Source organism: Miniopterus schreibersii (genome assembly GCF_964146895.1).
Source record: "Miniopterus schreibersii genome assembly, chromosome: 18".
NCBI lineage: Eukaryota > Metazoa > Chordata > Mammalia > Chiroptera > Miniopteridae > Miniopterus > Miniopterus schreibersii.
Genome location: NC_138121.1, coordinates 32261200 through 32402656, shown reverse-complemented (window position 1 = coordinate 32402656; position 141457 = coordinate 32261200). Strand labels below are relative to the sequence as shown.

At 44.9% G+C, this 141457-nt stretch overlaps 5 protein-coding genes across 6 annotated transcripts; all 5 read left to right on the top strand.

Moving 5' to 3' along the window:
* Positions 1 to 1583: 1583 nt before the first annotated feature.
* On the top strand, positions 1584 to 3912 carry MT3 (metallothionein 3). Its single transcript, XM_081119593.1, has 3 exons — positions 1584 to 1674; positions 1924 to 1989; positions 3663 to 3912. The coding sequence occupies exons 1-3, from the start codon at positions 1644 to 1646 to the stop codon at positions 3776 to 3778; spliced, it is 213 nt and encodes a 70-aa protein (XP_080975719.1). The 5' UTR covers positions 1584 to 1643; the 3' UTR covers positions 3779 to 3912.
* An 8714-nt stretch (positions 3913 to 12626) lies between these two features.
* On the top strand, positions 12627 to 13752 carry LOC308548073 (metallothionein-2A). The gene is made up of 3 exons (XM_081119082.1): positions 12627 to 12996; positions 13252 to 13317; positions 13522 to 13752. Exons 1-3 carry the CDS (start codon positions 12969 to 12971, stop codon positions 13611 to 13613), a joined length of 186 nt encoding a protein of 61 aa, XP_080975208.1. The 5' UTR covers positions 12627 to 12968; the 3' UTR covers positions 13614 to 13752.
* A 4349-nt stretch (positions 13753 to 18101) lies between these two features.
* Positions 18102 to 19399, top strand: LOC308547566 (metallothionein-1E-like). Its single transcript, XM_081118190.1, has 3 exons — positions 18102 to 18201; positions 18771 to 18836; positions 19170 to 19399. Exons 1-3 carry the CDS (start codon positions 18174 to 18176, stop codon positions 19259 to 19261), a joined length of 186 nt encoding a protein of 61 aa, XP_080974316.1. The 5' UTR covers positions 18102 to 18173; the 3' UTR covers positions 19262 to 19399.
* A 2997-nt stretch (positions 19400 to 22396) lies between these two features.
* Positions 22397 to 24291, top strand: LOC308547565 (metallothionein-2A-like). Its single transcript, XM_081118189.1, has 3 exons — positions 22397 to 22719; positions 23293 to 23358; positions 24055 to 24291. Exons 1-3 carry the CDS (start codon positions 22692 to 22694, stop codon positions 24144 to 24146), a joined length of 186 nt encoding a protein of 61 aa, XP_080974315.1. The 5' UTR covers positions 22397 to 22691; the 3' UTR covers positions 24147 to 24291.
* Positions 24292 to 37965: 13674 nt separating this feature from the next.
* NUP93 (nucleoporin 93) lies at positions 37966 to 133307 on the top strand. 2 transcript variants are annotated; one of them, XM_081117652.1, is made up of 22 exons: positions 37966 to 38081; positions 53524 to 53716; positions 58550 to 58667; positions 96535 to 96597; positions 102655 to 102783; positions 111988 to 112062; positions 114284 to 114373; positions 116110 to 116249; positions 119547 to 119679; positions 121125 to 121282; positions 122244 to 122409; positions 122652 to 122745; positions 123491 to 123682; positions 124288 to 124414; positions 124500 to 124572; positions 125019 to 125063; positions 126581 to 126697; positions 127418 to 127536; positions 128372 to 128489; positions 128904 to 128987; positions 130600 to 130728; positions 133038 to 133307. In XM_081117652.1, exons 2-22 carry the CDS (start codon positions 53538 to 53540, stop codon positions 133146 to 133148), a joined length of 2460 nt encoding a protein of 819 aa, XP_080973778.1. In that variant the 5' UTR covers positions 37966 to 38081; positions 53524 to 53537; the 3' UTR covers positions 133149 to 133307. The 2 variants fall into 2 exon arrangements, with proteins under 2 accessions (XP_080973778.1, XP_080973779.1); XM_081117653.1 differs by lacking the exons at positions 37966 to 38081; positions 53524 to 53716; positions 58550 to 58667 and adding an exon at positions 80527 to 80848.
* The last annotated feature ends 8150 nt before the right edge of the window (positions 133308 to 141457 follow it).

Genomic DNA, 141457 nt, shown 5'->3' with positions numbered 1-141457 from the left:
AGGGCACAGAAATGTGAAGCACTTGCTAGTAACTTATCACATTACTAGTAAGTGGCAGAGTCAGACTGTGAACCCAGCCAGCTTGTCTTGAGAGTCATTCATTGATTCATTCATTCAATAAATGTGTCCCGAATGTCTCCCATGTGCAGGACACCATTCCAGGTGCTTCAGATGTGTCAATGAACAAAAGCAATGATTCCTTATAATATCTGGTGCTTAAATTCTAGCAGAAAAGACAGACAGCAGCACATAAGCTTCACAAATAAAGTGTCTAGTTTATCAGAAGGTGTTTTATGCTATGAAAAAAGAAAAGATGGAGCAAGGTATGGGAATCAGGGGTCCTGAGGGTTTGAGGTGTGTGGTGCAATTTTAAATAGGGTGATCATGGTGGGCTTCAGGGAGACAGTAAGATTTGAGCAAAGACTTAGAAGCAAAGAAAGTAGGGAAGAGAATCACAGGCAGAGGGAACATAAAATAATTTTAGGTTGTGAGAAGTAACAAGTGGTCAGAGGGGAATAAAGGTGGGGGTGAGGGAGACCCTCTGGAGCAATGCACCTATATGAAATGCTCTCAGAGGTCACAGAAGCTGAGACCCAAGGACGAGGGGCCCAGCCATGATTAGAATGGAGGAAGAGTATTTCAGAAGGGTGTCTGCAGACCCGTCAAAACCCCGGCTACCCTACGGTGTGTGGGGATGTATTAGGGTTCTCCAGGGAAACAGAACCAGTATATATATGGATCTTGATATGAGACATATTATATATACTAGGTGGGGCAAAAGTGGGTTTACAGTTGTTCACTTGGAAAATAATACAATAATTAATAAATAATAATACAAAAATAAACTGTTTTGCATACTCCCAACCATAAAGCTACTTTTGCCCCTCCGTGTATGTATATTAGCATATATTATATATTTATTATAGGACTTGGCTCACATGATTGTGGAGGCTGTCCCCCAGTCTTCCATCTGCAGGCTGGGGAACCCACACAGCAGGTGGTGTAATTCAGTCCCAGTTGGGAACCTGAGATCCAGGATCTCGCCAATGTCTCGGGGCAGGAGGGGCAGTCTCAGCTGGGGCAGGGAGTCAATTCGCCCTCCCTCTGCCTTACTCTCCAGGCCCTCAGGAGATTGGCTGACGCCCACCCACATTGGCGAGAGTCATCTTTACTCAGACCAACAATTCAAATGCTAATCTCTTCTGGGAACATCCTCACAGACACACTCAGAAATAATGTTTTACCAGCAATCCGGGGATCCCTTAGCCCACTCAAGTTGGGGCATAAAATTACCCATCACGGTGGGGCCTGGGCGCGGGGGGGTGCGGATTGCTCTCCCAGTTCTGAAGCCTCAATCTCAAGGACGAGTCCCCGGCCGGCCGTACACACGGAGGCCTGTCCCCGGGTGGGGAGTGTCCTCCTTGTGCACACAGGGCGGGAGCTGGGGAGCACGGCGGGGGAGGGGGCCGTTGCCGCAATGCGCGCTCCCCTGCGAGCCCAGATGGAGAGGGGGCGCGGAGCACGCAGAGGGCTGTGCGTGCGCGCCCGCCTGGGGCTATAAAAGCCTCATCACCTGCAGCCGAGAAAGCGTCCAGTTGCCGGGAGAAGCCAATTCACCGTCTCTGGCGGCATTTCTGCTCGACATGGAACCTGAGACCTGCCCCTGTCCTACTGGTGAGCCCCCCTCCCCGCCCCCTGCTGCAGCACAGCGCGCCCCTCACTTGCAAAGAATCCCCTGCCCTACGGCCTCCGCGTCAAGGACATTTGGAGGAAGGGACCCTTACTTCCCATTTGAACCTCGTGAAGGGTAGGCATGGCTATATCACAGAGGGCACTGAGATTTGGCACCCACCTCCTGCCTTTAGGCCTGGCCCCACCCGAGTTTTACCACCTGAACCTTTCCTGTGGCTTCTCCCTCCCTAGGTGGGTCCTGCACCTGTGCTGGCTCCTGCAAGTGCGAGGGATGCAAATGCACCTCCAGCAAGAAAAGTGAGTGTGGGGATCCTCTCTGCCCCTGCCCCCCCCCCCAGTCTGTCCATGCAATATGGAGAGGCCCTGAGGCCCCCTATTGCATTGCTTCTGACTCTTTCTGGGACAGAAGCACCGGGGGAGGCCTTAAGATACAATCACCCTGGCCCCAGCCCCAGTGATTGATCCAGTAGGCCTGCAGAGAGATGTTTGGGAAATTACCAGAAGATTCTAAAGGGCAGCTGGAACTGAGAACTGTTACCCTGGTCCAGCCTCTCTCCTTAAAACCTCCAGTGCCTGGGGAAGCCATTAGTGAGACTGGGGTTTGGCTCTGGAGTTCCAGTTCCTTGGTCCCTCTCAGGCCTTTGTGGGTTCCTGCCTCAATCTGACCTCCCCCAGGTCTCCCCAGAAGCAGTATAATGTGCATGGGGTGTAGGAGGTGGGAGAAAGGCTCCCTTTCTGCATGGATGACCCCATGGTCTCCTGGACCTCAGTGCCTGTGCCACCTCTGCTCTCCAAGCTTATCCTTCAAGCCTCTTTTCAAGACCATTTCCCCTGTGATACTTTTTCCTTAAGGCCCAGCCTGGGCCTGACCCTACCATCCTGGACTCCCCTGTGTTATCAGAAAGGGGACTGGCCCAGAGAGGTTCTGCCGAGGGCCAGCTGGTAGTGTGTGGGTTCTTGACTTAGTGCAGGAAAGATTTCACAGCCCAAGTCTAGGTGATTTTGAGAGTATGTTTATGAAAGCTGGGGACAGTGAAACAAAGAAGGGCCTAGGATAGAAAAAGCAGCAGGAGAGAGCCTAGGTGGGGCTGCTTTGGCTCCCAAGAAACGTTCTGGGAAAGAAGTGAGCCACAGTGGGGCTGCTGTCAGCTCACTGGAGAGTCAGAGGAAAGGGGCCTTGAGGACAGTTCAGGGGGTTAGCCCTGGACAAGCTGCTGCTGCCCATTGCTCCCCTGGTTGCAGGTCCATGGGGACCCTTAGAGTTTAGAGGAAAGAAAATTCACTCAAAAAGGAGATTCTAGTGGGCCTGCCCCAAGGAGGGGCACTCTGGCTTCCTTGCCTTGAGAAATTTTATCTGCTCTCCAAATTTGGGGATTTTAGGAGAAGTCTCAGGGGAGCTCTCAATAGAATATTCATCAGCTTTTCTGTTGTGCCCTTTCAAGGTCCTGGTCTCCACTGATTGGTCAGCGCCAGGGCAGGGGGTCATTAGTCATTGCCACCTGGTTTTGCTGCTTTTCTGGGCCTGAAGCTGAAATACAGCTGAGGCCTAGATTAAGGTCAGGGGAGGATCCAAACCGCATGGCCAGTGATATGCTAGGAGAGGAAAGGCCACCTTGGGGGGAGGGGAGGGGAGGTCTGGCACCAGTTTTGCCCATTGCTAGGCACCCAGGGCTTTCCACTCTGGTCACCTTCTGTATCTGGCTATAAGTTGCTCTGCCAGTTTGTTCAGCTCTCTGTCTCAGTTTCCCCATTCCACTTGCCAAAGAATTTTCCTAGCTTCCTACCATCCTGCCTCACCTGCACTTACCTAAGGGGCTGGGGGCTAGTTACTGGGTACCACTCTCCTGCGGGCTGCCAGACGCAGCTGGCACACCATAGATGCTGAGTCAAACCAGGTGTGAGACTAGGAGGGGACAACAACCAGCTTCCTGGCACCCCTCCTCTCCCCCCTCCCCTTGTTTTATCTGCAGGCTGCTGCTCCTGCTGCCCTGCCGAATGCGAGAAATGCGCCAAGGATTGTGTGTGCAAAGGTGGAGAGGGGGCGGGGGCGGAGGCAGAGGCTCAGAAGTGCAACTGCTGCCAATGAGATGAGGACCTGCCCCTCCATGAAACACATGTAAATAGTGCTGGTGGCCCAGAGCCTCTCGGGGTGGGGAGGCTGGGCTGTGTGTCCCCCACGCCAATAGCTGCTGCCAAGTGACAATAAATCCTATGAATGGCATAAGGACTGGTCTCTTCTTAAAGGGGAATGATGGGGGGGGGTGCCTAATCTGAGGTGCCCAGTTGAAAAGTGAAACCCTGAGACTTGGCTGCTGTTCTCTGGGGCTGAGATGGAATTCGGGGTGCATCGTCCCCACCCTCAGATGGCCCTTGATGCTCCTGCTAAGTCAAGATCAACTCTGGGCAAAGAGGGGAGAGCAGGCCCGTATAGGTTTGTCTCTTTTCCCCCTCTCTCAACCTCACTTCATCTGTACAGTGGGGTTGGGGGAAGTTAAAACCAGCCCCCAGCTCCAAAGGCTTGTTTCTGGAATTTCCTAGTTGCTCCTACAAAGCTGCCTGTTCTCAGAGTCATTAAGGAGCATCCAGGAGGTCCCAGGGCCTGTCCTGGCAAACTCAGCTGTGTTTCCAAGGTCACAGCCCTGAATAGGCGGTCTCCCCAAAGCAGAGTGTTCATCTCACTTTTGGCACTTTGTCCCGGCTCCTTCTTTCTTCATGGGGAAGTAGGGCAATAAGAGCTTTTATCCACAGGGGTTGTGGTCCAGTCCCTGGTGAGAGAGAGCGCCCAGCTCCACCTGGGTTGCTGAGAAGGGAGAAATAGAATCGGGAGAGAAAGGTTTCCCAGTAAGAAGACACAGTGCTGTAAACACGTCAGTTTTCCTCCAAGTTAGTTTTTCAGAATGGTCCATTCAAAAGCCCGCCAGGATTTGTTTTTTAACCTAATAGACTGAGTTTAGAAAAACAGAGTGCAATTGTAAAGAAACAACAAAAAAAGGCTTGCTCTAGCTTGCTAGCACTGATTTCCTGAAGCTCTGGGAAGTGATATTGGCTCAATGGGACAGAGGGAGCCCAAAACAGACGCCTGTGTAGCTGGAAGAAGTAGGTGATCAAGTCAGTGGCAAAGTATTCACTAGCCAGTTAAAAGTGTTGAAACATTTTCTACCCTTTTGCATGTCACATGAAGAAAAGCAAGAATGAAAGCTATAAAAGAATTTGGAAGAGGGAAATAGGAAGATGCTTACTACTTTGGGGTGATGTGTCTTTTCTTTTAAAAAAGACACATAAAAGAAGAGATTGATGAATCTGAGATTACCTTGTGCTCGTTCCCCTTAAATGCATTACCTTACTTGACCCTTAAACTCTAGAAGAATGGTATGACTACCGTAGCTGTTTTATAAATGGGGCAACAGGGCCTAGGGTAATTTGCATGAGGTCTGTTAAAAAAATAAACGGGCATAATAAAAATGTTAAGGTTATTTAAGCAAAAGTCTATTTGAATTGGGCAGCAGATAGAAAGGAGCTCCAAGGAGCTTCACAAAATAAAGACTTTTATAGGCTGAAGGGAGCAGAAAAGAGGAAGTCATAATAAGCAAAAACTAAACAAAACAGGTTGATTATTGCCAAGTTATTTTCCCTTAGGGGATGACAGGGGTCAATCAAGCAGATCACCTACCCAGTGGGAATCAGGTGATTTCTGATTAACTGGTTTAAGATCATTCAGCCTTTGAATGAATGATCTTTCCCGTCTTTCCATGGGATTCTGAGCAGGCACAGGAGACAGACATCTCTTCTGAGTCTGCCATCTCAACCTGGCCCTCCAAACTACTGCACTGCAAGAATATTTATGGGTGCCGGACACCGAGGATAGATGAAAAGAAATAGCCTCTGTCTTTCATGGAGCTCATGGACTTGTGGGGAGGGTGAAACCATTGCAAGAACATCCAGAGTGAAATTCTAGATGCTTTAGTGCTGGAAGAGACTTATAGACCATGGCACACAGGCTCTCCTTGTTTCAGAAATGGGGAAACTGAGGCCCAGGAAGGGAGGGGGTGGCTTTAAGAAGGAAGAGATCCTACCAGGTTGGGGAATCAGGAGCAGGCATTAAGAAGGGCTTTAGGGGATGGTAGGAGGGAGCAAAGACCTGGCGTGTGCAGTATCAGATGTATTGGGAGGAGGGTGTGGGGTGCTCTGATCCAAGGGCAGAAGTGCTTGGGGACAGAAAGGGGAAGTTGAGATCAGATTGGTAAGGAGGGGTGATGCCAGAGAGAGTTTAGCTTCTCCCCGAATGCAGGTGTTCAAAGCTGGTTCTCCACAAGGTAAGCCTCGCCCTTCAAGGAGCCTCCTTACCGCTGCTGGCAGGATTCAGTTTTCTGCATCCCTCTGCATTATTAAGCAGCCACCATGAGCTGGGTACTGTGCCAGGCAGCAGAGCTAGGACAGTGAACACAACAGACGCAGCCCACAGCCAGGGGGAAGAGTAAAAGATTAAACAGAAAGCCATCCACAACACTGGCTGCCCCGGGACACTGTGGAGCAGAGTGGCTAAGTGCGCCAGCCCTGGAGCTAGACCCCTTGATTTGGCCCTTTACTGGCAAGTGGCTTTGAGCAATGTAACTTAACTTCTCTGAGCCTCAGTTTCCCCTCTGTAAAATGTGGGTCATAACAGTCCCTATCTTATAGGGCTGTCGAAGGATTAAGCGAATTCACACATGTAAGGAAAGCACTGAGACCCTGGATCAGGACATGGGCTTTGTAAATTGAGCTGTTTAATTCCTAGTAACTGTCATTGTCATAGGGCTACAGAGAAGGGGTGCATTTGCTGGTAGTAGAAGGATTCAGCCTATTTGGAGGTCCAGGAAGGCTTTTCTAAGGAAATGGCCTTCAAACTGAGACCCACCAGATGAAGGAGAAAGAAGGCTGGAGTGAGTATTCTAGGCAAAGAGCCTGAAGTCAGACGACATACGACTGCTTTCGCCCATGTAACCAGACTCTGAAGGTGGCCCTTAGTGACCCCAGCCTCCGCTCTCCATGCCCTGTGTAATCCCTTCCCCTGGAGTGTGGCCTGGGCCTAGTGACTTCTAAGGAACAGAGCTCTGCCAAAGGATGGGATGTCACTTCTGTGATCAGGTTACAAACGACCACGTCTTCAGCCTTGCCCACGCTCAGTTGTTGGCACTCTCTCTTCCCCTCTTGCCTGCTCACCCCTGTGGTGTGAGATGCTCTGTGCAGAGGCCTGTGTGGCAAGGAGCCAAGGGAGGCCTCTGGCCAACAGCCTGTGAGGAACCCAGGCCCCAGTACAATCGCCCACCAGGGCCCAAATCATGCCAACAGCCACACGAGGGCTCTTGGAAGCAGATTCTGTCCCAGGTTACTTTGTTTTGTTTTTTTATATTTTTCCATCACAATTTATCCCTCTATGCCCTGGTCCACCTCCGCCTACCCCCTTTCCCCTTGCAGTCACCACACTGTTGTCCATGTCCATGAGTTCCCTCTTTTTTTCTTTTTTGTTACCCCCTCCCCTTCCCCCCCCCCCCCAGAGGTCTTTGCCCCAGGTCACTCTTGAGATGATTGCAGCCCTGACTGACACCTGGCTTGCAGTCTGAGGGCCCGAGGGCCCAGCTAAACCTTATCTGGATTCCTGATCCACAGAAACTAGGAGATAATACATGAGTATTGCCTTAAGCTGCTCAGTTTTGGAGTAATTTGTTCTGTAGCAATCCATAATTAATACACCCTCTCAATGAAGGTCAGTAAGAGGAGGAAGAACTAAGACCAGACACGTGGTACAAGGACCTAACCTCTTTACTAATACTGGAATCCACCACCTCTGTTTCTATTGCTATGGTGACAGGGGATTACCTCTCAAGGTGGTCTCTTCTAGTTGTGACCAGCTCTAATTGCAAGAAAGGTCTTTCCAATCCCGAGCAAAATCTTTATCCCTGCAGCCCCCACCCACTGGCCTGGTTCTGCCCTCAGGACCACAGAGTAAAAACCTAATTTTCTCTTTTCAGCATGGCATGAAAAGTAGGTGTGGAATCAGGAAGTCCTGGGTTCCAATCCCAGAGCTGCCACTTATAGCTGTGTGACCCTGAGCAGGCCATGTCACTCTTCAACGCCTCATCTGTAAAATGGAGATAATAACAGCATCTGCTGGAGGGCTGTGCTGAGATCTTAGTGAGATAAACTCAGAATGTCCTTAGCACAAGGCCTGGTGCATAGTAGAGGCTCAATATGATCCCCCTTGACTACTGTTGCAGCTTATAGATGGCTACCAATTTGTCGACTCTATCAATCAAGACATGGTGCCTTCATTCTTTCCCCTTGAGTCTGGGCAGGCTCTGTGACTTCTTGACCAATAGAATGTTTTGAAAGTGACCTGTGCTAGTATTGGGGCCCAGGACTCAAGAGAGTAGCTACCACTACTATCTCTTGGGACTCTCACCTTTGGGGCCCTGGGCTGAATGTAAGGAGCCTAATTGCCCTGAGGTCACCATGCTGAAGAGGCCATATGTGGGAGTTCTGGTCAATAGTTCCAGCTGAGTTCAGCTCTCCAGCCATCCCGGCCAGGTGTGGAGTGAAGCTGTCTTAGATCCTCCAGCCCAGCCCATCCACCAACTGAATGCCACCAAGTGACCTCAGTCAATGACACATGAAACAAAAGAATGACCCTGTTAGAATTCCTGACCCACAAAACCAGGAGAGACAATAAAATGGTTGTTGCTTTAAGCTGCTAAATTTTGGGTAATTTGTTGCATAGCTACAGATAATAGGAGCAACCACAGTTCAGATATTTGAAGGTAACTGTTTTCTTCCAGATTGAACCTGCCCACCCCTCTTGGCTGTTGCTCACATGATGGGCTTTTGAGTCTTAGGACTATTGTGATCAACAGTCTTCTGGACAGTGGACACAGCCCTCAGGGTGGTCTGCCCAACTGTGGCAGCTAGGACTCTGTCCAGAATGATTTAACAAAAGAGATTGAAATGCTTGACTCACAATGCCTTCGGGCATGGCTGGATCCAGGTGTTCCAGTGGTGTTGTCAGGCTCCATTTCCTTTGTGGTTTCTTTATTTTCTCATGGAAACAAAAGGCTTTAGAAACTCAGCTTCACATCCTCTCAGGCTCATCTAGATTCTAAATGGAAAGAGTAACTGCCATTTTCCCAGTATTCCCAGCAAACGTTTCACTGAGTCTCCTTGGTTTGTGGCTAGGTGACCCAATCAGAGCTAATCACTGTGGCCAAGGAGGTAGAATGGCTTGGGAGTGCACAGATGGGGCCTACTCCATCTAACCATATGGACTAAGAATGGGGAGGAGTGAGTCTCCAAAAGAAAGCTAAGGGTACTGTCACCGGGGAAGGATGAATGAATGGCTGGGCAGCAGAACTATTATCTACCTCAGCAGTAAAAGGAAAGTAAAAAATCACCTCCTTGATTCTAGATGGCATACTTCTATTAATGCAGGCCAGATTACATCACTGCTTCACACTGAAGAATCACATCAGATTTGCAGGGGGGTGTTTTTCCCCATCTAATGCTGCTTGGCTTCATCTCCCTCACCCCCTAGCATGTCAGGGAAGCAGACATTAGAAAGTCTTCTGTCAGGGTCCAGCCCCAGCGGTCCAGGGGTCCCCAAAGGTGTGGAAGGCCTTGGCAAAAAATGAAGGAAGGACACGGAGACAGCGTTCAGAGCATCAGGACAATCGGCTTCTTTTTTTTTATTGCCTTGTTACAACTGTATTTATACTATTTGATTTTATTGCTGGTTAAACAACATGATATCATGCTTTGCTCCAGTTTCTGTTTTGGCCTTTCACAGTTAATGAATATACCTTTTTATCTGACCTTTGCTAAAGAATTTACATCTGTTTAGGTATGTTAATTTTAGTCTTATTTATCATTTATATTTCTATAGGCTATTCTACAGGTTAATCTCTAGTTTGTTATTTATATTCTGAAGTTACTATTTTATTGCTCTACCATATAGCTAAAAGGGGAATAACTAAGCCAGCTTTTCTTATGTGAAGGTTATGCAAGTCCTAAGTAAGGGTTATGTAGCTTGCGCGTGATTGTCTTTAGCTGTGGTGACTGACCGCCTGTCTGGCACCTGCCTCAGTCTCCCCGCTGACATTCCCTGAAGCTGTCCATCCTCACTGTAATATCCTGTATATGATAAGCGTTCAGGTGTAGATTGAAATAATCTCTTTCCTAGACTGCTCTTTCCTTCGGGGATTCCCAGAGTTTTCCATGAATATAAACATCCCCCAGTAATACATTCCTTAGTGGGAACTCACTGGTGGACTCTGTGGATGGCCCTGCGCCACCGAGTCAGCAGGGGCCCGGACCCAGGCCTTTCCCCCGGTGGGGAACTTCCTGTGGTAGGGGGCCTAACAAGTCCTAAACTTTCTGCTGACAGTCTGAGTTCCTCATAAGCGCCACATGGCATCTTTGTAATACTTGGGGCTTTTACTGAATCATTGTCTTTTCCAGTTCTATCCGATTCCCCTACTAGGGAAAAGTGTCTAGCTAGGGCAATGCCCTTTTCTAGTGCAGTGACTCGGGTAAGGACACAGAGCGTCAGGAAGGGGAACAAGCATAGAAAGAGGGATGTGCCATATTCACCAAGTCCCATGGAGCACTTGCTGTGCAGATGTCTCCTCCCTGAAGGACTGTGTCAGGCAGCAAGGATGGCATGGCTTCCGGCAGTCTTCTCTCTCCACATCTGTCCCAAACACAGTGAGGCTTTCAGGGGCGTGGAGATGAGCAAAACGAGGCCCAGGCCTCCCTTCACCTTTGCTGATTGGTCATCCTTGCCTTGCAGAGTCAAAATGATTCAAGGGAGATGTTACTGGAAAGGGGACCTGGCCCTTGGCGGGTCTTCCTAGGGCCAGCTGGTAGTGTATGGGTCCTTGACTTCATGCAGGAAACACTTCACAACATGAGTCTAGATGACTCAGCGGGAACATTTATTAAAGTTGAGGACAGTAAAACAAGAAAGGGCTTAGCATAAAAGAAGCAACAGGAGGGCCCAGGCTGGGCTGCCCGGGCTCTCCTGGAAGTCAGAGAAAAAGAGGCCTTGGGATCAGGTTCAGGGGACTAGCCTGCAAAGAGGTGCCTCTTGCTGTCCTGGTTGCAAGTCTTGTGGGGTCCCTTAGAGTTTAAGAGCTGTGTGCCTGTGCAGGAAGAAGAGGGGAAAGGGAATGGCGGTGGCAGGGTGGGGGGTGCTCCCCAAAGGAAGAGCACAGCAAGTTCTTTGTCTTGAGACTTTCAGTTCTCTCTTGAAGGCAGAAATCTTAAGGGAGGTCTCAGGGGAGGGCCTCAATAGAACATTCATCAGCTTTCTAGCGGTGCTCTTTCAGGGTCATGGTCTCCAGGGCAGGGGTCATTAGTCAATTTATCTGGTCCTGAGACTGCCACCGAGCCACACTTCAGCAGGGTGACCATTAGAATTTAGTCCCTCTAACAGGTCAATTCTCCCTCCCTGCTTGGTGTTTTTATTTGAGTTAGCACACAGGTCCCAGAGGAGCGGGAAAAAGTTTTTACTTTCATTTTGCAATCGGCCCTAACACAAGGTGGAAGCTGGGAATGGAGGAGCCATGGAGGGGATTACCCCCAATAATTTACTCGACAAATATTTACCAAGTGCCTACAGCAAAACTGCCCTGTGCCCGGGCGGGGCTGGAAACACGTTTCAGGGGGGGCAATGGCTGCTCTGAGTTCTCAGCGGCAGTCTGGGTTGGGGAAGGATCCAGTTATCAACCTGAGAATCATCCAAGTTCCTACATAGTACGGCTATGGAAAATCCCAGAAAGGAAAGGACAGGATGTTTTCTAGCACCTTCTACGGGCACCCAGATGGAGCATGGGGGTCAGAATGGGCTCCCCAGAGGAAGTGACATCTGAGCTGAGCTGTGAAGGCATTTCCACAGGACCTTACAGTAAATGCTGCCAGGACAGCCTGTTCTCCGCCGCCTCCTCCCTACACTCCCCAAAACATGCCAGGGCCCTCCAGCAACCCATTTCCTGGCTCTGACGACACACTCTGGGCATTCCAAGGTTGATGATCCAGAGAAGAATCCAGACCACCCGACCTCTTTTCCTCTCAGCATCCACTGAGGAAGAAAGCTGTTGGGTTTTTCCTTTCCTCGTGTTCCAGAAAATGCCAACATTCCAGCCAATGGTTCCCTCCTCCCCTTTCCCTCCCCTGCCTGGCAAGACCCTCTCACCCTCCTGGCCTCGCTGGTCCGCTTCCTCCCAGGCTGGGCTGGGTCTCCTCTCTGCTCCCCCTGCCCCAGGGGGTGCCTCCCATCCTAGCCATGGCCCTGGTATCACCTTTTCCTGGGCCCCTGTGACACTGCCCCCATGACCAGGAGTTTCTGGAGCACAACGCTTGCGGCTTCGTGATATTTATCTCCCCTGTGGGTGGCTGATGTCTATCCTTAGAAGGCCTTCAGCATCTTCTGGACCCTCTCATTTGAATCGCTGGGTGCTGCCCTCTCTAGCTCTGTGACCTTGGGCAAGTTACTTAACCTCTGATCCCTCCTCTTTAGAACGGGAACAGCACATAGACCTTACCTCACAGTGTTGATACAGGATGAAATGAGAGCTCACACATAACTCGATTTCTACCCTTTCTACTGCGTATCAAAACACTGCATGTACAGTGGTTATGTCAATAACCGTCCCACGGGTTTAACATGATGCTACACAATTATTAAGCCTTTACAGGTACAAAGAGGTTTTTTTGGTAATCTCTTCTCATTTCCAATGGATTCTTTGTCCCAGCAGGATTCCCAGGGCAGGCTTTCTCTGGCTCTCTAACCACTGGGGTTCAGGCTCTCTAACCACTGGGGTTCAAGCGCCGGGCGCGCAGAGGTGGAAGGGTGCTGTGCCCAAGGTCACCGCGGGGGGCCGGAGGCGGGGCGCTCGGCGCACGGCCCCACTGCCGCGGGCGCGTGGTTAGAGCTCTGCAGCCGGCCCCACCCGCGCCGAGGTCGCCCGGGGCGCCACAGGGCTGCTTCTGGGAACTGTCGCCCGCACGCCGTGTGCACGGCAGCGTGCGCCCGGCCCGGTGCGCTCGGCCCCGTGCGCCCGGCCGCCGCCCCTGACTCATCGAGGGGCGTGTGCAGCCGGCGCCCGGCACCAGCGGGCTTTTGCACTCGACCCAGCTGCATCCGGCTATAAAGGAAGCCCTCCGCGCGCTCCCTCCACCGCGCCTCCTCCGAGTCCCAGCGATCCGTTCTTGCATCTGTCCCAGGACTCCAGCCACCACTTTAGCTCGCCATGGACCCCAACTGCTCCTGCGCCACCGGTAAGTGGACCTGGTCTGGAGCTGGGGATGCCCAGTGTGGGTTGTAGAGCTAGAGAAGCAATTTCGGACCCCTCCTGCTCTCCTTAATCACCGGGTTTCAGAGTCCTTACTAATGGCCTTTTTCTTAAAGCGTTTGGTTACTGAATGGTTGTGGAGCTGGGTTCCTTGGGCATCTGGGACTGGAACCCAGGCTCCTAGCACCCCTTCAGTCTTCAGGTCTCCAGCGACCATTTTCACCTGTCTTTCTTCTTGCAGGTGGCTCCTGCACCTGCGCCGGCTCCTGCAAATGCAAAGACTGCAAATGCACCTCCTGCAAGAAGAGTGAGTGGAATCCTCCCTTCTACTCCCTAATGCCCCTCCCGCGCCCACCCTCTATTCCACCCAGAGGGGAATTTAAACAGGGCAGTTGGCACCCCTTAGGGAAGGTGGTACCTCCACAATAGCCCCCTCATCTGGAAGGACGGGATTCCTTATTAATCTTTGTATCCCAAGCGCTCATTTCTGCCGCCACCTCCCTTTCTCCAGGTTGCTGTTCCTGTTGCCCCGTGGGCTGTGCCAAGTGCGCCCAGGGCTGCATCTGCAAAGGAGCATCGGACAAGTGCAGCTGCTGTGCCTGATGTGGGGGAGAGCCTGCTGCCCCGTGTAAATAGAGCCATGTGTATGAACCTGCATTTTTTTGTAAAACCCTGATCCGTTTGCTACATTCCCTCTTTTTTCTGTAAAGCACATGAATGATAATAAAAGTTTTTTACTTTATTCTGACTCTGTTTTCCTTGGTGTACCCACCCGGGCTGGGGCATTGGGTGGGAAATGAAGAGACCTGGAGTCCGGATTGAGGTGTTAATCCCTAATAGCCTTAAGGCAAGCCAGGTGGCCTCACTGAGAGGCTGTAAGGGCCTTGGGTGGATACAGGATCCCCTCTGCTGTCATGCCAACATTGATGGTACAGAAGCCTCTTAGTCCAGAATTCTCATTCTCTGATTTCCCTGTCCCACTTCAGTACCTCACTGGATTTAAGGCTTGAACGTAAATAGGGTGGAAAACAACTCCCCACTTGCTTGATGCTGGCTTTAAAACCCTTGTACTGAATGAGTTATTTTTCCTCCTATCTATCCCAGACCTAATTGGTAAATAATTACCATGAAATGACATAAAAGAGCAATACAAACCCACATTTTTCCATTTTAAAAAGCTGCACATGGCTCATCAGAAGTGTGCAATGAGCACTGGAAACAATTCATAAACGCCCCAATGTGTGGACCACAAACACCTGGAGTACCACTGCTCCCAATGCCCCCACAGGGAAGGGTCACTCTTGGCTCGCCCCGTGACACCTGCTCCCCTGAGAGCTCCCAGGTTGAACTTGGCTCTGAATCTTTGCAAGTTCCTCCTACGGCAGACTGAAATCTGGCCCTCCTCCAAAATCCAGCTCTTGGCTGTTTGGAACCAGCAAAGTGTCTAGGGATTTGGAAGGAATTGCCTGGGCTTTTCTTAGCAAAAGGGAGGGTGCCTGAGAATTTCCAGATGAAGGACTTCCTGTCAGCCTGTGCAGAGTGATGTCTGGTTCTGCAGTTTGGAGACAGTAATGTGTAATTAATGACAACGGTTAGTCCCCCCTGGCTATTTGTGGAGGGAGTTGCTATTTGATGTAAAATCAAAGAGAAAGACAAGTCATGTGGACCAGAAGTCAGGATTGTGCTTGCCTGCAAGGCTCTGTGTGAGGAAGGAATCACAAAAGCCAGTCTGTGCCAAGTGCACGGGTTTTAGTGTCATGCATCCTGGTTCACAGCCTACTTTGCACAAGTGGTATGTCCTGTGCAAGTTGCTGAAACTCTCTGAGCCTCCATTTTCCCATTTGTAGAAAGGAGATTATATCTCTAAGTGAGAAAGAAGTGATAGTGTCCTGGCCCCAGGCTAGGGCATAATAAACAGTGGCTGCTATGATCGCAATGACATTCGTGGGAAGAGAATCTCTTCTAGCTCCCAAAAAGTTCTTGGAGAAAGGCTCGTTGGTTTAGAAGCATTACTCTGGATTGGACGGTAAGGGTGGGATTAAAAATTTGCTGACCTGGTGCCAGGAAGATATAGGTGACCTCCTGTAATAAGCAGCCTGGGACAAGACACTGCCACAGCATTTGGGTAGACACAAAAGCCTTTCCCACCCTTTATGCCATTTCATCCACACAGGAGCCAGGGAGAGTGAAAATGCAAGGGCCAAAGTGATTGTGTCATTTTCCAGAGCAGTTAAGCGACCTGCCCAAGAAGTCACAGGTGTGAACCTATGCTGCAGGTGGCTTCACTCCCTGGCCACTGCTAGCTGATCATGATGTCACCGGATGCTAAACCCTGCCTCTCACAATGACAATTAGAAGGGACTTCCGAGAAGGACCGTTTGTACCCCTGGCTTGAGAGATGAGAAACTGAAGCCCAGAGAGCTTGCAGCACTATGCAGGCTCCAGCTGTGTGTTCTTGCCACTAAGGCCTCTAAGCCAGGTTTCAGTATCTTTGTCTTCTGTGGGAAATCTGGGGGTAGAGTGGTGGGTGAGACATGATGCTGCAGTTAGCCTGCAGTGCAGGTCCCACCTGTGTCACGGAGAACCGCGTGACATACACTCTATGTGGCTAAGTCTCCTTCGCTGTAAAGGGGCAAAATAAACCGTATGGGTCAGAGGAGGGAATGAACATGTACAGAACCTACACGAGCCCTGGCATGTGGTGAGTGGTCTACAATACTAGCTTCTTGTTTTATGACTATTCTACATAGCCAAGGGGAAAAATATTGACCTCTAGACAAAACCAGGACTGGTGTGTCCTGTGTTGTCCTCATCAACCCCATGAGGATGTGACCTGAAGACCAGAGTCCTTCACTCTTCCACCAAATTGTGATCGACACAAAAAATGTCCAGTCATGAGGAAGATGCCCTGTGTCTTCTCAGACACCCAAAGAAACCTGCTACTTTTTCTACCACCTTCACATTGTACTTTGAAATGATTCATGTTCTCTTAAATATATTTATATAGAAAGCAAACTATTTTACCACTGATAGCAAGAAACTGTATGATGCGAGACAGTGGAGAGAGCCAGACAATTTTATTGTTATACTAATAATAGCATAATTATATCACTATTTTTATTATAAATATTTATATTGTTATCAATTATTATATATAATTATTATAAATATCTATATATTTCACTATGGTTCACTTGTGTTGCTGCCACAGTTGAGCTTTCTCTTGTTTAAATGGCTTCAAGCAGTAGAGAAGTGTTGTCAACAGACCTCGGCCAGAGGCTGATGACTCAGGGACCTTCTCCTTCCCTTGGAAGCTTTACTGGATTCCACCGAGTATACAAATTCCCAGCTATGTCAACCTGGGCAAGTAATTTAAACTCCTTGTGTTGAAGTGGTCCTATTAGAGAAAAGGGTTCATACATAAAAGTATTCGCCTTGTAAGGTTATTGTGAGGGTCCAAAGATCCAGAGTTATTAAAACATGGCCTAACACTAAATGCTGTGTCATCACTAGGAGGCAGTGATATTGTGGCAGGCAGTTAGGCATGAGCAGAGCAAGGACCATGGGCCAGGTACAGAAGGTCACCGGGGCAGAAAGCCCTGGGTGTCTAACAAGGGACAATTGTAGGGTGGGACCTCGCCCCCAGGGTGACTTTTTCCTCCCCTGGCTGGTCTTATGGTTTGGACCCCCTGACCTTTCGTCCCTAGAGATTACATCTAGGCCTCAGTTGTATTTCAGCTCCAGGCCCAGAAAAGCAGCAAAACCAGACCAGCGACCCCATGGCTGACCTCAGGACCAGGTACATTGAATAATGACCCCCTGCCCTGGTGCTCCAGTCAATCAGTGGAGACCTGACCCTGAAAGGACACACCTGGAAAGCTGCTGAATAGTCTATGGGGATCTTCCACTGGCTGGGACCTCCCCTAAAATCTCCACTCTTAAAACCCTTAGGAAGAGGACCCAGCGAACTCTCCCTGTTCCCCCACAATGCCTGCCTTTCCCTCCCCACCCCAGGCGGGTTACCATTAGCTCCCTCACTGACAAACCCCAAGGGCCCTTCCTTTGCCTCTGTAACTTGTTTCCTAAGCTGATTTCTTCTACAAGTTATTTCTTCTACCTCTGTGATTTTCCAAATAAATGTTCTCTTATAGTTTGGGTCTTGGCTCTGGATCTTTTCTTAGCCAGATCTCAAGTATCCATGTTGCTGAACCCAGGTCCTGTGGGACCCCACCAGCCTCACACCTGGTGCCCTTCCCGCTGCCTACAACAGTGTTCCAAGCCAAGTCTTCCCATCACCTAAAATGATGCTTCCTTTGGGGCACTCTATGCTAATGGGACCACTTCAACACAAGGAGTTTAAGTTACTTGCCCACTCCAGGAGTGGGGTGTACCAGCAGGCTGTGGGGAGCACTAGCGTTTTCTGCAAAGGACCCTGACGAATGTGCCCATGGATCCCCCCAGGTGGAGATTGGAAGGTGGAAGGAGGCAGAGGCCTGTGCTGGCCGAGGTGCTATGTACAGCAGAAAGGAGACTGAAGGCCCATGTGGGGGGACAGGGAAAGATATGTGGGTGGGAGGCCAAGGTCCCATTGCACTCGGTCCTCTGCACACAACTCCCTTTTGTTTCTCCCGTTTCTGCCAAGTCAAGGACATGAGTGGGAGGGGATACTGCGCACGGGATTCTGGAAGGGGGGAGTCTGGGATCAGTGGCAAGGGGTCCCGGGGTGGAGAAGATGGTGAGGTCGCAGGGGCTGGGTTCCGGTAACAAGGGTGTAAAGGTCAGAGGGGGCAGCCCCCTGTGGAAAACTGAAAAGGGTCAGGCCTGGAGGCTGGGTACCCTGTGCCACACGGCACCCAGGCCCCTCCGCGTGATCGGGCGCCGAAGGTGCGGCCCGCGCGGCGCGCACACAGCTCAGCGGCCCTAGTGAAGCGGTGCACCCCGCCCGGCCAGGTGCGCTCAGCCCAGCCAGGGACGCGGCGAGCCGCACGGACTCCGCCGGGCGCGGTGCACCGGCCGGGGTGCAAGGGCGGGGCGGGGCCTCTGCGCCCGGGCCGCCTCCTTGGGCTATAAAGTGAGCACAGGGGGTCCTGGGCGCCACCGCGCGGTGCACCAGCACAAGAGCCTCTTCTCCTCTTTGGACCTCTGCCCTCGTCTCTGCTGGAAATGGACCCCAACTGCTCCTGCCCAACAGGTAAGGACCCCCTGCTCTGGATCTTAGGAGGCCCGTTCCCCAGCCCCATGACAGTGTCCCTGGGGTGAGAAGAGGGAGTATTTTGAGCTTGAGTGGAAGTGGACTCCTTAGACAGAGAGCAGGTTCTGTGCTTTCTCCCTGGGCAAGGACCCTCCTCCCTGGTTAGAGCATTTCCAGCCTCCCAGTCGCTCCTGTTGGAGAGGCCTGGGGCTCAAGGCTGTCCTGCTCCACATCATCTGTGGCCGGGGGGGGCTGCGTGCCCGGGACTCTTAAGTTGTCTGTGCTGGTTAGAGGCAGGAACTGAGGATGTAAGGTCCTGGCCCCCAGACTCAGCCTAACTGAACTGGGCCTGGAGCCTGGGGCTATCCTTGGGGGGTAAATACAAGGGAGTGCACCGCCCTCTCCAGCAGAAGGGCAGAGAAGGTGGGGTAGGCTTGCATCTGCTCTATGTGGGACAGGGGTTCCCAGGGCTGGACCCTGCCCAGAGGAGGAGGTGTGGGGAGCATAGTTGAGGACTGCTCTCGCTCCTGCATCACACATCTCACTGTCTGTCTTTCTCCTCCTTGCAGGTGGCTCCTGCACCTGTGCTGGCTCCTGCAAATGCAAAGACTGCAAATGCACCTCCTGCAAGAAGAGTGAGTGAGGGCCCTTCTCTGGGAATCTGGGGCTGGGCTGACTCAGAGGAGGGAGCCCAGTTGTGGCTGTGAGTGGGTGGCTCTGGGGGACTAGTTTCCTTGGCGCCTGGGAAACTCACTGCTTCTGCAGGCTCTCTGCCCTGTCCTGGGCTCAGATGGGGCAGGACAGCCTTCTCCTGGTGAAACCCAAACCCTGAAGGTCTTACTAATTGTTTCAGGACAGAACATGCTTTTTGTACTAATGGTCCGTTGGAACTGTGCCAGGCCTGCTGTCGGGCAGGGAGGTGCCTGGTAAACTCAGCTCTGACCTCTCATTTTCCCTGCTGTCCCCAGGCTGCTGCTCATGCTGCCCGGTGGGCTGTGCCCACTGCGCCCAGGGCTGCATCTGTAAGGGAGCATCGGACAAGTGCAGCTGCTGTGCGTGATGTCGGGGGAGAGCCTACTCCCAGAAGTAAACAGAGCAACGCATTCAAACCTGCATTTTTTTTCATTCCACACTGACCTGTGTGTCCCATTCCCTTGTCTATGAAATATGTGAAGGATAATAAAAGTTGTTGCCTTTACTCTGATTCTGGTTTCTTATCTGTGCAACAGGAATAAGGAATTTTGTGCGCCGGGGCTTGGTTGGAAATTGGGCTAGAAGTCAGAGAGTTGCTTTCTGCATGGAAATGTTAGGCCCCAAAAAACTGAGTGCCTTAAGGCAAGCAGGTGATCTACTGTCAATTGCAAGAGCCTTAGGGCCCGTGCTGTGAGGGCTGGCTTCTAAAACACAGGTGTTGAGGACCATTTTTTAGTTTCTAACATTCATGGATATCAACTTTGGTAAAATAAAATAAATTACTAAGAAATTTTGAAATGACAGTATACAAAATCCATTTGAGATTCAACACACATAACTGCAATAAATATATGAAGAATCAATAAGAAAATTAGATATTTACAAACGATGTACGCATTTCCATCAAAAGTGTGCACTGAGCACTTGAAACAAATTGCAAACGCCCCAATATGTGGAGTACACAGACTTAGAGCAATGCAATACCCCCACCCAATATCCCCGCTGGGAACCATCACTCTTGCCCAGTGTTCTGACAGGACACCTGCCATGCCACTGAGAGTTCCTGGTTGTGGCTTGGCTTTGAATCTCAGGAAGTCTCTCCTGTGTCAGGCAGATATTTGCCCCTCCAAGATCCAGCCCTTGGCTACTTGAAACCAGCAAAGTGCATAGGGATGGAGGGAATTGCCCCAGCTTTTCTCAGTTGGGGGTGGTGGTGCCTGAGAATGTCCAGATGAAGGACTTTGCTGGTTTCAAGTAGCCAAGGGGCGTGGCAGGTGTCCTGTCAAAACCCTGGGCAAGTGTGATGGTGGGTTTGACCGTTTGGAGGGCGTGCTGGTGTTTATTAGACAGGAGTTAGCCCGTGAGTGACTTGTAATTAATTAATCGGTTAGTCCCCCCTGGCTGTTTGTGGAGTTAGTTGCTATTTGATGTAAAATCAAAGAGAAAGACAAGTCACGTGGACCGGAGTCAGGACCATGCTTGCCCGCAGGTGCCCTGTGTGAAGAGGGTCCTCAGCAGCCAGCCTTCCCTGAGGACGTGGGTTCTGGAGTCAGGCGTCCTGGTCCACAAGCCACTGTGCCACTTCCTGGCCGTGTGACCAGGGGAAGTCCTTTGCCCCATTTACAGCAAGGAGCTGTATGTGAGGAAGAAATGACAGTGTCCTGGCTCCAGGCTAGGGCATACTACACAGTGGCTGTTAGGATCACTATGTCCACATTGACATTTGTGTAGAGAGAATCCTTTAACTCCCAACGTGCTCCGGAGAAAGGCTCATTTGAAGCACTGCCCAGGGTCGGAGGCTGGAGGTGGCAACAGAACCTTGCGGAGCAGTGCTGTGGGGAGTGTGGGTGACCTGCAGTGAGCCCCCTGGGACGTGATGTCTCTGGGTGTTCAATCCTGCCGCTCCTTATTGAGAGCCAGAAGGGTCCTTTCAGCTAGTCCTGTTGTGCTCCTGGCTTGCGAGACAGTAAACTGGAGCCCAAGAGGTCACAGGGCTATGCGCAGGGATCTCACTGCCACTCTGCTCTTCCCACTGCCTCTGGGCCAGGTGTTTGGTGTCCTCCTCTTTCATGTCATGTCATGGTGCCCGGTGGCAGGTGAGGGCATGATGCTGCGGCAGCCAGCACGAGTGCCAATCCCACCTGTATCACTGACAGCTGGGTGTCATTACCTGTCTGTGGCTCAGTCTCCTCCACTATGAAAAGGGAAATTAATAGTGTCTGGCTCTTAGGATTGATCTAATGCATGCAAAGAACTTAGAACGATGCCGGGCACACTGTGAGTAACCTATGATATTAGCTATTCATTTATACTTATTGTTCCTAGCATAGGAGACATTTTTCTACTTGCAGAAAAATACACCGGGCCTGGTATGCCTCGCTCTGTGTCCTGTGCTGTTCTCATCAACCATGTGACCACGAGACCAGTGGCCCAGAGGAGGTTAGTCTCTCTTCCCACCAAGAGGGATCCGCACTAGGGATGTAAAGCTTGAGCAGATACAGGAGTCCCCATTTCTGCTATCACCAGAACCAGTGGTTTACATAACAATTTTTAAACCATTCATATTTCCTTAACTATATTTATATGAAGAGCAAACTCCTTACCACTACTGAAAATGAGAAACAGTTTACTTCCAGACATAGAAGGTAGCCACAAAATCACACACACATATATATATTCCTTTCATTTATCACTTTGTCACACTCAGAATTCAGCTGGACAGACAAAATAGAGGTGGTGCAGACAAACCCCTGGGCCAAAGGGGATGTTCTTTCGCTTTCCTTCAGGAAGTGACTGGAGTCAGATCCAGGGCACTGCTTCCCAGCACCTGACCATGGGTTGTTTATAAACTCCTTGTGCTGTGTGTAATTCTGGGATTTCCCATCAGAGTTGTTAGGGTTTAAGGAGTGAAAGTGATTGAGCAAGGCTGGCACAGGCTAAATGTTACGTAATTGTCAGGAGCATGGAAAGGGAATTCACTTTTCTTGCTTGTCATTTATGCCAGGTCAACCTAGTGCCTAAAATGATCCTTTCCTTGAGGGGGGTGTGTGTGTGGGGGGGGGTGTGCATCCCCTGCTTTGGGAACCTCCATCCTGGAGGGGGGGGCGGGGACGGTAGGCGAGGAAAGCCCTGGAAAGTTTAGGCAAAGGAGACCCAGGACAATGTGCCCATTCATCCCTGAGCTCAGCCGTGGAGAGTGGAAGGAAGGGAGGAGGGGCCTCTATTCGCCCGTGTTGCTGTAAACAGGAGACGTGCAGGGATGGACAGCAATGGAGGAGGGGGGAGAGTGAAGGGGTAAAGGTCGCGTCGGCCACGTTTCTGCACCCAACTCCGGGCCTCCGGCCAAGTCAGGGATGTGAGCACAAGGCCGGGCTTGCACACGGGCTCCAGGAAAGGGGGCCAGGGGTGGGTAAGACTGCGGGGGCGAGGGGGCTGAGTTCCCAGAACTGGGGTGTCGGCCCCTGGGGAGAACTGGGAAGGGCCGGGAGCTGGGACACCGTGTGCCGAAAGCTCCTGCACGTGATCAGGCGCCAAATGTGCAGCCGGCGCGGTGCACACGGAGGCCAAGCGCCCGGGGAGACCGTGCACCCGGCCCCGGCAGGTGCGCGCAGCCCGCCAAGGGCGCTGCGGGCGGCGCGGATCCGCCCCGCCGGGTGCAAGGCGGGCGGGGCCTCTGCGCCCGGGCCGCAGGCTCTGCCTATAAAGGGAGCGCTCGGGCCCCTCGGCGCCACCACGCGTCGGACAAGCACGAGTGATCCTTCTCTTGCTCTGTACCTGAAGCCTCACCTCTGACCGACATGGACCCCAACTGCTCCTGCTCCACTGGTGAGGACCCCGGAGCCTAGGCTTTAGGGTGCCCCTTCCCCAGCACAGGACAGAGTGACCTTGGGGTGGAGCAGGGAGAGTTTGGATGATGGGTAGAGGAAGCCTGTCGTTGGTCAGTGCGTCCCTCCTAGCCAAGCTGCTGAGAGCCTTTTCAGTCTCTCTTTGCCTCTGTTTTAGAATTGAGGGTACTGAGGCTCAAGGCTGCCGTTCTCCAGGTCATCCAGTGGGTCAGGGGGCTGCTGGACTGGGACACAGTGTTCTGTCCAGGCCTCGGCGCTGCCAGGATTTGATGGGAGGTCGGGACATAGCCTGTTTGCAGTTCAGGACATAGGACCCCGGCCCGGGTCTGCCTGAGCTGTGTCTGGAGCCTGGGACCTCCCTCTGGGGTAAAATCAGGAGAGGACCTACCTCCCTGGTACTAAAAGAGAGAAAGTGAGGCTTGTCTTTACCTGCTCTGGGTGGGAAAGGAGTTTCCAGCGCTGGGTCCCGACAGAGGTGCGGGGAGGGATTGTTGATTGATTGCCGTCTCTCCTGAGTCACACATCTCACTGCCTGTCTTTCTCCTCCTTGTAGGTGGCTCCTGCACCTGTGCTGGCGCCTGCAAATGCAAAGACTGCAAATGCACCTCCTGCAAGAAGAGTGAGTGAGGGCCCTTTTCTGGGAATTTGTGGCTGGGCTGAGTCAGAGGAGGGAGCCCTCAGCCCAGAGACCAAGCATCTCTACCCCACATCCCTCAGTAACTGAATCAGAATCAGAGCTGAAAGAGCCATAGAGGTGGTTGAGTCTAATCTCCCATTCTAGAATGGGACACTAAGGTCCAGAGAAGTCACCAAAGAGTGTCAGGGATGGAGCCAGAACTAGAACGTGTCTCCTGATGCAGGCTTCTGACCCCTCTAGTGTTCTGAGCACTTCATGCAAGTGAACTTCATTTCTCCAACCTGCTGGTGCAGCCCTTTCCTGTAGCGTCAGCCCAAAGTTTTCTGGACCCTCTTGGGCACTGCTATGGCAGGGGGGTGCCCCTTCTCTGATCTTGAAGACTTTCCTCACTTCATTGTGTGATTCTGGGAGGCTGGGGGCTGACTTCCATTGCCCCCGGAGGTCCTGGCACTGCCTCTTTAGGCTTTCTGCCCTGTCTGGACTCAGAATGTCAGGGCAGTCTTTACCTAGTGGGTGGGACCTTTACCAAAGGTCCTACGAGTTGTTGCAGGACAGCACGTGCCACCTCAAACTTAGGGTTGGCTGGGACTGGTGGGGAAGCTGGTGCCAGGCCTGCTGTTGGGCAGGGAGGTGCCTGTAATGTCTGCTCTGACTTCTTTCTCTGCCTTGTCTCCCCAGGCTGCTGCACCTGCTGCCCCGTGGGCTGTGCCAAGTGTGCCCAGGGCTGCATCTGCAAAGGAGCGTTGGACAAGTGCAGCTGCTGTGCGTGATGTTGGGGAGAGCTTGCTCTCCGTTGTAAATAGAGCAATGTCTACAAACCTGCATTTAAAAATATTTTTTCATAAACCCTAACCCCATTACTATGCTCCTTTTTGTATGAAATATTTGAATGACAATAAACTTATCTAGACTCTTCTGGCTCCACAGTCCTGATGGTGTTCTGGGAATACGGGACCTGGTTCTTCTTGGGCTATAGGGGAACGTGTGCTGGAGGGAGGTGGGGGAGTTGGCACGGGAAGTGGGGGGCGGGTGAAACGTTTCCTGCTGTCTGGCCTGCCCTAGGCTCTCCCTTGTGAGTGTTTCCTTTACCACCTTCTAGAATTAACTGGTCCCTGCTCTTTGTGTGCCTGTGCCACTGCGTGTATTGATTCAGTAGGCACCTATGCTGCCTATCATATACCCAGCAATGGGCTCTCAGTGGTGAGGTGACACGGAGCTTACGGACTGCTGGGGAGAGGCAATTACCACACAGGAGAAACAAAGGGCTAAGACAACGCATTGGGGTGAGCCTGAGCAGAGACCTTGGCACCAGACCTGAGAGCTGCATTCTTGGCAGGACAGCTCGAGCGTCGCCCCGAAGAGGGAAGGGGCTAGATGTGTTCGGGGAAATAGGCCAGCATGTCCGGGCCAGTGTGTGAGGGGTGTAGTTCAAGTACTCTTTGGAGAGGGGAGCAGAGACCACATGACTCATCAAGCATCTGAATGACTCCCAACCTAGTTCTGCAGCTGAATCACTTGGTGAGGTGGAAAGGGCACCAAGCCACCGCCCCACTCCCCCTCCCAGCCCCCAGTCTGATTTCTGAGGTCTAAGATGGGCCAGGGGGGCCTGTATTTTTCATAAGTACCTAAGGTTGCAACCCACTGAAACGGTCACACGGAATCATTTAGTGAAATAAAAGGAGCTTCTGCGAGGAAGTGCTTCTATCCCAGCTGGTATTTGAAGTCAACACCCCTAACATGTGGCTGAGGGAACTTGGAGACCTGGTTCCTGTCTGTGGCAGGCAGGCTTGCCACGCAGGATGTGACTGGGGGCTTTGCAGAGAGCAAACCAGCTGAGAGGGGAGCCGGAGCCTCCTTCGAGGTTGTACCGTAAAAGCCACACTGTTGTTGCCAGGCTGGTGTCCCAGCTGCCTTCTCCTGGCGAGAAAGCCTGGCACGGACCTCGTGGGGCTTGAGCAGGAGTGTGACATGGCACTGCCCTGTTTGGTCTGGAAGTCCTGGTGTCAAGGTCACAAATGTGCCCAGTTTTTACTCTTTCACAGCTCTGCCCTTGGGAATAACAGCTGCCAAACCTCTCCAGAGAAGGGGACATAATGTTCTCAATGCCCTGACAAAGTTACCTGACGTGCAGCTTTTTGTTTTTCAAGCTGTGGGTAAAGTGTCATCTTCACTCTGTCCTGAGCCCAGTTCCCCCAAGGGGTGGGTGGGGCTTGACCGTTATGGATGTCTGTTGGAGAGACTAATTTATCATAGTAGTTTTTTAATTTCATATGGGTGCATCAGAATATCTTGTTTAATTCCAGAAGTTAATACCTTGTTTAATGGGGAAAGTAGTTAAACGTGTCATCTCTGGAGCCAGACTGCCTGGCTGGAACCATCGCTCCACTGCTTAGGCAAGTTCTGTCTGTGGCCTGTCTGTGCCTCGTATTTCTCATCTGGAAAGTGGGTGAAACAACAGTGCCTACTCCATAGGGTTGTTGTGAGGTTAAATGTGTCTAGCACAGTCTCTGGCACATGATAGGTGCTTAGTAAGTGCTACTTCCCTCTGGGCCAGGCACGGTGCCTGACAATCAGTAGACGATTCCTACCTGCTCTGCATTTGATTCAAGGAGCATTATTGGACCCCTGCTGTATGTAAATCACTGTGCTGGGCCCAAAGAGGAAAGATAACATATAAATAAGATTCAGTCTCTTTGCTGGAGGAGGCCTTATTTCAAGTCGCTGTTGAATTCAGGGAGCATTTATTTATCACATCCAGATGCGGCTACTGAACTGGGACAGAGAGTGGCACAGAGTGTGAACAGTTCTGCCTTCCAGAGAACAGCTCCATTTCACACTGACTCTGGGATAGGCCGAGTGTAAGACAAACTAAGACAGAGGTGTGGAACCCGAGGGAAGGGGGGGTAAGAAAGTCTGCGGAGAAGGCCAGAAAACCCTATTCATTCATTCATTCATTCATTCATTCATTCATTCATTCACAGGGTCACTTCTTGGCTGGAGATGATTAGAGCATTGGTGGTGAGTGGGCTGGAAAAGGGAGCCTCAGCCAATCAGATGTTTCCCTCAAGTGTGGGCTAGAATGAGTTCCAAGGACATTCATCACAGCACATGCCTGGACGAGATTCTCTGGGCCCTGAGTCAGGCCTGTGGATCCTGCATCTCAACCCTATGGCATTTCCTCGCTCCTGCCCCCTTTCTGTGCCTGGTCCCGCAGTCTCACACCTTTACTCTTCCAAAAAATGACCCTCAGCTTAATTCCACTGCTTGTAACCAAGGAGTCTGGAGAAGATGTCAGTGGGGCAAGGGGCTTCCTCGTGGCATCACAGGACCACCCCGAGGGCTTGAGATTCTAAGGACAGAATGGATAGAGCCTGGATTTCACCTCCCATCATGGGTCACAGTCCTTCTTGCCTGGGCCTGTGAGACACGTCCCTGAGTGAGGTATTCTTTAGGTAACTAGGTGTTTCCTGCTTGCCCCTGGGGCTTGCCACTCTCAGGCCTGGGAAACTCACTTTCTTGGCAGGGATTTCAAGCTTGCTCCAGTAAGATGAGGTCCCTCATAGACCTGTGGGTCACAGGATCTGGGGGCCTAGTACAGATAAAAAGTCAAGGCAACATCCCCAAAGGCAACTCCCCTAGAGGGAAACTGTCTAAAGAGCACATGTGCACAAGGCCTTTGGTTCCCTTGACTCTCCTTACAGCACACACCCCCAATCCTGAAGGGGGGAAGAGTATGATAAAAGGCTTGGAGGCGGGAAAGAACTTGTTTGACCATTTCTCAGACAATGTGGAGCCACAGAGGGTTACAGGGAAAGGAAACAGTACGACCGGGGCTGTTCATCTATTCATTCCTGGGCACCTCCACTGTGCTGGGCCTGCGACAAACACTGATTAGCAAAAATAAATTGTACATTTATACATTTATACACATGAGTACATAAACTTACTATACATTATAATATAGAGGGCATTTAGGAAAAAAATAACTTAGAAAAACAACAGAATATACAATACTCTTTATTGCACTTAATACTGTCCCTATAGTCTGTTGGTTTTCACAGAATGATTGCATTGATTTTTGCTAACCTGTTGTATCTGTAGCCAATCTATGGTTTGCAATTGACAAATAAGTGAAATTCCAATATGATGAATGCAGGTTAATGTTTTTGTTTTTATTAGTAAGACAAAAGCCACATATGGTCTCTGTTGCATAGTTGTTTATTTACTTACTTTTTAAAAAAATGTTTTTATTGATTTTTAGAGAGAGGGAGGAAGAGACAGGGAGAGAGAGAAACATCCATGAGAGAGAAACATCGATTGGCTGCCTCCTGCACACCCTCTCCTGGGGATCAAGCGGGAAACTCAGGCATGTGCCCTGACCAGGAATCCAATGGGTGACCTCCCGGTGCATGGGGTGATGCCCAACCAACTGAGTCACATCCACCATGGCTATTTATTTATTTATACAGCCCTTGAAAAATGTAGACTCACTCAGGCCATTCAAAGACAGGCCTTGAGCCCAATTTAGCTCACCGGCTATTATTTACTGACCCTTGATCTATGTTCTTGAGATTGTTCACGTCTCCTGTATCTGACTGATGAAAATGAGATATAATAATATATCACTGCTCATCTCTTCCCAGCTCTGCGTTCAGTGACATCACACTGGCAGCTTGAGATCGGACAGTATTTACACTCTCTAACTGGGCAAACCCTGAGGAGCAGGGCTTGACTTCTTGTTTGTTGATTGTCTAGACTTAAGAAAGCGAGGTAGTAAATGTTGATAGTGCAGATTAAACCTGAAATGTGTGACCAGTACATTATAAATAGCACAAAAATTTGAGGAAATACTCTTCTAATATTTGAAAACTGCAAAAAAATCACTCATGTCATTTTACTGAACAAGTAATGTTGCAAATACGTCTTCTGGTAGCGGCACCCTCATCTCGTGGGCAGAATGTCCCCCAACCACTCACTCTGTTCGGATCTGTGGGGCTGACTCTGTCCCTCACCCCAAAGACAGGTCCATGACCCAGTCCTGGCCAATCAGAGTCACAGGGTCAGGGAGAGTCACATGACCCAATTCAGGCCAGTCAGAGTGAATTCTAAGGCATTTGCTAGAACTCTGGGGCAAATGGATGCTCTATTTCTCCTGGGGTTGCTAAACTTCTGGAGCCACCACATGGAGAAAACTCCTGAGTGTGACCTCGACTGAGGACAGCGGGGCCAAGACCTGGAGAGAGAGAGTAAGGGTGTCATCATTGGAGCACCCACATCCAATGGGCCTGAGAAGGAGTCACCTCGATTTTCAGTTAAGTGATTTCAGTTAAATGATTACATTCTTTCACTCAAGCCAGTTTACCGTAGGGTTTTTGACTCTTGACAAGCCAAGAGTGCTGACAGGCAGATTTTTTTAATGTCCATCCCAGATCTTGAGCTCCAGTCTCTGGCCACCCTAGACCAAGAGGAATGCATAGGAGATCAGGCATCAAGAGGTCAGCATCCTAATCTTGATTTACCCCCTCTTGAGGGCCTGGTCTCAGGCCAGTTGGTTCTGCTCTTGGAGCCTCAGTTTCCCCCCTTGCCATCTCTTCTCAAAGGAGTGCAGAGACAGGCAGAGTGAGAGACGAGCCTCCTTGCTAGTTGCTGACAGCATTTTGTCAGGGGCACCTGCCTTCAACAGGGAGCACTCCAAGTGGTGGGCCATGGACTGCTTCCACCTGCAATGGCTTTCTCCTCCACAGCTTCCCAGTGTGCCACCAAAGGAAGCTTATTGTGACCACTTACATGCAGCAGGAAGGCGAAGGGGAAAGAGCGCGGGGCACGGAGTACACCAGCCTTGGGTTTTATTTCTGGTTATGCCGCTTACCGCCCGTGTGATGTTGGGCAAGGTATTTAGCTTCTCTGCACCTCAGTTTACTCATCCATCTAATGGGATTATGAAGATTAAATAACACCATGTGTAGTATACAACAGATGCTCAATAAGTGGTAGATATTATTAAAACAAAGCTGCATGACTTTACACCAGATTAACACTCATTTTAAAGTTTGAGCATATCAAATGGTGATGCTCACCCACTACTGTAAAAGACCAAAGGGACTTCAGCTTTACTTACAGTGTCTTGATTTTTTTTTTTGGACAGATGAAGGGGTTCATGTATTTCTTTTGGAATTAAAAACAATTACTTGTGTCCTAGCCGGTTTGGCTCAGCTATTAGAGTGTTGGCCCGCAGACTGAAGTGTCTTGGGTTCGATTCTGGCCAAGGGCATGTACTTCGGTTGCAGGCCGGATCCCCGCAGTCATGGGCGCGTGCAGGAGGGAACCAATGGACGTGTCTCTCTCACATCAATGTTTTATTCTCTCTCTCTCCCCCTCCCTTCCACTCTCTAAAAAAAGGAAAAAATATCCTTGGGTGAGAATTAACAAAAAGAACAACAACAAAAAAAACCCCCACAATTATTTGTTAAATACAACTGGGACATACACAAGGTCACAAGGTGGATAAATGCTCAAGAGGCTCCCCCCTTGACACCTGATGTCGTCTTCACAGCATCAGCACCAGCCAGTCACATCTCAGCACCAGCCGTTGTTGTCCTGTGGGAATGGGGATTCAATGTGGCAATTTTTTAGGACGAACCGGAAGTCCAGATTTTTATGTAAAATACCCAGTTTTTTTAAAAAAAAGATTGTATGGAACCTTAAAAGCATGGACTTCCCTTACTGAATGTTTTCTGCCACCTGGTGGCCATTTCATTTATTACAAGCTAAGGGACCGTCCTCCCCCCAACACCATTCAGTTTCACTTGTCATCCAGACTGCACATCAAAAAGTTAAGACAAACAGACTTGCTTTTCTCAGACGCTAGAAAGCAATTCTAAGCTCACAGCTACAACAGCGTGAGATGTATACAGAGAGGCCTTCGGGAAAGTCGTTTGGAGTTTGCATGAGCTGGTATGCACGATGTTCTGCCAGTTTTCTGAGGGCCTTAGTTTGAATTTTTAAGGCAACCAACTTTGCCCCCCCTTTCCTACCTTTTCTACGGCTAAAGGTCCTATTTAGGCTGTATTTATAATTTCTGATCACATACATTTGAGTTCATTTTGTGAACATATTTTTGAGAATTTTGCAGTAGACTTGGGGATAATTACACATATTTAGGGTGCCATAAAATGAGGGTGTCTTGTATTAAAACAGTGTTTTACAAATTTATCTGACATTAGAAATAGACAAAGTGATGCCATAGACCTAAGGTTGGACCCCCCCACCCCACCCCCAGAGACTGTTCACACCAAGGAGGTCTGGGAACCTCAGTGTCATGGGGTGTCAGAGCTGTTGCTATGGTGACTCAGTGTTCTGGCTGACCTTGAGGATGGTGAATATCCCCGAGATTCAGTTTCCAGGCTTGTGCTACCTCCTGTCCATCTGGGCCCAGGTATAATAGTTATTCAGAGCTCAATTTTGGGCAGAAACCAAGCCCTGCAACTGTTAATAATGTGTATAATATTTAATATATCTTTATTGATTTCAGAGAGAAGAAAGGAGAGGGGGAGAGAGAGATAGAAATATCAGCGATGAGAGAGTCATTGATTGGCTGCCTCCTACACGCCCCCGACTGGGAATGGAGCCCGCAACATGGGCATGTGCCCTGACTGGGAGTCGAACCCAGATCGCCTGGATCCTAGGTCGATGCTCAACCGCTGAGCCACACCCAGCCAGGCAATGTGTATAATATTTAATAGCAATAATGAGGATGTTTCCAGGAGCTTTGAGATAATTCAAGTGAGTGCAGCCAGAACTTTGGTCTGTTCTCTACACAGTACCCAGACGCATCCTGGTAGAACATGTGATTCAAATCCTCCAAAGGCTTATCATTTCTCTTGGAGTAAAAGGCAAATTCCTTACATTGGCTCATGAGGCCCTATATCACTTGCTCCCACCAGCTACATTTGTCTAGTCCTGTTCCTCAGGACCATCAAGAATGTTCTGCCTCAGGGCCTTTGCAGCTTCCATTCCCTGTGCCTTGGATGCTGTCAGTGGCTCCCTTCCTCATCTCCTTCAAGTCTTTGGAAACTCACCCCAACCCCCTTCCCAGCTTTATTTTCTTCCTGACCACCTGTCATTACCTAACCCCCGACATTTGTATTTGACACTTTGTATGTCTCCCCTAACAGAATGTACATTCCAGGAGGGCAGGGACTTTTTAATGGAAAAAAGTCTTGCTTACTGCAGACATTAAATGGTAAGGTGTATACATAAGAAATGAGCCAGACAAGGCAAACTTGCAAATTAAAGGTCTTTCTCTTTGGAAATAGGGACATTATTTGAAGGAGACTACTTATAAGCCATTATGTAGTTACTATAAAAGATGTTTTATAGTTATGGTAAAAAGTGTTCAATCATTTTTACTTAGCCCAGGAAGCAATATAATAATCTCACATCTTGGTTTTATAGGCTCAGGTGAGATCTGACTTATACTTCTTCATTTCCTCTGCTTGTTACCTTAAGGGTGCATTCAGTCAAGGAAGAAATGAGAACAGTGAAGGGCAGTTGTAGAGTAATTGCCCTGGATTTCAGAACAAACCACATGGGAGAATCAGTGCCGATAAATGAACCATGATTACTACGACGGCTTTAATAAAAACAAGATTTAATCGTTGCTGGTTCTGGGATAAGTATCAGATGTGGCATCCGAAAGCCTGGGAACAAGCCCTGTCTCTGCTGCTTACTGAGCATGTCACTGTGGGCCAGTCCCGGTGCCCAGGATAGTGCCCGGCACATAGTAGATGTTCAGTAAAGAAGCCAGAGTTGGCACTGCACCCTTGGAAGGCAGGGAGCAAAGACCCCTCTTTGCCAAAATAGATTGCAATGGGTCCTCCTTAAATGTTGCTGGCTGGTGAAATAAACCAAGGCAAGATAAGGTTTGGCCATACGACAGTTTCAGGAGATGCTTCCAGTGTCCAGCAATGTTACAGAACCACTCACCACCAAGACAGGGCCACATGGAGGAGCTGGCACTGCCCTGCTATGCCATGCCACTGTTAACCCAATTTGGACTCAGTGCTGGGGGTGCCAGTTTTATTTGAAAAATTCAGGCTCTGCCTTCCAGCACAGTTGATAATTTGGGGGCAAACCCCCTGTCGAGTGGGTCATGCTGGATTTTTTTCAACTAACACTGACTGAGCGCCCCCTGGTGGACCTAAAGCGGAACACTCCAGGCCTCTACCCTCAGGCCTTCCATCTGGTGAAAGGACAATTGCAATGTCCTGGGGTGCCCGGGGGTGGGGTGGGGAGCAGCTGGCAGCTTTGTTCTGGTGGGTCAGAGACGCCTCTACTCAATTCTAGAGTATTGTGGCAACCGGCCTCGCCACAAATAAAAACAGTTAACACTTACTGAGTGCCTACTGTATGTAAGACTGCTCTAAAGCAGTTAACATGTATTAACTAATTTAATCCTTAGAACAACACTTCGTGGTAGATTATTATTATCCCTACAAGAGTATCCACAATGTGAAAGAGGTAATCCCCCCAGTGTAAACTGGGGTGTTCTTGGGCAGTCACCAAAAAAGGGAGAATGAATGGTGGAAAGCCCCAAAGCCACCCACGTCCACCATTCGTTGCTATACTTGTTTGCTGATAATCTTCTCCTGGGTTTTCAGAGAAGGGTTAAGTCCTCTGATTTCTAAGAGTGGGAATAACTAAAAGCCTGTTTCTGTTTTCACTCTTGGGGACACTTTTCTTTTGTCATTTAAGTTTGGGTTTTCATTTTTCCCCCCTCTTGAATCTCCAGCTGCAAATACATTTAATAATCAACCACAACAGAGCCCCTGACAGATGGGCCTCGAAACAGATGGCTCCATTGAAAGGCTGCAATTGAAAACGGAGGGTGATTTGAACCAATCAAGAAATGGGGTCTCTTGAAGGCAACATTTCTACAGAAACTGAAGCCATATTCCTCCCCTGCCCCCCAAGCTCCTTTGATACACTTTTCACTAGCAGATGAGCCTTCCAACTTAAAAAAATTTTTTTAAAACATCTGGAACATTGAAAAGGAAGAGAGAGGAAACCCTGGGGACTTGTCAATCAAGTTCACTTTTCTTTTGGCAGATTCAGCATCACTGACAAATTGCACAATTTGACATAAACAAAGTTGATAGATGTTGGCAAAGCTGTTTTTAAACAGCAGCAATGGAGAGATGTGTAGGATGTTTTTTCCCCCACTCAATAGTCAGTATGTTTAATAACAAATTAAACAACCAGATGTTTAAAAAAATCCTACCATCTTCACAATGTCATCTGATAGTTAACTGCTACTGATTAATGAGAACATGCGATTCATCCCAGGCCCAATTCCGAAAGTTGGTGGTCAAGTCCATTTCACTGAATAGTTCTTATTATGGTTCACGAAGGCTTCTAAGTTCATCTCTGGGGCTTTCTTGGGCTAGAGAACACTGGTCTCAATATCAGAAAACTCTCACGCAGGCCCTGGTCTGCCACCACTTTCCTGTGTCACCCTGGGTAAGTCATTTAAACCTCCCTAAGTACAGTTTCCCCACAGGATATGTGATGATATGTGATGATATGTGCTTATCCCTGGTTATCTTGAGGTTCAAGTGTAACACTAGATGTGAATCACTTTTTTAAAATTTAAAGTTTATTGGTGTTTTGGTTTTGTTTTGAGGGATAATTTCATCTGGTAAAGTGCACAGATCTTAAGTGTACATCTCAGTAGATTTTTACATATGCTTTGCCACTCGGGTCAAGATGTAAGGTATTTCTGGAGCCCGGACAAGTTCCCAGTGCCTCTTCCCAGTCAATACTTCCAAGGAACAATTTTTCTCACCTCTATCACCATAGATTAGCTTTGCTTGTTCTTGAACTTGATATAAATAGAATCACATAGTATGTATGCTTTTATGTCTTTCTGTTGACAGTGACTTTCAAGATCCATTCGTACTGATACAGGAATCCATAGTTTGTTCCCTTTCATTGCTCAGTGGAAGCCCATCGTACAGAAAGACCACAGTTTATTCATTCTCCTGTTGACAGACACCCGAGCTTTTAACAGTTTCGGGTTATTCTGAATCCAGCCACCATGAGCATTTTTGTACAAGGGTTTTTGTGTAAATGTTTCCATTTCTCTTGGGTAAACACATAGGAGTAGAAGGCTGGGTCATAGGGTAAGTGTGTTTAACTTTTTTTAGAAATTGCTAGTTTTCCAGAGTGGTTGTATAAATTCATGTCCTCTCTAGTAATGTATGAGAACTCCACCGCCTCTACGTCTTCATCACGCTTGTCACCTTTACATTTAGCGCCCTCTGCAGTGTGTGGGGGGCATTATTTTTATTACTGCTACAGAAGAGACAGTGTAAGGAATTAATATAGAGTCTGGGGTCTGGAGTCAGGTCTGAATCCGTGTTCTAAGCTAGGCTCACCGTGCAGTTTTGAGTAAGGCACGTAACCACTCAAGCCTCATTTTCTGCATCTGTAAAATGGGACTGTCAATAGCACCTCTTTCAAAGGGTCATTACGAGGGTTCAATGAGAAAAATCTTGTAGACTTTAGAATGGGGTATTGCACAGGGAGAGTGCTAGGTTCATGATGGCTGTGGTCTTTGTGCATTTCGTTACTTATTTAGTCTACTCTTTCATAGATCCCAGTTGGAGAGACTATCTTTATTTTCTATTTTTTTATTTTTTTGTTAATTCTCACCCGAGGATATATTTTTTTCCATTGGTTTTTAGAGAGAGTGGAAGGGAGGGAGGGAGAAAGAGAGAGAAACTTGGATGTGAGAAAGACACATGGATTAGTTACCTCTCGCAGGTGCCCCCACCAGGGCCAAGGATCGACCCAGGTACATGCCCTGGACCAGGAATCAAACCCAAGACTCTTCGGTGTGTGGGCCGATGCCCAATCAACTGAGCCACACCAGCCAGGGTTCTAATGTGTATTTTTAACACAGATGAAATTATAGTTATATTGTTCTGCTTTTTCCTCTTCTTGGGCAATTTTTATTATCTAAAAATATTATTTTATGGCCCTGGCCAGGTAGTTCAGTTGGTGAGAACATGCTCCAGATACACCAAGGTTGCAGGTTCCATCCCTGGTCAGGGCACATACAAGAGTCAATCAATGATGCATAAATAATTGAAACAACAAATCTCTCTCTTCCTCTCTCTCTCTCAAATCAATAAATAAAACTATTATTTTACACATATAAAATAATTTATATGTAATATATAATAATGAATAATAATATAATCAACACCTATGAACCAACAACCCAACCCAAGAACTAGAACATATTAATGCTTTACATCTTCCCAGGTGGGCCTCCTATCCCTTCCTATCCCTAGAGATAATTACAATCTTAAATTCTCTACTCATCATTCCATGCCTAAACCATAGATTGTTTGGTTTTACTTGCTTTTTAAGTTAATTAGAAATTTTGAGTTCATACTATACTAGAAAGTAAGTCTTCTGGTACTTGCTTTTTCCATTTAACATTGTTTCCAAGATTCATCCATGTTGTTTTTATGGCTATTAGTTCATTTACTTTTCAATTCTGTGTAATATTTTATTGTGATAATTCCCACAATTTATTTATCTTTTTTTTGTTAATGGACATTTGACTTATTTATTGTTTTGTTTTGTTTTGTTTTGCTGTTATGAACTGCGCTGCTCTGAAGATTCTTGGTCATATCTCCTGGTGTACATGTGTAAGAGTTTCTTTGGGGCAAGTATCTAGGAGTGGAATCGCTGGTTTTTACAATATGGAAGTGTTCTGCTTTAAAAGGTAAATGCCCTGGTTTTTCATTTGGCAACGTTTTATGAATATTTGCCACTAAAATTCTTTACGTAAAGGAAAAACATAAAAGCATAAAACACTATTCAGATGTAAGATGCTATTATATTTGTGGATATTGTCTGACCACAGCAGGATCTAAATAAATATTTATTAGTTTTAGGACGAAGGCCATGCTCATGCATATTGTCAGTCACCACCAATCATTTATAGAGAAATCACAATAGGCTTGTATGAAGTGTTAATATAAACAAAACCAGATACTAGTTAAAGTAGTAAGGGCTTATTTTAATCAATATACTATTGCAATAGGGAGAAAAGCCCAGTATGAACTAAATTCAACTTTGATTTGTACAGAGGTGACTGGACATTTCAAAAAGAGAATGAGAGAGTGGGGGGGGGGTGAACACTGGCAGTGAGTTCAGTAGAGTCAGGGAAGTGAAAAATCACAAGAAAGTGAGAAGGAGGTGTTGGCTAGAACAAACAGTAAATTCTTTGGGCAGCCTTGAGCTTCCTCCGGCCAGCACTTTAAGAGGGGATTGGATCACCTGAGCCGTTAGTGTTTTTTTCAAGTATATATAGGCCAAGGTTGAGGCTTAGAAGAGAAGAGGGCTCAGGAGAACCTGGGTAGAGTTCGTCAGAGGGGAGGAAAGGTGTGCTGAGGGTGAGGAGAGTATTTTCTCTCCTCTCCACCTCTGCTTACTCCATTTCCTAGACCAGGAAAATCCTCCCATCTCTCTCTGCCTACCTGTCCTTATGGCTCAGTTAAGGTGTCACTTCCCCTGGGAGGGCCTCCCCGACTTCCAACCCACGACTGGGTTCAACTCCCTTAGCAACCTCTGTCATGCACTTAAATTGAAAATCTGTTCATGTGCTTGCTTCCTCACCGATCATAAGGACTGGGCACTGATGTACGTTGTATGAATGGACACCACGGCAGTCCTGGTCCCACTAGCCTTATGTGCCGGACAAGGCAGTAAGTAGTCTCCGAGCTTCTCTCGGTCCATTCTCCATCCAGGGGGCTGGAGGGGTCTTTTAGAGGTAAGCCAGCTCATGTCACACCTCTGCTTCAAGCCCTCCAGTGGCTTCCACTTGCATGAAGAATAACTTCAACTTTCTTACCGTGGCCTGAAGGACCTGAAAAGGCTGGCCCCGGCCGGGTGCGAGTCTCACCCCACCTGTCCTTGCTAATCCTCTGCCGGCCCTACGCCTCTTCTTTCTGTTCCTCAGACACTAAACTCGTTTCCCCGTGGAGCCTGCACTCCTGTTCCCTCTGCTCGGAATGTTCTGCAGCCAAGATTTTGCAAGGCCGACCCTTTCTTACTACTCATGCCTCAGCTCAGACGGCACCTCCTCCGAGGCCTGCCCTGGCCACGAAGGCCTCTCTCCCATCACCCTGCTTTTGCCCGCACAGCCCTCCTCACAAACTAGAGGCTGTTGTGCATGTTTTCTTTCCCTCACCTGGCTGCGAACTCTAGGACAGGGATCTTTTCTGCCGTAGTGACCTCTGTGCTCTCAGCGCCCCGCTGAGCGCCTGCCCTTAGGATGGCGCTCAATCAAGGGTAAGAAATCCGCTTAGGCGGCTGTGGAACCGCTTTCTCGGAGCAGAGCCGCCTCCAACCACGTGGGAGGGACGAGGGCGGTGGCCGCAGGCCTGCAGGGATTGACGGCGCAGCCAAAGGCCCCGCCCCGGCCCCAGCCGGCCCCGCCCCCGGCCCCGGCCCCGCCCTGTCCGTGTCCTCCTGCGAGGGTCTCCATAAAGTTCAATTCGCGGCGCGCCGCGCGGGGGCTTCTGGGAGCTCCGGCCTGGGCCAATCAGGAAGCGCGGGCGAGCGGCGCGAGAAGCGGCGGCCGCGTTCTGTAGCCGGAACCTGAGCGGCGGAGACGGCTCCCGTGCCAGGTAAGGCCGTCTCGGGCCGCGTCCTGCGGACCCTGGGTTTTGGCCTTGAGCCTGGGGCCCCGAGGCTGGGCGCAGCTGGGTCCCCACGCTCGGAGTCATGCTGCTCACACTTCCCGTTCGCCTCGTGGCAGTCGCGCTTGTCTGACTGACGCCGGCGGCACAGCGCCCAGGCGAACCGCCTCCATCCGAGCGCCGGGCTGAGTCCCCGGGAGCGCCGTGCCTTCTGTCTGCCGTCTTTCCGAATACCGAGCGGTGCCCTCCAGCCTCTCGGCCTCCCCGCTTCCCCCCCGTAGGGTCCGCCCGGCGCGCCACGCCCCCGCCCCGGCCCCGCGAGCCCACCTGCCGGGTCCGCGCCGCCTCCCCGCCGCAGCTCGCTCGCCCCTCGGGAGTGCACCGGCTCTGGAGGTGTGGCCCTCGGAGGGGAGGGGTCTTTGGGGCGAGGGTGACGACCCTGCGAGCCTCTCCGGGCCCTTGGCCTGTCTCCTCTACCGTATCCAGGGGAATGCTTCTCCCCATCCCGGGAGATGCTACTGATTAGAACCTGGAGGTGGCTCGAACCTTCTCTGGGCTCACAGCTCCCCATCCTCTTCAAGGCAGTACCTAAGTTGATGGGGTCTCTTTCAGAATTACAGGGCCGACCACAGGGTTCCTTGCTCAAAGTTTGGACATTCGCTGGTTTTCTCCTCTGTCAGGTGTGATGAGGAGGTGTGCGTTTAACCGAAATGGCTTTCCGCATGCAAGGATCACCTTTTGTATTCCATCTGGAAAGCGTGAGAGGGTGTCCTTGGGCGTCACACTTTTCTTTCACCTATATTCTTTGTGCATTTGTGTTTGGGACATTTTCATTCATGGTGATCTCATCGAGGCTCAGTTTTAAATAACCTACATATTAGGCTAACATCTCATGTTTATGTCTCCAGCCTGGGCCTTTCAGCCTATATCCAGCTGCCTACTTAATATCTCCACTGAGATGGTTGATAGGGAACTCAGACTGAACACGTGTTTATCGATTGTATCGCAATAAAGCCAGGAAAAAAGTAACAGAAGACACTGCAAAAGTACAACTATTATTTGCTATCTAAATCTGTTTAGGTAATGAGAGTTTGGATAGCAGATTTGGAGAGTGAGGGGTGCCATGTTTTCTGTATAGTATTTGGTTTTTTGAGTTTTTGTTAAGAGAGTAGCAGTAGTTTGGAAAGCAAAAGTGTATCTGCATCTGTTTTGTATCTGAGGCTGAGGAGTGGAGAATACCTGTAAATAAACAACCCCAGGTCATGCACAGGTGCCAAGGAGATGGATGAGTTAGGACCAGAGAGGGAGAAGCTGGGGGACAGAGGTGGAGGGGTTGGGGAGAGTAGCAAACTCCAGGTTGCACTATGAGTGCATGGAACAGGCTAAGGGTATGGATTTGACAGTCATTGTCTTGGAGGATTCAGGGGCAGGGGTGAAACACTAGGGAGCAGGGAGTTTAGAGTGATTTAAAAATTAACAAGTTATTAAGAATTAGAAAAGATCACATATACTTAGAGAAAAGAAATCAGACTGGCAGGATATAAAATGAGAAGTAGAAATCTCCCAACTCTTAGCTTTACTCTCCTGATGTAATGCTAAGTTAAGTTTCTTGCTATACTAATGTTACATCTCTTGATATTTCTTCTAAAAACTATCTTCAAACAGATAGTAAGTGTATAGTTCAGTGAATTTTTATTTTATTTTATTTTTAATATATCTTTATTGCTTTCAGTGAGAGCAAGGGAGAGGGAAAGAGATACAAACATCAATGATGAGAGAGTCATTGATCGGCTGCCTCCTGCACACCCCCGACTGGGGATCGAGCCCATAACCCGGGCATGTGCCCTGACCAGGAATCGAACCCCGATCGCCTGGATTCTAGGTCGATGCTCAACTGCTGAGCCACGCTGGGCCGGGCCAGTGAATTTTTAAATATTTACTCACTCATGTGACCACCGCCCATACTGGGATGTAGAACATTTCCAATACCCCAGTGTGTTGGCTTGGGCTGTCATAACAAAATAAACAACAGAAGTTTGTTTATTAAACAACTGAAGTTTGGCTTAAACAATGGAAGTTTGGATTCTCACAGTTCTGGAGGCTGGAAGTCCGAGATCAGGGTGTCAGCATGGTTGGGGCCTTCTTCCTGGCTTGTAGAAGGCCAACATCTCACTGTGCTCATATCTCTTTCCTGGGGAAAGCTCTGTGGGGTGGGCATGGAGGGGAGAGGAAGCAAGCTCTCTGGTGTTTCTTCTTACTAGGTCACTAATCCAATCATGAGGGCCCCATCTTCATGACCTCATCTAAACCTAATTACCTCCCAAAGGCCCCTTCTCCAATCCAAATACCATCACCTTGGGGGTTAGGGCTTCAACACATGAATTTTTGAGGGACGCATTTCAATCCATAGCATCCAGAAAATTCTGTTGTACTCTCTCCCAATGAATCTTCTCCTCTCCCAGAATAACCAGTGTTCTGATTTCTAGCAGCACAGGTTAGTATTTTTCTGTTCCTAAAATCCATAGAAGTGGAATCATGTAGTATGTCCTTTTTTTGTATCTGTCTGCTTTAGCTCACCGTTATGTCTATGAAATTTGTTCCTGTTCTTCCATGTAGCTGTAATTTGATCTTTCCTGTTTCTTTTTAAAAATATGTCTTTATTGATTTCAGAGAGAGGAAGGGAGAGGGAGAGAGACGGGTAGAAACATCAGTGATGAGAGATTCATTGATCGGCTGCCTCCTGTCCTCCCCCTACTGGGGATTGAGCCCGCAACCCAGGCATGTGCCCTGACCCGGAATCCAACCTCCATCTCCTGAATCATAGGTTGATGCTCAACCACTGAGCTACTCCGGCCGGGCTGTAGTTTGATCTTTTTTATTGCTGTATGGTATGCCCGGGTATGAATATGACCATAAAAATCTCAGATGGGATAGTACTGTATATACAGTGATTTTAAAATTTTTTTCGTGGGCGTGTACTCAGACTTAGACTTTGATAAAAGCTATAGTGCTTTTCACCCTGGCCAGTGTGGCTCAGTGATTAGAGCGTTGGCACTTTGAAGAGTCTCGGGTTTGATTCCTGGTCAAGGGCACATACCTGGATTGCAGGTTTGATCTTTGGCCCTGGTCAGGGCATGTGTGGAAGGCAACCAATCAGTGTGTCTCTCTCACATCTATGTTTCTCTCTCTCTCCCTCTCTCTCTCACCCCCTGCCTCCCTTCCACTCTCTCTAAAAAAAATCAGTGGGGAAAATACCCTCTGGTAAGGATTAACGAACAAAAGCTGTAGTGCTTTTCTTATATTAAAAAAAATTGGATGTATTTGCAGGGGTTCTTGGTGTCTTTGATGTTGGTGTCATGGCCCTCAGGACAAGAAGCCTTCCTTGGTTTACAGCAGAATTTCTCAAACTCTGCACTACTGTTGTTTTGGGCTGGATAATTCTGTGTTGTGCATTGTAGGATGTTTAGCAACACTTCTGACCTCTACTCTCTAGATGTCAGGAGCACAAGGCACTTCTCCCTCAGTTGTGACAACCAAAACTGTCTCTAGATATTGCCAGTGATCCCTGGGGGCAGACTTGCCTCCAACGGAGACTCATTGGTTTAGAGATAAAATCAAAGCCAAAGGCCTTTTGGAGGCAGACTTGGTGATCTGTTGTAGGCCGGTTATAAGATGGGGTGGGTCTCAGTCCTAAGGTTCTGTATACAGATAGTTTTCATCCGCATTAAAATGGAGCTGCTCCTTCTGAGGACATATTCAGTATAAAAACTGAATTAAAATGTCCCACATTTGTGAATTCTTCATGGTGGTCAGGCCCTTAGAAATCCTCTGAGCCAACCTCCACATCTTCACTGGTGGTGAAACTGGGTTCCAGAGGGGGAAGGGCCAGTCCCAAAGTTAGGGGGCTGATGTGGAGCAAAGCCAGGCCGGAGTCCATTGTTCTTCCATTCCAAGTCTGGCTTCTAGTGGACTGGACAGATAAGAGTTTATCAGAAAGTAACCTGTGTGGGTACTTTATGTTTCTGTGTGATGGCAGGTTGCTTCTCTTTGCTCACTGCAGATGAAATAATACAAGTGGTATTTTACGTATTAGGAGGCTGATACTACACATTCCTTCCTGCAAACACGGAGTCATCCAGGCCAGTACTAGCACTGAATCACCCAGTCTTTTATTTCTCTTCTGTCTAGGGTAATTTATTTCAGTTCTTTGTTTTCTTCAGAAGTCTGCTTTCTGAATAATGATTAGGTCTAACTTTCTTTTAGTCTTACATGATTGTGAAGAATTATCCAACAATTTTAAAGTAAATCATTATTCTTCCCCTAGAAGCCTCTGAAACAATAGTGTCTGTTAAGATGTAATTTTCTTTTTGGTTGTTGCTGTAATTGACAACTGACAGATACAGTAAAGAGGGGAATGATATTGTCACCTAATCATAGTTTATATATTCAAAAGAAGAGAGGAGAGCAGAATCAGTCTTTGATATCTCAAGTGAGGCTTTACTTATTTTTTAAAATATGTCTTTATTGATTTCAGAGAGAGGAAGGGAGAGAGAGAGAGAGAAACATAAGTGATTACAGAGCCATTGATTGGCTGCCTCCTGCATGCCCTCTCCTGGGGATCAAGCCCACAACCCGGGCATGTGCCCTGACTGCCATCTCCTGTATCCTAGGTTGATGCTCAACTACTGAGCCATGCCTGGCTGGCCTAAATGCTAAATTTCTTTTCAATTACACCTTCATTGTAGAAATTTGGATTTATAATAATAACCGTATTTTTTAGCAGGGAGCATAACATACATTTAAAATTTTTAACTGCCTTCAGAAGTTCTTACTGAATGATATGAGTTGTGATTAAATAAGTTATAATTTAGTATCACATATTTACTAGAACATTTTTTGAAACAGATGTTTATAATTAAAGCTAAAGTAGCATTTTTACAATGATCTAAATCAGTAGAGTTTATAAAATACTTTCTTTGTATCATCAACCTCTTGAAGTAGGTACGGATTATCACCTTTTTTTTTTAATCCTACCCGAGGATATTTTTTACATTGCTTTTCAGAGAGAGAGAGGGAGAAACATTGATGTGACAGACACATCTATTGGTTGCTTCCCGCAAGTGCCCCAACTGGGGCTGGGGATCAAGCCTGCATCCGAGGTACATGCCCTTGATCGGAATTGAACCGGAGACCCTTCAGCCTAGGGGCCAACACTCTAACCACTGAGCCTTTTAAAAACTATATCTCCTAGCCATCCGCTCCTTTTTTTTTTTTAAGAAAAGAAAGCAAGAATTTATTGGCTGCAGCAAAAATATACTTAGGACAGTGAAACATAAAAATAACACAAGAGCCTAGGCTGGGCTGCTTTGGCTCATTGAGAAGTCAGAGAGAGAGAAGGGGCAGGTTCAGGGACCTCAGAGACAGGTTCAGGGGGTAAGCCCAAGACGAGTTGCCACTGCCCATTGCTCCCCTGGTTGCAAGTCTCGTAGGGTCCTCTTGTTGGGGAGAAGGAAATGGTGCTGGCGTACTCCCCTGGGTGCTGGGGGGAGGGGGACGTGACCTCTCCTTTTTATAGATGAGAGGTGTTTAGCTAGTAAGTGAACACTAAATTCGAACCAGGTTTGTGGGTTCAAAATTCAATCTTCTCCTATTTACCCATTCTGTTTAAAATACTTTTTAAAAATTTATTTTGTTGTCACATTAAAAGTTTTAAAAATAATTGAAAAGGGGAAAAACATTGTTAGTGTACATTTTGAAGAAAAAGGGCATAAATAACAGCATGAGTTATTTCCACTGATGTATATAAAATTCCCCCCTCAGACAGCATCCAAGAAATTACAGTAGTGCTAACTGTGCATTTGTTAGATTGCAGAATATTTGTAGTTGAAAGATAATATTTGGCTATGTGGTCAAATTAGAGTTCCACAGTGAGTGGTAACAAGTATTGTTTGAATATATTGAAATTCTGCAGGGAAAGTAGTCGGTGTCATCTTTTCATGCAAATGAGTGAATCAAAAGACATTCCTTTAACATTGAAGGAGAGACAGATGGCCTTGCCTTGATCCTTTTATCTCTCAGTCCTTTGTATTTCTTGGGTAACTGGGTAGTTGGATGGTGGGTGATAAGGAAAAGGAAAATTCACATGGTTTAATATGTTGCATTGTACTTGAAAGGGCAGTGAGTTCCCTCTAGCATTATAGCGTCCAAAGAACATATACTGGACAGATTTCATCATTTATAAAACAGATTTCTTCTCCCAAATATACTTTTCAAATAAACAGCTTCAAGAGAGAAGGGGAATGACAACAGGTCTATTGTGTCCCTCATTTAATCTTTCTGTGTTTTCACAGCAGAGGCCTAGTGAATGTAGTTTGCCAGGACACATAGTTAGTAAGCACTGAACCAGGATTTACTTACCAGGTCTAGCTTAGATACCCTCGGTAAACTAGGGGTTGGCAAACTGCAACCTGGGGGCCAAATAGGCTAAGGAGAGTTTTTACATCTTTAAAAATCATTGAAAAAAATTCAAAGGAGACTATTTCGTCACACGTGAATATTATATGAAATTCAAATTTGAGGGGCCATGATTAAAGTTTTACTAGAGCGAAGCCACCCTCCTTTGTTTACATATCATCCACTTTCAGGCAGAGTTGAGTAGTAGCAAGAGACTGGCCCCCAAAGCCTAACATATTCACTGTTGGCCGTTTCCAGAGAAAGTTTGCTGGCCCTTGCCCTAGGATACTGGTCTCAAAGACTAGAAACTAGGAAAGAGAGTTTGGTAGACAGTCTAGGATGAGTGTCTCTGAGGCTCTTTTGTACTTTCATTTGTTTTCTACTAGCTCTGAGGCCCTAAGGTGCTAGTTCTGGGGAATATATCCCTGAAGTATAGGCATAAGTCAGGAGAATAAGTGAGTCATAGCCATTTCTGGGATGACCCAACAGTCTTCAAAGAACTCAGTAGTTGCCTGGCTTGAGAATCTACAAAGCTTGGGGCAAATGAAAATGGTCTACTTGTGGCTGATGCTTTAAAAGAAAAAAAAAACAAATGAGCTAATAATTAATGCCAGAAAACAGATTTGTAGTCATTTTAATACAATAAGCATGAATACTCTGAGGAAGAATCAGATCACCTGCAAAATCCTGGAGGGGCCATTCTTTGAGAATACTGATTTAAAATGGTCTACAAGTGCTCAGCATTTTGAATATTTAAGTGCCTACTTCTAAGGGAAAATACCCTCCTACATTCTCATACCGCTCTGCTATCACACTGCTTCACTTCTGACACCAGGTGTGTGGGTTTGCCACACATCAAGCCATGCTCAGATTCTCTGGACATCAACTGGATATTCTACAATTTAACTCAATTCTGACACTATCAAACTGGAGATAGCATCAGATCCCAAGGGTTAAGGGTGCAGTGCACAAGACTGTGCCCCCCTCCTTCAGAAGCTAATCTCAGATTCACATTGTTGCCTGTGCTTCTCACCGACTGACTGTAGATCAGAGGTTCAATTAATTTGCTAGAGCAGGATACAGAACATTTACTTACATTTGCCAGTTTATTATAAAGGATATAGATGACAGCCAGAAAAAGAGGCACATAATGTGGGGTCTGGAATGGTCCTGAGCACTGGAGCTTCTGTCCCATGGAACTGGCCTGCACCACCCTTCCAGCTTGTGGAAGCATTCACCACCCAGAAGCTCATCAAATCTCATTGTTTAGGAGTTTTTATAGAGCTCAATATGCAGCTCCTCTTCCCCTTCCCAGAGGTTGGTGGGTGGGGCTGAAAGTTCCAGCCCTCCAATCACTTGGTCTTTCTGGTGACCAGCCCCATTCTGATCACCCTTCTCTTTGAGTCTAGCTCAACAGATTTTCTCAGATTGAACCAACACACTCTTAAGCAGCACCCAGATTAAAAAAACAGGAAATTACTACCCCCCCCCCCCCAAGCCTTCCTCCTGTCATCCCCCTGCACAAGTAACCAGCTCTGCCTTCTGACAGCAGTGGTAAATTTGCCCTTCATTTAAAGGCTTTCAGTTACCCCAGTGGGTTGAGGAGGTCTGTGGAGGCTCAGTAGGACTTTTCCAAGTGGCTCCAGAGAGCAGTTTGTTGCTCAGGGCCCTGGTACCATGTGATGCTCTGAAGCACCTGTCAGTGTTTCCAAAGGCCTCTCACAATCAGGCTGTCACTGCTGATCGAGAGGACTCCTAGTGCTATTAGTCCTTCCTTGCTGGCCTTTTCCCATCCAGCCCTGATTTTGCTGCATTGACTGTTCTACATCCCACTTCCGCAAGTTCTCAGGCTTCTTCCTTGCTCCCTCCTCCATAGCTCCCCAAGGGTGCAGCTGGTGTCCAAACTCCGCATGTGTCCTGGCCAGATTTTCACAACACAAAGCTTGGACTTTGTCCCTCTCCCACCCCCATCATTTTACTTCTTTCTGTTGGACAAAGCTAGTGAAGTTAATTTCATGATTAGTTTGCAGTATCTTGGATCAGAATTGATATTTGGTTGGCTTAACCCCTGTATTTTATGGCTAATTCTATTGTGTATTTTGCAGAGGGGATAAAAATTGTCCTCAAATTGATGAAGTTAACCACAAGTTAAAACATTTTAATGAAATGGGATGATGACTGCATCAAAGTATAGATTTGGAAACTTTAACAACTGTTTTATAAGTTAATTTCCACTGGTTGATTTATATATAATGTAGGATAGGTCCAGTATTTCTCAAATGACATTATATACATATCTCTTCTCAGAGACATGGAATAAGTTTATTTTCTCCTATAAAGTTATATCGCAAATTTCTTTCTATATGTATATTTATTCTTTTGGTTTTGAATTCTGTTCACCTGAAAACTGGGCTATTTCTTCTAAAATGCCACTGGTTTTTGTCTGGATATATAGAGGGAAAGCATTCGTCTGGACCAAGTGTGATCTGAAATCATGCCATTTATACTGTCACTGCCTTATGCTCTGCAGCCTCAGAAATGTTAAGTATCAGTTGGTAGTCGGAAGGGAATGTTTCTGCTCTGGTCTTTGCTTGCCAGTGGGTGCCAGTTTGGCAGGGGAGTGCAGAAAGCCTTTGAGAAGAAGAACAGACCGCACAGAAGAATAAAATTCCTGTTCATTCAGTGAATGATTACCTACTGTGTGCCAGGCACTATTCTAGGAGCCTGTGGACATCAGTGAGCAAAGCAGACAAGTCCCTGTCCTTGTGCAGCTTGCATTTAGCAGGGGTGACAGAGAGTAAGAGAGATGGGGAGTGTTGGGAAGGTTGTAGGTTGCACTCTTAAATATTTTGTTCTATGTTGTCATCAAAGGCAAGGTGACAGTTTAACTGAAACAAAGAGGAAATCTTTTTTTTTTTTTAATATATCTTTATTGATTTCAGAGAAGAAAGGAGAGGGAGAGAGAGAGAAACATCAATGATGAGAGAGTCATTGATCGGCTTCCTTCTGCACGCCCCCCGACTGGGGATCGAACCCGCAACCCAGGCATGTGCCCTGACCGGGAATCAAACCCCGATTGCCTGGATCCTAGGTGGACGCTCAACTGCTGAGCCACGCCCGGCCGGGCGATGGAATCATCTTGAGTATATCTGGGAGAGGAGTCATTCAAGTAGAGGAAACTGAGTACAAAGACACTAGGGTGGGAATGTGCCTGACCATTGGAGGGCCAGCAAGGAGGCCCCAGAGTGGCTGGACCCCAGGTAAGGAAGGGGGACAGGGCTGGAGTGAATCTGAGAGGTAAGGGAAGGTGGGGTGCTTCTACAGGGCTTCACTCTCTACAAGAGATTTAAGCAGAGGAGGGATGTGATCTGACTTTAAAAGGATTCCTGGTTGCTGGCTTGTGAATAGACTGTAGGTGGCAAGGGCTGAAGCAGGGAGGTCAGGGAAGAGGTGATAGTGACTCAGATAGGTGAAAGTGGTGGGAAGAGGTGGATTCTGGATGCATTTTGAATGTAGACTTGAAAGGCTTCATTCGTCTATTGGATGTGGGATGTGAGTCATGCTGGCCTTCAAAGATTTTGGCTGAAGCAACTAAGTAATGGTATCACCACACTGAGAAGGCCAAAGAGCAAGTTTTGTAGACAAAGGTTAGAGCTTAGTTTGGGGCATATTAAATTTAGGATGTCTTTTAGAGATTTGGGCTTTGTTTTTACCCTTGCCAAAAGAATTCTTTAAATAACTTTAAAAATTCTTATTTATTGGACCCTAGTAAAGTAAATCACGAGTTTTATATGCCTATATTATTTATACTCAAATCCATCAATCTGAATCTTTGTATGGGTAGGTCATTTGAGAAGTTGAGCATTTCTTTTGTCCGAATTTGTCTTACATAAAATGTATCAAATGTTATTCTTTTTCCATTTTTCTTCTTTTTTTAAACATAGAAAAAGTTTATTTCAACAAGTTCTTTATTTAGGGAGTTCCCAAATTTTCCTTATGAAAGAAAAACTATTTCCTTTGCCTTGGCTCTGTTAGACAAATTATTTTTAACTTACAGTGGGGAAAAAGGCGGGGGGGGGGGGCTAGCCGGTTTGGCTCAGTGGTTAGAGCATCAGCCTCTGGACTGAATGTCCTGGGTTTGATTCCGGCCAAGGGCATGTACCTCAGTTGTAGGAGTAATTCCTGGCCCCAGTTGGGGGGCGTGCGGGAGGCAAGCAATCGATGTGTCTCTCACATCGCTCTCTCTCCCCCCCCTTTCCTCCCTCCCTCCCTTCCACTCTCTCTGAGAAGCAATGGAAAAAATATCCTTGGGTAAAGATTAAAATAATAATAATTTTTAAAATGTGGGAAGAGGAAGCATATTACTTTTCTTTCCTCTTTCTGGTGAGCGACCTTGTTTCTGTTAGTAGAATGACATTGACCTTGTAGGTTTCTGAGGAAAATCATTTTTCCATCAGGCAGGAGCTGTTGTTTAAAAATACTCTTTTTCTGTCCCTGAGAATACCTTCCTCTTGCTGCCATCCTCATTTTCCCACAGGTAGAGATCACCAGTTAGAGCCTGATTCTCTTGGGTCAAGAAAAAAAGAAAAGTGATTATCTAGAAACTTTAGGTAAAGAGTTATTGTGTATATACCTTTTTGTCTAAAGATTCAACTCACTTTAGCACTTCGTAAACAATACCAAAGTGTTTTCATGATTACTCCAGCTGAGCTATTTTTGTTTTAACCTTGTGCCCTTACCTTTAAAGTTAATGTTCTTTACTTTTCAATTTAAAAAGTTCTTGTTCTCTTGCTGTAGATTTATGGTGGTAACCATGCCCTTTTAACATTAACCAGTGCTTCATACCTGAGATATATATTACATTAATATTGTAACTATAGTTCTAGACCAGTGGGATTTCCAAAGTGCAGTAGAAACCCTGAGTTTAAAACAAAGTAGAAAAGTAAAAATCATCAAGAGCTACTATTTAAGGAATTTTGTTATTTTTTAAATAAGTAATTTTATTAACCTTTTAGCAATGTAAATTCCCCCCCCCAATGATGATGATACTGTTTATTTTCTCTTGATTTAAATAGTGGTAGGACTTAACATTGTCTTGATCAAGAACCTTATACAAGGATAGTGATATATATATATATATATATATATATATAATTCATAAATATATAATATCCATTAAGTATCAATATTGTTCATAGGGCTTTTCTTGGTCAACTGGTGGAGAAACAGGTGGTCTTGTTAATGTTCATGGTTTACAAGCCAGCTATTATTTAATTATTAGCAACCGTATTTCTAAAAGTAGTAGGTATATTAACAATTAAGTCTAGTATCTGAATGTCATAACAGACAGACATGGGATCTCTGTTCTTAGTAACCTTGTAAGCTAAAGAACGTATGAGTGGAGACTTGGATATGAGTTTTTTTAAAAAAAATATATCGTTATTGATTTCAGAGAGAGGAAGGGAGAGGGAGAGAGAGATAAAAACATCAATGATGAGAGAGTCATTGATCGGCCGCCTCCTACACACCCCCGACCTGGGGATCGAGCCTGCAACCCGGGCATGTGCCGTGACCGGAAATTGAACCACGATCTCCTGGATCCTAGGTCAATGCTCAACCACTGAGCCATGCCCAACCGGGCCTTGGATATGAATTTGAAGAGACTATCTGTTATGTTAGTGGAAGAGCATGTGTGTGAAAATAACACAAGATTATTCAGAAGACCTGTCTTCTGGTTTTGGTTCAGCCTCTTTGTAGCAGAGGGTATTCTGGGCATGGACCTGAGCTCTGTGGACTGGAGGTGCTTCTCCTGTCTCTTCAGGAGTCTCACTGAGTTGCTGAGAATCATGAAATAAGGGCCTTATAGGTTGCCCAGCACTCTGAGAGCAGTGGTGTTTTACTAAGACAGGTGGAGAGACATATGAGAGATTCCAGGATGGCGGTGGATTAAGTAGAAGCAACACTGACACTCTTCCAGGACCAAACTGGAATTACAACTAAAATATAGAAAAAACATCCTGAATAATCAACTGAAGACGAGCTGGAGAGAACACTTATAAGCAAAGATGTAAAGTGGAGACTGCATAGAGACTGGTAGGAAGTACGGAGGTGTGAGAGGGCTGGCTGGGCTCCCACAGGCAGCAGCTGAAGTTCTGGAGGGATATCTCAGCTGTGGGGGTTCCCACTGAAAACTCTAGGGTCTAAACCCCAAGCTGGGCTCCTCAGCCTAGAACTGAGGAAGGTACCCACATAACATCTGCCTGTGAAAAGCAGCAGGGGTTCTGTCTGCCAGGGAGACATGGCTGGAAATGCAGGCACCCTCTTAAAGGGCCAGTGCACAAAATTTTGTGTGCAGCCACTCACCTTGGGCTCCGGCAGAGGGAGGGCAGAGTGGACTAGAACTGTGTGAGGAAAAGCCAGGGCTGCTGACTCTGGGGATAGAGCTCAGAGGGCATCCATCTGGATTCCTATGCCAGGTCATTCCCCCATTCTGCAGAGGACATATTTCTGAGGCAGACCTTTACCATCCAGGCAGTTTTTGCCTGGTGGGGAAGCAATTGCCTCACCCTGTTCAAAAACCGCTCGCTCCACCCCGTGGAGTTTACTCCTTGCTGTGGTCTACAGCCTGAGGCTCATTAAGAGACTAATAGTCAGCCTGCAGGCAGAGCCTGACCTCTTTGAGTCTTTGCCTGATCTGCTTCTGCACTCAGGGCTCGGAAAAGTAGACCTTGGTGCGGATCTTGGTCTTTTCCAAACACACCCAGCCCCAGCAGAGGGAGCCACAAGCTGTGGATCGCTGACAACTCCAAACAGGATACCCAAGGCCAGTCACAAACAGCACCTGACATTGGCCTGCTCCAGAGACCCTCCAAAAAGACTGGGAGTCCTAGCACATCTACCTAATACATAGAAACAAACCCAAACAGGTAACCAAAATGGGGAGACAAAAAAACAAGGCCCAAGTGAAACTAAGAGAATTCTTCAGGAGAAGAGCTAAATGAAATGGAGATAGGCAATCTGTCAGATATAGAGTTCAGAATAATGATTGTAAGGATGCTCAACAGCATGAGAAAAGATAGGGAAATTATGAAGGAAATTAAGAATAACCTAGCAGAAATAAAGAATACATTGAAGGGATAAACAGATTAGTGGAAGCTGAGGATCGGATAAGTGAATTAGGAGACAAGGTAGAAAAAAGCAATCAGAGATCCAAAACGAAGAAGAAAACAGGAGGACAGTTTAAGGGAGCTATGAGACAATAGGAAACACAACAATATTTGCATCATAGGTGTACGAGAATGTGAAGAAGGCGAGCAAGGGATAGAGAACCTGTTTGAAGAAATAATGGCAGAGCCCGGCCGGGCGTGGCTCAGCGGTTGAGCATCGACCTGGGATCCAGGTGATCGGAGTTTGATTCCCGGTCGGGGCACATGCCCGGGTTGCGGGCTCGATCAGTGACTCTCTCATCATTGATGTTTCTCTCTCTCCCTCTCCTTTCCCCTCTCTGAAATTAATAAAGATATATTCAAAAAACAAAAAACAAAAACCTAAATCTTAAAAAAAAGAAGAAGAAATAATGGCAGAAAACTTCCCTAACCTAGTGAAGGAAAAAGTCACACAAGTTTAGGAGGCACAGAGTCCCAAGCAAGAAGAACCCAAAGAAGCCCACACCCAGAAACATAATTAAAACGCCAAAAATTAAAGACAGAGACAGAATCTTTTTTTTTTTTTTTTAAATATATCTTTTTTTATTTCAGAGAGAGGAAAGGAGAGGGAGAGAGGTAGAAACATCAATGATGAGAGAGTCATTGATCGAGCCCGCAACCTGGGCATGTGCCCTGACCGGGAATCGAACCCTGATCGCCTGGATCCCAGGTCGACACTCAGCCACTGAGCCATGCCCAACTGGGCAGAGACAGAATCTTAAAGGCAGCAAGAGAAAAGCAACTTGTTACCTACAAAGGAGCTACCATAAGGCTGTCAACTGACTTCTCATCAGAAACTCTACAGGCCAGAAGGGAATGGCATGAAGTATTCAAGGAAATGAAAAGCAAGGATCTGAAACCAAGACTGCTCTATCCAGCAAAGCTATCATTTAAAATAGATGGTGAAATAAAGAGCTTCCCAGACAAAAAAGGCTAAAGGAGTTTATCATCACCAAACCAGCATGGCAAGAAATGTTAAAGGGACTACTGTAATAAGTAGAATGCGTGGTAAAGCTCCCCTGTGAAGCTGTCCAGACCAGGGGTTTTGTTTGCTGGAATTTTTTTGATTACTGCTTCGATTTCATCAGTTGTTTTTGGCCTATTCAGGTTTTCTGATTCTTCCTGATTCAGTTTTACATGATCTCACATATGTAGAATCTAATGAACAAAATAAACTGATGAGCAAAATAGATCCAGAGACATAGAAGCGTGGAACAGACTGATGAATCTCAGAGGGAAGGCGGAGGTGGGGGAGCAGGTGGGGAGAGATTAATCAAAGAACTTATATGCATATATGCATAACCCATGGACACAGACAGTAGTGTGGTAAAAGCCTGGGGGGGGGGAGCAGATGTGGGGGGAAGGGAAAAGGGGGACATCTGTAATACTTTCAGCAATAAAGATAAATTTTTTAAAAAATCAGGTGAGTCTTCCAGAGATTGCCACCATGGCTTCCATTTCATTGTCAGCTTTGAGTCTGTGGAAGGAGGCAGGAATTCTGCTCTGTGACTTAGTATCTTTACATTTGTTCTGGTGGCAAAAGTCAATCTTGGGACTGTCACTATGCACAGAAATGATCTATTCACAGTCTGACTCATTTTCTCTCTCAGGCCTGTTCTTGGTGTATGTTCAGGAACAAATCCTCTTGATGAGCTGTCTCCTTGTCTATTTACAAAAAGTCCTTGTGTTTCATTAAGCTTGTAACAGATTCAGGTAGTGTTTGAAGCCTATCTTTCTCTTGGTTGAGGTCTCCTTTTTTCTCCCCCCTCTAGGATTTGCACTGCCAATGGATACTGATGGGTTTGATGAGCTCCTTCAGCAAGCTGAACAGCTTGCTGCTGAGACTGAGGGCATCTCAGAGCTTCCCCATGTGGAACGGAACCTGCAGGAGATCCAGCAGGCAGGCGAGCGCCTTCGTTCCCGTACCCTCACACGCACATCCCAGGAGACAGCAGATGTCAAGGCGTGAGTACTAGTGGGGAAGCAGCATTGGTGCTGGGTGGTTGGGAGCAGAATCCATTTCTTCTTTCCTGTCTTGAATTTGGATGCAGTTTATAAATGATACTTTCAAGCCAGATTCTTGGGAACTTGGAGAGGTTTTGTAAACAGATCAGCCTCCTTGCTTTGTCTCCCTGCCCGGGTTTTCTAGCCTTTCTTTCTGACCAATCTGTGAGCCCGCATCACAAGCAAAGACAATCAAGATGGGAAGGGGCAAAGAGTTTTGTCATGCAGAGACCAGTCACAGAAGTTCCTGCTTGGGCTCACTGACTATTGGGTCATAATGGCTTCTGTAAGTATATTAGTCCACACAGTTCAGTGTTACTTTCTGCACCAGAGAACACTCAGCGATGAGCAGTGTTTTTAAGAGCACTTGTAAGAAACTGATGTGCAGTGAGTGGCGAGAAGCCATTCAAATGAGTGATTCTGTCTGCTTATTGTCAGTGACCCTATAGGCTGCCTCCTAGAGACCTTGGCAGTGCAGTGCCTGCCAGTGGATTGTAGAACAGGAAAGTGGGTGAGCACCAGAGAGTGCAGCTGCAGAAAAGTGCTGACTGTTGCCGGCCAGTGGCTGCTGCTATCGCACAACGTAGGCTGGGCTGTTGATTCCACAGACACGTGTTTGGGGTCCCTACTGTGCCAGGCCTGGGCCTTCTCTGGGCTCTGACCATTAATTAGACATGGTCCTTGCCCTCAAGGAGCCAAAATTTTGGGAGGCAGAAAAAATCTTGCTGCTTTTTATAAGAGGTATGATTTACTGACTACTTGGCTAGACTTAAGATTTTGCTTAATCCTCACAACGAATACTAGGACTGTTGTCCCCTTATTACAGTTGAGCAGCTGAGGCTCAGAGAGGGCACGTAATTCTCAGATCACACAACTGGTGAGTGGTGAGCAAGGATTCAAACCCAGACAGGCTGACTCCAGAGCACATGTGAAGGTGGAGGGGTGCTGTTATTTGTGATCTCTGTGGGTCTGGAAAGTCAGAGATTCTGTGTGGAGATGTGGGAAATTGTCAGTTTCTGAACTGAACTTGAGAAAGACCTAAGTGCTGATGTTAACATGGGTACATTGTCTTGGATATGTAATAAATGTCCCAGGAGCTAGTATAAGGGCTACATTCTTTCTCCAAATAATCTTGAAAGCTGAATGTTTTGGCTGCTCTTCCAAGTCAGTATGTTGTAGAAATTCTTCTGTAGGCCTCCCCGGAAGTTTATTTTTAAAAATAGTACTAGTCAGTTTTGGTTCTGTTGGTAAAGGCAAGTCAGCGGAACCCTGGCAGGATTTTGACCTATCCAGCCTTGTAGCTACGTGCAGCCAACTGCTCCCCTACTCTGTTTCCCAACACCCCAGCCAGCCATTAGACATTTCTGCTAACTCGCCCTCCCTGTTGGCTCCTTATTGCTGCTCTCCCTGGCCTGCAGTTCCCCAGTCTTGAGTGTGCAGGCTCTGTGCTGGTGTGCAAGGATGCTGCTGCAGCCAAAGTACCATGATGCCAGCTGAGTTGCTATAGTTATAATTTAATTGCTTCAGCTTTATAGCCTATTAGGAGCAGAAAGGGAAAATGTTTTCTTGGTAACAATTGTCACTCATGTTCTCTTGTAAATTTCCATTCTTCCTCATCTTTTTCTACCTAAAATTCATTATTTTAGGGAGGAGGAAGTTAGAATATTGAAAGAATGGGTATAGGGCGGGGGACAGGTACTTAAAAAGAAACCAAAGGGCTGATGACTGTATTTTTCCATCATCTTGACAGAGACATAAAATGCACTGTGAATATTTTAGTACAGGATGCAGGTAGTAGAGAGAACAGAGTAGGAATTTTTTCTTACATGAAATAAATTTTGAAAGAAAATTCTGTCTTAAAGATTTTAGTTAAAATTAGATTATAGCTTTAAGATTAAATTGTTTGGTGCTGAATTAATTTGTTTAAATACACTGTTGGATTTTTCATTTTAGGGAACAGATTTGATAACTTTTTGCTTCTGTGTGTTTAATATTTTTAAATTGTTAAATTTCTTCACAAATGAAGAAGAAAATGCATAACATAAGTAAAGTTGTTCATCGGGGTGGGCAGGCTATGACCCACGAGCCAAAGCCAGAACACAGCCATGCTTGTTTATGTATTGTCTATGCTGCTTTTGTGCTGCAGTTGCTGAGCTGAGTAGTTATGACAGAAACTGTATGGCCTACAGAGCCTGAAATATTTACTGTCAGCCTATTCAGAATAAGTTTGCTGACTCCTGGTGCAAATAATAAAATGGGTGAATACCCATGTTCGCATCTCACAGTTGAGACATAGAATATCATCAGTAGCTGTGGCACCTTCCATGGGTACCTGTCGTCAATTGTATCCCTGCCTCTTCTCCCACCTGAGATGCCTCATTGGGTTTTTCCATTCAAATGCCAAACAACCTGGAAGTGTACAGAGAGAAAGCCAACAATCACTCTTTCTCCCCTATTTTATACTCCAGAGATAACCAGTGGTATTAATTTGCCTATTCCTTCACACTTTTCTCCGTGTTTGTGCAGGCATATACAAACATTTATTTTCCCAGAGTTACACAGCAAATATAGCTGCTTCTGATAATACTACTAAGCCACCTTTTTAAGAACTTACTACTTGTGAGGCACTGTGCCAAGCACATTACATGCCTTATATAATTTCTTCTTAAAATAACCCTGTGAAATAAGTGTTATTATCTCCCTTTTATAATTGAGGAACGTAAGATAGCAAGTGGCCAAGCCATAATTCAAATCCAGCTTGGTCAGTAAGACTCCCTCACAGTCTAGGGGCACTTTTCAGTATTCAAAGGATTGTCATAGGTGTTCTAAAATTGATTGTGGTGATGGTTGTACAACTCTGTGAATATACTAAAACCCACTGAATTCTACACTTTAAATGGACTAATTGTATGGTGTATGAATTATATCTCAGTAAAACTGTTATAAAAAAGGAAGGAGGAGGGTGTTATATCCTTGGGAGAAAAGTTGCCTAGGAGATTCTAAGGAGCAACCGGGGCAGGGAGCCGCTGTATTAGAAAGTTAGCTGTTAAGGATTGTTAGGAGAGGCAAGATTATCTACCTGACAGGGTAACCTGGAGGGGAAGCCCCAAGGGTGGCATTACAGCTGACCTGTCTACATGGAGGAGACAAAAATCTACAGTGGGGAGCCCTCTGGGTGTACATCATCTATTTCTGTAGTACTTGGTAGGATAGAAATAAACATGAGAAGCCCTTTCTCTTCTCCAGTAAGTCTGTTCAGGATTGGAAGTTTTAGGTGTCACACTCATAGGTGTTAGGGTTACTTATGCTGCCAAGCGGTCTAGCTTCTTCTGAGTTACTCAGAAGGCACACAGATTTTGTCAGTGGAACTTTGGGGTACTAAATCATAATCTAAAAGCAAAAATCTAAACAATCTAATTCCTCTAGTTTCTTTCTTCCAGAGAGTGCTCTAGATATCAGTGAGGTTCTGTGATTTTGTTTTTTTACTCTTCCATTGTTACATTGCCCCAGTAAGTAAAACTAAAGCTAACTGTATTATTCCCATCTCTCTTCAAAAACATTTATTAGTCAGGTGACAGCCTCCTGTATTATTGGACTGGGCAGCAGAGAGGGAACTTGAAAATGTATGGCACGTGATTGGTTTTTGAAGAGAAACCTTGGAGAGCTGGCCTTGGATTCTGGTTTGACTGCCCTTTGTCAACCATTGATTACCCTGGACTTTTAGTTTCCTCAACTAATAAACAAAGTTAGGGCTAGGTTACACCTGAATCTTCTAAAATTTTGTGTTTCACTGTTATCTGTCTTTATAGAAGCTGTAAATGTAGGATGGTGGTTAAGAATTTGTGCTCTGCATGATCTCGCTTATACATGGAATCTAAAGAACTTAATAAACTGATGAACAGAATAGATTCAGTGACATGGAAGCATAGATCGGACTGATGAATGTCAGAGGAATGGAGGAGGGTGGGTGGATGGAGGGAGAGAGAGTAACCAGAGAATTTATATGCATATATGCACAACCCAAGGACAGGGACAGTGGTGGGGAGAAGGACTGGGGAGGGCGATGGGACGGGGTGGAACGGGTCATTGGGGAGAAAAAGGGACATCTGTAATATTTTTTTAAAAAAAAAAAATTTGTGCTCTGGAGCTTGAGTGGCTGCTTTTTGCTGGCGGTGTGACTGGATTAGTTGGTTAATAACCTCTTTGCACTGTAATTTCCCCATCTCTAAAATGGGGATTGAGAATATCATCTGTCTCATGATCTTCGCTGGAAAACATTTGGAGCAGTCTGGCTTATTATTTTACTGATATACTCATGTTATTCTTTTTTTTTAAAATATATCTTTATTGATTTCAGAGAGGAAGGGAGCGAGAGAGAGAAAAAGAGAGATAGAAACATCAATGATAAGAGAGTTGTTAATCAGCTGTCTCCTGCACACCCCCCACTGGGGATTAGGCCCGCAACCCGGGCATGTACCCTGACCAGGAATTGAACCTCGGTTTCCTGAATCATAGGTCGATGCTCAACCACTGAGCCACGCCTGGCCGGGCCTCATGTTATTGACAAGTCCCTTACTCTAATTCAGGCACAATCAGAACTTTCTCTCTTGCTACCAAATGCAGTGTTGTGTCTGTTGTTTCAGGGGATAGATCTTTATGGAAAGGTATAAAACAACTATGTAAAAATGTCTAGGCAGCATAAAGTTCTGGATAAAAAATACTCTCTAGTGTTTTATGAAACTTACTAGGTGTCTTAATCCTACTTTTTCCTCCCTGCCCTGTATCCTCATATAGGTCAGTTCTCCTTGGGTCTCGGGGACTTGACATATCTCACATTTCCCAGCGCTTGGAGAGCCTGAGTGCGGCCACCACCTTTGAACCTCTTGAGCCTGTGAAGGACACAGACATTCAGGTAAGGGCTGCCAGGTGCCTGGACTGTTGTTGCAGGTGGAACCCTGAGCATGCAACCCAGACTGAAGGCCCTGGCCCTTTGTTGACCACCTGATTTTGGGAATTCCAGATTTCTTTGTCAATTCTCTTCTTTCTCAGATGTCCAGAGAATGGGAGACTCAGCTTGGGAGGCTTAGTGGGGAATATTGGGTTATTTTCAGAGTGCTCTGAGAGGCTGAATTTAAGGAAGCAGTTCCGACCTGCACTCTTAGATTGTTGTTATTGTGAGAACAGGTTTTCCTTCCTTCCTTGGGCCTAATCCAAGACACAGAGACATTAGTTGTATGTTTCTTGCTTTCTTTGCTAGTTTCAAATAATTTTACTATTTGTATTCCACATTCCTTTTCTACATCTCACTTACATTTGTGGGCAAAGAGCTGGGGAAACTTAGAGTACTGTTTACTAAAACCTACTCATCGATTTCTAGGAAGTATTTGGCTACATTAGTGGCACCAGGAAATTGTCTAATAGAGCACTCCAGTCTCATTTAACCTAATATGCCACTGGCACAGTTGATTGCTATTTTAACCTAATCAGAAACTGGTGAGTGTGTGAGCACTGCATTTGTGTTAGAGTAAAGGGACAGCGAAGTACCATTTTTATTATTGATTTACCTTTGAATCGAAAGGACCCAGATCCTACAAAGGCAAATCCTAGTACAAATGGGTACTAATTGTGTTACTGTTTGGGTTCTATTTGAATTAATACTTTCTACCCCACTACCCTTTCCAAGAGCTGTTTTAATCCATCTAATGGCCACAATTCTCTTTATTCTAATTCAGAAACCTAAAACCCTGTACTTTGAGTAAGGAGTTGAATAATGTAGACAATTCTTTTTCTTTTTTTTCCTGTTACTGATATATTCCCAGAGTATGGAAATCCAGTTTTTTTTTCTAGTTTTATGTACTAAATCACATTTACCTGTCACCTTATAGATACCTTCTTATTTCCATGCCATCTTACAATGCCATTTATACATACTTAACTTGACACTTAATCTTTTTTTTTTTCTTTTGGTTTTAGCTCTTCCCCTCCTCTCTTTCTATTTCAACTGCTTGGCACTCTATAAACAAATACTTACAACAGGAGTGAAGTGGGTGAATGGGATAGAACTCAAATAATTTGGATAATCACCATTTATTGTGGGGAGTATCCCAATAGTACAGAAAGACACGGCACTTGCTGAGGGGTTGTTGTTTGTTGTTTTTGATGTTTAAAATACCAAAGAAGTTGTGTGTTTTTTGTTTTGTTTTTTATTTATTTTTTTTAAATATATCTTTACTGATTTCAGAGAGAGGAAAGGAGAGGGAGAGAGAGAGACAGAAACATCAATGATGAGAGTCATTGATCGAGCCCACAACCCCGGACATGTGCCCTGACCAGGAATCGAACCCTGATTGCCTGGATCCTAGGTCGATGCTCAACCGCTGAGCCACGCCCGTCTGGGCAGAAGTTGTTTTTTTTTAAAAACTAACTGCTTTTTAAATTTTGACATATTTATAATCTATATTTGGAATACTCAACCACATTTACTGATGTACTTCATGAGTTCCCTCTGAGGTACTACTCCGTTTGTTTGCTTTGAGATGTAAATGACAGAGTCCTGAATGCATTGAGTTCATAACCATCATTTATTCTGACCTATGAACACTCCCCTTCAACCCCCTCCCCCCCATCAGATGGTTTCCTAGCAGTGCACACTTGGTCACATTAGTGTTTTTTGATTGGGAATGAGCATGGCTAAGAGTTTTGGTCCTGGCCACTGAGAAATCTTTGAATTTTGAGAGGAAGTTTGCTTCCATTTCACAATTTTACCTCTCAGTTGGGCTTTTTTGGAATAGCTTCAGAAATGCAAAATGTCAATCCAAGATAACTGGATTAATTGGGAATTGAGCATCTAGACCTGAAGTAAAGACTTACCAGTTTCCAAATAACTCCTCTATTGACTTCATCTTCTTGCCAGCAAAGGCTTTAAAGGAGAAAAGTTAACTTTTAAAGGGCTGAGACTTTGGCTTGATCTGAGATGGCTCTGTTAGTAGGGATTAGAAACTTTAAGTTGTATTGTGTGGCTTAGCTGACCTATGTGCAAACTTCCTGTACGCACAGTGGTGTCATGTCCTTGTCTGACTTCTTATTTGGTAGTCAAACGTAAGAAGAACCAAACCAGCTTTTACCCTTAGTATGGAGTGGTCTTTTATTCTTCTCATAGTGTGTTCATTATCCAAGAAGAGTTAACTTGGAAATTTTCAGTTTTTTGTTTTCAGAAAATCCAAGTATACTTTTTGATGGACATATTTTTTCTCATTTATTTTAACAGCTTTATTGAGATATAATTCACATACCATAAATCCGATGGACTTTTGTGTTTGAGCTTTTGTTTTCCAACCAGTGTGGTTTTTGAGATGAGAGTGTACCTTAATCCTATGAGCTGAGTACCACTAGAGTGAATTTATGTCAGGTTATAAATTCACAAAAGGAAATGCTGGAGGATCCTTGACAGATGCTTTCCAAGACTTTGTTTTTTTTGTTGTTGTTTTTTAAAATATATGTTTATTGATTTCAGAGAGAGGAAAGGAGAGGGAGAGAGAGAGATAGAAACATCAATGATGAGAGAGTTATTGATCGAGCCCACAACCCGGGCATGTGCCCTGACTAGGAATCGAACCCCAATCGCCTGGATCCTAGGTCGACACTCAACCACTGAGCCACACCTGGCCGGGCTCCAAGACTTTGTACCATTCCTTTTTTGTATTACTTACAAGCCTGCATTGTTTGCATTACTTATAAATTTGCATCTACAGATACAAGGATAGTCCTTTTCTGTTTGGTAAACGCTGGTCATATTTTCTTCTGTTTCTAATGGAGTTTGAAATTACTACGGTTTTTTTGTTGTTACTTTTTTTTTTTAATATGTCTTTATTGATTTCAGAGAGAGGAAGGGAGAAGGGAGAGAGAGATAGAAACATCAATGATGAGAGTGAGTCACTGATCGGCTGCCTCCTGCATGCTCCCTACTGGGATGGAGCCTGAAACATAGGCATGTGCCCAGACCGGGAATCGAACTGCCATTTCCTGGATCCTAGATCGATGCTCAACTGCTGAGCCACACCGGCTGGGCTTGTTACTTTTTTGTTTGTCATAGTCAGTGATGTTGGTTGGCATACACTGAGAATACATTTTTAAAAGATTGCTGTGGCCCTAGCTAGTTTGGTTCAGTGGTTAGAGCCTCTAGACTGAAGGGTCCCGGGTTTGATTCCAGCGAAGGGCACGTACCTTGGTTGCAGGCTCAATCCCCAGCCCTGGTCAGGGCACATTCGGGAGGCAACCAACTGATATGTCTCTTCCACATCGATGTTTCTCTCTCTCCCCACCCCCACCCCCTTCCCCTTTTACTCTCTCTGAAAAAGCAATGGAAAAAAGTATCCTCTGGTGAGGATTAAAATATATATGTGTGTGTGTGTGTGTATATATATATATATATATATATATATATATATATATATATATATACACATACCCTTAGGTGGGGGGGGGAAGAAGATTGCTGCGGCCAGCAAAGGTAACATATTAAAAGAAGAAAAAGACATTTAAATATATGTATGGCTGATGCTAGTATAATTTTTTTAAATGTTTATTGATTTTATTATTTGGAAATGGTCATAAAGAAGGCCTACACATTTGTATAGTAGAGATGAAGAACAAGAACTACTAATAGGATATGTTACCAAAACGACTGTCCTGCTGTATTATAAGTGACTTCAAGGTGCTTGTGAGCACAAGTCCTCTCACAGAGACCCGCTTGCTCACTTCTCTCTTTGGAAAAAATATTGAGGACAGATTGCACATCTTTATTATGATCTGAACAGATCTAATGCACCATGGCTGACGTGTCCTATATAGTAATAAAGTGCAGATTTACACAGTTCAGTTATATTCTGAGCTTTTTCACTAGATACTTGTAGATTTCAAGAAGGCTGTGCAGAAGTAGCCTGAGTTGATCATAAAAATGGGAGCTGCAGTTTCTCAGCACTAGGCCATCATATTTCCTAATGACATTAGATCAAAATATAATAATATTATTGCTAAACTTATTGCATTAGATTCCTAGGGCTGCCACAACAAATTACCACAAACTCAATGGCCTAAACATTAGAAATTTATCTCTCACAGTTCTGGAGGCCAGAGTTTGAAATTAAGGTGTTGACAGCACCGTACTCTCTCCGAAGGCTCTTGGGGAGAATCCTCTTCCTGCCACTGGTGGCTCCTGGCATTCCTTGGTTTGTGGCCACATAAGTCCAGTCTCTGCCTCTTCCTCCCCAGGTTTTTCCTTGTGTCAGTCAAATCTACCTCTTCTTCCTTTTGTAAGGGCTCTACTAGTCACTGGTTTAGGGCCTACCCTAAATCCAGGACAGCAGTGTGTTTGAGAGATTTCTGTAGAGACATTTTTCCGCTAGAAACAGTCTGCTTTGTAAAGTATTAAATACCTAGTTTTTAGTGTAAGTATAAGTAGGATCAAATTGTACTTTTCTAAGGTAGGAAGAGCTAACTTGTGTGGTGTGTGTGTGTGTGTGTGTGTGTGTGTGTTTCTGCGTTTCTGCTTCAGCCAACCAGATGGCCTAACCTTTTCTTTTTTCTTTTATATGTTAGACCTTTGCTTACCACCTCCCTTTAGCATGGAGTAGCACCTCTGAAATGTCCAAGCCCTAATTTCAGCCTAACACTATGAGGCTTCTCTTAGATGCCACACCTTTAATTGTCTTCTCAGATCTTTCCTCCCCATGACCTCCAAATTTAGTATGTTGGCTTTACTACTTACGAAAAAACAAAACTTTCTGAATGTTTCCTCACAAAGTAAACAGAAATTAGAATATGTTGTTGGAATTGATTTAGCAGCCAATTCAAATCTTAGATAAGTAAAAATTTAGCACATTCTGAAAAAAACCCAGAAAAAGATCCTATACTGAAGTTCTTCATAATCTGTCTAAATTCCCAGATGGAAAAATCTGTCCTGTGTGGATAAAGAGAAAACAAAGTCTTAAACAGAGAATAAAATAACTATAAGAAAATTAAAGTCAGGGAAACTGATCTGTCATGTATAAGACTAATGGTGCAGTAATAATTGACTGGATAAAACCTTGTTTTGCTTACCACACTGTGTCTGTAATAAAATATTCATTATTTCCTTCCTTTTTCTGTTCTTGGCCTTGGAAATGTAGTATGTCCAAACCACTCTTACCTTATCTTTTAAGTAATCAGAAGAAACTAAATAGCTTTGGTAAGTATAAAAATGAATCACACTGGTGGCATAACCTCTTATTGTTATATAACCTAAATTGTTATTTTCATGGTTTATCTTTTGACTTTATATATTTGGAATTAAGATACTGCAGCTTAAATGCAACTGTATATAGTAGCTAAGAGAAAGAGTGGTTGTGTTGCTTGCTGATTGTGTGTTTGTGGCACTGGCAAGTTCTTGGTGGGAATTGGTTTCAGAAATCCTGTGGCAGTTTGTCAGAGAGTTAGACTTGCCTAGGATGATTAGTGTGCTAATAGCAGCTCTTTGGGAAGCTTACTAGCAAAATATTAATATCAAGGAAAAAGCACAGTAAGCTTTTCCTTGCTTGAATCAGTTGAGGGAAAGTGCATTCTGCATGAGCAAACCGTAGCTTAATTCCGGGATTATTTTTAAAGAAATGTAGTTGTCATTTTCATCTGTTTCTGGAAATTGAAACTGCTAGGCATGTGTACCAAGAAGAAGTCTTACCAGAGCTGCTCTAGTAAATTTAAGGAAGAGATGAGGTTCATGCCTAAGAGTTGCATCTACTTGCATACTGATAACTTGTATAACAATTCTGAGAAATGGTCGACGTAGGAAAAACACCTGACTTCCATATTGTTTCTGCTGTGAATATGCTTAAGCAGGCTTTTCTGCACGTAATGGTGACCAAGGCCAAATGGGGGATTAGAAATTCTGAATTGATGAACTCCAAAGGAATGAGACTGCTCTTTAAATGCTTTCACATATGAAAAGATAAGAGACTGTTGCATGGAATGTAATAGTGTGAAGGTTTTTATTTAAGCAGGTGTGTTTATTGACCTCCTTTGTTATAGTCCTCTTGCCCCTAAGGGAACTTCATGGTAACCTTTCTTGAGGTTTTAAAGGACTTCAATGGATATTTGAATCTTGCACTTTCCCAGCTTGTAACAGCTGCCTATTCTGGACTTAACCCATAGTTAATGCTCTAAGGTTCACTAGCAAATGAATCCATTTTCACTGTATCCAAATTCTGTTAGAAAGAAACCCTTTCCTGGAACAAACACCAGGTATATTTTAAGCCAGGATTCAGTTGTAGCAGCTGAAGTGCATATGTGGGAAAGGCACATCTTGCTGTGACCATGTTCTTGTTCAGGGCAGGAGTCGGGCCAGGCTTGATCTCTCGGATGAACACTGCAGTGTCCACATTACCTCCACTCGATAAACATATTTGCTGTTCCTTTTCATTAAATCCTGACCCAGTGTAAATCTCAGAGCTGGTAAAAGCCAGTAAACATGTAAAAAAGAAAAAAATAATTGTCTTCACAGAAGCAGGTTAATGTGCCGTCCTGTTCTGCCTTTGTAATGAGGTAGTCTGATGCTGACGGCTGTGGTCAGTGCTGAAATGACTGAATTGTTCTGCCTGTCTGTGATAAGGAAAAAGGTAGGCTCTGTGTCTGGTGGCAAAGTATGTGATTACATTAAAGTCTCCTTTGAATGGAATTAAAAATGGTAACTCTGGAAATAAAATGGGTGTTAAAGGCATTGTCTGTGGAAAATGTGAAAAACTGCTTTTAAATGAGCCAAGGATATAAGATTTCAGGTTTGACTTGTCCATTTACCCTTATGAATGCAGGGCTCTCACAAAGCAAAGAAATGGATGCTGAATGCATTTGGAGCAAGTAGGAAATGACAGGCTGTTTTGTCTTCTCAGAGGTTTCTAATATCCTGCATTGAGCAAGGGAGCATCAATTACTTGAAGAACTTGGAATGGTCCTGTAAGAGTTTTTTGGGAGAAGCCCAGGGCTAAAGTATTTATCTAACAATTTAATAGAGCACTTCAAATATTGGCCAGGCCCTGATGCTGTTGAACTGGAGCTGAGTCATCCTTCCTCCTTCACGAGGTGTCTCTTTACCTGCCAATATCTATTGATGCCCCAGCACTCAGGAGATGGGGAACATACGTCATCATCTTTAAATTGCTTGGTTTCAGGAACCAGGAATGGGTGGGTCTTTTCATCTGCGAACTGTTTGTTACTGGAGTAGGTGTGATTTAAGTGAGGGGTAAAACATCCCTTGAGTACATTACTGTAGACCAGTCTCTCATTCCGAAACGGCAGCCCTTGATACTGTGTGCCACTTTGATCTGCTTGCCACCGTGCCCGGTAATCTATTTCCATTTTGAAATGCTCCATCCAAGCCTGCAGCTTGATTTGGCTCTGTCCGTGGGTGGTGGTTGCAAAGTGTGGTTCCTGAGTCACAAAACTTTGGGACCCGGGTTCCCACTGTCTCTACAATCTGTGAAGGAACTGAGAGAAGGGCTCCAACAGGGCAGACTCTTGGTTTTGCTTTTTTGTTGGTTTGTGTGATGGGGACCAGGAAAAGCAGCTGGGAGGTAGGATGGGCAGCATCCTCTACTGACAAGACCAGTGCTTGGAATTTCTCTTGCTGCAGAGCTGTCAGACCTGGTGTGTGTTGCTTTCTTTTTAAGTGTTTTCCTGTTTCACAAATACTTGCTTCCATCTTGCACTCTAGACATGGAGAGGTTGAGCAAGTCCCCCAAGTTCAGGTTGCTGGCAGCCCCTGGTCTGCAGCACTAACGATCAATCGGCAGTGATCCTTAGCCATGCACATCCCACCTTAATTATCCTGGAGGAAGGAAGGGCGAGTCCTCACTTTTTACAGTGGAGCGGCTGTGAGGCTGAGATGACTTCAGCAAAACCCTGCCTGTGCTTTCCAGAAAACTGCAGCACTTGAAGCACTGTAGCCGGATCTGCTGACCAAAGCTGGGCGTGACACAGCTCTCAAGAAATTGTACAGAAAGAACCCTTGACTTAGAAAGCGTCTTCACAACTAGGACGGGGCTATTTCATTTATAAAACGGGGGAAGATTAGGTCAGCAGAACATACATAGGCACTGTGGGTTGACTGGCTGATATTATTATTACTACACAATTTGTTTTATTTCTTTGAATGGCATGAGCTAAAGGCTATGGGGGGACAGTATCCTCCACTCCTCCCTTTTCTTTAAAAAAAAAGGGGGTGGTTGGGTTTTTTGGTCTATTTTAAAATGCTGTCACTATCTAAGGGACAGGTAGAAACTGCCATGGAAGGTTGGTTATAATATACTTGATTTGCTCCAGTTACCAAAACACACTGGTGTGATATTATCTGGGAGTAATTTCTCATCTCTTATTAGGTCTCTCTTATCCACAGTATGTATCAGTCTGTCTCCGCAGGACCCGTCTCAAATAGCAGGGCCTGGCGGATCCTTGAAGGCTTAGGGGCATTCACAGTAGCACTTGGTTGTGTGATGAGATCCCAGACTGCCCAGATGTCTTCATGAAGGAGTATGGTGCTGGGTGGTGTTCATTCAAAAGGTGCTCTACTGAATCAGTGCTTCTCAACAAGCTTCTACCCCCTCCCCCCCAATATTATGTCAAACTGAGATACTTTCATAAAATATAATAAAAATAAATTAACCAAGAAAAAATGAAATAGAAGACATGTAGACTACAAGCCCTGGTTTTTAAGATTAAGTTCAGTAGATTTAAAGTTACGCTGTCAGATTGCTGTAAATTTCCGAATGCTTATTCTCAGTTGTTGTCCTTATCTTTCAGACAGGGAACAGAGTGTTTGCGGACTGGCACTCCTTCATTCAAACCTGGAGTAGCTAGTTTAAGTAGCTGTGTTTCCTCCCTCCCTTCCCCTTCCCTTCTTTTGTTTGAAGTGTTCCCTGATGCTACAGTGAAACATAGCACCAAAGACTAGTTTGAATTCCTGTCTTCTCTTTTCTGCCAGCTAAAAATCAAATGGGCAAAGCTAAGATTTACTGAACGTTTATTATGTTCAGACACTGTACCAAACACTTTCTGGGTTTCTTCATTTAATGCTTTCATTAACCATCTGAGGCGGATGCTGTTCTCCGCATTTCACTGATAAGGAACCTAAGGCCTCAGAGGCAAGGTGGATCAGATTTGAACTCCCTTCTGTTGGTTTGAGTTCAGCCCCCTAGGTTTTAAATTTCACTTGCAGACTAAGCATTTTAGTAAAGGAGTGAATTTTCAGGATATATTTGAAGAAGAGAGGTAGTGGAAGTATGAGATAGAAGTATAATTGAGTGTTCATTTAGAGCAAAATAAAGAAAAGAAAGCTCTTTCTGGGTGTGGTGGGCATTGCTCTTATTTGCATAAGCTTAGTAATAAAACAGCGTTGATTAGGGGAGAAGCTGGAATGTGCTTTCCAGATCTTGGTACAAACCCCTGCTGGCTTTGGGGGGGAGATGAGCTTTATAGGAAGGCCAAACCTTTCATCTGTTTATCTTCTCCAGGTGCTTGCTTTTTGCCATACTTTTCTGCTTTCTGAGCTGTCAGTTTAATTTACTGTCTAAAGCTCAGCCTGTTATGTCTCAGGTTTGCTGCCCTACAGGTACACAGTAAAGGATTTCTGTGAAATCCTGGAGCAGCTTTTAGTTTTGAAATGCCAAGGCTTTGTGCTTTGAAAATTGGTTGTGTTCAGCTTCTGCTTGATCATCTTTGTTTTGTTTTGCTTCTGAAGCTGAGTTTGAGTTAGAAGGATGTTGCTAGAAGCAATTTAAAGGGCACATCAAATTTTTACTGTAATCCTGAACTATTGATTGTTGACTTATTTGTAGGTTTAATGCAGACCCATTTCCTTACTTAGCGTCTGACTGGCCATTAAGCTCTGGCAGTGTGCCGGAATGCTGAAATCTTGCATCTTATAATATGATTTGGCTGTCTAAGGGTATTATGTGCGTTTGGTTTTTAAAGATACAGACAAAGCCCTTAACTTTGTCTTTGCTCCAGAATATAGGAAAGAATTTCTCTATACAACAAAACTATTTGTTTGGAGACAGCATAGGAGTGAGGGGTTGACATTCAACAGAATGCTAATACCTGAAGTCATACAGATTTGTACCCTTTGGATTAACTGGCTCTTTTAAATAAATGCAGACGAACATAACAAATTTCAAAGAGAAGACCAAGCAGGGAACCAAAAAGTCATGGTGGTGTTGCAAAGTAGGTCCCAGTTAAGCACTCCGCATAAGTGGCCCTTAGCGTGTATCTGATGGCATTCTCCTAGCATGATGTTGAAAGTAGAATCTAGCTGAGGGCTGGTACAATGTCCTGCTTTCGGAGGGAGCTGGGCTCAGAGTGGTTGGGGGAGATGTAGTCATTGTCTATAACAGACTTTCGCCCTCTTCATCCACAACCCAGACACCTCTTGACTGGAATAGAGGGTGAGCCTCCCTTCTTGAGTGAGGGCTGAAGGAGTTAGATGACAAGGAAACATTACACTTGGGATTTTGAGAATGTGAATGAGAACTGAATGGCTTTAAGAGGAAAATTCACTTTTCTCCCTAATTACAAAACTAAGACATGCTTAATTTAGAGAACTTGAAAAATGGCTCCATAGCATCTTCTTGACGGCTATATTGCCTCTCAAAGTTGCTGGGCAGGCACCATTTTGGGAGTGTTAAATTGTATGGACCAGGTACTTGAGACTGTAGAATATCTGTTTGAAATGACAAAGAAAATAGATTTATTTTAACAGAGAAGTGAGGAATTAGTCCATGAAGCATTTGTTAGAAATAGACTATAAAAGTGACTATTATTAATCTAAAGAACTTAATAAACTGATGAACAGAATAGATTCAATGACATGGAAAGCATAGATGAGACTGACGAATGTCAGAAGGATGGAGGAGGGCGGGTGGGTGGAGGGGGAGAGAGTAACCAAAGAATTTATATGCATATATGTACAACCCGAGGACATGGACAGTGGTGGGGAGAGGGACTGGGGAGGGGGATGGGACGGGGTGGAACGGCGTGGAACGGGTCATTGGGGAGAAAAAGGGACACCTGTAATATTTGAAACAAAAATAAAATAAATTTAAAAAGTGGCTACTATTGCCCCGCCGGTGTGGCTCAACGGTTGAGCATTGACCAGTGATCCAGGAGATTGCAGTTTGATTCCCGGTCAGGGCACATGCCTGGATTGTGGGCTTGATCCCTGGTGGGAGAGGGGGCTGCAGGAGGCAGCTGATCAATGACTTTCTCATCACTGCTGTTTCTCTCTCTTTCTCTCCTTCTCCCTTCCTCTCTGAAATCAATAAAAATATATCTAAAAAAAATTTTTTTTATCCTCATCAGAGGATATTTTTTCCATTGCTTTTCAGAGGGGGAGGGGGAGAAACAAACATCGATGTATGAGAGAGACATCTATTGGTTGCCTCCCGTATGTTCCCCAACCAGGGATCAAGTCTGCAACCGAGGTTCATGCCCTTGGTGAAATTGAACCCGGGACCCTTCACTCTAACCACTGAGCCAAACCAGCCAGGGCAATGAAGATACATTTTTTAAGTGCCTGGTATTGTTCAGAATTACTCAGTTTCTATAAATGAACCAACTCTTCCTTTATTCTGTAATGGAGAAGCTTCCTAATGTGCTAAAAGCGACCTGAGACATGTAGATTTCATTACATCATTTCACTGTCCCCCTCAAACCATTTGGAAGAATGGTTATTGAGAAAGTTCTGTGACTTTGTCCTAATTTGGAAGATTTAGAAGAAGGAAGTAACAAGCCAGGAATTTTATGTGAATGTGAGGGGCACACTGTTGGAATCCTTCCATTTGTTCATCAACACCTGGTTCTTCACTGCAGTGTTTGAGGTGGGTTGAATGGGTGTTATCTTTATTAGGAGGGAAGAGGTTGAGACCAAGATAGAGAGATTGGTTGCAATCTAAGGTGGAACTTGAACCCAGATACGTAAAGTAACTTGCCCTGTATTCTTACTGTCATCATGCCTTGCTGCAGAAGGCATCAAGGGGTGGACTGCAAAGACACTAAGGTAGTTCTTTGGCCACTGGTCAAGTTTCTTGATGTTTTGGTCTTTTCCTCTCGGACCTTTTCTTACCTGTTTTCTTTGAAGTGACATTTCCATTTATTCCTTTCCATGTGAAAGGCTTGCTGGTTAATGAAATCAATTGTAGGGATGAAAATGCTACTTAGAAGAGTATTACTGTAAACTGAGGGGTGACAGACCTCATTTTTTCCATCTCAGCTACATTTTGGAACAAAAAGTGGTGCTGATATTTGTTACTGCTGCTGACATAGTTTACAGATGTCCTTTAGGTGAAGGGGCTCAGGGTTCCCTGAGATTTTTACTGTAGCGCCTTTGAACCTGGTTTATGTTGTCTGGGTAGGTCATTGGTGCCAAGCAAATGCAAAGTGGCAGACTGGAACAAATGTCATATTTGAAACTAGGGGAACTGGACTGTCAGGGTCTAGAGCAGATTGGGGGAGAGGTCTTTTGTTTGTTTTTGTTTTGCCAGTGTTTTGCTGTCTCACCCTCCCTATTTTCTTCCCTTCTTCTGACCATCCTCCCTTCTTCCTTTTTCTTTTGGTCTTTTCTCCTTCCTTTCATTCTTGCTTTTCTCTGTTTTTGTTTTTTTTTGCATCCCTCTTTCTCTGCCCCTCTCTCCCCAGCCTTTTGGACTGGCTGTCACCCAGAGCAGCCATTTCTAATGGAGCATACCTCCTTTTTTCCGATCAGGTGTTAGCTGTGAAATCATGGCTGTTGGGTTGATTCCTGCAGCCTGGCAGCCTGGACCCACCGAAGCTGCCTTTGCTGTAAAGTGAGCACCATCCAAATGTGAGGTGGTACTGGGCGGGTTGGAGAGACTGGCTGTGGGAGCCTGGCCTTGCTTTCTGCCAGATGTGGGCCTCTTCCTCACACGTTTTCTGCATTTGCAAACCCCAAAGAAGTGGAATTTAGTTTCTCCATCTAGCTAACCTGCTCATATTTGGCTCTTTTAATGGTTACTCTGAAGTTGCATTTCCTTATTTTTGGCCCTTGCCCAAAGCTTCTACTTGTATTCTACTTTTGTGTTTTTGGTGCCTGACTCAGCTTGATATCGAGAGTGTGTAAAAGTTTTCTGTTATAGTACATAGCGAAAGGATTGATTATACATTAAAGCCAAATCCTAAGTAGAGAAGACGATGGGGAAGAAAATGACCAAGGGATATTTAATTTTGTTTCTCATGTTTTAGGAATGAATTTATAAAGTGATCTAGCCCCCAGCTTTATATGTGTTCTTCACCATTTGTTACCTATTCATCCTACTAGCTCATTTTTGAGGGGAGGGGGAGTGTGATGGACTGGGGTTTATTTTGGAGCAGCAGACATATTGCAGAGCCCTTCAGGCATCTCAGTTTTTCTAGGGAAAGGAGCTGTAAATCTCATCTGTCTTTGTATTAGCTTTCTACCTCTGGTTGGTTTTAATTTCCTTCTCCATTCTCCTCATGCCCTGAATACCTTTGGCAACCGGAAAGAGGTTTTTTCTTAGTGATTCCAAAGTGTGGGGTCCAGACTAGCTTCAGCATCACCACGGAACTTGTTAGAAATACAAATTCTAGGCTCCACCCCAGACCTACAGGACCCAAGTATCTGGAGATGGGGGTCCCAGAGTTTGTGTTTAAACAAGCCCTCCAGTTTGAGATCCACCAGGTTAAGTGATTACAGAAGTCTAGTGTCGGTAAACCCTGCTTTTCCAGCCATGTGCCCACTTTTAAACTTAATCCACCTGTGTGTCAATGCTGAACTTTCAACCTGCAAAGCAGTATATTTATTATTTATTTGAGTCCATAAAGAATTTGTTACCGTCCTTGTTTTTATCTTTGCTTCATCAGGGACACAGCAGACAATAAAATGTATGTTTAAACTTACATATATTAAAAACTTATGACTTATAATTGGTCATTGATTAGTTTTTCACCATGGAGGAATTGACTGTGATACCGAGGATGTAGCTCAAAATACACTGCCTTAAAAGCAGTCAAAGCCCAGAGGGAATGAAGAGGGGGAGACAGGAAAGGGAAGTGGAGGGATTAATAATCCCACCTTGGTAATCGGCATTATCCTCTGATCGCTCTGAGCGGATGTGCTACCGCGTCTGCAAATGTTAATAATTCATGGACGGACTATGCCAAAGGGAGGCCTTAAATCTGGTCTCTCAGCAGATTAAATACACCGTCTGCCATCAGTAGGAGCCAGGAGAGATGAAAGATGGACTTGTTGTTTTTCTTCACTAACCCGATTTTCTCTGCCTTTCTCCTCAGCTCTGCTCATCCTCATTTTGTTTACCTTTTCATTTGCTTCTCTCTGTACCCCCACCTCCCTCATTAAGTGAGTGCTGGGGATCTGGGGTCTACTGTTAATGACATTAGATTTTAATTTTCCTTAGCTGCTAGTAACAACAGATGCCATGGGAGAAAGCAGAAAGGCAGAAAAAGTATTTCCTTGGAAATGTCTAAATCATTCTGCATATTTGAAAAATGTATTAAAATGTGCAGCCTGTGTTTTAGAAATCATTTGAAATGACTTCTCTTTGCTTTGAAGAGTAATCCTATTGTATAGACAGTTGAAAATTTAGTGTTCTTACTTCATATAGGTGTGGTGACATTTTCCCATTTTACAAATAAGAAAACTGAGGCACAAGGTACCTGACTTGTGTAGAGTTACCTAGAACTCAGTTCTTTTGACTCCAACTTCAGTATACTTTCCACTAAACTTGATTACCTCTCTTGCTTTTAGAAATCATTTGTAGGTAGCCTTATGGGACATTAAATAGAATTTAATTAGATTAGGCTCAAATAATATGTAGGTAGCTATACAGGAACACTCGGATTAAATTCTAAATGTAAATTTGCCAAGAAGCACCCAAGTTGGAGAACAATCTGTGCAGACATTTTAGAGCTTCTGAGTAACGACCCTCAGCAACTTTTAGGTTAATCAGGAAATGTTCAGCACTTAACCCTGAGCATGATGCTTTATTCAGCACCCTAATGGATATAATGTAGTCCTACCTTCATTAGATTTTCAGTGTTTTAGATTTACCTGAGAGGGTTCGGCTATTTGACATGCCCAGGATCTGAGATGGCAAAGTAGCAGAAGTGGGAATGTTTGTTTTAATCAACGTTAGTCACCTCAATAGTGTGCTGGGGAACTTAGTGGTAAGAAGCATGTTAATCAAACTTAACCATTGGTTTAAAAATGATTTCTACCCACGTCACTGTTGGAAGGCCAGCAGAGAGAAGAATGATATGGGAAAAGCAGATTTACAAATCAGCCTAATTTTCAAAACACTACTTTAGAATTACAGATTCTTGTGTTTCTATTCTAGAGATGAGAAGGGTGCAGTGCAGAGATGAAGACCTGACCTGGTGTTTTGTTACAGGGCAGCATAAGCTCCTGGGCTGAGACAAGGCCCCTCACCTCACTTGCCTTGGCTGTCGGTCCTGACCTGAGTAGTGGCTGATGCAAGGCACTGCCTCTTCTCTCCTCTCTCCCGCTTCACGTAGGACCAGCACCATACTGGGCATCACCATGTTTTCTGTTCCAAATTCACTTTGTTATTATTTCTTATGTAATTTGTGCTCTGGCTCTTTTTTTAAAGGCTATATCCTTGAATATCATTTTATTATATCTTGATTTCAGATTTTATGTATTGCTTTGAGTAATGCCATATTCAACTTTATAATAGGGATTAATGAGAAAATAGAATGCTGCCTACAATTTTTCTTCATAGAAAAATTTCAGGAATGTGTGTTTTGTATGTCAGTGAATTTGAAATTCTGACCAGATAACAGAATACAGTTTTCCCCTTGTTTAAATCATTGAGGGTCAGATAATTTTAGTATTTTTTTTCTTTCTATTGAGTCCTTTTTTTTAAAATTTTTAAATTTTTTTGGCCTCATCAGTGTTTTCCAGCCAATAGCAGAAATAATAAATACGTGCAGCAAAAAAATTATATGAAAATTAAGGTTTTAGTGTTTTTAATCTAAAATAATAGTAATAATATGATGGAGCCCACTTTAGTAAGCAAATCCAAACTCTCAATATCTGCACTTATAAAAGAAATCTTGGAGTGATGTCGAGCTTTAGGACTTTTTCAAGTAACAGCTTCCTTGCTTAGTTTAAAATAGAATTTGTTTAAAAGAATTTTATTTACAGTCAACCTGGTAATAAATACCTCTGTTGTGTAAAGTATGTTGGTACCAAGAATTAGCAAGCTAGAAGCCGTTCTTTTGTGTCTACCACCCTCCCTCACCCATGTAATAACTTAAGAGTCCATGAAATCTGGGCTCAGGTGCACACCAAGCAGTTTTTCTTGGTACAGTGTTTCATAGTGCTGTGCAAAGAGCCCTATAAGCAAGCAACCCAGATCCTGAGTGACCTTGGCCAGAATCTGAGTTTCTCTGTGCCTTATTTTCTTAATCTGTGCCACAAGGAAATGAATTGCCCCTGAAATTTTATGGCTGTGACTCTGATAAGTCTTCATATACTTTATTATTTTATTTATTTTTTTATTAAGGTAGAACTTCTTCATGTAATCTACATGTTCTTGCCAAAATCATTTGTTCCGCCTCTGTAAATACTAAGTCTTGATAGATGCTGTGTCTCTAAACCCTGCTCCCACTCTGGTTTGTGGGCATACATGGAGCAGTGGTCCTCACTTAAAACAGTCCTCAAGGTGAAATGCCACTGATAAAATTAGCAAATTGCCTATTCATTCTCAGCTGGTTTTTCAGGACATATCAGCTGTGACTACCACACCCCTGACTTTGAGCCAGGACCATCTCATTTTCCCTGAAACTCCTTGGCTCTAGATGCAACTGAGAAGGAAGCTGACTTTGAGAATTGAATACTGTTGGTAATGATTCTTAGTCACAAAGAAGAGTTTGGTGCTTCTTCACATTGGCCAAAAACCACATCAGCATTTGTCTTACTACCTAAGGCTGCACTTATCTCTGGGAGCTGAAAAGATTTGCAAGAACAAACAACAAGCAAAAGTAATATTTATATTTAGTGCCCCTTTAAGTAGTTGCTTGCATCTACTTTGGGTGGGGCATAGTGAACAGTAATAAAAATCAGCGAAGTGGTTTTGTTGAGTGCTCATAAGGACAGCAGTGTGGTAGGCACTGATAAATTGCAGGTGCTGCCCTCTGAAAGCTCATTGTCCTCTACCTGGAGAGCCAAGCCTACCATTCCTATGATAGGATTAAACTGTCCAAAGCAGTGTGAAGTGACAGGCAAAGTTGAATGGGGATGGCATGGGATCCTAAATGCCATGGGAGTTCAGAGGAGAGGGAGGGGGTGATGATGAGTGAATTTTGGGGGTAGTTGAGGAAGACCCCCTGGAGTAGACAGGATCTGAATAGGCCTTGAAAGGTTAAGTGGGTTTAGCTCACAGAAAGTAAATGAGGATATGAGAGTAATAACCTGACCAAAGGCAGGTTATATGCTAAGAAATAAAATCTGTCAAGGAGGGGGCATCAGATGTGGAAGGAGTGACTGCCAAGCAGTGGCGTATAGGTAGTGCTTGCTGTTGAACTTTTTTGAGCAGGTAAATGTCAAAAGGAAGGAGGGAGGGTGTGGAAACACTTATGGAAGTGATGACTTGGCCAGTGGAAAGATACCTGCTGAAGTATTCAGAGGCAGTTGTAATCCATCCACAGTGATGACGGCCAGGACCAGGTTGGTGGCCAAGAAAACAGAGGAAGCAATGATGTATGAGAGACATTTGGATTAAAACATCTGGCACCCTTGGTGGGCTTAAGAAAGATGTTCAGAAATAACTCAAGGAGAAGGATTGGTACTATTGGTCAAGGCCAAGAAATTAGGAAGATTAACTAGACTGAGGGTTGAGAGTTCTTATTAGTTTTTGATGTTCTGGCAAGACATCACGGTGGAAATGCCCCTGAAACATTAAGGGATAGGATAAGAAACACTGCTCAGAGAATAGGTTCGGACAGAAATTTCCAGAGTGACTGGTCTAGAGGTGAGAGCTGTGGCCGTAAAAATGAATATATGGGAGAAGTCTTACAGCATGGGGCAAGGGAAGTGGATCTCAGTGAGGAGAGAGGAGCCAGGAGGATGGTGATGGTGGGCTGGGAAGGCAGCCAGGATCCAGCTCTGCCTCAGAAGGATAGAGACTAGGGGACGGTAATTGCCCAGTATCACATAGCCTCTCATTCTTAACTCTTAAAAGCACTTTCCCACCAGTGATATTACGTGGTCTTCTCAGCAGCCCAGTGAACCTGGCAGAAGGCAGAACAGAGCTCACCAGGGATCTGTAAAAGTTTGACTTCTGGGTGACGCCCTGCGTATTGTCAGTGTGCTTTAGAAATTTACAGTTGTTCACTTGAACAGAATTTCACTGGTGATTGTTACAATTCTATTTGAACCACAGAATTTCAGTGGCTTCCTTTTTCTGTTCTGTAATCTTGTTTATTAATGGTAAAGGTAGGGGGGGTGGGGATACTAATGCCACACCTTCAAATATGTCTCCTCATCCTTGTTGTTTCAAGTGTTGACCTAAGGGGATTGGAGCTATTTTCCTTCCTCCTCGTTTCTTCCTTCTTACTCAGAAATTTTCAAACCAGTTAACTACATGAGGGAGAAGGTCAGAAAGTCTTTGCAATTTGAGTATCTTAAGTTGGAGGAAGTGTTCCTACTTTCTTAGGAAAACTTTTTCTTTTGGTCCTATACCTGTACTTTGCTGGGAAGTTCTTTAATGGACTCATTGGGAGAATCTTTAGAGAGATGAAAATAGAAATAACAAACTTGAAACTTTTCTGTGAAAGATTACAGTGAATTCCAGGAAACTATCTAAAGGCATGCTTTGTTGGAATTTTATATGGAATACTATTTGAAAATTCAAACCTTCACCTGAAATTTGGAGATCTTTCAAACATACAGAGACCCTAATACAGTTTGGTCATTGTGGCCAAAATGTAAGATCCATCTGTCTTTATACCTGTGGGTGTCTAGATTTTTTATATAGAGTGTGTATGTGATGTTTGGGTTAGCTGCTGTTATAGTTTAGAATGATGAAGTACACAGAGGATTTCGAAAAGTTGGTGTTGATCCCTTTGGTAGAAAGGATTAGACGTCATCTCTGCGTTTGTATAGCAAGCCCACTTTTATTCCTTGTATTAATAAATGCTGGGCCCACTAATTGTCTCCCTTTTTTCTTTTAGCTTTTGGTGCTTAGGGCTGTATAAAGCCAAAACACAAAATTAAACAAGGGACTACCAAATAGGCATTTAGGAAAGGACCACTTTATGTTCAGCTAGGGATAAAACGACCTCCTTTGTAAGGTAGCTTCTTTCCAGCATGTTTACGACCTTCACATACATATTCAGGCATCTGGGATCTGACTGAGACAGGTTAGTTAACACTCCTCGGTACCCTCTGCTCTGAGGTCCTTTGCAGCCAGAATCTGGTTCCCTTGGGATACTCATAGATTGGGGGAAGGTGGGAGTCTGAGCTGATTTACAATTTAGCATAAATATCCTTTCAATGTATTTGTTGGCTGTACCAATGAAGAAAAATATCTTAACGGTGAGTGACTCTGAGGTGTTCTTTGTTTTGTTTTGTTTCTTAATAATTAAAGGGGGTTTCTCATTCACCTATAGTGAACTTCACAAGGCTCCCTTAGAATAGGTTTTAACCATTGGTGAAGTGGTTTGACTGGAACCATGCTGGGGTCTTTGGGTTCTTTTTTTCTTCCCCTTCCATCCCCAGGCAGACCCTTACTGCTGCACACCCACTATGCTCCAATACAGTATTTATCTGATCCCAAACAAAAGAGTTTGCTTCTTGGACTGGTTCAGAGAGAGGTCCCCCAGGATTGTCTTTTGTTCGGTAATTGAAGCATAAGCCGAGCCTGGTTCATTTCAAAGCTATCCCCAACACACGGTTTCTCCCTCCCTCCCTGTGCAGTTTCTGAGATGCCAGTGGTACCTTGTATTGGTCTGGAACAAAAAAAGCTTGAATTGTTGAATATTCGCTACAAGTACTGTGACATCTGCTATGGCATCAAATAGCACTGTTGGTTCTGTTAATTTTAAGTTAGGGGAAAAAACAAAACTGGAAAGCTCTTGAGCTCTACAGTGTTTGTTAAGCTTTACAGCATTTGTTAACACATGCACCTCCAAATTATGCATTTGGTGCCATCACAGTGAATAAAACAGGAAATCATGAGTTGATTTTTACGTTAGTAACATAAGTTCTTTCATTGTTACTCACTGTTCAGACACCAATGTGTTCTATGTTCATTCTTTTTCATATAGTTTTCTCTTTTTTTATATATAAATCAGAAATGTCTAAAACATCTCAACTCTGAGCACTTAATTGGCAAAAGTTCTGTTGTAAGATATGTAGATTAATTATATTAGTTTTTCTTTTAAAGCAACACAATCTGTAACTTGATTCTGCTTTAAATATCAAGTCGATGATTATAGATAAATAAGAACCTTAAGTAGCCAAATTCTAGATGCTAAGTAGCCAAGTTAATATTTGTATAAAATATTTTATGAAATTGGCAAGCACCACGTGTCCTTTGGGTTCTGCCGTAGAGGTACTGGTTTTGTAGCCAGCAGATTGCAGTGGTAGGGTTTGTGGATTTTGTTTTTGAGGATGAAAGAGTCTTTTCTCTTGACTTTTCTCTTGCAATCTGCACCATAATGACAGCCCACTACCTGCCTGGCCCAGCTTTAATCATCTGGTGCCTGTTTCTCAGTGCAGTTTCATCTTTGTTCCTTCACAAGCTTCCCTGTAATTGCAGAGTTGTTTGCTGCATTGAATTTCTTTTAGTGACAATGAAAAACACATGTTAGTATTTTAATGTGGTCTTTAATTTTCAGGTTATACATTAAAATATGGAGGAAAAAACCTTTCTGAGGAACACTTTTAAAAACTATTATGGTAGAATGGGAATATTCATTGCTTACATATCATATATTTTCCTCCTAAATGTTGTACAAAGAAGTGACAGTTGAGCTGAGCATATGTTAGTAAAAGGTCTGCATTTTCCTGTGTCACTGACAGTTTCATTGGCTCTATATTCCTGAGATGCAAATAACCTCGGTTCTGTTCAAAGCTATAATTAATCTGAATAGTTATTTAAACAGTATCAAAATCTTTTAACTACTGCAAGGCCAAACATTTAAGGTGGTGAATTTACTGTTCTGTGTGGAGGACGGTGCAGTTGATGAGGGCACAGTCATCTGAGATGCTTGTGTGTGTTGGAGTTACACATTCTGTAGGCTGCAATGGCAGAATCTGTCTGCTGCTGTATAAAATCTTAACTATCATTTATTTTAGCATCATGGCATGTGCAAATTCCTGCTGCTCACTTAAGGGACCAGCTTCACAACTGGGGTTACAGTCTGTGGCTACAGCACTGCATCACAATGCAGCAAATGCATTTTCCACATTAACCAAACATGACAGCTGAAGCGATTTCTAACTATGCAAGATGTCGGAAGTCATCAAAAATTCACATCAGAGTAATTGCAGTGGCTTGGGTCGAGGGGAAAAAAAGTATCATAGCATTCCTTGCCTACATGTTGTCTCACCCCCTCTTAAATCTTAACTTGGTACAGTCCGTTAACAATAAAATACCCTTCTGTAACCTATAAACTGTTACTCCCATCAGTTTGCGCCTTCAAACTGATGGCTGACTTCTCTGAATTTGTGTAGAGCAGCAGGAGTGATGATGCTGTGCATGGGGTCTGCGAGGCACCCTTTTTCAGGGACCCTGCAATCTCATTGTCTAATTGGACTCTTTAGTGCTTCAGTCATGTCAACATTTGCAGGGTGTTCTCCTTTCCTTTTTCTTCCTTCTCTCCCTCCTCTCTCCTCTCTTCCTACCCCTTTCCCCCCTCCACTTCTGGCTGTTCGGAGTGGGAAAAACTTGAGCACTGGTTCTAACAGAGCTCATCCCACATAGAAGGTATGGAAGAGCTGCAGTGACCAACAGCAGCCACCGATCTGGAACTCCTTAAATTTGAGAGCTGCAGGTAGGATTGCCTTTGCCTGTGTTTTGTAAAGAAATTAAGATAAATGCCACCTAGTAAATAGAGTGACAGCATGTTGTTGCAGTACCTCTGAAAGACAGGGCCTTGGTTTGTTTAAAATGTTGAGATAAATTCAGAGGCATTTAACTCGTTTGATAGAAAAAGTACTTGATTTTCCTGAGAATTGTTCAGATTTATGCCTTGTCATTCTAATATTTTCCTCTAAAAAAAATCTGTGGGGTGGGGCAGAGGGGTATTTGCTTAAAGATTTTAATGGTTATTTAGGATTTTTGCAGACTTCATCTTTAGTACATAGTATGGACTTTCTTTAGGATTCTTTTAAAAAGATGCATGTGAAGTGTAATTCTTATTTGAGGTAAAATATTAAAGTAGAATTTATTTTCTTTGCTAAAACCAGATTCTTCTTTGGGATTGTAGATGACGTGTGTGTGTGTGTGTGTGTGTGTGTGTGTGTGTGTGTAGGCTACCTTACCAAAGAATTCAGTCATTTATATTTTGTTACAGGGAAAAAGTACTATTAGAAACATTTGGAATTATCTCCCAGGAAATGCTTTAGCATAAGGTTTTACATGAAAAAGAACTAAATAGTAACACCAAAGATGAGGATTCTTAAAGTTACTTTTTAAAATTCATCCTCAAAAGAGTATGCTATGAGTCCTTTAAGTGTATTTCAAATTTTTGGTGTAGAAAATGTGATTTGTGTAAGTGAAATGAAAACTTCCTAAGTCATGCATGCATTATCTGGAGGGTAATAAAATTGTAAATGTTGCCTGTAATACTTTGAATACCTTGAGTAATATCAGAGATAAAATGCTTTTAATTCAGCGTTAAAAAGCAGCTTACTTGTATATGCAGCTTACAGTGATATATAGCTTTTTATCCCAAGGAATATATTTATATCATGGGACCTGTAGGGTCTGGACTTCTTTCCTTAGCATGGACTTGGAAATTGTTCACCTAGTTGAGAGATTTAGCTCCCTTCAGAGATGTGAGACTTTCTGTACTCTTAACAATAGGAAGACTTGAGGAGCTGTCAAGTGGGGAATGGAGGAGGGCTGCTCAGTGAAGGGAGAGGAAGTGTGAGAATTTAGCTCATCTGGGCATTGGGGGTCTGGATTTACCCAAGACCAGGATTCCTTTAAAACTCTGACCCAGTGTAGCATTGCAAAGAATTGATTTCTGAGATGAGACAATGAGCTGTGGTTTGCATTTGTAAAGATGGAGGAAACCTCTAACACTGACCCTGTATGGGAGATGACTCAATTATCAGTGCCTGGTACAGTTGCAAATTATTTTCCTTTGTCTGAAGTGGGTGGATGCCAGCGCCTTCATCAAAGCCCCTTAATTTAATGTATGGAAAATGTCTCAGCCACCATTTTTAACAATTAGCTGTATCACGGTTGAGGTGAGCTGGGTTCTGAAGGCAGCTGCAGGGCCATTTCATTTACATTAGGTTCTGTGCCACGAGAGCTTTGTTACTGTAAAACTCAGAAATGAATTTGCACACTGCATACAAGAGTTCTCTAGGAGGGTGGAGAACATTTCCTGAAAGAAAATGGAATCCTTTTGTCTACAGTAAGTATTTCTCATATTCATATAGCGGTAAGAGGTTGAAAATTTGTATTTGGTTGAATGGATAAAAAAGACTTTAAAATGAATGCTGCAAATGTTAAAGGTAAAGGTTCTTGGATATATTTTTTTAATGAATGTGTTAGAAACCAAGTGTAATATACATACTCGAAATACAGCTTTTATTAATGGTTTTAACACATGCTTTTAATTAATTATGCATTGTTAATTTAAGGTAATGAGAGGTATGAATTTATCACTAGTCAAAGATGAAAATGACACTTGAGAGAAAAATGAAAATACAGTATATTTAAAAGAGCTCAGGCTTCTTTTCACTGCCTTTTACAGTCAGTTTATTTTCCATTCCTAAAGAAAATTACTGGATTTTAGGTTGTTGTTTTGTTTTTGTTTTTAAGAAAACACTTTCATGATCTGTAATAGCTGATTAAAATATATAACAAAAAATGTTTTTTAACAAAACAAGATTTTGCCCTAAAAGATCAATAGATTGGAGCTTTCACTCATTAATGAGGATAATTTTTAGTGCCTTCTGTTTAATTAATAGTTGTGACTTCAAAGCTACTTGTGGAAAACTCTCATTTGTGATGGTAAGCTTATAAATTTTGATTCTTAAAATTAACTGGATTTGACTGGGCTAATTCCTTTGTTCCTTTATGCTGTTACTTAGAGGAAACAAGTGGATTTTAACTTTGATTTGTGTGTTTATCTTTTTGAAGGCACTTAACCCTGAAGAATTTATAGTAAGTGTATTTTACTGTAAACTGTACCATGAAAAATTTTCTCAAAATGTTTTAGTAGCCATTCTAGGAGTTGAATCTTCACAGAACTGGGTATTGGAGAATCCTTTTAACTTGATATCAAATTTATAAAGCCAGCTGTTCTTCCAGGTCTGGTTGCAGTGGCTGCTGTTCTTCCTATTCACTGAGTGCTATTTTCTAATTAATAGATGTTTTTGAAACTAGAGGAGAGGAGGATTTTCACATTAGACTTTTCACAGAAATAGGAAGGCTCAGTTGTCCTGTTTAGAATCCTGCAAAGATTCCATAAAACTTGCAGAAATCTTATTTATGCTTGCAGCGTAAAAGCCTAGATCTCTGTATAATTTTTTTAATCCTGAGAGGGACATTTAATATATTAATTGTTCAGACGTATGGTATATAGATACATAGAATGCAAAGGGAGTCTTTTCCCTTCAATTTTATAAGACTTGCTTGCACTTGGAAATAAAAGTGTTAGGGCAGCAAATTAGAACTCCGTTTTACTTGCAGCTTTGCGTGCATAAAATGTTTGGTTGGGTGGCATGAAGGTTGTCAGCCTTCCTTTGAAATTTTTACAGTAAAAATTGGTTGAAGATTCTGGTCTGATTTTCTTTCTCTGGCTTTGGAAGCTGTGTAGTAGGTACTCGGGGAGACAGCAGAGGCCCAGTTGCTTCTCATTTTTTGCCCCCACCATGGCCTACTCAAGTTGGGCTACTGGAAAGAGGCTTTCTTTTCTGGTACTTGTAGGAGACTCCCAAATCTCTTCACTCTGGAAACCCTTCAGTTTTCTCATGAAATTTTATCCTGGCTGGTAATAAAGAGTCGGGCTGGTTCTTGCTACAAAAAAAATGTATTTATATCAAACCTTTGAATGCTCTGGCAGTGAGAGTGATAATGTAAATAAGCAAGCACATCGGCTGGCCCGCTGGGACCCATCGGTGATGGCACTGAGATGGCACTGAGATGGCAGTGAGGAAGAAGGGAAATGGCACCAGGAACTCTGTGACAAGAGGTGGCCACGCGGGAGTTATTTTCCTTCAGTGAGGTTTGAAGTCACCCTAGTAACATGTCTTGCCAATTTCCAGTTACTTTTTATTCTGTTAGAAGAGAGGATTTTGAGCCGTTCCTGAAGTGAAGACTTAGTTAGCATTTATATCTAGATAGCTTCCAGTCGATGCTTCTAAGAAATTGTTGCTAAATAGAAATAAAGTAAAATTTTTAATAGATATTTATTATCGCCACTTCTGCAATTCCTTGCTTTGTGCTTCCTTATTCTTTTTTTAAAATGTAGAAACTCCTTCCAGTATAAGATGGATATTCAGACAACAGAGGACAGTATGGTTCTCCTTTATGCAAGATGAAACTAGCATTGCTATAAAAATATGTTATTCTTGCTCAATTCTGATTTTTATTCTCGTTCTTTGTGGGCTTTGGTTATTTTATATATAAAATATATGTCAGCTGCCTTCAAAAACAGTCTATTATGTTTCTTTTGTGGTTGAAGATATGGATTGTTTTGGAAGTGAACTGTAGTTATAGTGGTCATGACAATGCTTATTTCTTACCCGTTTCCACCTGTCATGGAGTTGGAATTTCTGGAGCTGGCCTTAGAGTTTATATGTAGTACAATCAGCTCATCTTACAGTTAGGTAAAGCAAGGTTTATGTAGTTAAACAAATCTTCTCAAGGTCACATATCTGGAAAGCAGTCAATTGTGCCCTAAATCCAGGCTACCTGACTTGTGATCTGTGCTGTGCCTCTGTCTGCATTTGACTCCAGCTCTTTATCTTTGTGGGCTTACTGATGACTGATGGATCTATGGGTTGAGCTTGCCAAAAATGACTTATTGAGCTGTGCATGGAGTTTTCCTGGGCCTGTGTTGTAGTAGATGATATGCATTTATAAATTTATCACCTATAAACAAACATTTAAAAATAAGATACATCCTTCAGGTTAAGCTTTTAGTCCATGTGTTGGCTCAGCAGGTTAAGTCTCCTGGGATGGGTGGAGGCGACACATTCTTCTGTTCTGATCAGGGGTGGTGTGAGGGGTCCCACAGTGCGGGGTTTCCTCTTCTCCTGGTATGGATGGGCTGGGCAAAAGCTCTTTAGCTCCCTTGTCAGTTTCAGGCAATTTGTATTTGAAAAATGGTCTTGCTCTCTCTCCTCCTGTTGCTTGTATTTGTCACTCCAGCTAAGCAGTGTTTTGTGTTTTATGTACCCATGGTGACAATGGTGAGTGGTGCATCCTGCAGTATGACAGGGTAAAGTCAGCTCTGGCAGGGTGAAGTCAGAACGTTTTCAAACTTAATTAAGGTTTTAGAGAGAGTGTGAAATCCCAAGTACTGTTAGCAGAGGAGTATTGTGACAAATTCCATTTAAGAAATGGGAAGTTATAAAAGAGAAGGTTTCTTGTTTGTTTTTCTTGTTTCATTTACTGATCTCCAGACATACATTTTTTTAAAAAGAATTTCTGAGCTAGAAGAAACTGTAGGAAAACCAAAATGCCCTTTTCTGTGACAGCCATGATGATCAGTGCTCCAATCCCATCAGCATAAGCTGTGCTGCATAGCGGGAGGAGCTGTGATTTTCGACTGCAGTGTACATGACTGACACCGTGGACCAGCAGGGGATTAATATGGCACGTGGTGCCCAAACGTTGTCTTGCCTAATAGCGCTCCTTGTGCTTGCTAAAGAGAACTCGAGGCTTAATCCTGAGCTCTGTAGAAGTCAGCCTGGCAAAAACTGCTCAGCTCCCACCTAAGGGACTCGGAGACACACCCTCTGCTATCCTTTTTACAGCCCCCAAATCTTGCTTTCGTTTCGTTTCCAAAGGAGAAAGACACTAGATCTCACATAGCAGGGCATCTATAGGTTTGTTTGTTTTTTAAAAATAATACAGGGTTGTTTTAATGAGTTGCTATAGAGTGGATTTGGAGGGCAGTGGGAGGGGGTGTTGGCCATGAAAAAGGCCATTATTGATGAATGCATTTTTTAAATACTGCAGCGGGGTTTTAGTACCCAAAGTTCTTTGAATGTGGACTGATCCATCTCCAAGATGGAAATCAGTTCCCCCAAGATATATGAAAGCATTTGTTTTGTTTGTTTTAATCCTCACCCAAGGAGTGAGGATATTTTTCCCCATTGATTTTTAGAGAGAGTGGAAGGGAGGAGGGGAGAAAGAAAGAGAGACAGAGACAGAGACAGAGACATGGACTGGTTGCCTCCCCTACCCGCGCAGACTGGGGCGGGGATCAAACCCAGACCCTCCGGTGTGCAGGCCGATGTTCTTAGCCACTGAGCCACGCCAGCCAGTACTAAAGCATTTTCTTATTGTCCCTTAATGTATCCTCCTCATCCTGTCTTTCCATCACCTTAGACTGACTATGGCATTAATGGTTTTTAGATCTGTTCATGCCTTGGGTGAAGAGAGGATTCTGCTGCTGCTCTTTGAAGCCAAGCAATACTTTGGCACACTGCTTATTCTATTTACAAAGGTAGTTTGGAAAGTTTTCTCTTCAGAGTCTTCCCTATTCTTGTGTCCCCAAAGGTTAGCCCTAGCACATGTTTGGGATTGGGGTGGAGGGTAGTGGGGAGGAGATAAAGTGCTTGGAGTTGCTGTCCTTGCTTTCTCCCATGGGGCCACCTCAGCAGTCTGCGAGCAGTTGACTGGCTGCCCTCCCTCTCCCTTTCTTGTCTTCTAGTGTTCCAGCCCGCCACGTCCTCCCCATCCCAAGTTCCAGGAGTAGAGAGAGGATGGCCGGCACAGGCCCAACCACTGCAGCCTGCCACGTCTGCTGCATCAGGGCCCCTCTCACTAGGGTGTAGGCTCTGGTTAATTTCTCCTGGAAGTGGTGGGGTATCAGCACTGAGCAAGTCACATCCTCTCCCCAAACCTGGTGACCAGCAGGGGAGAGCTGTTACACAACCCTGGAAGATTATTTCAGGGATTCTTGGATTTGGGAGGACCGGGAGTTGTGCTGAAAAGCAGTTTTTCCTACTAGTGCCTGAATGGCCATCATTTATTTCTTTTTTAAGAATTTTTTCTTTTTTTTACTGATTTTAAAGAGAGAGAGAAACATCCATCGGCTGCCTCCTGCAAGCCCCCATACTGGGAACTAGGCCTGCAACTCAGGCATGTGCTCTGACCATTTATATTATGCTCATTTATATTATGCCCTTACTGCTTGTTTCCCCTCTACATGGAGGCTCCCACCCAGTGACACTGGACTGGACAGATTGCTTTTCTTTCCTACATGGCCAGAGATAGGTAGCAGATAACAGGAATGCCCTGGGCTCCCTAAGAGGGACAGAAGTAAATGACCCTCCCAGGGATGCAGCCCTTGGCCTTGCTTTCCAAGTGGAGCAGCCTGGTGTGCTAAGCAGCCGTAGCCTGATGCCTTGGTGTAGAAATAAGAAGAGTTATATGCCCACATTGTGTTGACAAAGGAGGTGTGCCACCTACCCCTACACCCCTTCCTTTGGTACCACAGGAATGGCATGTCCCCATTCTCAAAGATGACTTTCCCTTCTGGGTCATGGTGGGTTCTGCCTCTTATATTCTTTCTTTACCCAGTGTTGAAAATCTTGGAAATTGGGGTTTTTTTGTTATGTGGTAGTTCCCTCCCTTATTTTTGGTGGGATGGGGAGGATAATAGGGAGGGGTTCACAAAAGGCAGTTAGATGGACTTATACAAATGGCTGTCTCAAAGGCCAGTGGCTTTTCCAGAAGGCACAGGCAAGATGGAATTGTATCATGGCTATATTGGCATACTCTTGAAGAGATAGGATGTGCCAGTATGCTTAAGTCAGAATGCTGCCCATAAGGCTGTAGGCAGATCCTGGAGGAGGCATTGCTCGGAGCTGTGTATTCCTGGGTGCAGAATCTTCTTGCATACTTTTGAGTTCTCTTCAATCTGTGGGAATTTGTAGACTATCCTGTAAACCAGTTTGAGTTATGGGAGCAAGTGATTTGTTTTGCCTTAATGGACCCAGATCCATCACATAATTGGGTGACCCTTTGTTTAGCTGAGTAGCAGAAACCATGTACAAAATGGGACCCTGCAACCTGGCAGTAACAGATGGCCTGGTGCCCAGGCAGTGCCATGTTATAGAGCCAAGGTCTTCCACCTGTGGCTGTAGAGCTGCCTGCAGCCGATGGATGTGCAGAGCTGGCAAATGGTGGGACTCCACAGCCACTCTTGCAGGGTCTGCTGCCACCTGCTGCATGAGAGCAGCTAGGCTTTTTGCATAAATGCCCAGTGAGAAATCATATAACAGCATTAAAAATGGATTACAATTGGTGATGTCAGCTCTGCCAGCTTAGCATTGCTTTCTTCAGGAGTAGCTTTTGAAGATATGTATATATAGAGAGAGAGAAAGATTATTCTATGAACAAATAACTTAAAATATTAAAATTTTTGCAGAAAACAAGCAAGTGGGACTTACTCTAAATATCTAAGTGGGAGAAGAAAGCCTCGATTTGCTGTTCAGTCTCTGTTCCTGCAAAAGGAGATTCAGTCTCTTGTGGGCCTTTTAAGCTGACATATATTCTTATTACATTAAATATTGGTCTAAGAAAATAACGAAACATGCTATAAACAATATGAAAGTTTCCCAAATCCTGAAAATGCCCAGTTTTTAAATTTCTGTCTTCATCTTTTGGGTTTTATCAATACTGAACATCTCTTTTCCTTGAGAAATTCCTTGAGGTGCTCTCTGTAGGCACCATGAAGGGAGCTAGTGAAAAGCGTGTCCACACCATCTGATAAGCCCAAGGCTCCAAGCACTGGCAGGATTTCTGTGTGCTCATCTGAAAACAGTATCTTGCTTTGTCCTTCCTCACTTTCTTCTTAAGTAGCAGTTTTACCTTTGTAAAAAATTCAGGGAAAGAAGGTTGCAGAAGAGGTCATCCATTCAGAAATTGGGAAGGTTTGGGAGAGGTTATGAGAACAGGTAGTTCCTCAGAAGGAACTGAAGCAAATGGGTATAACTCATACTCTGTCTTTATGGAAATCGGACACTTCTCCACTTACCATCTAAAGTTCTCACAAATGCCCTAGCTGGTTTGACTCAGTGGTTAGAGCATCGGCTGCAGACTGAAGGGTCCCGGGTTCAATTCTGGCCAAGGACACATACCTTGGTTGCAGGCTTGATCCCTGGCCCCGGTGGGGGCATGTGCGGGAGGCAACTAATCGATGTGTCTCTCTCACATCGATGTTTCTCTCTCACATTGATGTTCCTCCCTCCCTCCCTCCCTCCCTGTCTCTTCCCCTTACTCTGAAAAGCAGTGGGAAAATATCCTCAGGTGAGGATTTAAAAAAAATTTTTTTAATAAAAATAAAAAATAAAGTTCTAACAAATACTTGCAGTGCTTATTGGAATTCTTGTTGCATCTTGGAGGAGATCCTCTTTGTAATTCTGTTTTTTAACTTTATTTTTTATCTGATTTTTTGCTTCACCTTCATTGCCTTCCTAGCTATTGCTTTATCTCACCAAGGTTATTTTAGACCCCAGTGACCATTTTCTACTGTTACTGTTTTCGTTTGTTAATATTATTTGATTTGGAATGCTGGTTACAGGTTTCCTGTTTTGTATATAGTGAATGTATTAAATGAGAGGGGATATAAGGCTTTCATTGCACCCACCATGTGTTTTTGTCTTGTGCCAGGTTCCTTCTGGTACAAAGGCTGGCCTGCTGTGGGCGCCTCGCTTTCAGTTTTGACAGGGTGGATGGTCATTTGGTCTTTGAAGATGAAGAGGCATAGAATGGCCTTTTGTTTTTTGAGGGCCATGTAAACTGTGGCTTTAACTTTCTGGGGCCACCTTAATTTTTTTTATCTTTATTTTATGTTTAATGATCAGGAAACTTGTATTCTTCGATTCAAACCATTTATGTAACTAACAAATCACTTATTTGTAGTAGGTGGGAAGCAGAGTCCTATGAAAGAATCAGTGTCAGCTCTTTTTTTTGCTGTTACTTTCCTCGCTGAAGTGTATACTGAAAATTTTCTCACAAAGACCCTTATTTCTTTTTAAATTTTATTTTTGTTTAAAATATTACAGATGTCCCTTTTTCTCTCCAGTGACCCATTCCACCCCATCCCATCCCCCTCCCCAGTCCCTCTTCCCACCATTGTCCCTGTCCTTGGGTTGTGCATATATGCGTATAAATTCTTTGGTTACTCTCTCCCCTCCACCCACTCGCCCTCCTCCATCCCTCTGACATTCGTCAGTCTTGTCTATGCTTCCATGTCATTGAATCTATTCTGTTCATCAGTTTGTTAAGTTCTTTAGATTCCAAATATAAGCCAGATCATGTGATGTTTGTCTTTCTCTGCCTGGCTTATTTCACTTAGCATAATTTTCTCCAGGTCCATCCATACTGTCCCAAAGGGTACGAGATCCTCCTTCTTTACAACTGCGTAGTATTCCATGGTGTGAATGTCCCACAGCTTTTTTATCCACTCATCTGCTGATGGGCACTTGGGCTGTTTCCAGATCTTAGCTATTGTAAACTGTGCTGCTATGAACATATGGGTGCATATATTCTTTCTGATTAGTTTTTCAGGATTCTTAGGATATATTCCTAGAAGTGGGATCACTGAAAAACCCTTATTTCTTACAGTTTTCACTTTTGGAAAGCAAATAAGCTAAGAGAATTTGGCCCTTTGACAAAAACAAACATCCTTTCGCTCATTCTCTTTTTCTACAACAGGTTTTCATTAGTTGCCACTTGTACTCGGGAACCCAGAGTTTGCAAGGTGATTAAAAATGGGCAGTTTCATGCCCATCTTTCTCATCCTGAGCCATTTAAAAGCCAGTTTGGCTGCCAGGTCCCTGAGATGTGGTAGGAGAATCGGCTTACCTTTTGGTTACATTCTGAGTTGTTCTCAGCCAGTATACATTGCAAGGCAGCCCACTTTCTCTGTTAAAGATGGAACACATGACTGAGCTATTGCTTGGACTAATGTGCAGTGTTTATTGTTCCACAGCAATAAGTACTAATAAACATATTGGAATGCTATAAAGTTGACATTTAGAGCAGTAGTTCAGGCTTTTTTGCCTATGACCTGTAGTAAGAAATACATTTTACACCGTGACCCACTTCATACATACAAATAAGTATATATAATTGAAAGAAAGTTCCACAACACAATATTTACCCATACCAGATATCTCTGTTGTACTTTATTTCATTTAAAAAATTGCTGGTTGATTTTATGACCCAATTATGGCTTCTGACACACATTTTGAAAAATATCGTTCTAAAGGAATGCCAAAATTGACATTTATTGTCTTATTTTTCCCCCCACTATGTAAAGTAGGGGGAAGAAAGGAATAAATATGCAAGCATAACATATCTGTTTATCCCACTTTGAAAAGGAGTTAGAAAATTTGGATGTTAAGTCTGAACTTTGCTACTTACAAACCAAGTGATCGTGATATGCAACTTCAACATTTGCGAGTTGGACCAAGCATCTTGTACAGCTTTTTATATGTTTAACCTATATTTTTAAAAATTTTTCAATTATAGCTGTCCTACAATATTATATTAGTTTCAGGTGTACAGTGTAGTGATTAGACATTTATATAACTTACAAAGTGATCACCCCGATATGTCTAGTATGAACCTATATTAAGAACACACTTTGGCCCTAGCCGGTTTGGCTCAGTGTTTACAGTGTCAGCCCGTGGACTGAAGGGTCCTGGGCTTGATTCTAGCCAAGGGCATGTACCTCGGTTGCAGGCTTGATCCCTGGCCGTCATCGGCCCTCTTCAGGGCAGTGCCAGGGTGAGCGCAGGAGGCAACCTATCAGTGATGGTGTTTCCCTCTCTCTCTCTCTCTCTCTCTCTCTCCCCCCCCCCCGCCTCCCCCCCCCAAAAAAAAAGCAGTGGGGGGAAAAATGTCCTCAGGTGAGGATTTTAAAAACAACACACTTTGAAGTATGGTCCAGTTAAGTAGTATTGAGAGACAGTCTAGAACTGGGTTAAAAGTGAGGAATAGAAGCAGATGTGTGTAACAAAAGATGTAAAACTCAGTAATCACCATATCCATGTATATTAGCTCTTATTAGTACTGGTTTAAGGATTGGTATTCTCTGAGCTTTCAATTTCAACATCTGTAAAGGGAAACTAATAACTGATGAAGAAAACAAATTTAAGGATATTTTGCTCCTCTTCTAGACTCTCCTTTTAGAGATAAAAAGTTTTTCTTTATTTTCTTGATATAGAAGTTTACTGTTCCCTAAGTATCTCAGAAACAGTTGGTCTCTTGAGAGTTAGAACTGTGTGTGAATTCTGCCTTTGCCTCTTCCTGGTGGGGAACCCTTGGTGTTGTCACTTGAATACTGAAATCTCTTTCTTACCTGTAAAATGGGGTGGAAGTGGATGGGGGAGTGTGGGGATGATCATGTCTCCTCTTTCACATTGTCAGGAGATCAGCAGCAGTGTCTTTGAATTGCTTAGAGCAGTGTCTGGCCCTTAATTGCTTCCTGAATGGGAGCTATTATATGTTAGAGAAAGCTTGAAACCAAAATCCATTCAGGGAGCCAGTTAGAAGAGGGTCTGTTTCCAGGACTCTGGCAGTGAGAAGCAGTATACAGATGGGGACATCTGGAGGAGTTACCTCACCTAGCAGGCCTGCAGAAGTTTATGGAATGTTCCTTATTGAGTAGGTCAACAGCAGAAGGGCAGGGTGGGAGCCTAAGAGCAATTAAAAAGTGCTTGTAGAAAGAAGAGGGTATATTAGTGATGAGGCGCTCTGAGGGTCACAGACCACTGACATCTCTGAATGGAAGGTGAGCTGTAGGGCCTTCTCTATGACCAGGGGTCTTCAGTGTGGCAGGGAGCCCCACCCAGTGAGAGAAGCTTCCTGCCTAGTTCACCTCTCCAGAAAACCCATTTTCTGAGAAGCTCTAAAGGTATCTCTCTGGGATGAGAGGTGTCTCCCAGGACAGTTGGAAGGAAAGGAAACGCACGTGGAAAAGGGAAGTCAAGGAAGAAATCTGTGGGAAACTTGGGCTGAAGCAGGTATTTTTCTGCCCAACTTTTTAATTCTTTGTTACTTTTTCTTGTGTGTCCTTGAAAAGAAACTGCCACTAGATGGCACTCAGCTTCAGCACTATTCTGGCTGTATAAATTATTATTTTTAGGATTTTTTTCAAAAGATAGGTCACCAATAATACGTTGTTTTAAAAATAAAATGTGACTTATAGCCAGTTTTAGTGTTTCATTTTAGAAGGGAATAAGTGATGAAAAATTCAAATTCAAAATCTATATATTTTGTGGGCTCAGTTTGTACTATAGAGAAAGCACAATTGTTGAGGTACATAATGGCAATGAATATTTTAAAGAAGAAAATAACTTGCCCAAAGCAATATCTTTTTTCTTCTTTCTTAACTACTACTTGAAATTTCATTTCTTTTTCTTTCTTTTTTTTAATATATCTTTATTGATTACAGAGAGAGGAAAGGAGAGGGAGAGAGAGAGAGACAGAAACATCAATGATGAGAGAGTCTTTGATCAAGCCCACAACTGGGCATGTGCCCCGACCAGGAATAGAACCCCAATCGCATGGTCGACACTCAACCGCTGAGCCACGCCCAGCCGGGCGAAATTTCATTTCTTAAAACATTTTTAGAATCATATTTCTTCAGAGTAATATGTTGCTTTTAAACAAACATGCCTGATTATTGCTTTGCATTTGTGTTTTAATTGTGTGTGTGTGTGAGTTATATGTAGACACGAGTGCAGTCCAAAGAATGAGACAGGCTGGTCATCGATTGGGAAGAGCAGAGGAAGCCCAGTGAGGGGGTGGGCCACTTGGCACAGCCCCTCCCACCCCAACCAAAAAGAAAAAAATAAGACCAGGCCTTTTCAAGTAGTGGTTATCACCCTCTACAAAGCACAATCTGTGCCTACAGTTTGTTAGGGACCAGCATTCAATGATAATAGTTCCATAGCTTTGTTTATAAGCCTTTAGCTTTAGCCATTGAAGACCGCTCAAGAAAGGAAATTCATAATTAAGGTTTGTTCACTTGATGTAGTCATGTGTAAAGGGTATAATCAAAGGTTGTTAAAATCCTTCCCATGTATCTGGCCCCCCTGCCCAAGCAGGCGTGTGTTAACAAGCTGCCACCTCTGCACGGACACATGAGGTCCTAACTTTACGTGCTCTGGTTTATTGTTTATTTTTTTATAGATATATCTTTATTGATTTCAGAGAGAGGAAGGGAGAGGGAGAGAGAGATAGAAACATCAATGATGAGAGAGTCATTGATCAGTTGCCTCCTGCACGCCCCCAACTGGGGATCAAGCCCGCAACCCAGGCATATGCCCTGACAGGGAATCGAACCCTGATCGCGAATTGAACCCCGATCGCCTGGATCCTAGGTCGATGCTCAACCACTGAGCCACACCCGATCGGACTGTGCTCTGGTTTATTGAGGCCATTGCAATAGTAGGCAAGTGACCAGTGTCTCTCCCCATGACACCCCAACACAAGTTATAGGTATTGGAGCAGTCTTCATGTTGTGTCCTCAGAGCTGCCTTGGGAGCTGCCTCAAGGACTGCCTAGAGGAGCCTGTTTTCTGGGCTGCTGCCACTTTCCCTATCCATCCCAGTTCACCACCCAGGTTGGGGTGTGACAGCAGGTATGGGAAAATTGTGGGCCAATATATAAGAGTCTGGGAATCTATGAAGATTAGTAATATTTTATTTAAATTTATATCCCCAGTCTTATCCAACTGACCACCTATTATTTCTTAAGAAACAGCAGCCTCGTATCTGGGACTGTTTGAACAAAATATACTAAAATTTCCAGTTGTTAAAATATATTAAGTGATAAAAAATTACTTAACCATGACAGTAAGCTTTCAAGAAAACTGTCAAATAATGTTTTTGAGTTCAGCTTGTCATTTTAAAAGCTTTAGCCTAATTCTGTTTTGGATTATCTTCCTCCAAAGAGTTCCTAAAAAAGAGCAAAAACACCATTCTGGGGGGGAAAAGTCATTTTGGACAGATGCAACAGTAGTGTGCTTGACGTGCTTACCTCCTCGCATTACAGACTACAGATCTAATGTAGGGTGACTTGAATTCTTTCATATTATGACTAAGACTTTTATCTTTACCTATCAGTTGGCAGGTCATCTTCCTTGTTCCTACTTGGCCCCCATGCCCCAGCTGTGGAAAAGAAGCTTTACCCATGTATGAAGGGCAAGGAGTTGGCATGGAGGCAGACCCTACAGCCCACTCTGTCTGCAGCTGTGGCCAACTGTCAGTGACCCTCTCCCTCTTCTCCAAGACCTCAGCTTGAGCAGTGAGGACAATGAATGGCAACAAGGAGATTACCCTGGGCGTCTCTTTCTTAAATGTCACAAACAGATCTTAATCCAGTTTATTCTAATAATAGAGCTACATGTATTGTACTTTAGGCCAAGCACTTCATTGCATTATCTCACTTAATATTCATTTTGTATATAAATAAGCTAAGGTTTAGAGAGTTTGGGTGTCTTGGCTAAAATGCCATTAGTAAGTGGAAGCACTGCAATTTGAAATTATGTCTGTCACTGTGTTATTGTATATTTGCATTTTACAGGTATTTAATCCATGTGCATATTAAACCAGACTGTGGACTGTCTCCTTCTCACCTCACCTGTATTAATCAAGTAGCAGATGGCATCAGGCCTGAAATAGGGAGGACATGTTGCAAAACCCCAGAAGCAATGTGTAAAGAAATGAGTTTTCGGGTATCCCAGCCATTGAAAAACAGGTGAAAAATATCCATACAAGTAGATGTCAGTGGCTTCCTCAGTTTTAGGAAGAAATTGAAGAATTCATTGAAAGCAACAGAGAAAAATAAATAAATTAAAAAGTTCCAGCCATTAAACAAATGGCCTATTCATTTAAAAAAAAAAGGGAAAGAAAGAAAGCAACAGAGAAATATAGACTAAGGAACATTAGAGGCACTGTGACTGGCCATGTGGCCAAAGCTATATCTATACTATAATTTGAGCCTTTTAGGAATTGAAGGGCACTCCTGACTGTTCACATTTTATGTTTATAGGACATGAGACTTTACACTACTGCTTTATGGGGACTTTATCTCCTGATAATCATCATGTGCTCCCAGAATGAAAGAAACTAGGAAACAGCTATAGAAACCATCTATTCTGATATTTTCCAGTTGAAAGGTTTTTATGAGGGTGAAGGTGGGCAGGGTAGAAGATATCCTTATGGTTATTTTTCCCCCCTACAGTGTATTTTTTATTTTTGGAAGGTTAATTTGAACCTAACTCTGTCATTTCTCCCCCTTTCATAGGGCTTTCTAAAGAATGAGAAAGACAATGCCCTGCTGTCTGCCATTGAAGAGTCCCGGAAGAGGGTAAGAAACGAGCCTCTGTGTAGATGTACAACCATGGTGAGGGCAGCCTTGTGTACTGGGAGCGCAGGTTCTGGAAGCTGGAGGCTGTGCCCAAGGCCAGCTCTCCTGCCTAGCAGTGAGTTCACTAGAGGGAGTTGCAGGAACTGTTTTTGAGGAAACCATCATGCTTGGAACTCCATTCGTATTTAGTGACCAAAATGCATCTGAAATACTGGGCTGGTCAATTATGAAATTAATCTTAAAATGGAATGGCCAGACAATTCTTTCATTTCATTGTTATAGGAAAAAGTGGTATTTTCAACTAAATCAGCAGTTCAGAGAGGCAATTATGATCATTATTTTCCTCAATTTCTTTCTCTTTTATCACCCAAATTGGCTTTCTATGCTACCTTTTATATTTATTATTTTTATTAAAGTATAGTTGATATATAATATTTAGTTTCAGGTGTACAACATAGTGACTCAACTTTTATATTCCTTATAATGTGATCACTATAATAAGTCTAGTAACCTTCTGTCACCATACAAAGTTATTACGGTAATATTGGCTGTTTTCCTATGCTGTACATTACATCGCTGTGACTTTTTTTAATAACTGGAGGTTTGCGCCCTGTTCTCTGTATCTGTGAGTCTGTTTCTGTTTTGTTTTATTTGTTCATTTGTTTTGTTTTCTTAGATTCCACATACAAGTGAAGTCATATGGTGTTTCTGTTTCTCTGTCTGACTTATTTCACTTAGTGTAACACCCTCTGGGTCCGTCCATGTTGTTGCAAATGGCAAGATCTCATTCTTTTTATCCTCACCCGAGGATATGTTTTTATTGATTTTTAGAGAGAGAGGAGGGAGGGAGAGAGAGAAAGATCGATGTGAGAAAGAAACATCCATAGGTTGCCTCTGGTACATTCCCCGACCAGGAATCGAACCCTAAACCTAGGCGTGTGCTCTGACTGGGAATTGAACCCGTGACCTTCCAGCGTTCAGGACAGTGCTCCAACTAACTGAGCCACACCGGACAGGGCAAGATCTCATTCTTCATGCTGCCTTCAAGCTCTTGAAAAAACAAAAACAAACTAGCTTGACCCTTGAAAGCATGGTAAAAAAGTCAGCCAGAACAGCCGTTAAATGTGTAGCAGTATTTTGCAACAAGCATTCCCTCAAGATACTCAGAGATCACTTATTTTACTAACATGTGAGTTATCTCTCTTTGTTTCTGACAAGGATTAAAAAATCAAAACCTTTCCACAACTTCCCATTATGGAGTAAGAGATTTTTCAGGTCACCAGAGTCTTTTGGGGAGGGAGGAGGAAGGTGGAACTGAGTCTTTGGCGGGGGGAAGATCATGTGGAATTGATTCTAAAAAGGCAGCTAGTCTTTTAGAAGGCAGGTGGATAGGGGTGAAGTGAAACCTCTGTTTTGCTGTTCACTTACATAATCTTTATATATCAAGTGAAATATATTTCTGTATTATTTATGTAATAAATAATAAAGTGAAAAAACTACTGCTTCTTAGTGTACTTTATTAAAATGTTCCATGCAGATAGAAGGGTCCCAGTAGGGTTGACGTGAGATAGGGCAGCAGAGGGACTTGCCAGCTCTAATTTACAAGAAAATGTTCCAAAGGACTGACATGTTTAATTATCAGAGTAAAATGCCCTAAAATTTTATTATATTTTTGGCAACAGTACTTACTTGTAGAAATAGAGGAATTCACTTGGTTCAGATTTGAAAATATTTAAAAAAATTTTTTTTGTTGTTCACACTTTGAGTGAGCTACCAACTTTGATTCTCCTGCTGCAAAGGACCGATGCAATTAAATTAGGACTGTCGAATGCCACCGAGCCTTATTAATCAATCCACTTACTCTGTGGAATGTGTTTCTAGAATTGGCAGTCTCTGAACATTGTGCCATACTGAGACTAAATGTGCAGCCAGCCAAAACATTTAAGTGACATACCACAGTGCAAGATGTGTGCATATGTGTTTGTGAGGAAGATTTTCCAGTGTTGGGAGCCAGCCTGAGGGAGACCTTTCCCCTGAGTGGACCCCCGGAGATTGCCACTGAACGGGAGTCATTTTCAAAGAAAGGCTGAGCAGCTTCCTGGCATTTTGGTGGTAATTTCATGTTTGAATAACTTGCCAATATCCTGCTGAAGTGCCAAGAAAGCAAGATACAAAACTACAAATGTGTCCTATCTTTTCCCATTTGGTGCATCCCAGCACAAACATAACAACATTATCAGAACATATGTAGAGCTTCTAAAAGCCAGCAACAGCTCAGTAATAAGCAGGTGTGAAGTCAAGGCATATTGCCCTCTTCCCTTTATGAAAAAGGATTTGAGTGCTCTCCACTGTTCTCAATTCAGTTGCCCAGTTCTCTTCCTGCCTTTCTTTCTTAACTGTGTTCAAAGAGCTCTATTTCTTTCTTTCTTTTTTAATATATCTATTGATTTCAGAGAGAGGAAGGGAAAGGGAAGAGATAGAGAGAAAGAAACATCAATGATGAAAGTCATTGATCGGCTGCCTCCTGCACGCCCCACACTGGAGATTGAGCCTGCAGCCCGGGCATGTGCCCTGACCGGGAATCAAACCAAGATCTGGATCCTAGGACGATGCTCAACCGCTGAACCACATGGGCCATACCAAAGAGCTCTATTTCCACACATAACTTGAAAGATCCTGATTAAATTTGTCATAGTTTCTCCACTACTTTGTCATTTTCTGTGGTTTGTCCTGTCTTAATTTTAGACCTCTGCAAGCCCTTCCAGGTCATCCCTTCCCCTTCCTTTGAGTTTCTTTCCTTCTTGTTCCTATTATTCCCTACTTCCCACCTTGCTTCTGACCCCCACTGTCCTCTACTCATAGTTTGGTTTTTTTTGTTTGGTTGTGTTTTTGTGTGTTTTTTTAAAATATATCTTTATTGATTTCAGAGAGAGGAAAGGAGAGGGAGAGAGAGATAGAAACATCAATAATGAGAGATCATTGATCGAGCCCACAACCGGGGCATGTGCCCTGACCGGGAATCGAACCCTGATCGCTTGGATCCTAGGTCGACGCTCAACCGCTGAGCCATGCCCGGCTGGGCTACTCATAGTTTTTAGTTGAGTAGCTCTGTTGACATTGAGCTCATTGACATGAGCTCTTCTAGTTGACATTCTCCTTTGCACCTAACCCATCATGTGAGTCTAAAGGGCTAGAATAGGGCAGATGGGTGGCTGATCATTCCTGATTAGCCCACAAATTGGATGTTCCATTATCTCTAATGTAATTAAGATAAGCTGGGAGTGTTGTGGCCAAGGGAAGAGAATTTTAATTTTGGGCCATTCATTTTTATTTAAGGCTCCTTATCACACTAATGATGAATGGAACCACAGTGCTGTTTATTCAGGTTGTGGGGTTGTTTCTAAATGAGTAACTGGCATACTTCGCAGATCTATCTGAGGGTTTGGGCCCAGAAAGCTGCCAGTTTTCAGAGTACTTCCTATATTCAAGAAGCAGGAGTTCTTGGCATATAGGTGGGCAGCGTGATTAACAGGATGGTTAATCCCCACTTACTGTCCCTCTGCCTCTGCATGATGCTGCAGGTAACCCCACCATCCTTGTCAGCAGTATCTCTGGATGGTATATTGTCTGTTTTCTTTTCTGCCATTCTTGTCCTTAAGAAAAACTCTTGTGACCCTGTAGTATCCTGGGTCAGTGCCACAGCTTAGCGCCTCACTTGCTGCTACATGCTTGGAAAGCCTTGCCCCACCTTGTTTCTACACACCCTGGTCCTCATGCCATGTGGCCCTCTGTTGTCCCTTGCTGGGAGAAGTTCAAGGCTGAGGAGGTGGTTGGTCTGACCACTAATAGGAAGAGTTTTAGAAAAATTGAGGTTCACTTGTACACTATTTCTGGATACCTTCTAGGGAGACTCCCCCCACCCCCACCTTTCCATTCTAACATACTTCTCTCTTTTCAAAATGTGTAGCTTTCGCGTATAAGTTTGCTAATGTATCAAGAGAAAATGATTTTTCTCTAGGTACTTTTTCAGTCCAGGCTAACTGATTGGAGTGGTCCATTCTGCCTGACTCTCAGAAGAAAACTGGATGGAACACTGTTTTCAAAGCTTGTGATCATCATTTTCCTTGTGTCTTCAGAATGCATATTAGAAAAGAGATCCATTGATAGGTGAACCAAAATCAAAGTTGCAAGACCTGCCAGCCTTTTTCCTAATCAGTTTTATGTATGTCTGGTGTCTCTCTTTTTCACATTTTAATAAGTATTGGTCCATAGTCAAACATCCCATTTGTAGGAAGACTATATGTGATTTCTCTAACAGTTTTTCAAAGCTCACATGTATGGTTATCATCAGTATAAATTATCTGCATTGCCAAAAATAAAGCAGGCATTACTAGTGCTCATCCCCTTGGTGTGCCTAATTAGAGACCAATCTGACTGTAATCAGGTTGTAAATGAGATGGCTGTTGAAACTGGGACCAAGCTTATGGAAGCCTGGCCTGCCAATTAAAGAGTAACAGGCCGAGAGGTGATGGTTTGGGATTTCCCTGCAGGTTGCTTCAGCTTCCTCCCGGGCTTTATTTTGCCCTTTCTCTCTCCCTTCTTCCCTTTCTTCTATCTCTCTTCTTTTTCTCTTTTCTTTTCCTTCTCAGTGCCTTTGTTTTGGTAACAACTGCAGTAGACAGGAGCAAGGTTTGCCAGACATTTCAGTAGTGACTTTAAGTAGACGGTAGAAAACCCAACCATAGAAGGCTCTGTTTTTCTTTCACTGGTTTGCTTCCTCCTATGAAAATATCAATTTCTTAAAAAAAAAAAAAAAAAAAAAAAGGAAGATACTGGGAGAATCTTTTGTTTTTATGTTTTCTTATTGCAGGTGCTTATTAAATCTTAAGATAGCATTGCTTTTATAAGCCATTGTTATCATATGTACTACAAAGAAAATAAACTGATATGCTGTCAGTTGTAATGTGTAACCTAATTTCAGAGGTTATAAAAATATACAGGGTGAGGCAAAAGTAGGTTTGCGATTGTGAATATGTGAAACAGGGTTTATTCTTGTATTATTATTTATTGTATTATTTTCCACCCTGTATTTGTCTTAATAAGCACAAGAAAAGATGTTCAACATCTTTTCATCATTAGGGAAATGCAAATTAAAACCATGAGAATACCCATTTAGGACGGCTACTATAAAAAAGCCCCAAAACAACAAAATAGTAAGTATTGGTGAGGATGCAGAGAGAGTGGAATCTTTGTGCACTGTTGATGGGATTGTAAAATGGTATAGTGTTGGTGGAAACAATCCCTCAAAAAATTAAACAGAATTGCCATGTGATCCAGCAGTTCCACTCTGGGTATATACCCCAAAGAAATGAAAGCAGGAACTTGAGATAGTTGTACACCCATGTTCATAGCAGCATTCATTATTCAGAATAACCAAAAGGTAGAAGCAACTCAAGTGCCTGTGGATAGATAAGTGGATAAACACAATATGGTACATACATACAGTGGGGAAAAGGAAGGAAATTCTGCATATGCTGCAACATGGGTGAACCTTGAAGACATTATACTAAGTGAAATAAGCTAGTCACAAAAAGACAAATATTGTATGATTCCACTTCTGTGAAGTAGCTAGAGTAGTCGGAGACATAGACAGAAAATAGAATGTGGTTGCCAGGCTCTAGGAAGAGGAAGGAATGGAAAGTTATGCTTTAGTGGGTACAGAATTTCAGTTTTGTAAGATGAAAAGAGTTATGGAGATGGATGGTGGTGATGGTTGCACAACACCGTGAATGTACTTAATATCGCTGACTGTACACTTAAAAATGGTTAAGGTGGTAAATTTTGTTATGTGTATTTTACCACAATTTAAAAAAAATTTTAATGTGTTAGATTTGATGAACTAGGGTGTGTTGCGAACAGTTGTCAGTGAACTCTTTAAGGATAATTTGTAAAGTTAATTGCGTTTTCTCTACTTATGGAAAGATGGTAGATCTGAGGGGCTTAAAGAAACCATGTTCTGTTTTTCATTTGAGCCATCTCTCTCCTTGACTCTGACAGACCTTTGGCATGGCTGAGGAGTATCATCGAGAGTCAATGCTGGTCGAGTGGGAGCAAGTGAAACAGAGAATTCTCCACACACTGCTGGCCTCAGGAGAAGATGCCCTTGACTTTACTCAAGAAAGTGAGGTAGGTTGAGTCCAAGAGATAAACCACTATTAATAAAAATGTGAGGTCAAAGAATGCTTATCTACTTGACCGCTGGCCATCTTGGCGCAGTTGATAACTCTCTCTCCCTTGGCTTCTAGGCTGCCTAGATTGCCTGGATTTCCTCCAACATGTCTGGCTGCTTCTGCTCAGCCTCCTTTGCTGAATTTTCCTCATACTCCTTGGCCTCTAGATGTTTGAGTGTCCCAGGGCTCAGTCCTTGACCTGTTCTTGTTTCTTCCTCAATCACTGCCCTGTTGATCTTGTCTGAGCCTGTGGCTTTAAATATCATCTGTCTGCTGAAGACTCAAATATACATCGAAGCCCCAAGCCCTAGACTCATTTATCTAGTGGCTTCTTGGCTATACTTGGATGTCGCAGAGCCATCTCAAGCTACACATGTACAGAACTGAGTCAAGATCGCAACTGCCCCCCATGTCCCTCCTGGTGCCAACTTTCTCTTCACAAAGTTAATCATCTTTATAAATGGCAATTCCAGTTTTTCACTTGCTCAGATCAAAAGCCACAGATTCATTTTTGTTCTCTCTTTCCACCTCGTCTTGCACATGTTGGTAAACCTACTTTCAAAATATACCCAGAATTCAACCACTTCTTACCACCTCCACTGTTAGCACTCTGGTCCAAACTACTGTAAGCTCTTGCTCAAATTATTGAACTTGCCTAACTGGTTGTTTCAATTACCTATTGCCATGTAGGAGATCACTCCAAACCGTAATGGCTGAAAACAGACATTTAGCTTAGCTGAGTATTTCTGGCTCAGGGTCTCTTGAGGCTGCCATCAAGGTGTTGGCTGAGGCTACACTCATCTCAAGGTTCAATTCAGGACAGATCCACTCCCAAGCTCATTCATGTGGTTCTTGGCAAGCCTCAGGTCCTCTCTGGCTCTTGGCTTAGGGACATCAGTTTCCCATCATATGGGTCTCTCAACTGTACTACTCATAACATAACCCACTTCTGCTAGAGCAAGAGTGAGGGATCCAAGGGAGAGAGCTAAAGCACCCCCAACACAAAAACCACAGTCTTGATATAACTTAATCTTAAAAGTAATATCCTATCTATCCCCTCTGTTCAAAGTAAGTACTAAATCCAGCCTACACCCAGGGGGAGAGGATTATACAAGGGCTTAACTCCCAGGAGATGGGGATTATTGGGGACCATCTTAGAGGTTGTGGACCATGCTGGTCTCCCCGCTTTTGCCCTTGTACCCCTTGTACAATCTCTTAACATAGCAGCCATAGTAACGAGTAACGCTATTAAAACACAGGTTAGATTGAGTCACTCCTCTGCTTGGGACCCTCCCATCTCACTTGGAGTGGAAGCCAGAGTCTGCACCGTGGCCTGGAAGTCCCTGCCTGACCGGATCTTGTTGCCTCTCCAACTTCCCCATCTACTACTCCCCATTGCTCTCACTTCTTCAGCCCTGTGAGCTCCTTACAGGTCCCTGAACAAACCTGGCAGTCTTGCTCCTGCCTCGGGTCCTCTGTGCTTCCTGTTACTTCTGCCTAGAATGCTCTTCCCCGAGATAGCTGCATGGCTGTCTCCCTCAGATGGTTATTCCTTCACATATTTACCCAGCACCATCTCAGTGAAGCCCTCCAAGGTCTTGCTGTTGGAAATCCAAGCCAACCGCTCCCCATGCAGCACTTCCTCCCATATACTACTGTATATGTTTTATGTCTTTATATTGCTTATGGTCTGTTTCTCTCATTAGAATGTATTGATTGATGGTAGTACTAGGTCAAGGGTTTTCTTTAAAAATGGCGATGTATTTATATGATTCAAGAATTGAAGTACCCTGTCCCCAAAAGCTTGTTCATTCCCCTTTTTGCCTCTCCCAGAAGCAGTTAGTTTCTTGTGCATATTTTCAGTGTTTCTTTATACAAATACAAGTATATGAGACTATAATTCTTATCCCTCCCTCCTTCTTAACAAAAGTTAGCTTACTGTATGTTCTGTTCTGTTTCTTGCATTTTTCACTTAATATATTCTGGAGACCCTTCCTGAGAGGAATGTTGAGGCTGCACCTTGGGATCAGCAGGATGAGTGTCTTGCTTGATTAGTGAATGTCTGCCCTGTGCTGGGAAGCTGTGGCTTGATTAGTGATGTCTGCCCTGTGCCAGGGAGCTGTGGCTTGTCACACATTTGCTGCTCTGGTGTTGTGGAGAGCACAGCCCTGGGTTCAAATTCTAGCTTCCCCACTGACTAGTTGGGACCTTGTCCAAGTTATTAAACCCTGCAGACCTTCATTGTCTTCACTGGTGAAATGTGATTATTGGGAAGATTAGTGATAATGTAAAGCACCTGACCCATAATGGCCATCCTGTACTATTATTTTTTAAAAGCAGTTTCAGATAATTTAGAGGTGTATATTTAAAATTATAATGTAAAAATTGTAGTGTTAGACATTTCAAATACTTTCACCAATGCTTCCTGATAAGTAGTTTTATGGTTAGCTAGCATTCTTTTCCCTCAAGAGGTAGGACAGCTGAGGCTCAGAGAGACATGTAATATGCTGGTGAGACCCAGGACTGTTGGCTTCTAGACCATTGTTCTGTTGAAGTGTGGGTCAAGGGTGGATAGCTTGGCAGTTTGTCATGTCTGCAGGGTAACGTTACATATCCCATATCTACAGATTTACTCCCAATTTAAAAACCAGTTTTTCTATTAAGTTTACCCCCAAATAAATAGGTACTAAAGTCATTTGTCTTAGGAAATTACTCCTTAAGGCTCCTGTTCCACATTTCTTAGACTCAAAGACTTGAAAGACTCAGATCAGAGTCTTTGGGAAAGAAGAATATATTAAACCCTTGGTCAGCCTAATGTTTCTTTCTCAATTTCTTGTGAGTCTGAGCAGATAAATAGAATAGCTCATGATTTTATAAACTTCATTTTTTAAAATGGTGTTAATAGGTTGTAGTCTGTATTGGGATTCGGAAGTAATTATAAGCTGCTAATGAGATGTTCTTTCTTGATAGTTCCCTTAAAAATAAACTAGTCTATTTAGCAGACTTCTTCCTTGACCTCAAGTCCCCTCAGAAGGGAGTTAGAAACACTTACTGTTCTCTGTGTGACACCTAGCAGACTGGATAGGTTGGCTGTAAAAGCCAGTGTGTGATGCAGTGGTTTTCTCTCTAGGTTATCCAGTGAATTGCCACTTTATCGACCCCTGTGGGTTTTGTTGTTTGTTGCTGTTGTTCTTGAACTCTTTTCCTGAAGTACAACGTGTACAGAAAAGCCCACATCATAAGTGTACAGCTCAGTGAATGATCACAAATGGAACACACCCAGATGGAGAAACAACATTACCAGTACCCAAGCAGTCCTCCTTGTATGCCTTTCCAGTCCCTACCCCTCACCACCTCCAACAAGGGAACCATCATTGTGACTTCCCACATCATAGATTAATTTTGCCTGTTTTTGGACTTTATGTAAATGGAGTCATACAATATGTACTCTTGTTTCTGCTTAACATTCTGTATATCATTGCATGTAGTTGAAGGCCATTCGTTCTCATGGCTGAACAGTGTAACTGCAATCTGTGTATCCACTCTGGTGTTGACGGACATTTGGATAGTTCCCAGTTTGGGCTCTTATAAATAGCACTGTTGTGAACATTCTTCTACGTTTCTTTTGATGAATGTATGTTTGTGTCTCTGTCGGGAACACCTGAGGGGAATTGCTGGGTCACAGGGCATGCATATGTTCAGCCTTGGTAGCTACTGCCAAGTACTTTTCCAAAGTGGTTCTAATGATGTACCCTCTCCCCGGCAGGGCATGAGAATTCCATTTATTCAAGTCATTGCCACAGTTGGTATTTTTTGTCGTTTTTAATTTAACCATTCTGGTGGATGTGTGGAATCATGTGTTTTTATAGGCTTTTTTCATATAATTTTCTTCAAGGTGATAGTATCCACACTTGGGCAGGCACTTTCTCTACCCTCTTTATAGGAAACCACATAAGGTAAAGGCCAGAACCAGGCTTTGAAATTCGGCAGGCCGAGCGAGGTTCCCTGAGCCGGTTTCCGCACTGTACAGGCCTCTCTTGAACAACTGACAGGTTGTGTGCAAAGTACCTAGCCCAGTGCTGAGCACACACAGCACATCCAGCGGCATTTATGGTAGCTGCCACTATTTGGTGAGCTCCACACTATTAAGTTCATTTTAGTAGGATCTGTCCCTTTTTAAGTGTTTATTTTTAGGAATAAGGCTGTTGGAATCCAGAGAGTCATTAGTTAGAAAGGAGGCTTCCAGTCGTTTGGAGCTGACCTTACATTTGAAGGAAAATATCCAGATTTGGATAATTTAAAGAGAGGCTCGAGGCTATTTTTTTGAAAGCAGAAATGAACTAGGATATGGTGGTTCTCGAGACATTTCCCCCAAGCCTGAGAACAGAAGAGCAGTGGCGTTGCTCATGTCTATTCCTGGTGAGTTTCAGTGAGGGAGAGGATGGCTCAGTGACGTAAATTCAGTTTGGGACATGAATCTCCTTAGGGTACCACTGAAGAAAGAGGTGTACTTTTTAAAGGAAGGTGGGGATTGGAAGGTGGTTAATAGCTTTTCAGGTGTGGGCTGAATAAGAAGGATATGCTTTGAAGCAAGAAAGAGACTCCTGGCAAAGAACCCTTGTGCCCGACCTAGTCCTGGCTCTAGTAGGTGTGGCTTTGCTGGTGTGGCAGTACATGGGGTCTGAGTAGTGTTGGGAGTCGATATATCTTGGCCAACTTTAAAAACAGCACTTAAAGGTAAATTTAACCATAGAGGGGCCTAGAGGCTTTGTTGGTATTAGACGTAGTCAGTGGATCGCCCTTTAATGTATTGAATGGAAAATGATAGCCTAGCAAGTAACAGGCTCAGTAGAGAAGCTAAGTTGTAGCTTAAAAGTTATAGATAATAATTGTCACATTCCATCCACACTGATGTGTGAACAGCGCCTATGGACGTAGTCTCTTAATACCATATTTCATTAATTCCCAGTCACATATCCTTCTCACATTTTAACATTTCTGAAACCAGGATATGTCTTAAAATCAATGGTGTGTTGCAGTTTAATTGACTTTTTTTTCCTTTCTTGAATTTATTGGGGTGGCATTGGTTAATAAAATCATATAGGTTTTAATTGTACAGTTCTATAATACATCATCTATATATTGTACTGCGTGTTCACCACCTCAATTTGACATTTTTCTTCCTACATAAATAACATTTTGTCTTGCAGTAGATGGAATACAGTAAAATATAGACAGAGTTTGAATCTGAAAGCCCCAGACTGGATGATTCCAAACTGTATTTTATAGCTCCCTGGTAGTTTCCTAGGGAGTGGATTTGTTTCAGGTATTGAAGTTTGAGTAGAATTTCCATTTAGAGATAGCGCGATCTGCTGCTCTTTGAAAAAGGAATTTAAAAAACTCACAAGCCCTTCATTGTAACTCCATGATGTGTCATACATGGACACCTCCTTCTGGCACAGTATTCTGATGGTAGAGGGGTACAGACCCACTTATGAAAACTCTGCCACTCTCTCCCACCCCGACCCAAACATAACCTCTGACAATGGAGCACATCCTATACTTACAGCTCCCTCTCAGGCACACGTGCGCACATTTGTAGGCATCTGGCCATCTAATCAATTTATTATCAGTTGATTCCAGAAACGGCACCATTTTATGTATTAGATTCTATAGTTTAGCATTATGTTTTGATTTTTAAAAAACGTATGTTGGAACTTTTTTTAGGTTAGTACATGGAGGTGTCCATCATTTTTGTGTGACTGTAATAGGTTTCATCATATAAATGGCCCCCATTTCCTTCTCATTTCATCCATGAAGAACAAGGCTACAGAGAAGGTAGATGTCATCATTACCCAAGGTCACACAGTTGGGTTGCACTTGGAACCTGGGTCTTCTGGTTCCCAGTTGCTGTTTATTTCCTAGTAGTACTGGTTTCTGTGTACAGATGTTATACCCAGCATTGAAAATGAATCACTTTGCGTCCATTGTGCTCACAGAAAGCCACCTCCCTTTCTTCTGTAGTATCATCATATTTCCTTTTCATTCTGTACTTGTTTTGCTAGGAGTGCTAGTTCCCATACTTTTTCCCTAACCTAGAATGTTTGATTTATCCTTGGGTACTCTTTGTACAAAAGTAGTTGCTTAGTAAAAGTTTGCAGTTCCCTCCTGCCACTCTTCACGTCCTACCTGCTGTTCTGGAATGCTCTCTTAGAATGACTGTTTTGGGAACACCATTTGCTCTAAGAGGACCCTTCTCGTGGCTGTGCTCCCAGAGGTGGCTGTTTCTGCACATATCTCTAAACTCCTGGGTGAGCCCCTTGTCTTCTCTGGCCCCACCTTCCATCTTCCCTCCCTGCCTTTCTGGTCTCTGGTTCCTTATTCCTCTCACCCCCACTGTGCTTCAGTCTGGGCCCTGTGCAGAGAAACGCAGAGGTCTGAGGAGTTTGGAATGTTACTTCCACACAGTATGCTGGTTTCCCAGCCCTCAAGCAGCCCCTGGCTTTGAAATTCCAGCAAACATTTGCTGGTTCCTCTGCTTAGGAATGTGCACGTACACATCCTGTTGACGGATAATTGACTTTATGTGTGGTGACACGGAGGCTTAGCCAAGGGCAAATGAAGGAAAGGTGCTTTTGAAAACAAGAGCATTAAGCAAAATTAATTTAAATGGAAATCTGAAGCCTGAAAACCAACTACTTTCTAAATGGATAACTTTAAGAATTGGGTTTTTAGTACTGGAAAATATTTCTCAAGGCTATTTATGTATATTTAGCTGTAACAACTGTGTCCTTGCAGAAATGTTTTAGTGCTGTTTCCCTTTCATCTCCCTATTCATTCCCCCTAGTTAGGTACTGGAATTAACAGGCTTAGTGCTCTGTTCTTTAAAAAGACTTTGGGACCATCAGCTTTCGGTGGTTAGTTCTGTTCCAGAAAGGTGGCTGTCTTAGAGAACCGTCCCTCCTCAACTCAGTGTTACTGGGAACACCCAGAGTTAGTCCAGCTCATCGAAAATGAACTGGCGGGGCTTCTGTTCATACCGGAATGTGTTTATTGTAGAAAAGTGAGATGAGAATTTCCAGAAAGCACAATGTAAAACATTTCAGATTATGTTTCTGTAGTGTTCATATCTATCTATTGTTGTTGTTCAGTGTAGGATTTATTTCTATGTTCATTACCGTTGTTTATATTTTGTTTAAAAAGTGATAACAGCTAGCTGGCATTTATTGGCCAAGTCTTGGGCACTATGCTGAGCTCTTTCTACTTACTCCTCACAACGGTGTTGTAAGGGCATATTTTTCTTCCATTTTTAATCTTCATCACAGACCTATGCCAAGCAGCTCATCACTGCCCCGTTTTACAGCTAAAGAAACTGACGCTCAAAAAAAGCAATATACTCAGTCAAGGTCACACAGCTATGAGTGCTGGAGCCAGGATTTCTGACCACTACTCTCTCTTGTTTGATAGCTGTCCTTGGAAAGTTGTCCCAAGCTGCTCTGTCAGGCAGTGTGGTGCCACTTTGAATTCAGACCATGGCTCCACTACTTCCTATTGGAGTTACCTTGGGCAAGTTGCTTTCCATGTGCTTTGGTGTCTTCATCTGGAAAATTGATATAGCGAAAGTACATGTCTCATAGGGTTGTGGATTTAATACATGGACATTAGTGCTTGGCATGTAGTAGGTGCTCAATGAGTGTAGTTATGTTATCATAGCCTGGTGGTTTTAAATAATTTTGTGTCTCAGACAGGAATGACCACTGGGTATATATTTAACTCTATATGCCAGACTGAAAGGTAGCAGGGGGTAGAGATGAGAGGTAGGAGTTTAGAATAGTTATTGGATCAGCCAGCCAGCAGCATCTACCAAGATCAGTAAAGTGTTTAAAGCTCTTTTAATACCAGTGACTGCAGAAAGTGAGGGCTGAGGAGGACCTCTTGAGATTGACTGGGACAGCCCCTTCATTTAGTTGATGGGAACCAGAGACTCCAAGAAAAAGTGCCAGACCCCAAAGCCAGGGAGAAAGTGGCCCTCCTAGAACCCAGGTGTCCTGACAGTCCAGTTCATTCTCCAGAACCTGAGCATGTACAGCCCACCTTTCTGCCTCCAGCCCTCTCTCCTCTCTACCCTCCTCCCAGGGCAAGCTCACGCTCACCTCCTCTAACCAGCTTTGCTAGTGCTAGGAAGTTTTGCTGCTGTCTCCCACCGGTTTCCTAGGAGGCCTACTTTAAACTGCTTTGTTTTAGATTTTAGAGAGTAGAGCATTGATTTTTTTTTTTTTTTTTAATGAGAGAAGCATAAAAACTTTGGATTCTGCTACAGTACAGTACGAAGTAATGTATTAGAAATTTAAGGACATATCTATAGGGTACACCTCATTTTGATCCATGTTTGTTTGCAGTAGGGAATAAACTTAACTAAACATTAACTTTTGTCTTTCTTTAAAAAAAAAAAAGACTACTAAACTTTTCCATATAAACTTTTATGTCCAAAGACAGTAAGGTCTTTGAGGACAGTCCCTGCGGCCTAGCTCGTTGCCATTCCTGTGGGGATCGATGTGCACACAGCTTATGCACTTGGCAGGCAGGCACTTAGCAGATGTTTACGGAATGACTGAATGACTTGCCGAACCTAGACTGGCTTCAGATCTTCAGATGCCAAAAACTAATCAGCAGCTACTACTGTCTTAGTGTGGACTCTAGACTGGAAATGTTGCATCCCAGTCCTGTGACCCTCTCTGTAAACCCCATTCCCTCAGCTGTGTGATATGACTGATGGAAACAGGAGGTCCACACATAATAATGATGGCCTCACTGCTGTGAAGCCATGGTGAGGGATGTCGAGGTGGAGAGGGGGCTTGGGATTGAACTGAATGTTGGGAATATGTGCATTTCCGGAACCAGTCATTGAAATAGCCTTGCAACTTATCCCACTTCCTGTTATTTTTGAGTTGAGTTGTCCTATGCCTGCCTCCTTCTCATGTTCATGGTAAAAAAAGTTGCTTTCTAATGAAACCCCTAAAATCATTATTTGGAGGAAGTCTGGCTAGGAAACAGACTCATGGCTTTGTAAAGACAAGTGTGTGTATATATGATTTTTTGTTTGTTTATATTACTGAATGCTGTTCTTAACCAATTCTGGTAAATGTGTATTTATCTACAGCCAAGTTACATCAGTGATACGGGACCCCCTGGTCGAAGCTCTCTGGATAGCATCGAGATGGCCTATGCCCGGCAGGTGAGCACACTCTCAAGGAAGATCGAACCAAGGAAAATCCTGTGTGGGCCTCCTGGGGAGTAAAAGAGAACAAAGACTCCATGTGAAAGTCAAACCCTGAAAGCAAGTTGGGTTTTCATTCAGAGGACTGGTTAATATTTTACCATCTAGATCACTGGAGAATTCCATAAAATTGGCTACCAGACTGGCTCCGATTTGATGTAGGGAAATTGAACTCTGCCTCTGCATGGGCCAGGCATCTCATTTTGCACTTGGCAGTAGCCCATGTACAGTAAAGCCTTGAGTAACTGCACTGCTTAGCAAATGGAGTTCTATATTAACTGAATTACCTGGTAGGCTGATGGTATTATCAGAAATCCTTCTTCACCCCTTGTTGAGAAATTTTCTAAATGCTTTTCTGCTTGGTAAGCGTAATGTACTCACCACTACCTAATGTTGTCCTGGATAAGCTCAGGCTGTGGTGGGACCCTGGTCCTGGTTGTGTATCATGACCATGCAGTCGTGTGGGTATGGATTGAGGTGCTTTGCCATGAGCACAGGGACTCGTTGGACTGAAAAGGCCCTGAGGACAGTATGTCCCTGGAACTGACTTTCTGAATAAAGCAGTGCTGGCCACCTGTGTTCTATTCTGATTCGCCGCTTCCCTGCACAAAGTATCAAGGGGAGACAATTATCTTGTTTCTTGAATTGAGGGTGGCAGGCTTCCATGCCTCTTATACCCCTTGTTGAGAAGAACTCAGCATATCGTGGCCACTTCTAACCAGGAAGCCGAAGCCAGCAGCAGCAGCTTACCACACACGAGTCCCCCTCCTTCTAAATCCCTCCGGTTTTACTACTGGACCCTCATTTCTTTCCTTCTGCTCTAGTTTTGAGATCTCTCCCCTGCTGCATTTACATACTTTAAAGTTCACCTTCATTGTATGGCTGACTCCTTCCATTGCCATGGCCACCATGAGTTCAAGCCTAATAAATATGCTTCTGAGGAAAGAAACTCTGTATCTTCTGTATCTATGAACACTAAGGCTTCATAAAACTTAACATTTTCTAGCACTAAGGATACCACAATGTCGTGTAGCTGTTTATACGTCTGTCCCCTCCATGGAGAGTTAGTCTTTATATCCCAAGTTGAACACAGTACCTTGCAGAGGGAAAGCCCCTAAATGCTCATTGAGTAAGTAAACACCGCCTTTTAGTTTAAAAATCTTTTTTTAAATATATAACTTTATTGATTTCAGAGAGAGGGAAAGAGAGAGAGAGAAACATCAATGATGAGAGTCATTGATTGGCTGCCTCCTGCACACCCCAACCACGCTGGGGATCGAGCCCACATCCCAGACATGTGCCCCGACCAGGAATCGAACTGCGATCTCCTGGATCATAGAATGCTGCTCAACCGCCGAGCCACGCCGGCTGGTCAAACCCATTTTTATTTAGTCTTTACAGCGGCCTTGGAGGCTTCCTGGTAGCACCCCCCATTTACAGTAGAGGGAAGTAGGTTTGGTGGTCTCCTGATTTGTCTAACATCACTACCTTGTTCAGTCCCTGGTAGAGCAAGAACTTCAGATGTAAAAAGACTAGAACTTACTAGTTTTTATCATCATTATTTTAGTTCTTTTGAAGTACAGTTCAAAGTAATAGTGGTTTTTCCATACCTTAAGCATCACATAGTGCCTTTTCCTTAACAACATTCACTAAGGAGAAATGGATGCTCCAAAGTGCAGCAGCTGCTGTTCTAACCCGCGGAGGGCTGCGACTACCCCTCCTCACTCAGTCCACAAGCCCTGGGCCTGGCCCATTCCACCCTTTTGCTCAAAGATTACCAAACTTTGCCTCGGGTTCTTAGGAAGCAGTCACAGGAGTCCATCCATTGTCCATCTCCCCCTTTGGTCCTTGCTCACTGGGACTGAGGGTCTGCTGGGCAGAGAGGCACAGAATGGCCTGTGGTACTCCCCCCAGGACCACCCTGCTCCCCTTCCTCAGGTATCAGGAAGGCTGGGGCAGCAGTTAGCTCTGGTGTGTGGATGCTGCTACACAGAGCTCAACCACAGGACTGGAAAGCAGGCCAGAGCCTTGCCCGCCAGGCAGAACAGACTGGAAGGACAGGTTGACTGAAGCTTTGCTGACCATGGGCAGGAGCTGGCTTCAGCACTGCTTCAAGAGCTTTTAAAAAGGAGAGAGGAAAATAGAAGTGTGCCATTGCCTTTGCTTTTCGTTATTTCAGATTTATATCTATAACGAGAAGATCGTAAACGGGCACCTGCAGCCTAACCTCGTGGACCTCTGTGCGTCTGTCGCAGAGCTGGACGATAAGGTAGGGCTGAGCTGACCCAGGGAGGAGCCTGGGGTCCGGAGCAGGCTGGAGTAGCAGCTTGCTGACTGGGCAGAAGTGGGTTGGAAGGACGCTCTGTTCTGTGGGGCAAAATGTTAACTCTTCCTCAGAGTTTTATTGTAAATAATTTGGGGGTGGTTTTTTATTGATGAGGCTATGTGTGTATTTTTAGTGTATCTTCAGAAGGCTCAGCCAGGATCAATTATTGGCCAGGAGAGTTCTTGAGCTGTATTTGTTTTAAAGTCCTGTCAGACTCCAGCTCCTCCCTCACTGGTTTCCCTCCTTAGACAGGCTGAGGAGTTCTTTCACAGGAGTTGTAAAGGTGGTGTGGTTTTCACACCTGTGAGCCCCTTGAACTCGATTCTCGTGGGGGTCTGAGAGCATTCTTCATATGCTGTTGGTTCCATTCCTCTCTGACTCCCCGTCTGTATTCCCATCCCTCAGTTCTTATCCACGGCCAGTTTTCTCCCTGGGGGAAAAATAAATTAAGAAGTGAGTGGATCGATGGGTAGGTGGCCCAGAGGAAGGGGAAAGGAGGGAAGGATATAATGGAAGCCAGTACTCATACACAGGTTTTTGTCTTTAAAAATGTATCCAACTTTATTTTTTAAGTAGTAAAATGTAAGGCACTACAAACAGATCTAAAGAAGAACATAAGAATTCAACCACCATCTCACCAGCTAGAAAGGGTCACATTTGGGTGGATTTTCTATAGTTTTAATTTTTGAGGGGACATGAAAACAGGATTTTCTCTTTTCCTTTGGAAAAATGTAAACCTGCTTTTCTCCAGTGGGTGCTGTTGTCCCAGGATTCTTAACTTTAGAATAGTGCAGAGATTCAGGGAACATATTTTTTTCTTTTAAATCCTCGTGCAAGGATATTTTTTTTCCATTGCTTCTTAGAGTGGAGGAGAGGGTTGGAGGGGGAAGGAGAGAGAGAGAGAGAGAGAGACATTGACTGGTTGCCTCCCACATGTGCCCTGACGGTGGCTGGGGATCCAGCCTGCAACCAAAGTCCATGCCCTTGACTGGGAATTGAACCTGCGACCCTTCGGTGCAAGGGCTGATGCTCTAACCACGGAGCACACCCACCAGGGCAGGAACGCGTTTTTAAGGAGGTATTTACAGCCAGGAAGATTCTGGAGAGAGAGAGTCCCAGCTGTGTGGTGGTAACAAAGGAGAGAACCCCCGCTTCTGTCCTGGAAGGAGTCTTTTCAAGGGACTGAGTGGGAAGGAAAATGGGGGGCTGTGACACTCCCAAAATGGGGTAAGAGCAGTGGCCCCTGGGGGGACAAAACATATTATTTAGGTTAAACTCTTATTTTAAGCCTTAAAAAACTGAAATGACCTTGTAAGGACTGAAATGCAGCTACTTGAGTTCAAACTCCTAGCGTGCTGAATGATTATAAATGTATTCACTCTCCCTTAAGGGAAGACCCACTGAGATTCAGTGTTCTTGTTACTTCTACGTGGTCTTAATTATGCAGGTGGTTAGTCAGCCTGGAATAGTCATTGATCTGAAAACAGGGTGCTTATTGGAAGGTGGAAGCCTGGCAGGTGGCAGGGCAGAGGTGCATCTTCTGTGCTGGGTGTAGCCTGGGGGCCTCAGACAGGAGGCATTAACCTCTCCCTCCACATCCTGCCTGCCTGCAAGGTCAGAGAGCCAGGCAGTTTCTCAAGCCCCGCAGCATTGTCATGTGCCATCTCATTTATGTGCAGAACATCTCTGACATGTGGACCATGGTAAAACAAATGACAGACGTGCTGTTGGCACCGGCAACGGATGCCCTGAAGAGCCGCAGCAGCGTGGAAGTGCGTATGGAGCTGGTCAGGCAGGCCCTGGGGTACCTGGAGCAGAGGTAAGGCGGCAGCAGCAGCGCAGTGAGGCTGGTTTTAAAGTGCCCCGAAGGCGCCCATTTCTCAAGTGTCAAGTGCTCTGTAGCTAGTACAATTTAAACAAGGTTGAGCCAGTCCGAGAGGTGTAACCCTGTTTTCAGAAGCACTCCTCGACCAGGACTAGTTCTGCAACGAAGTAAAATCCTGCTAAGTGAGGGCACTGTCAGCCTTCTCTTTTTCTCTTTCTCTGCTCTCTGTCCCTCCGTACAGAGACAACATGATTATTAGATCATAATGCCTTAGGTCAGGATCCTGTTCCCCAGTGTGGTTTAGACATTACTCCTTAGGCTCTTTTCTCTCAGCATTTTTTTTTTTTAATATCTTTATTGATTTCAGAGACAGGAAAGGAGAGGGAGAGAGAGAGAGATAAAAACATCAATGATGAGAGAGTCATTGATCGAGCCCACAACCCGGGCATGTGCCCTGACCAGGAATCGAACCGTGATCGCCTGGATCCTAGGTCGACGCTCAACCGATGAGCCACGCCCGGCCGGGCTCAGCATTTTAATTTTCACACCTGGCAATCCTGCCACCTTTAAACCTTAGCAAGGCCCCTTGATCTTTTCATTTCCTTCTGGCTCTAATCAGTTAATCCTGTGAGTCCAGTCCTTCCCAACTGCTAAGGCCTGTGATTTGTGCCAGGGTTTCTTTGCCACCCCCTCACTAATTAGACTCGGTCACTGAGGGGGTTGTGGTGCTGCCCTTGTGCCCTAACTATTGTCCCCTTCAATGGTAGGGCGGGTGCCATTCATCACTCCCTGTGGACATTCCTCCCAGCTCTGAATTGGCCAGCAGGGGTTGTCATGAGTGTGCAACAGACCCTCTTTATTTCAGAGACAGGGTGCTGGGGCCTCTCTGCTGGCTCTAGAAGAAAAGCCACGCTTGAATACACTTGCTCAGCTCAGCTCTTTGCCACTGGGCCTGTGCAGCTGCCAGTGGCTTTGCAGTGTGGTTGCCCTTAATCAACAAAATAATACTTCATTAGGAACTCACAAGACTTCTTGTGTGTAACAGGTAATTCAGACTTGGTACAGCGGAGAAGAGGTATAAAAACTGTAAAATACTGTATTAAGTATACAGTATTAAGTACAGGTATAAAACACTGTATTAATTATACAATAGCTACACTAGATGAACACCATCAGACATATTAAAATCACTAGCCTCCATTCTCTAGTTCAGTAAAATCTGGAACTCCTACTGGTTATTTATTATGGCATGGGCACAAAAGAGTTTATGAAATATTCCATCAGGCTTTGGCTAAATTTTTGTGAACATAAGTTTTGAGTGTATTGATCTTTAGCCATAAAGAGCTTTAATTATTTATTTCCTACAAGTCATCAAAATACTAGTCAGAATTTCGTACTAAATAGAACTTTGTAAAATGGGTATATGAATATGACTGCTCATGACTGCTTCTTTCTTAAACCTAATTCTTGGCATTGGTGCTTGACTTCACCAGTGGTACCAAGCTGCATTCCTTGGTTTTATATCTGGTAAACCATCCCAATTTTTTTTTTCTTCATTTATTTTTTTAGAATTATCTTGTCCCATTAATTCCTTTAGCAGCACTTGGAGCTGTTTGGGAGTTTCCTGTCCACAGTTATTATAACCTTATATTCTTTTTCACTCCAGTGGCATTGCTCTCTGATGGCATTCTTTTTAAGGATTCACTGTCACCTTTTGATAAAAGGAATATTCTAGAATAATTATACTCACTTTAAAAAAAATGTTTTTATTGATTTTAGAGAGAGGGAAGGAGAGGGAGAGAGAGATAGAAACATAGATGAGAGAGAAATATCAACATTGATTGGCTGCCCCCTGCACGATCAAGCTGGCAACCTGGGCATGTGCCCTGATCAGGAATCAAGCTGGCAACCTCCTGGGGCATGGGTTGATGCTCAACCACTAAGCCACACTAGCCAGGCAAGAATAATTATACTCACTTTAATTTTTTTTTAAATATGTTTTTATTGATTTTTAGAGAAATAGGTAGGGAGAGGGATAGAGAGAGAAACATTGATGAGAGAGAAACATAATTGATCAGCTGCCTCCTGCACAGCCCCCACTGGGGAACGAGCCGACAAACCAGGACATGAGCCCTGACTGGGAATTGAACCATGACCTCTTGGTTCCTAGGTCGATGCTCAACCACTGAGCCACATCGGCTGGGCTAATTACACTTTTATTTTTGCTCATGCTAATCCACTGGCAGCAGGGGTGGGTATATGGATAAAATGGGTGAAGGGGGTCGAAAGATACAAACTCCCATTTATAAAGTCAGTAAGTCCTGGGATGTAGTGCACAGCACAGTGACTGCAGTTAATGATACTGTCTGCATATTTGAAAGTTGCTAAGAGAAACATAATTGCTGAGATCTAATAGTTGCTAATAGATCTTAAAAGGTCTCATCACAAGAAAAAGAATTCTGTAACTGTGTATGTATGGTAGTGGATGTTAACTAGACTTAATGTGATCGTTTCACAATATATATAAATATCGAATCATTATGTTGTATATCTGAAAGTAGTATCATGGTGTATGTCAATTATACCTCAATTTAAAAGAATTTGAATATGGCTTATATTTTCAATACTAACAGTTATTAGTGTTGAATTTATTGGTGTCATAATGGTATTGAGGTTAGGTAGGAGAATGTCTTAGTTCTTAGGAATACATGGTGAAGTATTTACAGATGAAGTAGCTTTTGCTCTCTATATTTCTAATAACATTTAAAAATAGTTCAGAAAAGAAGTGTGTGTGTGTGTATGGATGTATGTATATGCGTATATATATCTATATATACTGAATGAGAGAAAACATGCACACAGATTTAACAATATGTGAACCTAGGTAAAGGGTATATGAGCATTCATTGGACTATTTTTTTATTTTTTTTGTAGGTTGAAATTTTTCAGAGAAAAAGTTTAAAAAGAACTCACTAGAACATTAGACTGTGAGTGCAGCAATTATTATTCTGCACATTAACCCTAATGCATTTGAAGTCCACAGTTAAATTCCTCCAGGGATTCTTTTGAGTATCTGCAGTGATGAGAAATCGTTGCAACAATCCACTGCCCACTGAATAAGTAATGCGGTTTGCTTCATTAAATATGCACCGTTTCATCTTCTGTGTCAGATCTGAAGTCCAGGCCCTGCCCTGCAGAGTTCACAGTCTATTTAATGCCATTGATATGGACACAGATATGTGTAATGTGTGTATTCAACCTCCTTCGTTTTTTTCTTCTAAATTTTTACAGTTATAAGAATTACACTCTTGTGACTGTCTTTGGAAATTTGCATCAGGCCCAGCTGGGTGGTGTGCCTGGGACTTACCAGTTGGTTCGAAGTTTCCTGAATATTAAACTTCCAGCTCCCTTGCCTGGACTTCAGGTATTGGCAGTTTTCTCTGTGTGATATTTATATCTCCAGAGTTTTCCGTTAAGGTGAGGTTATGTGTAGAAACTACTGTGTAGAAAAGAGACCAGAGAGGGAGAGGAGAGAAGTTGGGAGACCTTGGGAGACTAGTAGCGCAGGAGTCCATCTGGTGATGGCACTTGCTCAGATCAGTATGTGGAGGGGTAGGATATCCTTGGGTCCCAGTCATTTTTCAAAGTAGAGCCAATAGGACTTGTTGAAGAATTTGGAGGTGGGTGTGAGAGGCAGAGTCAGGGACGACTTCTGAGATATTTGGCTCTGACAGCTAGAAGAATGGAGTTGGATATGGGTCTTAGGATGTGGCCTCTCTCCTCAGCTCACAATCCAGTTGAGGGAATTACCTTACAGTCATTTATCATTCCTTGTACAAGGTGCTGCCAAGAGTGGTGGGATACATAGGAGGCTGGCGTTATAAAGGAGGTGAGGGCCACACTTGTGCTTGAAAACCAGCACTGACTAGCCTGAGGGCTTGGAAAAGAGAATTCCACAAGGAGGGAGCAGCAAGAGTAAATGCATGGAGGCAGGAAAGGGTATTTGGAGTACTGGCTGTGTGGTAGGACTTGGCAAGCTTGCAGCAAGCTGGTGAACGCCTTGAGTTCCAGGCTAAGCACCTTGGCTGTAAACAGCTCGAAGAGGTTTAAGTGGGGAGGTGACATGATCACATCTGGGTTTTAGAAAGAGTCCTACAGGCATAGGTGGAGGAGCCAGAAAGGAGGTCTGCAGTCTACTTCTCTGGAGTTGTGCAAAAGCAGAGAGAAGAGTAACCACAGTCCTGCTACGCAGATGGATGACAAAGCCAGAATCAGGATAAATAAGCTCTAGTCCCAGGAAAGGAAACAGCTGCCTTCTCAGATCCCTAGCACCTAGCACAGTGTCTGAAACAAAGATACTCAGTGTTGAATGAACAACAAAAGAATGAATGAAAATGCCAGTATCCGTTTGGTTAATAATTGGTGCTTAGCATTTTATAAACTCAAGAATGATAATGATGCTCTCTTATTGGTCAGTGAACGTCTTCAGCCCTCACTCTGTGAGGTTTGCAGGAGGGCACGTCTAAGTTGTCACCGAACATATTCTGTGATTTCTGCAGCCTACTGGGGGTCCGGGGTGAAACCATTGGCTGGCTCTGAACTGGGTGGGGCACACAGTGATTTGGAGGAAAAGCTTCAGAGCCCCACTGCCACTTGCCAACTTACCTTGAACGAATACTTAATGTTCTTATGCCTCAGTTTCTTCGTTTGTAAAACGGGGAGGAGGCCGTGAATGGTCCCTGCCTCATAGGGTTGTGGTGAATATTAAGCAACATTATACAGGAGAGGACTTAGCTGAGGGTGAGCATATCAGAAAGCCATTGGTGGGCTTTTGTTGGTGTGTTTGTTTGAGCATCTTTCCTCTTTTAGGATGGAGAGGTGGAAGGCCATCCTGTGTGGGCACTGATTTATTACTGCATGCGCTGTGGGGACCTGCTGGCCGCCTCGCAGGTGGTTAACCTAGCCCAGCACCAGCTAGGAGAGTTTAAAACCTGGTTCCAGGAATACCTGAACAGCAAGGACAGGAGGTACGTGAACGAGATGGCGCGTCCCGGAGATCACGCTCTTTCCCCTGTACGTGGCTCAAACTACATTTCTACTTGGGAACAATGATGTTTAGAGAGGGAGTAGAAGTCTCTTGAGAATAACAGTTGAAAACCTTAGAAGAACCTGTTCTGACACTCATGTCTAGACTTAAACACGTCTGCGTTTGGGGAATTTTCTGCTCCAGTGTGGGAGAGGCTGTGGTGGGAGCAGGATTCGACTTACTCTGTAAATCCCAGGCACGGCAGGGTGCTTGTAAAATGAAACTGTTGCATTACACGTTACTGATTAACACTTAGTGCTTTTCTGGTCAGCCCAATATGTTGTCATGCACTCCATAGCTCAAGGGCTAGAATTAGAAGTTAGTCTAAATGTACGTACACTGTGTAGAAGAAATGATAGTGGGCACCCAGTCATATCTGTGAAAAGTAGCGATAATTTGTTTGGCAATGTTAATAATGCCATGTCCAGAGATTGTCTTAATCCATAAACTCCTGTCTTGTTTGTATCAGAGTAAAGTAGAGTTAATGTCCTTGAGTTTCCCACAGAGGGAGACCCTGAGGCAAGGATTTGCATGCACTTGTTTATCTGGGAAGTGATCCCACTTGGATCAGGGAGGGGGACCCCAGAGGGAGGCCAGGCAGTTAAGGCCCTCTTGTTCATCAGTGCTTGAGGGCCACTGGAGAGGGGAGGAGCATTAACTCCCCACCGGTTCAGACCTGCCCTGAAGGCCTGGACTCAAGAAAGCTGGCAGGCAGGCGCAGGTACTGGTGATCACCATCAGGTTAAAGTGATGGTACCTCTGGGGTGTGGGCTGGACAGTGTCTGTTACCCTCGGTGAAGGAACACTTCCTGACTCTGCTGTGTCACTGGGACTGGGTGCTTTGAGATGCCCTTGTGGATCTTCAGTGAGTCTAGTTTCTGTCTGTTCCCTTGTGTCTTTAGATTGTCCCCAGCTACAGAGAACAAGCTCCGACTGCATTACCGCAGGGCCCTCAGGAACAACACAGATCCCTACAAGCGGGCCGTGTACTGTATCATTGGCCGATGCGATGTCACCGACAACCAGAGCGAAGTGGCTGACAAAACTGAGGACTACCTGTGGCTAAAGGCAGGCGCTGCTTTTCTTGCCCCTTCCCTCTGCTTATGTTCTGCCCACAGATTTTACCTGCTTAATGTATGATGTCAATAAGGCAATTGGGCTAGGGATTTCCTGTCTCCTGGCTCCATTTTTTATTGTGTAATTCCTAACCAGTAGCCACAGACATTAACATGGCTGCTGGGCAGCTATAGCTGCACACCTGGCTCAGGATACACTTTGTACCAATGCACGTGTTTCTCTTGGGGGTTTAGTTGAACCAAGTGTGTTTCGATGACGACAGCACCAGCTCCCCACAGGACAGGCTCACTCTCTCACAGTTCCAGAAACAGCTGTTAGAAGACTATGGTAAGTTAACCTGAACATAACCACCTTCCCTCTCCTTCACCTAAGGTCACTACTTACCTTTCCTCTGGGAAAATCTTCACCTCTGAACTCAGTGTCTCCTTCACAACTCTGGATCTTCAAAACACAGCACAGCACAACAGCGATTTCAAATTCGAGTAGAGGCAATGTGGCCTTAAGCAGTGTTGTGACTTATAGTCATACACAGTAAGCTGTTATCTTTGAACTGCTCTGATCGACATTTGCTCAGGGAGAGACGTAAAGAAGAATTGCCTGTTGTTTCCTCCGAGATCTTGCAATGCGTGTATCTGAACACAAACGAGGGAGAAATAGCCCCCACACACACACATTGTTTAAGAATTCGGGGAAGAAAAGATTCCAGCAGGTGGTCAGCAGTTGTTGAATTCAGGGATCTGTGAAGCTGAGTGAACTGAAGCACCTTTGAAATCTTCATTCTTACTGAGTGACCTGAGCAGGATAAGGAGATCAGTAGCCCCTTCTGTATTCTGAATTCTGTTTCTCTCCCACCTAATGCAAGCAGTTTGGGTTTTACAACATGGCCTCTACTTGCCAGTTGTATTGTAAGGTCTAAAGAAGGTCGTGGAACCAGGCCAGGTTCACATGGCATTTCTCTGTGTCCAGGGCCCATTCATCCCACCGGTGGGTCCTGTAAGCACACAGAGCTTCTGCCCGGGATCAGGCTGCTGGAAGGCTGATTCCCTCTGAGTGGGCTGTCTCCTTCCCCCAGGCGAGTCCCACTTCACAGTGAACCAGCAGCCCTTCCTCTACTTCCAAGTGCTGTTCCTGACAGCGCAGTTCGAGGCAGCTATCGCCTTTCTCTTCCGCATGGAGCGGCTGCGCTGCCATGCCGTCCACGTGGCCCTGGTGCTCTTTGAGCTGAAGCTGCTTTTAAAGTCCTCGGGACAGAGTGCTCAGCTTCGTGAGTATTTGTTGGCAGTAGCATAACCATGACCCATCCCCCATTGGACAGCCGTGGGCACATCCCTGCAACCAACCAGTGAGCGTTTGGGCAGATGGTACCGATCATGACGACAGTGCCATGCACAGCACTCTTTGTGGTTGGTCAGTCAGGATGCCTGGAGAGTGGTGCAGGAGAAGCAGTCCCTAGTCATGAGTGTGGATCCCATTCAGGTTCTAATTGGAAACCCCATCCAGTCATCTTATGTGCAAACCTGTGTGGGGTGGGAGAGTCAGAGGGAGAGAAGATGAATGCAGGTGAGTGACTGCAGCTTTCCTTAGGTAGTGCAGCACAGTCACCCAGAGCACATCCCACAATGGCCAGTTGTTTCCATCTTTTCATTCAGAGACCAGTGTACTGTCACTTACTACAGAATGCGTCATCTCCACTCTGTGCTTGGAAAGAAATTGAGGACAGGGTGCTGAAGGGCTTGGCCACAGCCAGCGACATTGGCTGGGCTGCACGACTAGGTGCTGCTGGGCCTTTGGACTCAGCCCCCACTGTTGGTAGTTGCTTGGGTCTGAGGGGCAGTGCGGCTGAGACCAGCTCTGTCCCCCATGGTGCAGTCAGCCACGAGCCTGGAGACCCCCCCTGCATGCGGCGGCTGAACTTCGTGCGGCTCCTCATGCTCTACACCCGGAAGTTTGAGTCCACGGACCCCAGGGAGGCCCTCCAGTACTTTTACTTCCTCAGGTAAAACTTGCTTTGGACCCTTAACTTCAGCTGGTTTTGACCTCGAGTCCACACCAGAAACCACACTGCATTTGTCCCCTTACAGGGACGAGAAAGACAGCCAAGGAGAAAACATGTTTTTACGCTGCGTGAGCGAGCTCGTGATAGAAAGCCGAGAGGTACGCCGGTTCCTTCTCCCCCACCCGTGATTGTCCGTGTACGTTTCCTCGTGCTGATGGTGCCGTGTGGTCCCCTCAGCATGGCTGTGGTGGATATGACCTAGGGGCTTTGATTTATTTATTTATTGAGCTTTAATATATTTTATCAAACTTATTGGGGTTTTTACTAGTTAACAAAATTATATAGGTTTCAGGTGCTCAATTCCACAACACATCATCTCTACACTGTATTGTGTGTTCACCGTACCGAGTCAGTGACCTAGGGGATTTTTAGAGTTTTCTTTGGTTTCTGACAATGAAAGTGTTGATTCAGTCTCAGTGTTTCTTAGTTAATGTAAGACTTCTCCCACCCCTCCTGTTTTTCCCCCCTCTTTTGTCCCCAAAGAATTATGGATTATGGGTATATCTTGTTCAGTAAATTGAGTAAACTTATTTTGTCTCTGCAGTTCGACATGATTCTTGGGAAACTAGAGAATGATGGAAGTAGAAAGGTGGGTTAAACGTATCCCTAGAGATGTCTTAGTTTGCTGTTGGAGACATAATTGTCCAAAGATTAGATTTTAGGATTCAAGGTGTTAAAGATGCAAACATGAATGAAGTTGCCTAGTTTAAAACACAAAGAATGAATATTACAGGCCCCAAATGATGACCTTGGTTTTACACACATTTTTGTTTCTCCTGAAAATATGTAAATGGGTGACTAGGTAGTTTTTTGCTGATTTTGGAGCTGAGAAGGCTACATTTCTGTCATTCTTGGCTCAGAAAATATGCAAGAAAAGAAATGGATTTCTGCACCTGCTCTCCCTAGATGGAAAAGCTAGAAATATGCCGACCTCTCTCAGAACTTCACACTGACCCTGGCAATGCAATGCAGCTGCTTGTGTGAGCCTTAGTGATTCCCTGAGACCCACCATGCCCATTGGGCAGCTTAGGAGAAGGGACAGAGGCCCTGGCATTGAAGACCAGTCCTGACCCCACCCAAGCACACTCCCTGTCGCCTTAGGAAAGTCACTTGCCTCTCTCAGGGACTTATTTTTCTCACTTGTAAAAACGCTGGCTTCGACCCTGTGATCTCCAGACGAACTCACACTGTTCATACCATCCAGTTTAGAAGTGAGGCCAGTGGCAGTGCTGGTGACGATGGCCGTGCTTCATGTGCAATCACAATTGCCGGGCGCTGTGCTGAGTGCATTACAGGGATTGTTTTTTATCTAATTGCCACAATAACTCAGCAAGATTGGAGTTATTATTATCTATGTTTTCCACTTGAGGAAGTGGAGAGAGAGGTTAATTATTTTCCTCAAGATCATACAGCTTGTAAGAATGAGAGCTGGAATTTGAACCCAGTCCTTCTTGACCTCAGACCTCGTACTCTTCACTGCTCTGTGCTGCCTCTAGAGTGGCACGTGCAGGTCCTCTGACTTGGTCCAGTGCTGAGGGAGAATCAGAACGGCCAGTCAGATGTCCCACAATCTACCCTAGCTCATCCGTGGTTCCTAAGGCCTCTCTCATACTCTCCTGACCATTTGATTGCCATTGAGTGATGATGGTGAGTTTTTTAAAGATTCTGACACCACTTGCTGTGTACATTTTGAGCCCTGAGTTGCTTTTGCCATCTGTCTTAGAAAACAAATCTAAAACTCTCCAATATTTTTTCTAAGTTTCCTGATTCCCCCCCTGGTGCCTGCTCATCAGCAAAGTTAAAATCGTTGGTGGCTTCACCCACACTCTGGGTCATTTTGGAAGATTAGAAAGCACAGTCTTACGGCCGACTCTGCGTTGTTACAGCTCCCTTTTCATGCACAGTTCCCTTGGTCCCTTTCTTAATGTTTAACAGGCCTGTACATTTTCAAGAAAGCCAGAACCTAGCCATGAACTATATGCATTGCCCGGGGCAAGCATTTTCAGTCAAGGTAGTTTTCAGATCCCAGTTGCTTCTCTGCCTTTAAAATAACAGCTTTGTGCACCTGTCTTTCTTTCCCTCCCCTTCTATAATTTGTCTTATCAGCCTGGAGTCATAGATAAGTTTACTAGTGACACAAAGCCTATTATCAACAAAGTTGCTTCCGTGGCCGAAAATAAAGGACTGTTTGAGGAAGCAGCAAAGCTTTATGACCTCGCCAAGGTAAAGTGTGCCCTTTCTCCTCCTGCACGCAATAGATCTGTTGCCTTTTGGCATTAAATGCGCAGACCTTTCCTGTGGTCGTACACTCCCTCTGCTGAGGCACTTTCCCCGGTGCTTAGGCAGTCAGTGGTCCAGTCAGGGTGAAATTCCCACTCTACAGAATTATTTCTGCCCATGGCGTATTTCTGGCCAAGCAAGTGTGGCATATTGGACAGATATCCTGCAGGCATTGAGCTGTAGTTTCACTTGGCAGTAGAATAAGCGTCTGTCACATATTGATGGCAAAGCTGCTGGTGAAAATGCCCTGGTGCCTACCCTCCGGGCAGCCACAGATATGCTGGTGATCAGAGCCTGGCAGGGAATAGGGTGATAGCCTAGGCGTTCCGGGAGAGCTGGAATAAGTGTTTCTGCAAGAGACCATGCAATGACTGCTGATGATTATGTAGCCTAAGAAAGATTACATTCTGTCCTTTTATCAGCTGAGAAGAGTGGACAAAAAGAGGGTTAATTTTTTTAAAATGTTTTCATTGAGGTCTAATTAAGATGTAGAACATATACAGATATTAAGTGTACAGCTTGGAGAGTGTTCCGTAGGTGTAACCACCCCCAGATCAAGATACAGAACATTTCCACTCACTACCCCAGAAAGTTCCTTTTTTTTGGTTACTTAGTTTCTTCTTTTATTATTTGGTTCCTTCCCTAATTTAAAATATCGAACAGAATGCTGACAAGGTGCTAGAGCTGATGAACAAACTGCTTAGCCCCGTTGTCCCCCAGATCAGCGCCCCACAGTCCAACAAGGAGCGGCTGAAGAACATGGCCCTCTCCATCGCGGAACGGTAAGGCCGGTTGCGGGCGCCAGGGCCAGGACACCAGGGCCCACCAGCTGCATCCCAGCTTCACTAGTAACAGTAGTTTCCCAGAGCAGCCCTGCTGACTCACCATCCCACCAGCACCTCAGGCTCCTGTTTCCCCGAGCCATCACCAGCACTTGGTCCCAGCAGACTTAACATTTTTTCCCAAAAAGAAGGGTATGAAAGTATCAGCATTTTAATCCTGCACAGTAGGTTTAATTCTAGGCATTGCTTTGACTCTCTACTCTTATCAGCCATCTCAAAGGCATTTGTAAACAAAGCTAGTGATGGCCGGATGGGGCAATTCTTGGAGTGATAGTGGCCAGTGTTTCAGAATCCACCTTCTTCCCTGTGAGTTAACGGAGGTTATCAGACTAATCCGTGTATCTCCCAGGTTGAGGTAGCAGTCATTACTTTTTTGTGCCCTCTGCAGATGCTCCTGATAAAGTGCCCCAGGAAAAACTGAGCTGGAAGTGCTGTCCTGGGGCAGCGCAGAAGGACATTCTTTGGCAAATGAGATATTTCCACTTAGCAAACAGTTGGCCCATTGGGACCTCCCATCCTTCTGGGATATTTGGAAGCTGAGATGGTGGCTGAGGCTAGAGAACATTGCTTCGTGCAAAATATTGTCGGATGATTCATATCAAATCTGCCATCAAAAGCTCAGCCATTTCAAAAAGAAACACCATTTTCCATTCCTTAATTCACCTCATGTAGACAGTTCAAGAGGTTTTGACATTTCTCAAATGCTATCCTCAAGTTCAGACTGCACAGAAATTCCTAATAGACCCCTGACCCCCTCCCCTCTTTTGTCTTTCAGGTACAGGTCTCAGGGAGTCAGTGCAAATAAATTTGTGGACTCCACATTCTATCTCCTGCTCGACTTGATTACCTTTTTTGATGAATATCACAGTGGTCATGTTGACAGAGCCTTTGACGTGAGTGTCAGGAGGGGTGTTTGAAGTGCAGGTTAATGTATGTGCTTGAAAAATTCAGAGCACTTCCTGAGAGTCATTGAAAACAGGAAATGTCACCAGTGTGCCTGTTCCAAGAAGAAGGACAAGTGTGAAACCAGGAGTTTAAGGGGATTTCTGTGTTGCTCTCTCTTTTTCTGTTTTCTATTCCTTTCCTCTTTAGTCTGAAAACAGAGGTTTCTCAAAGTAATTTGAATCTCTGAGTTTTAAAATGACCTCAGAAAATGAGGATAGGAATTAAGTTAATCAGCAAGTTGGACCCAAAGCCTTTCTGTTAAGAAGCCCATTGTGAATGTGCTAGATGCTGACTCTGTGTTTAAGGAGATGAAGACTGTGGTGGTTGTTTCATATGGGCTGATGAGTTTCTCTTTTAAACAGATAATTGATCGCTTGAAGCTGGTGCCCTTGAATCAGGAAAGTGTGGAAGAAAGAGTGGCCGCCTTCAGAAACTTCAGTGATGAAGTGAGTCCTTTCCTTCCTGAGCTGTGGGCGTCTTTTTTCTACTCCCTCAGAAAGCTTTTTTAACACAGCTTTTAACGTTGGGTCTTAGTACAGTAACCACCCAGACTGAGTTTTCTGAGACGAATTCAATTCCCCATATCCTGGGCTGGTTTTTCTGTGAGTACACGTGTCCCCATCAGATTACTGTCTGGATTTCCAACTCAGTAACTAATGATCAGACATGTTCTTGGGAGAAACAGATCTCTGGTTGATCCTGTGAGGTCTGGTGAATTCTATATTATCCACTTGTTCTAGAGGTATTTCAGTAGTTAACTGATCTTCTCTAAGTAGTTTCATCAGGTACATAAAACATGCATCACAATCCACTTCCTCCCTTCCCCTCTCTGAACTGTTTTGTCTTGAGATCCAACTGCAGTGGCATGGACCAATTACCAGCCTTGGAGCCCCAGAGCCACTGTCTCTCTGCAGCGTTTCTAGTATGTCGCCACAGTCTAGCCCAAGGGTGTTCAGCTCACCTGCACACTGGAATTGCTAGGAGAACTTTAAGAAAAAATCATGCCCAGGCCCTGCACCCAGAAACTTCGGTTTCCATGGTCTGGGTTGCAGCCTGGAACTCTCCTGGTCACTGTGGTAGGAGTCTTCTCCAGAACCACAGACACTCAGGGCCAGCTGCCCGTCCTGGGGTGTCACTAATAGTGATTCAGTTTAAAACTGTTACTTAGGCCCTGGCCATTTTGGCTCAGTGGTTAGAGCATTGGCCTATGGATTAAAGGGCTGTGGGTTCCATTCCTGGTGAAGGGCACACGCCTCAGTTGCAGGCTCGATCTCCGACCCGATCGGGGCCCATGTGGGAGGCAGCCAGTCGATGTGTCTCTCACATCGGTGTTTCCCTCTCCCCCCTCACTCTCCCTTCTGCTTTATCTGAGAGCAGTGGAAAAAGTCCTCGGATGCGGATCAAACAAACACTGTTATTCAGTCACATGCCACTTATGAAAACAGGCTTGTGTTCTAAAGGAAGAGGAAGGCGGCTTCTGCACATGTGGTGGGCGGTTGCCTGCTGTGGTCCACACAGCTCAGGTCTTACGGCTCACCAGCCTTCCCTTCATGCCCGCTTCATCCGGCCCCAGCCACTTGGTCTTTGCTGTTTCGTGCCTTCCCTTTCATTGCGTCATGGATCAAGTGGTGCTCTAGCCTGGCCCTGTAGGTGCTCCTGGGGCTCTGCTAGGGCTGTGAGGGTCCAGGGAGACAATCTGATGGGTCTGAGACAGAGGCGTATCCCCACCTCATAACATTCAAATCCACTCCTTCCTTGGTAATCACTCTGCCTTCCAGTCTAAGCCTACACGCTGGTCAGGCGTGGCCAGCCTGCTCTTGGCTCACTGCCCTGCCTGGGAACAGTGGCATAAAGGAGGCAGCAGAGTGAGCAACGCTGCCTGGGCTTTGCCCTCACTCTTGACGTTTCAGTGCCACCGGCTACTTTTGGGTGACTGTAGCTCTCTACCTGGCAGCTGTGGGCATGTGGTGTGACCAGGTCTCCCTGGAGGCCCCTGCTCCTGTTGTTGGCCCCAGGCTTGGCCCTCTTTCCTGACTTCGTGTGTTTCTTTCTGTGCAGATCAGGCACAACCTCTCAGAAGTGCTTCTCGCCACCATGAACATCTTGTTCACACAGTTTAAGAGGCTGAAGGGGACAAGTCCCTCCTCGGCATCCAGGCCCCAGCGAGTCATCGAGGACCGCGACTCTGTAAGATCCCAGCATTGGGCAGAGCCATCGCGGAGAACCACCTTTCTGGTTTGCTGTCCACTGCACCTCATGAGACCGTGCTCATGACCCCCAAACTGCTCTTTCCTATACTGTCTGGCAGCTGGGAGTCAGGAGGCTCCTGGAAGAAATCACACATCAGTGCGATTGCTGTTCTCAAACTAAAAAATACAAACAAAAAAAGATGTGCCAAATCTGCAGATATCACCTTTTAAAAAATCCAAAGCAGAATGCTAATTGGTAGTGATTCCATAAGAATTTCCTGCTCATTTTGAAGTATAAGGTTATTTTGTGAGTTTCAGCTCAGCACTTTCATAAAAAGCGTACTTACTTTTGGTCAGCACATTAACTTGATCCAAATCAGGAAGCAGCTTGCTTTTGTGGGCCCCTCAGGTAGGGAAGGAGCCATGTCTAGAAGCCACATGGGTCTGACACCCGGGCCGGTGCCCTTTCCGTTACTGTGGGGCCTCAGCCTTATGCAGGTCAGGCAGAGTCCAGGCCGATGGGATCCTGGGACTGACACAGCATCTGCTGTCCAGTTGACTTGACAAAAGGGCAGAGGCATTTGACCCAATTAAACCATTAAAACTGTTAAGCGTTTTAAAATTACCTTTCCCTTAAGTTCTCTACTTAATGTTTGATGAGACTCAGTATGGCGTATAACAGTCATACCTGATTTTGGCAGTCAAGAAACTAGAGCTTTAAAAATCCTATCTTCTACCTGCAAGGATGTCTGTAGTCTCTGCTGTGACCCCCACAGGCACTGTCATTGGCAGACCTTCTTCCCAGTGAGCAACGGTGGAATTTTCACCGTTAGCCACACAGGCAGCAGTGCTTGGAAGTGATATGCTGACGTGGTAGCCGTCCATGTGTGCATCAGCGGCAGCTGCTGGCCTGCCATGTGCTCAGACAGCCAGAGCCTGCATAGCATCAGAGCTTATGTCCAGAGGTGTGTCAGTGGTGGGTTCACTGTGCTGGGTCCTGAGCAGCAGTCACTGTTTGTGACAAAAGAACCCTGCACAGGGCTGCTGTGAGTACAGGAGCAAAGAGGTGGGCGCACTGGGTGCTGCTTACGGTTCAGCAGAGGCCTTGCCAACAGAGTGGAGTTGCTGGCCTGGCAGACGGAACTCACATTCTGTGTGTTTTAATCTCTCTTTTTTAGGTACTTAGTGTTTGCATAATAGGAGTAAAGCCATTCTCCTGTCTTCCTCTTGCCCATCGCTCTTGTCTTTTTATGAGAAGTAGAGATGGGTAGGGCCGAGGAGAGACTTATTTGTACAAGCTGCCTGCCCAAAGAGTGGCTTCATGGTTCATCTGCTGTGCCCCTTAGCCAGGGATGGGGCCCTTTGCTGGAACACCCCTAGGGCTCATGTAAAGTAGCTTCAGGTCAGCCCAGAGAGCCCAGGCACTTTTATGCACTTTGAAAGAAAATTTAATGGGTGCTCTCATCAAAAGTAAAATTTTCTTTTGATTTGGACATTTGTTAGGACATACACTTGCCAATTTACTTTACAGATCAGGTAAAAAGCACATGCCTTTCAGTTTTCTTCTTGAATGGTCCTTGAGAAGCCTAGTAAATGACCCTTGAGATTTTCTTAAAAGCCTAATTACTGGTCAAAAAGACGTTTGTAGACTCTCCCTTCCTCTTTCTGCTATGGTTTCCTTTCTCGCTGGTACAAGCATCCCACATGTCTCAATTTGGAGCCACATAAAGCTGTTCTCCAAAGTTTCTGCATTCCTTATATATCAGAGTGAAGGTTGTCTTTTTATTGTTTTCAGAAATACCTGGGTAAAAATCTTTTCCCTCCTGGAATAATCCAAGAATCTCATGGCATTGTTGCCTAGGAAACAAGGGCCAAGCACTTATGTTTAGGAAGGAAGAAGTGGAAGGAGGGAAAAGGGAAGAGGTGGGAGAGGAGAGAGCTGGCCTGGGCTGCACTCAGTACAGCCACTGTCTCTGGCATTGCAGGTCCCCAGGGAAGCAGGTGGACAGACCAGCCAGGGGAGCAGGCAGTCTACCACACGGCTGTGTCAGAGCTGGTCACGTGTCAGGCAAGGCAGCTTGCCTGGAGACCCATCTATCTTCTGCTTAGTAGGAGGGCTTAGAGCTGGGACCCCCGTGGACGAGCTGTGCTAACCCTGCACCATGCTGGAGGAACGTGGCTATTGTCCGCCCCCCAGGAATCTGCCCCTGGCACCGAGGGGTAGAAAATAGAAGACCCTGGTGGCGGTTCCTGCACAGTGCCCCCAGCTTGAAAGTTAACTGGCTCTTCTCTTCCCCTTTCTCTCAGCAACTCCGAAGTCAAGCCCGAGCCCTGATTACCTTTGCTGGGATGATACCCTACCGGACGTCCGGGGACACCAATGCGAGGCTGGTGCAGATGGAGGTCCTCATGAATTAAGTGCGATGCTCTGGGGGGCTCCGGGACTGCACTCTGTCAGTACCTCGCGCGTGGGCCACCGGGGTGGTGTTTCTGGTTTTGTTTCTGTTGTGTTTTGTTTTGTTTTGTTTTTTGTATTATGTATTTTTTGTCAACACCAATAAATTTCTTTGATTTGTATTTATTTTCACATTCTTTTACTTTTATTTTTTTCCTTGAAATTTTGTTTAAATTTTTATTTATGTGGGAGGAAATGTCTTCAGTAGTGCTTGGGCCAGAGAGGCATTTGTCATTTGGTTAAAGTTGACCTTAAATGATTAAAAATTCACCCAACACGAGCAAGGAAATGAAGGCTTTGGAGTTACTTTTATTTAGGTACGATATTTCATATAGCAGGGTCACAGTTTGTTTTTTACATTTTTATTTGAATGTAAAAGCCAGCCTCAGCCTTGGGTGAGTTGAGATCAGTGTGTGAATATCAGGCACTCCCTGTCGCCTCTCCTCTCTCAAGTGTGCATTGCAGCCCAGATAGTTCAAGACCACCCACCACATCGTTTGGTCTGATCCCAGGATTAGTTTGCTGTTCTCTTGCAGTCCCACTGGAGGTGAAAGCATAGGCTTAGAAAAAGGTAGCCTTACAAACGAATGTGTAGGTGCCCAGCTGAAATGGAGGAAGGCAGCCCTCCCCCACTTCTCCTGCAGCTGCCCGGTGAAAGGTAACCTCTTGGCCTTGTGCTCTCCCCTCTAAAGAGGCCTTTGAGCCCCTCATTCCCTTCTCTGGCGGTCAGTGCCTCTGCTTGGACAATGAAGCTGGTTGGCGGGGCAAGTTTATGAGTCACATGCTGAGTCACTGACACAGTTGGGCATCGGCACTGTGGGTATTTGGTCCTTGAGCAGAGGCTGTCCTTCATTCTCCTGCCACCAGTCCCAATGGCCTAGGCTGAACTGGAGAGGAAACGAGGACAAGTGCTTGTTCCTGAACGGCTGGATGGGGCCAAGAGATTAGGCAGTGATCAGCTCTGCTGGTTTTGTGGCCAGTGCCTGAGGCGGACTCTCCCAGGAGAATGTTAAGATCCCCAGTCTCCAGAGCTGCTCTTTGCTTCTACGGAGAAATCTCTGTCTTGTCACAGGGCATGGTGACCCTTGCCGTCCTCTGGTGGTTAAAAGAATTGTCATCTTTCCTTTTGATAAAGAGCTAAGGTATAGATAATGGGACCGTCTATTATTTGTCTGTTGGTTCCATCTGTCCATCGAGGGTGAGCCTCGGCTGTGGGGGCTGCTTCTGCCTTCCTCCAGTCCCATCTCCCTGAAGCGCTCACCTGCAACTGAGCTTTGCTAAGAAAGCCTCAGAAGATTAGTCTGGCAGGGGACTTGATTGGCCCAATCATGCCCTGTTTGTATGTACTGATTTATATTTTAAGCAGGTCACATGACTTACTTTAGCAGTGCTCTTAAAAAAAACAAAAACACCAGTACTCCGTGGACTTTGCATAAAATGTGACAGTGTTTTTTTTTAATATTAGGTCTTGTAGATAGAAGTGTAACAGTGCCATAAATGAGAGATGGCTCGTGTTGTTTAAATAGGCGTTTGCTCCCTGGCTCACCTCTTGCTCATTCTGACCAGGAGGATCCGTTGCGCGTTTGCCTTCCTGCATCATGCAGTTCAGCCAGCTCCAAACAGAGCTGCACGGAGTTCTTCATGGGGTGAGGTCCTCCGCCCTTTGATCTGTAGGTGAGAGAAAAGCCACCACAACCACACCTTGAGCTGCCCTCATGGGGGAGCTGTGGAGTTGAGGGGAAAACCATCCCTGTTTAGCATTTGAGGACCTCCCCAGAGAGGGACAATCGTAGGAGAAATAAGATAACGCTTTATGCCAGAAGGGTCAGGTTCACCGAGCGAGTCCCAGTGGGCCTATGGACCTATGGGCTGGTTCCGTGGTAACATAACAGCCTGCCGGGTCTGGAGATGCAGGAGAGACAGACTGAGTGTGCAAGGCTCCTGGGTCCCCATGGTGACAACATGTGCCCAGAATCACAATCCTGTGACAGGTTATTAGCTTCAAAGTCATCCTCAGCTCACTTCCTTAGGGAACTAAACCTTATGTCTCAACATTGGTCCATGATTGTACCTTTTACCCAGAGAAACTGAGACAGTGGCGCTGAAAGTCATTGATCTCCCAGGGATGAGTCCAATCTGTCCAATGGAGTCGGGCACTTGGAAACACAGGGTTCGTGCCAGCCTCAGGGCGGCTCATCCTAAACTCACCAAGACACCGAGAGAGGTACTTCATTTCAGGCGTCTGTTCTTTATTTTATTTTTTAATAAAACAACTCTTGCTGCCTGACTTCAAAGGGAAAACTGGAGTAAGCACTTTCAGAGCCAATCCTTTGGTTTTTTTTCATTCAAAGAGCAGGAAGTGCGTTCACGCCGGGATGTGGGCTCTGCCCCTGCCCCCCCCCCCAAGAATGTACAGTCTGATTAGGCTTCTGCAGCAGTGCGGCAGCCACGTTGCCATTCCTTTGATGCATCATTTAAATTCCAGGGCTCAGGGTGCTTAAGCACAGTACTTCAGACTCCTTCATTATCCCACAGTACCCAGCATTTGCCGATTTTTTTAAATAGAGGACTGTTTGCTCTGCATTCTCACCCTGCCGGCTCTATTTGAGTAAACTCCTGATCAAACCAGTAATTCTAAATTTAGCAATTAGGTGAAGATGTGCCAGTGTCCTGCTTTAGACTGAATCCCACAATTCTTGTTCCTCCATTAGGCCTTTGTCTGGCTTATTAGGTAGTTCATATCACTGCCAAATCTCCATCATGCCACTCAGGAAGTGACTCGAACATGCTAAATGCTGACTGAACCCCATGCTGGTGCTGGCAGGCCCCCCACTGACTGGACTCGGCCTCCGTCAGCCATGGAGGTTGGTCTAGTCCTGTGTCCAGCAAACTGGGAGATGTTCCCTATAAAATTTCTAAGGGACATGTGCAATTTATGGTATTATTCAAGGTGCTCATTTTACGTTAGTAAAATATGGCCTTTACTCCTGCATTTCAGGAATATCAGGAAAAAGTCAGCAAAATGAGGCTGTTTTCAGGGTCCTGAATATCCCCTGTTCTTTATTCTTCTAGGCTGACTTCAAAGGCCTGGGCCTCCAGCCCATCTTCTGACGGTTTCATAGTGCCTCACAAGTGGGGAGGGGCCAGAAGGAAGCCTGTCATCTTGCCACTTGTTTCTTATTGCAGAGGTTGGTGGCAAAAAGCTGAAAACCACCAACTAAAACACTTTGAAAAGAAATTTCAGATGATCTGCTCTTCTTGCCTTGTTATGCATCTGTTGTGGCTGGTGGTCGCCCGGGCCTGGCTGTCCAAGCCCAGTGTGTAGTGTGCCAGCCCAAGTTCAGTTCAGCTGTCACACAGCCCTGCACGGAAGTAGCTGGAGTCAGCCAGGTTATCAGGTCCCTGTCCCAGAACTGTTCACACGCCCAGAAAGTAGGCTCCTGATGCTAGTCCTCTTTTTGCCAGGGACCGTCTACGTGGAAATACTGGTGGTGCTAAGTTGCTAACCCAGAAAAGGAGAATTTTCTGCCCTAACTTTGATTTTTGAAATAGCTTTTATGTGCTCTGTCCTAGGCGTCTAGCTCACAATGACACTCAGCAAATGATTGAATGAGCAGATTCTTCGCTTCAGCTTCCTGTGCCAGCCGCCGCCCCACACCCTCTGTTCCAGCTCCCTGTGCCTGGTTTCAGAGTCTGTCCGGCATGGGGTTCCTAGAGGCATTCAGTGTGAAGGGAGGTGGAGAGGAGTGGCTCCTGGGGTCAGATAAAACAGGGCTGGTCCTTCAAAGAAGGAGATTTACAGAGCTGCACTGTCCGAAGGGAAACGTTGAGAGGAAGGGGGCAGAAATGTGATTTACTGTAAACAGTAATAAAAGCCAGATCTTAAAAAAAAGGGCAGGGAGGGCTGGCAGAAGGCTAGCATTGCATGGGCATCCTCTGTTCTCCCTGCTGCCTTTGCCCTTGGGGTCCTTGAGAATCTGTTTTGGGGATGGGGAGGGAAAAAGTTTGCCTCAGAGAAGGATGTGAGGGAGCCAGTGATCCCAGAGGAGGCCTGTGGCTGACAAACAGATATACTGAACCCCTTTGGTGGCGCCAGCAGAGCTGGCCTAGACAGGCGCTCAGATGACATCAGGGCTGCAGGGCCTGAAGCTAAGGCTCTTTCACTTGGGCCAGGTTTAGCAATTAAAAATAAGGGACACAAGTTAAATGGGAATTTCAGATAAACCATGAGTAAGTTCTTAGAATGAGTATGTCTCAGGTTTTTTTGTTTTGTGTGTGTGTGTGGTTTTTTTTTTTAAAAGCAGTTTATTGAGTGTAGCAAAAATATACTTAGGACAATGAGACAAGGAAGGGCATAGAAGAACCAACAGAAGAGCCTGGGCTGCGCTCCCGTGCTCACTGGGAAGTCGGGGGGGGGGGGGGGGGGAAGGGAGCCTTGGAGACAGGGTTCAGGGGGTTAGCCTGAGACAAGCTGTCGCTGCCCATTGCTCCCCTGGTTGCAAGTCTCATGGGGAGCCTTAGAGGTTAGGGGACATATGCCTATGGGGGAAGGAGAGGGGGGAGGGAATGGCACAGGTGTGCTCCCCGAAGGGAGAGCGCCTGTCAGTTTTATCTGGCTACCCTTTGCAGACTGGCCTCCGCTGGCATTGGCTGCTAGGACCTCTCTGGCTAAATTGGATTACCCTGGTTTGTTGCACTGCTTGTGCTTCTGCAGGCCCTGAAATGACAGCAAGATAGGACGTCAGTTAAGAGAGGGCAGTAACTAGAACTCAGTTTTGAAGAGCCAGGTAGCCCCAGCTAACCTCAGCTACTATCATCTGGGTATTTTTCCATCAGGAATTTCAGATGTGCCTTTTTTTAAAAAAGGAAGGAGACCAAGTAAAGCCTTTTCTCATCGATCAGTAACTTTTATTAGAAACACACTGGGGAGAATTCTTTGCTTTATTTAGTTGACTGATTATTTTCTTTCCGTCTTTGCTTTTCTGACATTGTCACTCTGTGTGGGTTTGTGGGGAGCAGGGACAGGGTGGGAGAGAGTCAGTGTATGTGCTCTGCCTGTTCCTTTCTGTACAGTAACTTCTGCATTTACTCTGTTTAGGATGTTCCTTCACCACCACCCCTGTCTGTAGCCAGTAAATTTCTGGAATGTTGTCCCAAGTGCCATGTGCCCCTTTGTTCAGTCCTTCAGTGGAGCAGAAACCTCTCTCTCGGTCCTCCTTTCCTGGGAATGTCCTTAGCACGGCCTGGGGCTTCTCCGAAGGCAGCAGAAGTGCCTCTTGCCAGCCTCTGGGTGACGGAGCCAGGCCCCTTCTCCACTCCTTGCAAGGAAGGCTAAGGCCTGCCCGGTCCTGGGTCTGCGAAGTCCCCACAGGTCTCTGTAAGTACAGGACACGCATCCCAGCTCCCAAGTCTTGCTGTCCTCCTAACCAGCCTCAGAATTCAGTCCCCTAACCAGGGGTCTGAGGAGAGTCGAGTCTGGCTGGAGGTGTGATCAAGAGCATTTTGGTGATAAACCCAGCATGTGGCACACATCCTGGGGCTGGGAGCTGTGAACAGTCTGTGAGCATTTATTTTGGACACTTATTGGAAAGCATCTTAAATGGGGTTGAGAGCCAGTTACTGGCCTTGGGGAAGGGGAGGCAGGATTGGAGCACTGTGTTTTGGTCAGATGATGGGAGAGACTTGGACCAATCACAGGACAGCTGCCTCCTGCTCTCTTGGACAATATCTTCTGTGTTTCTGACCAGGAGGGGCATTCTTGGGGTCTGGGCATGGGATTCTACTTGGGGATAGGCAAATGGCTGAGGAGGAAGGCGGTCATTTCTCTCCACCTAGGGGCCTGACCCTAATGAGCAGCTCTGAAGTGACTTGGCTACAGCTGCCTGGTGTCCTGAGTGGGCGACATGGAAGTGTTTCAGCCCATTCCCTTTGCATGGGAGTCCTCAGCTGGTTTTGGTCCAGCGGAGGGAATTTCCTGGTGAATCAGCTAAGAATCTGGGCCTCATATGAGTGCCCCACACCCTGTTACAGGGTCTAATGGTCTCTTCTGGGACTGCAGCACCTTTGGGGGCAGGGACTGGTGAGCCTGTGGCTGGTGAGGGAAAACCACTGAGGAGCAGGGGCAGGTGGCGACTGGCCACTGTGGTAAAGTGTGGCCAGTTTACCCAGGTCTCCGAGCTGGAGGCCTTTTAGTGGGTCCTCAGCTAAAACCTTTTAGATGCCAACTAGCTGGTCACCTCAACCCAAGGGGTACCTAGCTATTCCCTATGAAAGGGCAGGTTTCCATAGAAGCCCCAGGAAGCAAACAGCCACAGAAAAGCGTGAGGACGAATGAGGGGGCAGTGAGGCCCTGGAGCCTGGGGAAGCATCATGCTGGCGGTTGCTGGGGAAAGACATCTTCCTCCGGGAGGTAGGCTGGAAATTCTTTCCTTTGGTTGCTGCAGACGCCTCCGACCCCAGTGCCTCAGCCCGGAGGCGTCAATCATCCTCGCCACTCAGCTGGCCCTCCCGCACTCAGGGTGGGTCCCTGGGCTGAGCTTTGGTGCTGGTCAGCCTGACAGATCAGCTGGCTTGTATTTTTAGGAAAATTAAACCAAACCCAAAAGGGCACTCTGATGCCTGGATGTCTGAGACGTGGCCCTCTGGTGGCAGACAGCAGTGATCATTAGCATTAGAAAGCTCACAGGGCCAAGAAGGATTTTGAGACTTCTTTGAAAACTAAGTTCTGAAAGGAAAGATCAGTGGGGTTGGGTGAGGAAGAGTGGGGACCAGCCCGAGCCCTGAGGCTCTCAGAGCACAGAGCCCTGAGTGGGATAAGCAGCCAGCAGCCCCACCAGGCTTCAGCGCCCATCATTTTCAAGAGTCAGCCCCAAACGCTGGAGCTGGCCTGGAAGTTGGGTTAAAATCCCCTCTTCACCATCCGGTAATCATGTGACTGAGGGCCAGTTATTTGATCTCTCTGAGCCAGTTTGCTCAGGGTATAAAGCAGGGTGCCAGTTCCTATCCCATCAGCTATTGGGAAGATTAAGTTAATTTCTAGAAATCACCTCCTATTACCTGTCACGCCGTGAGCCCTCAGTAAAGGTTAGTTTGGGCCACTCTGCTCCTAGCCTCGTTTAGACAGGTCCCCAGAGCTATAGGTGTCCCCTCTACCATTGGGCTTCTGTCGTTCACAGTAGGTCTTTCCCAAGGGTGCAGGGTGGAATCAATGACCCCTACCCAGGGATGGCTTTTTTTCTCTCGAGACAAAATTAGGTTCAAAGTCATTAGGCTAAAAATTTGCTATTGGGGGACAGACATTGACATGTCAAATTCAGCCTGTGATTCCTGTTGATTCAGTGCCTGCTAGATGGAGAATGCAATTCAACACACGTTCAAGCATCTGCCCTGTGCCGGGCACTTCCAGGCACTGAGAAACAGCGGAGACATGAATTGAGACCCCTGCCCTCAAGGAGCTTACATTTTACTGTGAGACCAGACAGCCGAGGGCCTCTGCCTATAAAAGTGGGTTTCTCCACAGGCTGACACGAGAGCCTCACTGTTCCGCACCCACCAGAGGCCGTGGGGCTAAGAGCTGTGGAGTGATTTTGAAACTGAGGCACAGTCCCTGCTTTCTTAAGCTCAAGTGTGGTTGGGGAAGAGAGGTAAGCAGGTGTGTGTACACACAGACCGTAATCAAATGGGAAGCCTTAAGAAATGAGAGCAAGGGCCAGATCAGATCAAAGGCAGGATTTCCTGTGTGGGTGTATGCGGGAGCCATGAGCAAGTGACCAGGATTCAGACGTTCAGACGTTGGGGGGGGGGGCATGGTGTGGGTGTGGCCATCCCGGTAGATAGCCCAGATACAGTGAGCCCAGCTCTGCTCTTGACCTGGCCCCAGCGGGGTCAAGCAGCTGTTAATCACTCCTACGACCTTGAAGCAGGAGAGACAGCAGGACTCAGGTGAGTTGAGGGGCCCTGGAGCCAGGTGGAGACCTACCAGAGGTCAAAGGCCTCATGTGCAGCCCTTCCTGGCCATGCAGAAGCCTGACTGTAACAGGGTATCCACCCTGCTCAAGAGGTAAGTGGGAGGGGGGGGGGGGCCTGGGGAGGGGAGGTCCATAGGCAGAGAGGGGAGGGGTGGTCCGATTGAGGGGGGGGGGCACCCTGGTCTGTACAAATTAACAATTAAAGGCTGCCTGTTGTCTTTGAGCAAAGAATCCAGCACAAAGGGCTGGTGGCCACTTATGAATTCATGTGTCTACCCAAGGAAAAGAAGCTCTTTACAAACCTT

What these genes read in the sequence shown, in the direction of transcription:
- LOC308547566 (XM_081118190.1), top strand. Translation starts at nt 18,174, where the DNA reads ATGGACCCCAACTGCTCCTGCCCAACAG. An exon ending in CAACTGCTCCTGCCCAACAG is followed by an intron (nt 18,202 to 18,770) that starts GTAAGGACCCCC and finishes TCCTCCTTGCAG; the next exon opens with GTGGCTCCTGCACCTGTGCT. An exon ending in ATGCACCTCCTGCAAGAAGA is followed by an intron (nt 18,837 to 19,169) that starts GTGAGTGAGGGC and finishes TGCTGTCCCCAG; the next exon opens with GCTGCTGCTCATGCTGCCCG.
- NUP93 (XM_081117652.1), top strand. Translation starts at nt 53,538, where the DNA reads ATGGATACTGATGGGTTTGATGAGCTCCTTCAGCAAGCTGAACAGCTT. An exon ending in TCAGAAACTTCAGTGATGAA is followed by an intron (nt 128,988 to 130,599) that starts GTGAGTCCTTTC and finishes CTTTCTGTGCAG; the next exon opens with ATCAGGCACAACCTCTCAGA. An exon ending in TCATCGAGGACCGCGACTCT is followed by an intron (nt 130,729 to 133,037) that starts GTAAGATCCCAG and finishes CCTTTCTCTCAG; the next exon opens with CAACTCCGAAGTCAAGCCCG.
- LOC308547565 (XM_081118189.1), top strand. Translation starts at nt 22,692, where the DNA reads ATGGACCCCAACTGCTCCTGCTCCACTG. An exon ending in CAACTGCTCCTGCTCCACTG is followed by an intron (nt 22,720 to 23,292) that starts GTGAGGACCCCG and finishes TCCTCCTTGTAG; the next exon opens with GTGGCTCCTGCACCTGTGCT. An exon ending in ATGCACCTCCTGCAAGAAGA is followed by an intron (nt 23,359 to 24,054) that starts GTGAGTGAGGGC and finishes TTGTCTCCCCAG; the next exon opens with GCTGCTGCACCTGCTGCCCC.
- MT3 (XM_081119593.1), top strand. Translation starts at nt 1,644, where the DNA reads ATGGAACCTGAGACCTGCCCCTGTCCTACTG. An exon ending in GACCTGCCCCTGTCCTACTG is followed by an intron (nt 1,675 to 1,923) that starts GTGAGCCCCCCT and finishes CTCCCTCCCTAG; the next exon opens with GTGGGTCCTGCACCTGTGCT. An exon ending in ATGCACCTCCAGCAAGAAAA is followed by an intron (nt 1,990 to 3,662) that starts GTGAGTGTGGGG and finishes TTTTATCTGCAG; the next exon opens with GCTGCTGCTCCTGCTGCCCT.
- LOC308548073 (XM_081119082.1), top strand. Translation starts at nt 12,969, where the DNA reads ATGGACCCCAACTGCTCCTGCGCCACCG. An exon ending in CAACTGCTCCTGCGCCACCG is followed by an intron (nt 12,997 to 13,251) that starts GTAAGTGGACCT and finishes TTCTTCTTGCAG; the next exon opens with GTGGCTCCTGCACCTGCGCC. An exon ending in ATGCACCTCCTGCAAGAAGA is followed by an intron (nt 13,318 to 13,521) that starts GTGAGTGGAATC and finishes CCCTTTCTCCAG; the next exon opens with GTTGCTGTTCCTGTTGCCCC.